This window comes from Chiloscyllium punctatum, chromosome 5, assembly GCF_047496795.1.
Source record: "Chiloscyllium punctatum isolate Juve2018m chromosome 5, sChiPun1.3, whole genome shotgun sequence".
Lineage (NCBI taxonomy): Eukaryota > Metazoa > Chordata > Chondrichthyes > Orectolobiformes > Hemiscylliidae > Chiloscyllium > Chiloscyllium punctatum.
Genome location: NC_092743.1, coordinates 143,821,174 through 143,965,352, shown reverse-complemented (window position 1 = coordinate 143,965,352; position 144,179 = coordinate 143,821,174). Strand labels below are relative to the sequence as shown.

The 144,179-nt window shown below is 44.0% G+C and overlaps 1 protein-coding gene across 2 annotated transcripts; it reads right to left on the bottom strand.

Annotated features, from left to right (window-relative positions):
• Positions 1-68,534: 68,534 nt before the first annotated feature.
• Positions 68,535-130,762, bottom strand: ca8 (carbonic anhydrase VIII). 2 transcript variants are annotated; one of them, XM_072571580.1, is made up of 10 exons: positions 130,591-130,762; positions 129,484-129,618; positions 128,815-129,006; positions 123,187-123,311; positions 118,633-118,728; positions 111,916-111,978; positions 105,442-105,490; positions 105,230-105,342; positions 94,947-95,113; positions 68,535-68,968 (listed from the first exon to the last, which is right to left on the bottom strand). In XM_072571580.1, exons 2-9 carry the CDS (start codon positions 129,557-129,559, stop codon positions 94,979-94,981), a joined length of 849 nt encoding a protein of 282 aa, XP_072427681.1. In that variant the 5' UTR covers positions 129,560-129,618; positions 130,591-130,762; the 3' UTR covers positions 68,535-68,968; positions 94,947-94,978. The 2 variants fall into 2 exon arrangements, with proteins under 2 accessions (XP_072427681.1, XP_072427682.1); XM_072571581.1 differs by lacking the exon at positions 130,591-130,762 and adding an exon at positions 129,932-130,235.
• Between the last annotated feature and the right edge of the window lie 13,417 nt (positions 130,763-144,179).

Genomic DNA, 144,179 nt, shown 5'->3' with positions numbered 1-144,179 from the left:
ATATGCACACACACACTCACATACACCCCTACACACACCTATGCACACACACACTATACACACACACTCACACACACCCCATACACACCCAAACACACCCCATAAACACACTTGCACACACTCACACACACCATACACACACACTTACACACACCTATACACACCCCATACACACTCACACATACCCCATACACATCCATACACACACACCCCATATAAACAATCACACACACCCCATACACACATTCACACACTCACACCACACACACCCAATACACACACACTCACACACCCCATACATATACTCACACGACCAGACACACACTTCTAAACACACCTTTCCCAAGGGTGAGAGCAGGCGTTTGAGGGGGAATATGTTGGTAACAATGGCCTCTGCTGCAGCAGAGTGAGAGTCCCCAACTCCAAGAAATTAGACTTCAAACCTTCAGAGAAAGGAATCCTGGGAAAAACATGCTGGTGACCTGGAAGATTCAAGATAAACAGATTCTGCTGATTGCTTATGATTGCGAACACCAGAAATCTGTGGTTCCCATTCAGTACTGAAGGATATTCCAAAAGTGACACCAAGGGCATTTCAGACCTGATAGAAAATGTGCAGGAGCAGGAAGACATCTGCAGGACAGAGAGAAGGGTGGCATTGTGAAGTGGTGATCTACAAAGAGATTCCAAATTCCAAGTGGAGCTGGTCAACCAACCAAATGTCTCAGATGCCACATAGTAACACCTACCTTGTACATCAAGGGAAACCTTAGAGACCAGACTGTGGTGCTGGAAAAGCATAGCAGGTCAGGTAGCATCCGAGGAGCAGGAGAATCAACGTTTCGGACAAGGGCCCATCATCAGGAAACCTTAGCGAACCCAGCAATTCCAGCCATCAGGGCAGTATATTTAAAACGTAATAACAGCGATTTGGGGGGGGATGAGTACAGAAACAAGCAAAGCTGGAGAAGAGTGTGAGAGAAACCTTGTATCATCTGGGAGCAGGGTACCAAGGAGATTGGTGACTAACAGAAAAGCACTGGGCAACTTAAAGACGTACATATGTTCTAGTCTAACAATGAACCCATAAGAGCAGCTAAAGGCACCATTGTCTTACCAGGCCATTGGGCTGCTCTTTCATTACAGAGAGACAACTGGCAGTGGTTTAACCTGAGGGCCACCACATCTCATGTGAGGAAAGAACTTGAGAAGGTGAGTCCTTCATGGTAACCACAGTCAGTGCAGGTATTAATCATAAACATTGTACATCCTGATACATTGTAATACAACTGACCAGCCAACTGAGCTAGCCTGTCCCTCAACAGGAGAGGCATACACCATTCAATTTGGTCACAGCTGATCACCCAACTCAGCCCCCTGTTCTTGCTTTCCCCCCAATACCCTTCGAGCTATTATTCAGTAAAACTTCCACGACAAAAACAGAGCATGAAAACCGTGCTGATACAGCAGAGAAATGCCATTACACTGGAATAACAAAAACTTAAAACAGGATAAACTACCTAATTAAAGCAGGAAACCTCAGAAATAGCAATGCCAAGAAGGTTTAATTTCAGAAATGGATCAGATAGAACAAAATATTGGACATACTAGAGAAGACAATTCATGAACATCTTTTAAACTGGGGACTAAGACAGAAATTGAGCAAGTAAATCTATATCTGAACACAACTGGGGAGTATATAAATGATATTATTGTTCATCAGGGGATAGATAAAACATCAAACAGATACAAAGAAATAGTGAAGGACTTTGGTGATTATTTGAATCTCAGAACCATTAAAATTCTAAGCAGGGTAAGATTAATAGAAGAGTGAAACATTACGTGATTCTCCAATTGGCCTTCCCAGGCTTGTGTGGAGATGTAGTGATGGTGATCGGGTTGTTGGAGGCAGTTCTGAACTTTAACCTAAACCTTTGTTCTTTACCTTGGAGTTCAGTCCAGACAAATGCGAGGTGATGTATTTTGGAAGTTGCAATTCAAGAGCGAACTGTACAGTAAATGGAAAAGCCCTGGGGAAGATTGATGTACAGAGAGATCTGGGTGCTCAGGTCCATAGTTCCCTGAAGGTGGCAACGCAGGTCGATAGAGTAGTCAAGAAGGCATACAGCATTCCCTTGCTTCATCGAACAGGGTATTGAGTTCAAGCGTTGGCAGGTCGTGTTACAGTTGTACAGGACTCTGGTTTGCCCACATTTAGAATACTGCATACAGTTCTGCTCACCACATTACCAAAAGGATGTGGATGCTTTGGAGAGGGTGCAGAGGAGGTTCATTGGGATGTTGCCTGAAGGGTGCTCGCTATGAGAATAGGTTGAGTAGATTAGGATTATTTTCATCGGAAAGAGGGAGGTTGAGGGGGAACCTGATTGAAGCCGACAAAACCATGAGAGGTGTAGACAGGGTGGATAGCAAGAAACTTTTCCCCCAGAGTCGGGGACTCAATTACTAGGGGTCATGAGTTCCACGAGAGAGGGAAAAAGTTTTGGGGAGATAAACGTGGAAAGGTCTTTACATAGAGGGTGGTGGGGGCCTGGAACGCGTTGCCAGCGGAGGTGGTAGAGACGGGAACAATAGAGTCATTGAAGATGTATCTAGACAGATACATGAATGGGCAGGGAGCAGAGGGATACAGACCCTTAGGAAATAGGCGGCAGGTTTAGATAGAGGATCTGGACCGGCTCAGGCTTGGAGGACTGAAACGTTCTTTGTTCTTTATAGCAATGCACCAGGTTGTTAGTTTCTCAGCGTTGACCTGAAGAGCATCACATCATGGCCACAGAGAAGGTTCCCTGGATGAAGATCAGAGTTCAGAGCCAACTGCATCATGGGTAGGTGAGAGGAACAAGATGTATACACAGCATTGGGTCATTTGGACACTTCAGGCCCCCCTTGTGCAACCTGCCTATTCTATCATGGTGTCAAAGTCCAAATCCCAAGCCATCACTGAGTTGATCAGCAATGTCAGTAACAGAGGGAGTGCAACACACCCTGAACATCCAAATCCCCCCTCCCACAGGCTTCACCCTCCCCAGATCCCCACCCGAGCCATCAACCACACCCTGCTCCTGCCCACCTTTCCCTTGCAGTCCCTGAGCTGGAGTCAGGGAACTGTGTACCAATGGAGATTTGGCTCGAAACCAAGGTAACTGATTGGCTGTGAAATGGGACCAATTATTGATGACAAAGCTATCCTGCCTGCCAACAGATATGTGATTGGTTTCCAGCGAACAGGCCAGCTTGGGGGTGATGAATATTTGGGTCAGAAACCAATCAGAGCTCTGGAAGAGAAGAATAAATTTTTGCTCTTTAGTAAAAAGCAACTCAAGCCTGAAGAAAGCAAGTTTATTTCCCCTCATCAGTTGCTGCAATTAATGATTTATGATAATTGACCTTTATGAGTGAGAACCAGTCACCCTGTGCCTCCTTCAAACAAGAGGAAGTATCGGCAGAAGGAAGATTGAGCTGCAGCATCTGCTCAGCACAAGAATCATCTCTCAGCCCCTGTTGATGGGGACAATGGAACTCTGTGTGTGTGTGTGTGTGTGTGTGTGTGTGTGTGTGAGAGAGAGAGAGAGAGAGAGAGAGAGAGAGAGAGATGGGAAGTTTTATAAGTCAATTAGAGTTCATAATTGTTTACCTGTAGGTAGAATCTATTTATTTAGAATAAGTAGTAATTCTTGTTAAGTACAGAAACTAGGCTGTGCTTTCTGTTAACCTGGGTCTAAAGGACATATAAATGGGGCATTCTACATATTTGTAAAAGTCGTTATCTTCTATGCTACCTTCAGGAATAGTACAGTGAGGAATGACAGTGCAGATCGGCACAGAGTGAGTGTGTCCTCAGGGAGGAGGGGAGAAGCCCTGAGATGCAATCTGGTCCAGTCCTGTGAGCTGTGTGTCTGTCTGTGTGCACAAATTGTCCCTCCTGAAACCTTCCAATGAGAATTACTGGGCAACCTACAATTCACATCAGAGTGTACTTTCAGTGTATCGGAGAGTTACAATGATGGTCCTAAGGTGTTGGCAGATGCCAGATGCCAATGGCCATGAAGGAAGGGTGCATGTATAGATAGTGCTGAGTAGGTGGTGCCATGCACTATAGCGTGGTCACGTGTAACATGGAGGTCATACTGAGCCATGAATTGAATCTAGGACCTGAGGGGATCTACCTCAGAATGCTGAGGGACGCAGATGAGGAAATTGCGAGGGCCTTGTATGAAATCTTTGTATCTTCTTTAGCCACAGGAGAGGTCCCAGATGGAGAACAGCCAATGTCAAATCTTTATTTAAGAAAGGCAGCAGGGATAATCCAGGAAATTACAGGCCAGTGAGCCTTACACCAGTGCTAGAGAAATTATTGGAGAAGTTTCTTAAAGACAGGTTTTACTCGTAGTGGGGAAAATATCACCATTTTAAAAATAGGCAGCATGGCTTTGTGTAGGGAAGGACATGTCACACAAACTTTTTGAGGTGTTTTTTGAGGAAGTGACAAAAGTGATTAATGAGGGCAGGGTGGTAGACGTTGCCTATATAGGCTTTAGCAAGGCCTTTGACAAGGTCCCTCATGGCAGGCTGATACAAAAGGTGAAGTCACATGGGATCCACAGTGAGCTGGTAAGATGGAGACAGAACTGGCTTCGTCATAGAAGACCGAGAGTAGCAGGGGAAGGGTGTATTTCTGACTGGAGCTCTGTGCCCAGTGGGTGTTCCTCAGGGATCAGTGCTGGGGCCCCTGTTGTTTGTGATATACAGAGATGGTTTGGAGGAGAATGTGAGTGGACTGATTAGTAAGTTTGTGGATGACACAAAGATTGGAGGAGCTGTGGATAGTGAGGAGGATAGCTAGAGAATACAGCTGAAAATGTGTTGCTGGAAAAGCGCAGCAGGTCAGGCAGCATCCAAGGAGCAGAAGAATCGACGTTTCGGGCATCAGCCCTTCTTCAGGAATCCGGAAGAAGGGCTCATGCCCGAAATGTCGATTCTCCTGTTCCTTGGATGCTGCCTGACCTGCTGCGCTTTTCCAGCAACACATTTTCAGCTCTGATCTCCAGCATCTGCAGTCCTCACTTTCTCCTCCAGCTAGAGAATACAGCAGGATATGGGGCATGACAAAGACTTGGATGGAGAAAAGGCAGGGGGAGTTTAATCCAGAGAAATGTGAAGTGATGCCTGAGGGAAGTATACAGCAAATGGCAAAGCCCTCTGTATCATCAATATACAGAGGGATGTAGGTGTACACATCCATAATTCCCTGAAAGGAGCAACACAGGTGGATACGATGGTCTGGAAGGTCTGGATGGTATATGGCAGGCTTACCTTCATTGGTCAGGGCATCGAGTATAAAAACTGGCAAGTCATGTTACAGCTGTATAGAACTTCAGTTCAGCCTCATTTGGAATATTGTGTACAGTTCTGGTCACACACTATCCGAAGGATGTGGAGGCTCTGCAGAAATGGTTTACCAGGATATTATCCAGTTTAGAGGGTGTTATCCTGATTTGGAGGAGAGATGAGAAAAACATGGCTTGTTTTCACTTGAACGTCAAAGGACAAGGGGGCAACTAGTTCACAAAATGATGAGAGGCACCGGGATAGAGTGAATAGGCAAGGGTCTTTATCCCTGTTCTCCCACCACCTGACACCAGGGTAGAAATGTCAATTACTAGGGGCCACAGGTTTAAGGTTAAAGGAGGTAAGTTTAAAGGAGATGCGAGAGGCAGGTTTTTTACACAGAGGGTGGTAAGTGCCTGGAATGCGCTGCCAGAGGGGGATACAATAGCAACATTTACAAAGCATCTTGACAGAGACATGAATAGGTGAGAATAGAGAGATATGGGCTGTGTAGAGGTAAAAGGTTTTTAGTTTTGAAAGGCGTTATGTGTCAGCACAGCCTTGGTGGGCCGAAGGGCCTGTTCCTGTGCTGTACTGGTCTTTATACTTTGTGAGTACCTGCTCTGAATTCCATGCTGAGTTTTCTTGATGTCTAGTATGTTGACAAGTTTGGTAAATTAGAAAGCTGACTATTAATTAGGTACATAGGGCCATTACACAAGCAAAAACAATCGTCACCCTGAAGAAGGTGTTCTGACAAATGATTACTAGATATGAAATGTTAACTCTCCTTTCTCTCTACAGACTCGACAGGAATCCTGATGAAGAGCTTTTGCCCAAAATGTTGACTCTCCTGCTCCTCGGATGCCTCCTGACCTGCTGTGCTTTTCCAGCGCCACACTCGTGACCCTAATCTCCAGCATCTGCAATACTCACTGTCACCTTTCTCTCTACAGAGGCTGCCAGACCTACTGAGCTTTTCCAGCAATTTCTGTTTTTGTGTCAGATTTCAAGCGTCCACAGTCTTTTTATTTTTTCTTGTTTCTTTGTCGAATGACCTTTAATTGGCGACCCACTGACGCTAAATGGGAAACTCAGGGCACCACTTCTGACAAGGATAAAGGATCATACAAGGTGCTCCTGGCTTCACATTGGGCCTCACTAAACTGCTCATCCCATTCAGCCGCATGTCTCTTCATAACCACCTCCCTCAGAGCCCTGTTAGATTCCAACCAAAGTTTTCCAAGGGAAAACCATTGACATAGTCCCACAATTTTATATGAAAGAACATGTCACAAAATTCAATTGAGAAATGGGAACACATGTGACATTATCAGACCGTGCTTACAGCTGACAGGTGTTGAACTGTATGGTCCAAAGGCAAGTGAACTTTATAATCTCCAACATAAGGGATAACAAATAGTAGAAAACCTGTATGTACCTCATGACTGGAAGGGTATTGACCTCAATTTGATACAAAATATGGAAGAGGCGAAGCAACAGAAACTAAAACATTCCATTGAAAAATTATATCCCAATTTGTTCAGAGAGTTAGGAAGAAAGGTGTTCAATGTTTCTGTGTCTACGCACCCAGAAAGATACTCCAGGTTTAAGTGAAACAAGCTGAAAAGCAACTTATAGAAATGACATGAATGAGAATTATCTCCCTGGTCAGAAAAGCAGCAGAGTGGTGTTTGAGTATTGTTAATCATAACAAATCTTAATGGTGGTATTTATGTTCATAGTGACCTTGCATATCTCAACCTGATCTCATCCTATGTTCATTGTTAATCCAAGATACTGCCAAGAGTAAAATACCTGTGAGAGCAGGGAGCAGCCTCAATACAATAAAAGCAAGATGTACATCTTGCAAAGCCTTCCACAATAACAATACAAAAGGTTAAACATCCTCCAGTTCAGAAGAGGACTATAAACCACAGAGCCATCAGAAAGACAGTCCAAATCAACAACCTTACCATCTGACATAACAGCCAATTCTGAAGGGAGCATATTGAATGGTGAAACCTCCCAATCACTGAATTGGCGACATCAAAGACCTGGGGATTGGGAACATATTAAATGTAAGATTATAAAATACAAAGTAAAAAAATAACTTCATGATAATTGTAATGTAGATCTTGGAAGTGCAAGTGTCAGTGTTAAATCACCATTGCATACAGAACTCAATTTCTCCCCCATGATATTTAAGTATTTTAATATTCTGTGCAGATTTTAATTTGTTGTAGAAAAAATCTATTTTTCAAAAGGTTGTTGCTGAATAAGAAACAGATTGGCACAACTATAGAAATCCTCAAATAAATCAGGCTCATGAATATTTTGTGCTTAAAGTGCTTATAGTCTCCTTGTTAAACAACTGCTTCCTCTGGATCAGGACCAGTCTTTCGACAGAACAACTGCTGCTTGCAAACCGAGTTGCTGCTCTGGTATAACAAACACTGCACACATAGAAACTTGCAGACCTCTTCCAATAGTAAATATTCAGTAGAAGGTACAAGAGCTGGATTGGAATCAATTTTAATTTAAGTTTTCAGCACAGTGGCACATATATTTCACATCCTTGTGCATTTCATCCTTAAAAAGAGTCATTTACTTTCTCTCTAAAACACAATAGTTATAATGAAATTTAAAATACATTTCATAACAATATTAGCTTTATTATAATCAATGATTTGATTGTTCAAAAATGAAAGTTGCATAAATGTGCTCCATCAGACAGATAACATAGCACCATATTCTCACCGAAATAATTCCGATTGTGCTGGTAGGTACTTGGAGCTTCAAGGCTAAAATAATAAAGTTGGACTGTGCCCTTTAAAGCAATCATTTATATGTCTTGACATTTTTATTTAAAATTGAATCACGGAAAAGATCCCTTTTTGCAAGAATGTTGAAATGCAGAAAGGGAGTTGGATACCTTTGAAACTTGGATATTATATTCAGCAAAATGTTCAAAGTTTCATAGAATCCCTACAGTGTGGAAACAGGCCATTAGGCCCCACAAGTCCACACTGACCCTCCGAAGAGTATCCCACCCAGACTCGTTCCCCTGACTAATGCACCTAACCTACACATCCCTGGACATTATGTACAATTTAGCATGGCCAGTTCACCAAACCTGCACATCTTGGGACTGTGGGAGAAAACTGGGGCACCCAGAGTAAACCCACATCCACACAGGGAGAGTGTGCAAACTCCACACAGACAATCACCTAGGGCTGAGTTTCTCCAGCATGTACTGTCCTGAAATACAATGCTGCATTTTGTGGATGACTGCGGGGAGGCCAAAGTCATTGTCCTCAGAATGCAGTTGTAAATATCCCAGTGGACCTGCAAGGCATGGTTAGTGCTTCTGCATCTGCATTAGTCTCTCAGCTTATGTGGCTGGCTTTTTCCAAGGGTCCACTAGGGACCTGCCTGAAGTCTTCCAATCTTCAATCCATAAATATACTAAAAATGCTGAAGATCCAAGTGGTATAAGGTCACACTCACCAAGTGGTATAAGGTCACACTCACCAAGTGGTATAAGGTCACACTCACCAAGTGGTATAAGGCAGAGCAATGAGAGTTTCTAACATTGCTGGCTTCTCCCAGTTGCTGGGCACACTGTGAGGACCAGACTACAACATGACTAATTGTAACCTGGTTAAATTCATTAAGTGGAAAGGTTTCTGTTCGATCAATGTCCAACTCACCTGTGACCATCGGGACCACATCTTCCAGGTGTGTGCTGGGAATGCTGGAAACTGCTGTGATGTCCATATTATTGAGAACTCCCAAGATCCTGTCTGATTTAAAGGGCTGTGTACCAAACAAAGATGGCTGCTGGAAGACAAGGTCTACCCTTCTCCACACACGGCTGGTGACTCCTTTATGAACACACCTGATTGAGGCTGATGCAGATACAAAGCCAAGCCCATTGTGACCAGGCTTTATGGCTTCTCAAGATGAGGTTCCAGTGTTCTGATCAGTGTGGACAGGCTTTGCCATGCACTCCAGGAGGAATGGGCCATATATTCCTGTCAGGCTGGAGCAGGGCAAGAGAGAATATCAGGTATGTTCAAGAGTTGAGGAAGAAGCTGGAAACATTGACTTGGAGAAACATTGCTTTCACTGTCAGAGAGTCCCACAGCATCAGAGCAACAAGACAGACAGCTTCATTGATACCTGCTTCCAAGAGACTGAAATAAAAACAGAGGGAGTGCTGGAGAAACTCAGCAAGTCTGGCAGCAACTGTGCAGAGAAAGCAGAGTTAATGTTTCAATCCTTTAGGACATCTGAGAGGTTGGAGCTGAGTGAATACATCACTTACTGAAAATAAATCTTTTTGTTGAGACAAGGACATGCAACCCCTTTCTGTGTGCAAAAGGAAATGCAGCCTCATCAGGACCCCCTCAGTTTTCTCAGCTCCAAAGAAAACACCCCAACTTTATCCAGCCTCTCTCCAATGCTGAAATGTTCCATCTCAGAGCACCATCCTGGTGAATCTCCTGTGCACCTCCTGCAGTGTAGTCACATCTCCAACAGTGAGGTGACCAGAACTACACACCGTAATCCAGCTGTGGTCTCATCTAAGCCCTGTTCAGCTCCAAGGTGGCCTCCCTGCTCTTATAATTGATGCCAGGGCTGATAAAGGTGTAAATGTAGCACAAATGCCAGAAAGTGCTGGCACCTACAAGTCCATCTGCCTCTGCAAGTGCACACTTTAACATGAAGGGCAGTGTGGAAGTTGGATGTGTAATGAATGAGGTGTGCAGCTTAAAATTGTGCAAAAAACTCACCATAGTCCCCAGGGGAAACCTCGATGGAACAGCATGATATTGACACTTTGCCAAAACACAGGAACACTCAGCTCAGCCATAATGTGTCACATGGAATTAGAACCAAATGGTGGCGGTTGTATTAGTGATGAGCAAATAATTGGATACAATAAATTTAAAAATTCCGACTTTATCTTAAGGCATTTGGTAAATTGGGAAACAAAGCTAACAATAATCTAAATATTTTCTCACAAAACCTCTCCACATCTTTATGGTCTTATCATTACCTTTATTGGGAACTTTTGAACTTTTTAGTTGGACTAGCGAATTTCATACACCAATGCTCCTTCAAAAATAAGAATTGAAAATAAAATTGTTTTTTTCTAAAGGCCTACTCAAAGTGAGCTTGTGCATCTTAAAATGAGACGTGCATTAAGTTTGAAAATGTCAATCAAAGGGTCCTCCAACTCCTTCCTTTTTCAATCCACAGCGTGTTGGGTGTGGCTCCATGGAGGTTGTAATTGTCCATTAGCGGGCACAGGGACACGTGGGATGGACAGACCATTGGAGAATTGGTAAAAATTGGAGAGTTGACCAGGCGATAAGCTCAGACCCTGGTTTTTCTGGAAAGACTTTGCTTTTGAAAGGAAGATAATCCAAATACATCAGCAATTGCTTGAATGTTAGACAGCCAATACAGGAGCTGCCACAGGATGTGAGAGAGTCTGGGGAAGTCCACACTCTGCTTGGGTTGACTCAAACCTGAAATGCCAACATGTTCGGAACCTTCATTTATAGTTTAATCACCCTAGAGATTGCTGTTTCTCATAAACATACATACAATGATCTTGCAAGACATCAGCACTCTAAAGTCTGCTATTGATCATGTAATCAGCTCGAGGACAGAGTGGCTTTCCCACTGTGCTGGAGTCTATGGCAGTACTATAACTTTGGACTAGTGGTGTTCACACTCTGGGTTCCACTATTGACATTGCTTTTAGAAAATGCAGATCTCAGTTTCAAGGACATCCGACAGATTCAAAGCTCTCCGAGAATCTGCCCTTCTGTGGATAACTGGGAAGAATGACCTGAAACCCCATCGGCTCAACTGGAATGTCTCATTGTGCTCTCTCTCTCACAATGACAGCTGTCCCCCACCAATCCCCAAACCAAGGTACACCATTGCATTAGGAAATCAGCTGGGTCTGACTGTCCCAACAGTAGCCTCAATGGTTCAGTGAACAGGTGAGACCTTCTGAGGCCTGAGCTCCTAAATATCCCAAAAACCACTGCCTGAAGATCAACAACTTTCCATCTTCCACACTGAGTGAGCCACAGGGTGAGGACCAAAAGGGAATTGCAGAATAAGAGTGACCAAGACAGAACTAACACAACTGAGAGCACCATGAGCTACCATCTGGATGCTGAGACAGTAAGGGCTGCAGATGCTGGAAGTCAGAGAGAATAGACGGGGAGCTGGAAGGGTTCAGCAGGTCAGACAGGATCAAAGGAGCAGAATGGAAACCTGGACCTTAGTATTACTTTTATAAAATGCTGTTATCTACAGAGAATCGCTGTCCTGCCACAAACATTAAACTGAGATTGCTTTGGACATCTGCAGAGCCCATCAAAAGCATTACAATAACTGAAAGTAATGAACATTATTCAGTCATGAAATATTACAGCAGCAGTGTCCTATCACCATGTAAAGTACACTAGAGATCAAGATCCCTTGTACTTGCAATATTGTTCTCTCAAATTCCAGCAATACCTATTAATCCTGAATTGTAAGTCCTTGTGGATTGCAGTCATTAGTTTTGTGATCACTCTATTCCACAATGCTTGGATGTAGTATAATGTGTTATACTGAAGGGCAGCGCATAGGCATGTGAAGTAATGTGCAAGTACGGAATAGTTGATGCACACAGCACATGACCGTGCCTGTTCTCCAGCCTGGTGTCTAACAGTATTATGCAATACACTGTGTTGCAAGATAATTCCCATATGGTTAAAACATGCAGCACACACCTTGGCAGCTGGAATTCTTATCAAAAATACTCTTTGCAGCAAAAGAATTCTGCAGAGAAGTTTACATCACCAAACATTTAATGCTGAATAATGAAATCAGTATTGCTACTTCCCAAACCCAGTAGATTCTCTCCCTTTAGCAGCCTATGGAAATGCTAAATACACTGAATAATTCATTCATATGCTATTGGTGAAAATTTACAAGGCCAGTGTAGATATATCTGTGACAACAATGGAGAATTCGGTGACTGGCTGTTTAGTTATTGAATAAAATATTTAAACATATAATTACTCCATTTTATCAAGCAGAATGTGGACATTTTTAAATGTCATACGTTACCATTGCTTCATCATATTGATCATATTTAAAACACTCACTTCTACACATTACTAATACTGTAAACTGTACAGATGTGTAACCTGGATAACATTTCACTGGCACTCATTTAACATTGATCCTAGAGAAAGCTTGAGCACTAGCTAAAACCTATTCACCATGCTATCTGGATTGGTTAGCACACACACCTGAGGATTGAGACAACCATCGTCAGGGACCAACTGCACCCAACAGGCAATACCTCAGAATACTCAACAGTCACCTTCTCAACCCTCTCAGGTCAGAGATCACAAGGTGGGCAGTGGAACAACTTCATTAATGCCCTGTAAACTTACTTGACAGAGATTTCACTTTGACCTCACAGCAGGAAAGAGAGCATGTTGAACCTTCTGTCCTGCTCCACCAAGGTGAAGCCAGCCTTGAACAGAGCAGGGTGACAAAGGTAAACGCAGGAGAGCAAGAGGAAGCTCAACAAGGTACACAGGCCCTTATCGTACACAGGCCCTTATCATACACAGGCCCTTATCGTACACAGGCCCTTATCATACACAGGCCCTTATCATACACAGGCCCTTATCGTACACAGGCCCTTATCATACACAGGCCCTTATCGTACACAGGCCCTTATCGTACACAGGCCCTTATCGTACACAGGCCCTTATCGTACACAGGCCCTTATCGTACACAGGTCCTTATCGTACACAGGTCCTTATTGTACACAGGCCCTTATTGTACACAGACTGAACAACATATTAATGACTGACTACCGACATTAAACGTGGTCAGATGTCACACGACTCCAGCACTGTCTCGGTCAGGTGATGAAGGGGCTGAGCTCTGAAAGCTTGTTATTGTAAATAAACTTGTTGGCCTATAACCTGGTGTCATGTGACTCTGAGGAGAAAGTGAGGACTGCAGAGCTGAAAATGTGTTGCTGGAAAAGCGCAGCAGGTCAGGCAGCATCCAAGGAGCAGGAGAATCGACGTTTCAGGCATGAGCCCTTCTTCAGGAATGAGGAAAGTGTGCCAAGGCTAAGATAAAAGGTAGGGAGGAGGGACTTAGGGGAGGGGCGTTGGAAATGCGATAGGTGGAAGGAGGTCAAGGTGAGGGTGATAGGCCGGAGTGGGGATGGGGGCAGAGAGGTCAGGAAGAAGATTGCAGGTTAGGAAGGTGGTGCTGAGTTCGAAGGTTGGGACTGAGACAAGGTGGGAGGAGGGGAAATGAGGAAACTGGAGAAATCTGAGTTCATCCCTTGTGGTTGGAGGGTTCCTAGGCGGAAGATAAGGCACTCTTCCTCCAGCCATCGTGTTGCTATGGTCTGGCGATGGAGGAGTCCAAGGACCTGCATGTCCTTGGTGGAGTGGGAGGGGGAGTTGAAGTGTTGAGCCACGGCGTGGTTGGGTTGGTTGGTCCGGGTGTCCCAGAGGTGTTCTCTGAAACGTTCCGCAAGTAGGCGGCCTGTCTCCCCAATGTAGGGGAGGCCACATCGGGTGCAGCGGATGCAGTAAATGATGTGGGTGGAGATGCAGGTGAATTTGTGGCAGATATGGATATGGGGAGGGGAGGGAAATATATCCCTGGTGGTGGGGTCCGTTTGGAGGTGGCGGAAATTACGATGGATGATACGATATATATGGAGGTTGGTGGGGTGGTAGGTGAGGACCAGTGGGGTTCTGTCCTGGTGGCGATTGGAGGGGTGGGACTCAAGGGTGGTGGAGCGGGAAATGGAGGAGATGCGGTGCAGAGCATGGTTGACCACGTCTGGGGGGAAATTGCGGTCTTTGAAGAAGGAGGCCATCTGGGTTGTACGGTATTGGAACTGGTCCTCCTGGGAGCAGATGCAGCGGAGGCGAAGGAATTGGGAATATGGGATGGCGTTTTTACAGGGGGCAGAGTGGGAGGAGGTGTAATCTAGGTAGCTGTGGGAGTCCGTCGGTTTATAGTAAATGTCCGTGTTGATTCGGTCACCCGAGATAGAAATGGAGAGGTCTAGGAAGGGGAGGGAGGAGACTGAGACGGTCCAGGTGACTCTGGCCTTGTCCAATTCAATCCAACACTGGCCCCTCCACAATATCGAATGTGGATTTTGAAGCTTTTTCAATGCTGCTTCTCTCTTAGCTATTTACATTCCCTTTTTAATCTCCTGTACTTTCCACTGAAATCACTTTTCTCTAAACACTTCTCCCTCTTTCCCATCTCTCAGTTCGAACTCTTTCCCTCTCCTTAGCCTGAAACACCACAGTAAAACTCCGCCTTGCTCCAAGAATCGACGAGAGGCATATTGTAGGAAATGCAGGTGAGCAATCCATTCTTGGCATTATTAAACATAACAACAGCATGTAGAGCCTGAACAACAAAGATATTAGTTGGTAAAATAAGGGACTCCTCTCATCCTTTTCTGTCACATTTTTCTCTCTTGTGCTTCTGCTGCCCTCTACTGGAAATATGTGATTGAGCAAACGGAACAGTTACTAGCTTCCTCTTCCCAAGGGAATAATTACTGGAATTATTATGCAAAGCCTCTTGATCACTACCATTCATGATAATGACAAGAAAATAATCTCAAGAATTCAAATATCAAACTAATAATAATTAATACAACAAGAATAAGCCTGCTCTGATTGCAACATTTTTGCTTCAAGATTAGAATGTTGTTGTTCAACCTCATCCCCAGGAACATGAACATTTAACCAGGCTGACACAACAGCATAGGAGCTATTGCAGCAATTGACTTGTGGATGAGATATTAAACCAAAGCATGACCTGCTCATTCAGACAGACTTAAAGATCCCACAGTTCTGATCAAGTTGTCCCTTGTCCTTGTTGATTTTCTTTATTTTATTAACCAGTACAAATTACAAACAAACAGTTAACACTAATATCTGTGTACAGAAACAGCAATTTGCAGGGAAAGGGGCAACCAGACCCCAGACCCCAGACCCCAGACCCCAGACCCCAGACCCCAGACCCCAGACCCCAGACCCCAGACCCCAGACCCCACCGTGCAGCCAGTCCACAGGGAAACAAGGATGAACCTTCAATTCCTTGCTGATATTTATACCTCGACAAACATCAACACGAGCATTTAATTATCTATTTAATTAATTAACCATCTAATTATATCTTTATCTTACCATTGCAGGAACTTGCTGTGTGAAACCTGACTGTCACCAAAAGCAGTGACCATTGTTCAAAATTAAATTGGAAACTAAAGGAACATATGCCGTGCCAATGAGCCAGCTCAAAGATCAATTACCGAGTTGTATCTCCAATTCATTCAACCACCTCTTATCCAGATCCCTTATTAACCCTCACTCACCCTTACTAACCCTCACTAACCATACTAACCCTCACTAACCCTCACTAACAAAAATCTATCAGCATCAGTCGTATAAACTCCAACTTCCTGCCGTCCAGAGGATATTCTAGAAGACAGTTCTAGATTTTTGCCCCTCTGTCTGTGTGATAAAGTGCTACCTGACCGTCTTTCTGAAATGCATGGCTCTCGTTTTGGGATTACACCTTATCATTCTCCGGTGACCACATCGGTGGAAATATTATGGGTCTGGACAGATACGCACTCCCTTCCTCCTCCACTCGAAGGACATGGAGCAGTGAGACAAAAGCCTGATCCAGGCTTTGCCATGGTCATTACACACAGCCGGAGGGCTACCTCACGGCAGAGAATGGGTTATACCCCTTCCTCCAACACAATGATCAGCTGGCAGGGCCAACCAGCCAGGACTGTGACCACCCATACAATCCCAGACCCACGTAAGTAAGGGGCACTGAGCAGGTTAACCAATGTGAGGGAAGGAGCCAGAGGGGGCAGTTTTGAAATCACTGTGAGAGGTGGGAGGGGGAATACCTTCAGCCTTAGTGCACTAACAGCATCCTCCAGAATGAGCATTCCCCCTTTCCCTGCACACTTCCCAAAACTACCATTCCCCCCCATTCCCACTCACATTTCTCAAAGCTAGTATTCCCCCCTTCCCACCCAAACATCCCAAAACTGTAATTCTCCCCTTCCCTCTCATACTTCCCAAAACTAGCATTCCCCTCATTTCCCCCGTCACTTGCCAATTCTAGCATTCCCCCCTTTCCCACCACACTTCCCAAAACTATGACTTCCCTCTTCCCTCTCACACTTCCCAAAGCTAGTATTTCCCCTTCCCACCCAAACGTCCCAAAACTAGCATTTCTCCCTTGACCTCCACACTTCCCAAAACTAGCATTCCCCCATTCCCCCCCCCCCACACTTCCCAAATCTAGTATTCCATCCTTCCCTCACACACTTCCGAAAAGTAGAATTTCCCCCATCCCTCCCACACATCCAAAAATGAGCAATGCCCCCTGCCCTCACACACTTCCCAAAATTGCATTCCATCCTTCCCCTCAAAGTTCCCTAAACTAGCATTCCCCCCTTCACTCAAACTCTTCCCAAAACTAGTATTCCCACTTCTCCCCCAACCACACTTCCCAAAACCAGCATTTCCCCTTCTCTCTCACAAGTCCCAAAAATAGCATTTCGTGCTTTCCCCCTACACTTCCCAAAACTAACATTTCCCCCTTCCCTCCCACACTTCCCAAAATTAATATTCCTCCCTTCATGCTCATTTTTATGAAAACCCAGCATTCCCCAATCCCTCTCGCAATTTCCAAAACTAGCATTCCCGCCTTCCCACCCAAACGTCCCAAAACTAGTATTCCCCCATACTCCCCTACACTTCCCAAAACTAGCATTCCCCCTTTCACCCCAACACTTCCCAAAACTAGCATTCCCTCTTTCCCCCTACACTTCCCAAAACAAGTATTCCTCCCCTCAGTTCCACCCTTCCCAAAACTAGCATTCCCCACTTCCATCCCACTTTTCCCAAAACTAACATCCCCTCCTTCCTCACACCCTTCCCAAAACTAGCATTCCCTCCTTCCCTCTCACAATTCCCAAAACTAGCATTCTCCCCTTCTCCACCCTCCCTTCCCAAAACTAGCATTCCCTCCTTTCCCCTCAGCCTTCTGAGATACTGAGATCATTGCTGGATTGTGATTGGATGTTGAAGGATTATTGGTGGAAGGTGACCTGCTCTTGGGGGAATCTTTGGCCTAATGCTAATTCAGGGAAAGTTCAAAATCCCACAACACCAGGTTACACTCCAGCAGGTTTACTTGGAAGCACCAGCTTTCGGAGCACTGCCCCTTCATCAGGTGGTTGTGGAGAATAAGACGATAAGACACAGAATTTATTGCAAAAGATGACAGTGTTATTCAACTGAAATGATATATTGAATAAACTTGGAATTATATTAGGGAATTCAGGGAAAAGCAAACCTGGAGCTATGGCCTCAGCGAGCACCAGTGACTCAGGCCCCAGAATCTGGAACACAGTCAGGGTGACAGTGAAGGTACACTGATCGATCGGACCTTCTACCACAACAGGATCTTGCTGGATAGCTGTGAGGTCCAAGCAGCAGTCAGCTCCTGCCTGCAGGATTATCCTGGTGCGGGATATTTCGGATATGACCTCCAGGAGGGTGAAGCAATGTGAGTGTCTCCTGAAGGTACTTGAGGAGAAAGAAGGGGAGATTTTCTCTCCATCCTGTCTGGGGCATCATTGTGCGTTCTCCCTGCACACAGGGGTTGGGTTGTTACATTCCACATGTACAACCCCCACGTCCCAGCAGCTGATGTCCTGACCTTGCTGGGAAGGTACGCGCAGGTGGAAGGTGACAGCACCGGCGTTGTCGACCCCTTCCAAACAGGTACCCAGCAGGTCACGGTGAGCCTGAGGATGGATGCCAGAGGGAACATCCTTCACCCCCCCTCCAGCTTCGCAATCAGAGGGAGCAGGAGCTACTTGACATACACTGGGCAGCTGAAAGTGTGCAAACCCTGCGGGAGGTCAGGACACATGGCATCAGGCTGTAAGGTGACCATTTGCAGGAACTGTACGCAGGAGGGTCACCTGACCAAGGACCGCAAGGAGGCTAAGAAGTGTAACCTGTGTGGAGAGACGGGTCACATGTACAAGGCTTGCCCAAGAACGGGGGGGGCACCACTTACGCTCCGAGGGCTGAAGGTGGCAACGTGAGCCGTGGACCCCCGAGACCAGCAGGGTCCCACCAACCAGCAGGGGAATGGAGTCTGGGAGCACCCAGAAGGAAGGACAGGCTGAGGAGGAGCAGACAGCAGCCAGTGGAGAGGTACAGCAGCCGACCCAAGCTCCGACTGGACAGACAGAGGCAACAGAGGAGGAGGGAACCCAGGAGGCAGAGGAGTAGATACCTGTAAAAAACAGGAAAAGCAGAATGCGCCAGGCCCTCAAAGTCCCACAGCAAAGGGGGAAGCAGCAGCTGCTTGGGGAGAATTCCAGCGACTCCTTAGATGGAAAGAGGGGCAGAAGGACGGTCATCACCGAAAGAAGAGGCAGACTGTCACGGGGGAAAAAGCAGAGGAGTGCCCCCGCTCCCCCCTACCCCCCCAACCAGGAAATGACACACCCTCTGAGGGGATTAGTAAAACCCGGGGGTACCCCACAGCTCCAGGTAAAACCCGGGGGGTACCCACCACCCCACAGCTCCAGGTAAAACCCGGGGGGTACCCACCCCCCCCCACAGCTCCAGGTAAAACCCGGGGGTACCCCACAGCTCCAGGTAAAACCCAGGGGGTACCCACCACCCCACAGCTCCAGGTAAAACCCAGGGGGTACCCACCCCCCCCACAGCTCCAGGTAAAACCCGGGGGGTACCCACCACCCCACAGCTCCAGGTAAAACCCGGGGGGTACCCACCCCCCCACAGCTCCAGGTAAAACCCAGGGGTACACACCACCCCACAGCTCCAGGTAAAACCCGGGGGTACCCCACAGCTCCAGGTAAAACCCGGGGGGTACCCACCACCCCACAGCTCCAGGTAAAACCCAGGGGGTACCCCACAGCTCCAGGTAAAACCCGGGGCACCAGAGCAGGTAATTGACCGCAGTGAGGATCTGGACAGCTACCTCAGCCCCACGAGGGTCCAACAGTTCACCTTCACCATGGAGTTGCAGACAGCCGTCCCAGAGACAGGACCAGCAGCAAATGGACACTGGTAACTTTATAATCTGTAAAATGGGGATTTAAATTGTGAGTGTTAATGTGCGTAGCATTAAATCTGCTTTGCGATGTGTTTATTCATTGGCCTTCAGGGAACAATGATAACTGTTCCTCCGGCCTGGGTATCCTGCTGTGAGGAGGCAACTTCACCATCTCCGAGGTTAAGGAGGTGGTGGGCGGGCGCCTCCTCGTCGCCAACATCATGTACAGGAACGCTCCCCTGAGACTGATTAATGTGTACGCCCCAGTGGGTAAGAGTGAACGGTTGGCCGTCCTGCAGCAGCTTCCACTGTTGCTGGCTACGTCCAGGCCGGTCATTCTGGCCGGAGACTTCAACTGTATCATTGATGCAGGTGGACGATCTGGCGGGGTGGACAGTAAACTGGACGCTACGTCCAGGGCCCTGATGGAAACGGTAAAAGATGCCAAGCTGCACGACATCTTCAGCACCCCTGCAGATGGAGCGCAGCGTAGATACACCTGGTCACGGGCAGACGGGTCTATCCGCTCAAGGATAGATTACCTGTTTGTGTCCCGAACGCTCTCGGTCAGATCCACCAACGTCAAGCCGGTGTTCTTCTCTGACCACTGCCTCCTGCTGGCCGACTGTCACCTACAGGGCGAGCAGCGGGCGGGCAAGGGAACGTGGAAACTGAACACTAAGCTGTTGACCCCGGGAAGCATTGAGGAGCTCAAGAGAGACTCAGCGGTTGGAGAACCGTGAGGCCCCTGTTTGAGTCCCCAGCAGACTGATGGGAAACAGTAAAAGGGAACATCAAGAGGTTCTTCATCCTCAAAGGTGTTCAGGAGGCGAGAGAGAGGCGGGGAAAACTGTCCCAGCTCCAGGAAAGTATGCAAACCCTGCTCCTGCTGCAGACGATGGGGGTCGATGTCACGGAGGACCTCAAGGAGGTGAAGGGCCAGCAAGCCTCGCTCTTTGCCTCGGAGGCCTCCAGGATAATCTTCCGGTCCAGGGTCCACTCAGTGGAGCAGGACGAGACGTGCTCACGTTTCTTCTTCCAGAAGGTGCACAAAGAGAGCTCCGTGCTCAGCAGCCTGAAGGAAGAAGATGGCTCGATACTGTCATCTCAGGCTGACGTCATGAGGATCAGCAAATCCTTCTACGCTAGTCTTTATGACTCAAAGCCAACCGACAGCGCGGCCTCCCAGTCGTTCCTGTCCTCTATCACAGAGGTCATAGACGACAGAACACGAGAGAGGCTGGGCCAGCCGCTATCTCTGGACGAGCTGACCAAGGCCCTCGAGTCCTTCAAAAAGAATAAAACTCCCAGAAGCGACGGCTTACCGGTCAAGCTCTATTCCACTCTGTGGGACTTGATTGGCCAGGACCTGCTGGAGGTGTATGTCAGTATGCTTCGGGCAGGTACCATGAGTGAATCCATGAGGAAAGGCATCATCACCCTCATCTACAAGTGGAAGGGGGAGAGGGAGGAACTCAAACATTGGAGACCAATCTCACTGTTGAATGTAGATTACAAAGATGACCTTGTCCAAAGGTCATTGCCAACCAGGTCAGGTCTGCTCTGGGGTCAGTGATTCACCCTGACCAAACCTGTGATGTAGCATCCAGGAAGATCGCTGAGAGTCTCGCACTCCTCAGGGATACAATCGCCTACGTGCAGGACAGAGGGTTGGACACCTGCCTGATCAGCCTGGACCAGGAGAAAGCCTTTGACAGGATATCACACAGGTATATGAGAGATGTTCTCTCCAAAATGGGCTTTGGGGAGGGAATCGGAAATTGGACCAGACTGCTCTACACCAACATTGTCAGTGCAGTCTCAATCAATGGGTGGGAATCAGATAGCTTCCCAGTCAGATCTGGAGTCAGGCAGGGCTGCCCTCTCTCTCCTGGATTAGTGGTGCTGGAAGAGCACAGCAGTTCAGGCAGCATCCAAGGAGCAGTATTGTTTTTACCTGCCCTCTCTCTCTCTCCTGCCTTGTTTGTGTGCTGCATGGAGCCATTTGCCGAGTCCATCAGGAAGGATGTGAGCCTGAGAGGGGTGACTATTCCTGGCAGCGGGGGCCTACAGGTTAAGGCCTCCCTGTACATGGATGACGTCACAGTTTTCTGCTCAGATCCGCTGTCCGTGCGCAGACTCATGTACATATGTGACCAGTTCGAACGGGCCTCGGGGGCCAAGGTAAACCATGGCAAGAGCGAGGCTATGCTCTTCGGGAACTGGGCCGACCAATCCTCGATCCCTTTCACCATCAGGATTGACCACCTGAAGGTGCTGGGTATTTGGTTCGGGGGGGATTGGGGCATGCGCCAAGTCTTGGGAGGAGCGTATCAGCAAAGTGAGGCAGAAACTGGGCAGATGGAAGCTACGGTCGCTCTCCATCACGGGTAAAAACCTGGTCATCAGGTGTGAGGCACTGTCAGTGTTGTTATACGTGGCACAGGTCTGGCCTATTCCCAGAACCTGTGCTGCTGCAGTCACCCGGGCCATCTTCCAATTTAATGTGGAGACAAAGATGGACCGGGTCCAAAGGGACTCAATGTATAAAGATCTGGGCAACAGGGGAAAAAACACACCCAATGCCACCCTCACCCTGATGGCCACCTTTGTGTGTGGCTGCATCAAGCTGTGCGTGGATCCCCGGTATGCAAACACCAAGTGTCACTACGTACTGAGGTTCTACCTGTCCCCAGTGTTGTGAAGGATGGGCCTGGCCTCGCTGCCACGGAACGCTCCGAGTAGTTGGACCGTTCCGTATCACCTGTCCTTCGTGGAGAAATTTATGAAGAAAAACACCTTTGACCACAAGTCCATCAGGAAGTGGTCAGCACACAGTGTCCTTGAGACCCTTCAGGAAAAGGAGAGGGCGGATCCTATCAAGCGGTTCCCTGAGCAGACGGTCAAAGTCATTTGGCAGAATGCCTCACCGCCAGAACTTTCCAACAAGCACCAAGACACGGCTTGGCTGGTGGTGGGAAGGGCTCTGCCTATGAGATCCTTTATACATTAGCAATGTTTGAGATGATTTGTAGCTCATGTTGATGATAAGTCTGTAAGCTAGCTTGCTGAGCTGGAAGGTTTGGTTTCAGATGTTTCGTCACCATGACTAGGTAACATCATCGGTGAGAGTCTCCGGTGAAGTGCTGGTGGTATGAGGGGCGGAACGAAACGTCTCAAAACAAACCCTCCAGCTCAGCTCAGCGAGCTAGCTTACAGATGTATCCTTTATACATGCCTGAACTCTCTGTGCCACCACCCACTGGTCTCGAGGGAGCTGTGGAGGCAACGAGACTGTCACACCCCCTTCCAGAATGTGCCCAGGCAAAGAAAGTCTGGAGAGGTTCACCCTGAGCAGCTCCAGTATAGAGTAAATGGCAGGACCCTCTGTGTCATCAACATACAGAGGGACCATGGTGTACAGGTCCACAGCTCCCTGAAAGTGGCAACACAAGGGGATAAGGTGGTCAAGAATGTGTATGGTATGGTTACCTCCATCAGTCAGGGCATAGGGTAGAAACATTGGCAAGTTATATTGCAGCTGCATAGGACTTCAGTTTGGCCTCATTTGGAATATTATGTACAGTTGTGGCCACCACACTATCAGAAGGATGTGGAGGCTTTGGAGAGGGTATAGAAACAGTTTACCAGGATGTTGCCAGTATTAGAGGGTATTACCTATAAGGAGAGATTGGACAAACTAGATTTGTTTATATGTCAAAGAATAACGGGCGACCAGTTTACAAAATGATGAGAGGAACTGGGATAGAATGGATCGTCAAAGTCTTTATCCCCACCCCGACCCCATTGTAGAAATGCTAATTACTAAGGGGCACAGTTTTAATGTAAAAGTTTAAAGGAGATGCGAGAGGCAAGGTTTTTACGCGAAGGATGATAAGTGCCTGGAATCCATTGCCAGAGGTGGTAGTGGAGGCAGATACAATCGCAACATTTAAGAGGCATATTGAGGTGTATATGAACAGACAGGGACTGGAGGGACACAAACCGCATGGAGACAAAAGGCTTTTAGTTTAGAGAGAGATCATGTGTCGACGTAGCCTTGGTGGACCAAAGGGCCTGTTCCTGTGCAGTACGGTTCTTTTGTTCTTTCTCCATAAACACAGCGGCTACAAGAGCAGGTCAGAGGTGAGGAATACTGCGGCGAGTAACTCCCCTCCTGACTCCCCAAAGCCTGTCTATCATCTACAAGGTACAGTTCAGGAGTGTGATGGAATACTCCCCACTCGCCCTGGATGGGGGCAGCTCCAACTACAAGCAAGAAGCTTGACACCATCCAGGACAAAGCAACCCATGTGATTGGCACCACATCCACAAACATCCACTCCCTCCACCACCAACACTCAGTAGCAGCAGTGTGTACTATCTACAAGATGTACTGCAAAAATTCACTAAAGGTCCTATGATAGCACCTTCCAAACTCACAACCATTTCCATCTGGAAGGACAAGGGCAGAGATAGATGGGCACACGATCATGTACACATTAATCTTGAACCAATCTCACCAGCCCGACTTGGAAATATCTCGTCGTTCCTTCAGTGTCTCTGCTTCAAAATCCTGGAATTCCCTCCCTAAGGGCATTGTGTGTCAACCCACAACCCACAGCACACAGACTGCAGTGGTTCAAGAAGGCAGCTCACCCCCACCTTCTCAAGGGACAACTAGGGATGGGCAATAAATGCTGAGCCCAGCTAGGGATACCCACATCCCACAGAATGAATTTTTTAAAAAGCATGTTCTGCAACTTTTTCCTTTCTAAAGATTGAGCTGGTGTTGATTTTGCCAATATGAGTCGGACCAGGGTGGGTCTGATGATTGAGAGCTAAGAAATGGAGATTGCGCTGGCCAAATGCCACTCCCCAGTGTGTGTTTCACACCATCCTCCAATCTCACTTTGTAATGGACTTCCAAAGGACTAGACACGTGGAGCCCAGGGACTGGGTTTCGCTGGAAGCAGGGTAGACAAGGGGGTTCTGATGAAAGTTTCAAAGGTGGAGCAGGAAGGGAGGAACCAGGAAAAAAACACATCTCCAATTCCCTGCATCACTGTGCTCATTAACAGCCCTCAGAGGAGCAGGTATTACATTGTGAGTTGTGTGGCACAGGGAACAGTCTGTGTATCCAACATGTCGGAGTACAGCTGATACAAACACAGTGAAGAATCACGAGGGCTGTCTATTGGTCAATGTACAGTGAAAATTGGGGATAACATTTAGCTGCATAGCCAGTAGCACAGCGTTGCCTTGTTATTACTGAGAGCCTTGCGTTTATAAGCATTGAGTGGTAAGCCTTCTCAGATGGTCTTGGTATTCCTGAGGCAGCAGAATAGACAGAGGAAGATCTCATGAACAAATGACCACCAGGTGAGGAAACTGAGATGGGAGCAGGTAGCACTGACACTGGACAGAGAATGTGATTCAGGAGATGCAGCCTCAATAACGATAGAGGCACTAATCAAGACAGGCTCGATTCTTTACCCTAACCCCTTGACAGGTTTCCTTAATTGAATGAGAGGAGGATGGTTTAAAGTACCAGGAAGGCTCATGTGCTATCTTACCTCCCTGATGCCCCTCTCATTAACCCGGCAGTGGACTGTTGGCTGGTCTTGCTCTGAGCAGGAAGGACCACATGAGGTTGATTGCCATCTCTCACCAGAGACATTCAAAGACAAACTGCACCAGATCAATGTGTTTGGTACCAGGAAGCCTGAGGCCTACTCTACGCCTTGCTGCTGACCCCTGTATTGCTGACAGCCCCAGACTGCAACTGCCATGCCATAAACCCCTCCACTCATGTGTGGACTAGTTTGATCCACAATGATAGGCCTCTGGTTGTGTGCTGCACTGACACCTTCCTCAGGAAATCCACTGTTCAGTTGTCATCAGGAGGTGGAAGTTCTCCTCAAAAAGCCTTGCTCTGATGTGAAGACCCAACCATGGCCTGTCAGTGTCTGAGTGGAACATATAGCTGTGGGCTTTCCAAACACAGTGAAGAATCACGAGGGCTGTCTGTTGGTCAATAGACAGTGAATATAAAGGACCCAGGGCGTTGGCTCGATCTCCATGTTGTGTAGATTCCAGTCACATGGTTTATCACTCAGAAGCCAGCTAATTACCATAGAGGTCCACTTTCCCAGGTAGTTACTTGAGGGGGGTATGTTGTTGTAATGAAGGTAGTTCAGAGGAGGCTCACTAGATGATTCAAGAGGTAAGGGGGTTTTCTATGAAGAGAGTTTGAGCAGTCTTGGCTAATACCAGTTTCGAAGAGTGAGCAGAGATCTAATTGAGGAATATAAGGTGCTGAAGGGGATTGACAAAGTCGACGTAGAGAGGATAGTTCCTCACATGGAGAAATCTGAACACGAGGTCATCGCTTTAGGATAAAGGGCAGCAGATTTGAAACAGAGATGAGGAGAAATTACTTCCCTTAAAGGGTCATAAAGCTGAGGAATTCACTCCCCCAGAGTGTGGTGGATGCTGGGACAAGGAGTAAACTTAAGGAGGAGACAGACAGATTTTTAAATAGTAATGGGTTAAAGGGTTATGGGGAGCAGGCAGGAGTTGAGGTTGAGATGAGATTAGCCATGATTGCATGAAATAGCAGGGCAGGTTTGAGGGGCTGAATAGCCTCCTCCTGCTGCTAGTTCTGACATTGTTCTGATCTGTTCAGTTGCTGTGTGTGCTGCTGACCACACAGTCAAAGGCCTATCATTTTGCCACTCACTTTTCTGGACCTTCTCGGGTCACTGAACCTTTCCTGAAACTGTACTTTGATCCTCCTGTGTCCTCCTGTCCTGGTGCTCTCACTAAGGCCAACTTTGTGTCACTGAACAAAGGTCTGCTTCCTGCCCTCAGAGATAATGTCTCTTATCTCTCAGACACTGTCTCAGTTAACAACGTGAGAGATACATCAAGACCTAGCCTAACTCATAGACCCCTGCCCTTTCTAGTGCTGGCATTTAACCCATCAAATTTGGGAAAGATTGTGCATTTTTCAATGAGCCTATACTCCTTCTTCTAAACTCTAGAGAATACAAGCGCAGATTCTTCAAAGTCTTTTTGTCGGACAATCCTGCCTCCCAGTAATCAGTCTGGTGGATAATTGTCACACTCTTTCTATGGGAAGGAGACCAAAACTATCCACAATTCTACAGGAGTTTTCTCACCAAGGGTCTATGCAAGACAACTTAACTCCCATATTCAAGTCCTCTTGCAGTAGGAACGTGCCATTTACCTTCCTGCACCTCCCACTGCATCCTGTTTACAATGGTTGGGAATTCAAATTACAGGGTTCACACGGATTTCAACTTTCATCTGATTCTTTGAGCTTTCCTGTGCCCAGCACCCGGTCTCTCACCAAACCAATTCTCAGCAACATGTTGAGACCTTCCACAGCTTAATACCCTCCGTGGATTTGTTAGGAAGCATGCCAACAGCCCTCACCACAGGGACCCCGACCCAGTGACTGAGCATTCACTGAGCCAGCCTTGAATCATGTGACAGGAAGCCACTTCACTAACATCCTGGCTGGTGGGTGGCACATCAACAATTTCTGCTGCAGACTGTGTTTGGAAATATCTGGTAGCTCAGAAAATTGGGATTGCTTCTTTTTTATTTGATGTAAAAGGATTTGTTGGGCCGAATTTTGCCAAAACTCAGCAAAGTATCAGTTTTGGGAGTTTGTTGGTGGGTTTCTCCCTGTGAGTCACACTGCTGACCTCACTGTGTGTGCACATCGTCTCTGCAACACCACAAATCACACGAGCTCACACACTAGCTCAGGGTGACACAGTGGCTCAGTGGTTAGCACTGCTGCCTCACAGCACCAGGCAACCCAGGTTCGATTCCCAACCTCAGGCAACTGTCTGTGAGAAGTTTGCACATTCTCCTTGTGTCTGCATGGGTTTCCTCCAGGTGCTCCTGTTTCCTCCCACAGTCCAAAGCTGTGCAGATCAGGTGGATTGGCCTTGGGAAATGCAAGGTTACAGGGACAGGGTGGGTCTGGATGGGTTGTACTTCAGAGGGTTGATGTGGACTTGATGGGCCAAATGGCCTGTTCCCACTCTGTCAGGATTCTATGGTAGTTTGCACCTTAGCTCACACACTCGCTTGTACACGAGCTCACATCTGCCAGCAGTGGGTGGACATATCCATCAGGACTGCTGTCAGCTGTGCACAGTCAGCCAAGAGTAGGCCTTTCCCAGGCTCAGTGTGCTCAGGGGAGGGGGGTTGCCTGACAGAGGCTGTCTGATTCACTGACAGGGGGTCAGAGCTCCTGCTGGTTGGACTGCCAGAGGAGGACGCTTCCTGGGGAAGCTGAGATCACCAGATCCCAGAAACCGTCAGGTTTATTGTTGAGTGTGGTGCTGCTTTCTCACGCTCACCACGGTGATGAATATATCCCACCTCCTTCTTTCACCGCTCAGTCCCTCTCTTGTATCCTGTAGGCTGCTGGGACAGCCAGGCTGTGACCCTCCATGGAGAGACTAGCCCCACATAATCACCTCCTCCACTTCAGCCTCGGCTAGTACCGGCGAGGCCACCCCCTGTACCCCTTACTAACTCCGGTGCTGCCACCTCAGGTGAGTGTGTTGGCTGCGGTGCAGTTCCCAACACCGGGTACTTGTGGCTGCAGCTAAATGAGGAAGAGTCACCCCAGACCACTTACTCTCACAGGACTGGCAGAGAGACCCCTGTGCTGTCAGCAATTAGGAACTTTGTTCAGATACACAGGCAGATCCCAGAGTATAGAACAGGTTTGTCAGAGACTCCAAGGTTGGAGGATTATGGTATAAGTGCCATCTGCTTCATGTTTGTGGTTGCCATAAGGATCTTCCTGCCCACCCTATCTAACCCTCTGATTATCTTATATATCTCTATTAAGTCACCTCTCAACCTTCTCTCTAACGCAAAACAGCCTTGGTTCCCTCAGCGTTTCCTCATAAGACCTACCCTCCATATCAAGCAACATCCTGGTAAATCTCCTCTGAACCCTTTCCAAAGCTTCCACATCCTTCCTATAATGTGGACTTCACTCCTGCTGCCCCTTACGTGGTGACAGGGCAGCACCAGTCAGTGCTCAGCTGGTGAAAGAACCACACACTGGACACCCCCAAAGGTCTCCTCTCAGCACAGACAAGAGCTGCTTGACCACAGCCTACCCCCACTCCACCTCCCACCCCCCACCACCCCCACCACCCCCCCAACCCCAACCTCTAACCTGCCAAACCTGTGGGAGATCAAGATGAGGAGGTAAGGGGGAGGCAGGTCCCATGTTGCAGGCCTGGCTCCATAGCTGCAAACACAGCCTGAGGCCGTTCCACAGCCAGCCAACTGCCCAATGGTCCAGCTCCCCTCCGGTCCTGGTGCAGAGCCCAGGACTGCACCCAGACAGAGTGAAAGGCAAAGGAAATATGTTACATCGATAGATCTTCATGGAAAAGAGCTCCTCACATTTGGAATTGGATGTTCACCTTACACCATCGATTGTCTGAGTCATTGGGATTTTAACAGCAGCTGCAAGACTGCAGGTAGCCAGCCTCACCAGCCTTACTGATGCACTAGGTTCCTAACCCTGTCTGAATGATAGTTGCCTTTTCCATACCAGCATGCAACTTTCACATGAAAGCAAAATACTTTGGATACTGGAGATCTGAAACAAACACAGACAAAGAGTTAGACTGGACTTGAGACATGAGCTCTGTCTCTCTCTCTCTCTCTCTCTTTCTGCAAATATGCTGCCAGATCTGCTGAGTTTCTGTGTGTTTGTTACTGTGATTGAGTGAGGAAGTACCATCCATTTGTAATACTAACTGTTATAAACATCAACTGCTCTGAGAGATCAGCCCATGAGGTTTCACTTATAGCTGGGATTATACACTGAATGCTGACCTCAGTAGCATCAAAACATTGACAGTCAATGAAAGATGACTTCACACAACTCAGTGCCATTGATGAAGTGGCCAGAGAAGATGTGTCTGTTGCTGTGGCCAACACTCCTGCTGTGAAGGGACTGTTCCATCTGAAGAAGCCCATTATATCCTCCAGTTTATTCACATGCACTGACTGTCTGCTGGACCTGGCCTTTAGAGACTGAGCTGTAGAGAGAGCAGCTCCTGAACCTCCTGCAGCCTCTGGGACTTCGGAAGGGGATTGCTACCTTGGTAATGAGGTGAACCTTTGTAACCCCATGTACTTCACAGCTGTAAGGAGGAGTCCTTTGTAATGTTGAATGTTGTAGTTAACATAGAACATAGAAAAGTACAGCACAGAACAGGCCCTTCGGCCCACAGTGCTGTGCCAAGGATTATTCCTAATCTGAAATAAAATAACTTAACCTACGCACCCCTCAACTCACTGCTCTCCATGTGCATGTCCAGCAGTCGCTTAAATGTCCCCAATGACTCTGCTTCCACCACCACAGCTGGCAACGCATTCCATGCATTCACAACTCTCTGCGTAAGAACCTACCTCTGACATCTCCTCTATACTTTCCCGGAATATCTTCAAATGATGACTCCTCATACCCAGTCAATCCTGCCCTGGGGAAAAGTCTCTGGCTATTGATTCTACCCATGCCTCTCATTACCTTGTACACCTTGATCAGGTCACCACTCTTCCTCCTTCTCTCCAGAGAGAAAAGTCTGAACTTATTCAACCTTTCTTCATAAGGTAAACCCTCCAGTCCAGGCAGCATCCTGGTAAACCTTCTTTGCACCCTCTCCAAAGCTTCTGTATCTTTCCTGTAGTAGGGCGTCCAGAACTGGACACAATATTCCAAGTGTGGTCTCACCAGGGACTTGTAGAGCTGCAGCAAAACCTCGCGGCTCTTAAACTCGATCCCCCTGTTAATGAAAGCCAAAACACCATATGCTTTCTTAACAACCCTATCCACTTGGTGGCAACTTTGAGGGATCTATGTACTTGCACACCCAGATCCCTCTGTTCCTCCACACTGTGTTCCTGTATTACCGTGTTCCTGTATCACCGTGCTCTTGTAAATCCGTCCGCCTGTATCTCTGTGCTGTCTTCTATCACTGTGTGCCTGTACCACCATGCTCCTGTATCACTGTGCTCCTGTATCACTGTGCTCCTGTATCACCGTGCCTCTGTAACACCATGCTGTTCTATCACCATGCCCCTGTATCACCATGTGCCAGTATCACCATGCATCTGTATCACTGTCCTCCTGTATCACCGTGCACCTGTATCACCATTCCCTTGTGTAACAATGCTCCTTTCACACTGTGTGCCAGTATGACCATGCACCTATATTGCCATACTCCTGTAAGACTGTGCACCTGTATGGCAAAGCACCTGTATCACTTGGCTCCAGTACCACCATGCTTTTGTATCACAGTGCACCTGTACCACTGTTCACCTGTATGACTATAGAAAGTGCATACATATTATAATTAAACAGCTTGATTATCAACCTTTGGTTTCTCTTCCTGCACCTCTGAATGTGAGAGTGTCCGGGTCAGCCATGCTTAATTCAGAGCAGCACTCGTTTCGCTGTGTAGCCTCTGGCAACAGGCTCATGCCTCATCCTGTGGAACTGACTGAAGAATATGTTTAGTTTGCCTCATACACCACTTGACCTGAGAAGGTCTACCATATACCAACCAGTGTAGCTGTTAGAATAATATCAATGATGTGGTTATAGAATCTGAATTATTTGTGCGGCTGTTTTATACAGGCTACTATTTAGAGGCTATAGAAATGAAGGGATCTGAACCACTGATTCTCTGTAATCCTTATTCATGGTCTTCCTTGATCAGTTGATGTAAACAACCCTTTGATTGGCAGCGGTCCAATCTTTCTTTCCAACAAAATCAAAGACTCCATTTTCCAAATTGCATTTTATGTCCAAAATTAACAAATCTGAGTTACAGGATACACCAAACTCAAACTTGTAACTGGGAAGAAAAAAATACAATTTAGAGAGCCGTGCTTTGCTGAGGTAAATTTGATATCCATTTCTAAGACTTCTATTAGCTCAATCAATCTGTTGTTATATCCCTGGAATGAATGACTCTATAATTCAATAGTATTGTCTGAACTTACCTACACCATCCTAAAAATTGTTCAAATATTCATGTGTTATAAGTTGGTTTAAGTCTCTTGGAGTGATGTCAAAGTAGTAGCCTACGTTATTTAGAATTATTGTCCTATTTGTTTGGTATATCTACTTAGTCTTTACTGTTTGAGCTTGTTTTATTCACTTTGTATCATGATAATTCTTGCAGTGTTTCATGTTAAACCTGGAATCCAGCTGATTATTTTCCAACCCTTGGTTTTTCCATTCATTATATTCTTTAAATTATTATGGTCTATCAAGCCAGCTCCTCGCCATTCTCACAACCAAGATCATACTCAGGAATTTTGTCATCATTGTCCAATCATTTCCATGAGAGAAAACAGAGCCTCAGTTGTGAATGTTTTGCTGATAATACTTATCAAAGCGTTTGATTGTGAATCATTAATTAGACTTACCTGATAGTGAAAAATGCTCTAAATCTATTTTTATGCAAGCTGTAAATGGAAATTAAGAAATTTATCGAAAGTTTTTGTCTCGATATATTTGATATAGACACGTGGTGGCGCTGTCATGCAACATGGCGAGGTTTCCTGTGACTATCTTAACTAAATGTGAAAGAATGAACCTATACTCAACTCAAAATAATATCAGAAATTTGAAGGGCTGTTGTTGCATAGTTTCTCATGTCTCTGACTCATTCACCTGTGGCTGGTGGAACACAGAGACATCCTGAAGCAACAGACATTTATACAAATTCACACGTTCAAAATAAAGCAAAGAAATGCACAGAAGGTATTACATTGGCTGGGATTGTTCACTTGCTTTCCTGCTCTCCACCTCAACTGTTTTAGCAACAAGCAGCCCGTATTTCAAATGGAAAACTTCCAATAATATTGCTGTTTTGTTCAGGTCTCTAAATAGGGTGAAAGTGTTTACTTCCCTAAATGGATGCAACAGTTAATGTATGTAATTATCTATTAGTCATGGTGTTAACAATTAAATCCATAGACCATTTATAGGATGTACTTCTGTTTCCCTTCTGTACTCGAAATTACAAATCACTTCAAATGCTGTGTTCCAGAAACTCAATTAATTTCCTTCCAGTCTTTATTAATACTCATAATGAAGAAATGTGGTTTCTATTACATATGTTTGGCAGAGCAGAAATTTCATGGCTTCTATCCAACGAGCTTGACTTTGAGGTTTATAAATGTAGAGAGAAATAGAGTAGAGTTAATTAATTCAAATTCAATTGATCCACACACTGATTTAATTTGCTGTGTAAATGAGATTTAAGACTCCAGGCTAATTTTAGAATGACTTCATAATGATGTTTGACATACATCTCACTTAATTACTACCATTTAGCATTTGTTTCAGAAGGAGCTTCCTCACAGCTCTAACTTTAATCAATCGCTGCACTGCTCCAAACTAATCATTCTGGGCTAATTTGCCACAAGTAAAAATGACTTCTCAAGCAAGAATTCTACGCAAAGCCAATAGTTTGTTTCACAAAAAGAAAATAATATTTTCAATCATTGTTTTGCCTTCTATATTTTGTATTTTCCTGGTGTTACCCACTGTCTGTGGACAATGTGAATGAGCAATAAATGCTGGCCCAGTCAGAGACGCTCATGTCCCACCAATGAGTTATTAAAATATTCTATGGATATGACTATTAAATATTGGGTACATCTTAATTATTCACAAGAGTACACAGATTAGTCTCTCAGGAGTAAAATGCCAGCATTGTAGGTGTATGCAATCTCATTGATTATATTTATATAATACAAGTCAATGTCAGCATTTCAGGCATGGCTTGTCTTCAAAGAATCAAGAAACATAAGAATATTTAACATACTCTCGGCGTAACCAAAGAGAAAGGAATTTAAATTAAAATACATGTTGTTGTTCCTGCTGCATTGGACCCTGGTGTTCAGTTCATAATATTATCGTGAAACTTTTCCTAACTAAATTAAACACTACAAAAGTTAAATATAAGCATGTAAAATGTTGGAAAAGTATGTAAAAGTTGAAAATTTAGCCAAAGCTTACACCTAAATATAGCAACAATAACACTCGAACTGATTTGTCAAAATGTAATGAGAAAATAGTCTGTCTGCAAGAGCTGGATTTCAAGTAGATATTCAGACTTTGTGCAGATTTGTTAAAGTGGTCCAACTTGCCTTACAATGATAATGTGATTCAGATATATTGATGTGATTAAGCAAGTTACCAAATTTCAGCTTAAAGTTTCCAGTTTACTGAAGGCAAGTTTATTAATTAAGTTAATCAGAAAATGATAGTTGTCAGTAAAATATCTACTTGTTATCCCAGTAACACTTTGACAAATGACAGAATCAGACCTGGTTCGAAATGTCAGGGGTGAGGGTGAGATGAATGGCAGAATCAGGAGAGATGTTTAGCGTAGTCTCTGTCAATGTTGAGATCATCGCGCAGCACCTTGTACACTCTCTCAGACAGGCTGGTGAGCTTCTCACTGGGCAGCAGTGAGGTTCTATTGATGCTGATCATTACCTTTCCTGCTGCTTTGCAAAAGCAGCCAACAAGTTCCCCTCCTCCCTCCACAACATCTTGCAAGGATGCCTACCTTGAAGAAGTTCTCCTCCTCTTTCCACAAGAATCTCAGTGAGTGTCTCTCACTGCAACTCCCAGGTCATCTCCTTTGCCTTTACTCTTTGCTACCATCGCCCCAGCCCCACCCTGCTCTCCACCCCACCCCCCCAATTTATCTCTCCACCCTGGAGGCTCTCTGCCTCTATTCCTGATGAAGGGCTTTTGACCAAAACATTGATTTTCCTGCTCCTCGGATGCTGCATGAGCTGCTGTGCTTTTCCAGCACCAGTCTGATCTAAACCCCTCCCACCCCATTCATTCTCTCTTCCACCCTCTTTCATTGGGCCGAAGATATAAAATTTTGAAAACATGCTCATGTTGAATGAACTTCCTGAGGAAGTGGTAGATGTGGGCACAATGTTTAAAAGACACTTAGATGAGTACATGAACAGGAAAGGTTTGGGGGGATAAACGCCCAGGAGCAGGCAGCTGGGAATGGTTTAATGTGGGATTATTTTCAGCATGGACAAGTTAGACCAAAGGGTCTGTTTCTGTACTGCATGATTTTATGACTATGACTCCATAACAGATTTAAAAACAGCTTCTTCCCCGCTGTTGTCAGACTTATGAATAGACCTCTCATATATTAGAATTGATCTTTCTCTGCACCTTCTCTGTGGCTCTAACACGATATTCCACATTCTGTTCTATTAGCTGTAAGGAATGAATTGTCTGGTTAGTGCACAAAACAATGCTCTTTCACTGCATCTTTGGATATGTGACAAAAATAAATCAAATCTAAAGTATGAGAAAGTGAGGCCTGCAGATGCTGGGGATCAGAGTCAGGGAGTGTGTTGCTGGAAAAGCACAGCCAGTCAGGCAGCATCCAAGGAGCAGGAGAGTCGACATTTTGGACAAAAGTTCTTCATGATGATTCCTGATGCTTGAAACATCAATTCTCCTGCTCCTCAGATGCTGCATGACAAACTGTGCTTTTCCAGCAACACACTCTTCAAATCTTATCTATGTCCTGTGTGTTAAAAGTAGGACAAGTCCAATGTGGCCAAACGACCATCCAATCCACACCCACTTAATCATCAGCAAGTGATGGAAGGAATTGGTGACGGTGCTATCAAGCAGAACTTGCAAAGGTAAATAACCTGCTCCCTGTACGGTTGGGTTCTGCCAGGACATTCAGCTCCTGACCTCATTATCGCATTTTGGAAAATCAGATCACAACACTGTTCTTCTCCTCCCGGCTTAGAGGGAGAAATGGAAGCATGAGGGCCCAGTGCAGAAACTAGTGCAGACATGGTCTGAGGTAACAGAGGGACGTCTCAGGGACTGCTTAGAGTTGGTGGACTGGTCCATATTCAAAACTCAGTGGCCCACCTAAATGAGCAAACAACAGCACCGTTACAGATTTCATTAGTCAGCGTGTAGATGGCTGTGTGCTAAAGAGGTTGATCTGAATGTTCCCCAATCAGAATCCATGGTTAAACCGGGAGATCCACTCCTGAAGTCCAAGTCTGAGACAAACAAGACAGGTGACCTGACCTATCCAGGAGATACAGGTATGACCTTTGTAAGGCTATCAGAGACACCCAGAGGCAATACCGAACTAAGCTTGTGCCAAGGCTTAAACAACATAATGGGCTACAAAGCGCAGCCTAACAGAATGGCTGGCAACAGTACACTCCCACCCAATCAGCTCAATGCATTCTACGCTCGCTTTGAACAGGAATTTGGTGAAACAATGTTTCATCAGCCTTTGCTGCTCCTGTACCCACAGTCACTGCCATAGACCTTCTTGAGAGTGAACTCATGGAAAGCGCTTGGCTCGGATGGAGTCCCTGGCTGTGCACTCCAATCCTGTGCAGACCAGCTGGTGGGAATATTCACATCTCTAACCTCTCCTTCCTCCGATGTGAGGATCCCCCCTGCTTCAACAAGACCACCATCATCCTGGTGTCAAACAAAAATCAGGCAGCATGCCTTAATGACTATCACCCAGTGACTCTGACCTTCTTCATTATGAAGTGCTTCAAGAGGTTGATCATGGCTCACATTAACTCCAGCTTCCCAGATTACCCTGATCTCTTCCGATTCACCAGCTGTCACAACAGGTCCATGACAGACACCATCTCCTTGGCCCTACTCTCATCCCTGATTCAACTGACTAACAAGGATAGCGACATTAGGTTCCGACTTATTGACTACAGTTTCACCTTCAAAACCAAAATTCCAAACAAACTCATCCCCAAATTCCAAGACCTAGATCTCTTCGACTCTGTCCTAGGAGTTGAATCTCAGACAATGACAAGATGGAGTACAGGGAAGGGATTGTATTCCTTTGGCATTGTTAAAGACAGTGACCTCTCCCTCAACATCAGCAAAAGGAAGCAGCTGATCAATGGCCTCAGGAAGTGGAGTGGAGGACACACTCCTGTCTCTATCCATGGGGCTGAGGAGGAGATGGTCGACAGCGTCAAGTTCCTGGGAGTGACAATCACCAACAATCTGTCCTGGACCACCCACATTAACACCTCGGTCAAGGAAGCATACCAACATCTCTACTTTATCGGGAGGCTAGGAAAATTCAGCATGTGCGCAATGACTCTCAGCAATTTTGATAGATGCACCACAGAAAACATCCAATCTGGACATATCAGAACATAGTATGGCAACTGCTCTGCTCAAGACCAGAAGAAACTCCACAGAGTTGTGAATGAAGCCCAGTCCATCACCCAAACCAGTCTCCCATCCACTGACTCCGTCTCCACCTCCTACTGTCTCAGGAAAGCAGCCAACATTATCACAGACCCCTCCCACCCAGTTAGACTCTCTTCCACCCTCTTATGAAGATATAAAAATTTGTATACACATACAAACAGATTTAAGAAGTGCTTCTTCCCCTCTGTTTTCAGACTTTTGAATCAACCTCTTTAATGTTAATGTTGATCTCTCTCTGCACCTTCTCGGGCAGCTGTAAAATTATACCCTGCGCTCTGTTCTGTTACCCTGATGCTCATATATAGTACAATCTGCCTGTGAAGCATAAAAGACCACACTTTTCACTGTATATTGGTACACGTGACAGGAATAAATCAAATCAAATTAAAATTTTTGCCTGTTGAATACTTTGTTAAGTGCCCAACTCACCAAATGTTGCAATCTTCTTTGAGGACATTGCAAGTGTGGTAGACAGCGGGGAACCAGTGGATGTGATGTATCTGGATATCCTGAAGTCTTTCGACAAGGTGCCGCACAAAAGGGTGCTGCATAAGATAAAGATACATGGCATTGTAGGCAATCTCTTTGTATGGACAGAGGTTTGGTTAACTAACAAGAAGCAAAGAGTGGCGATAAATCATCATTCCCCACCATTTCAGACAACTCCAGCAGAATGCCCCCACCAAACACATCTTCCCCTCATGACCCTTGTCTGCATTTCACAGAGATCGTTCCCTTCGGGACACTCTAGTCCAAACACTACCCTCCCTTCCCACGGCACCTTCCTCTGTAACAGCAGAAGGTGCAACACTCGCCCCTTCCCCTCTTCCCTGCTCACTATCCAAGGGCCAAAACAACCTTTCCAGGTGAAGCAGCATGTCACCTGTACCCCCTCCAATCCTGTGTATTGTATTCGCTGCACCCAATGTGGCCGACACTATGAGATTAGATTAGATTCCCAACAGTGTGGAAACAGGCCCTTCAGCCCAACCAGTCCACATCGATCGTCTGAAGATTAACCCACCCAGGCCCATTTCCCTCTGACTAATGCACCTAACACTACGGGCAATTTAGCATGGCAAATTCATCTGACCTGCACATCTTTGGACTGTGGGAAGAAACCAGAGCACCCAGAGGCAACCCAAGCAGATACGGGGAGAATGTGCAAACTCCACACAGACAGTCGCTCGAGGCTGGAATCGAACCTGGGTCCCTGGTGCTGTGAGGCAGCAGTGCTAACCACTGAGCCACCGTGTCTATATTGGAGAAACTGGGTGACCGCTTTGTGGAACCTCTCCGGCCTGTGAGCGAGTAGGAGCCTGACCTTCCCGTGGCCAGTCATTTTAACCCAGCGTCCTGCTCACATGTCCCATGGGCCTGTCCCTCGGCGTGCTGCAGTATTCCAGTGAATCACTGTGCCAACTGGAGGAACAACATCTCCTCTTCAGACTAGGCACTTTGCAGCTTTCTGGGAATAATACAGAGTTCAACACCTTCACATTGTGAAGCATTTCTTCCCCTTCTTTAAGCTTGTTATCATGTCCTTTCCCTCCCCCATCCCACTTACTGTCCTTTCAAGTCTGGCAGGAGACACACCATTGTTCCGCTATTCTCACATTCCAATCACTTCATGTATACTATTATCATCTTCAGCAGCACCCTACACCCAATTTCCCCCTTGCCCCACCCTCCCCTCCCCCAGCATGTGGGTTATAGCGTAGATGCTGCTCCCTCCATACTTCACTTCAGTTCTGAAGAGTCTCTAGACTAGAAGTGTTAGTTTTCTGTCTCTCCATGGATGCTGCCTGACCTGCAGTGAACTCCTGCATTTGTCGTTTTCAGTGTTGGGACCACAATTGTTTACAATGTGCATATATGATTTAGAGTTGGGTACCACGTGTAGTGTGTCAAAGTTTGCAGATGACACTAAGATGAGTGGTAGAGCAAAGTGAGCAGAAGACGCTGACTTTCTGTGGAGAAATATCGATAGTTTAAGTGAGTGGGAAAGGATCTGGCAGATGGAGTACAATGTTGGTAAATGTGGGGTCATCCATTTTGGTTGGAATAACAGTAAAATGGGCATTTATTTGAACGGTGAAAAATGGCAGCATAGAATGGTGAAAAGTATGCAAAAGGGTCCTGGGTGTCCTTGTGCGTGAATCATGAAAAGGTGGTTTGCAGGTGGAGCAGGTACTTAGGAAGATTAATGGAATATTGTCCCCCATTGCTACAGGGCTTGAGTTTAAAAGCAGGGGAGTAATGTTGCAGCTGTACAGGCTGCTTGGCGAGGCCACAGCTGGAGTACTATGAACAGTTTTGATCTCCTTACTTGAGAAAGGATAGACTGGCACTGGAGGGGGTGCAGAGGAGGTTCACTGGGTTGATTCCAGAGTTGAGGGGGTTGGCTTATGAGGCGAGACTGAGTAGACTGGGATTATATTCAATGGAGTTTAGAGGAATGAGGGGGGAATCTTATCGAAACATTTAAAATTATGAAGCAAATAGATAAGATAGAAGTGGAGAGGATGTTTCCAGTGGCTGGTGAAACTAGAACAAGAGGAAATAGTCTCAAGATTAAGGGGAGCAGATTTCAGACTGAACTGAGGAGAAACTTCTTCACTCAGAGGGTTGTGAATCTGTGGAATCCCCTGCCCAGGGAAACAGTTGATGCTACCGTGTTGAATGATTTTAATGCGAAGGTAGAGTTTTGAACAGTAATGGAATTAAGGGATATAGTGAGAGGGTGGGTAAGTGGAGCTGAGTGGATCAGCCATGATCTTATTGAATGATGGAGTGAGTGTGAAGGGTCAGACAGCCTATTCCTGCTCCTGATGTTGTTATGTCTTACCAAACCCACCACACAAACTAGCTGTTGGGAAAACTCAGTGTAGAAACCAGAGTGGGTGCTTGGCAGACTCAACTTAACACATGTTTCAAAAAACCTCCATGTTGAACACCAGGCGCCAACATGTCTGGCACAGTTCCTGGACAATAGCCACACACAGCCCACAGCTGGGAACATGAACATCTGAGCTCTACCAGCATCTGTGGAATCTCATGGGTATATCCAACCACTTACAGGACCTCAGGCTGCCCTGGTAACTCTGATTGTAACGCTGCAGCATGGTCACAGTGTGCTCAGGGACACCCCTCCCCCACACCCCACCCCCAGCTCAGGGACTGCACCGGGCTGTATCTCCAGGATCCCCACTCCCTGTCAGAGCACTCCCTCACTCACTCACTCACATTGAGCCTACTCTGCTGCACACAGCCTCCTGGCTTGTATTGCCTTACCTCGTCTTTTTGCACCTTTCCCCCGAGCCAGTGATACCAGCCTCATATTAGCACGACCTCGCCGTGCCACCTAGCCAGGAGGCTTGTCATGGTTGTGTCCAGAGACTTTGCTCAGGGACCCTGGCACAGCGGGTCCTGTGATCCCAGTCCAGGGCCTGCTCAGGGGAGGCAGAGTCAGGACCCTCTGTGAAATGCCAGCCGTCCTGACTCTTACTGTCCTGTTGTGGGCTGTTTCCCTGCTGGAGTGAGAGTGAGGAGGTGGAAGTGGTTGGCACCGCTGTTACAGCCGGAATGAGTGGGCAGCTCAGATACCAGGCAGGTTAGTGGTTTTGGGGGTTGGGATGGTGACGGTGAGTGGGGAACATGCCGTATGGGATAATGAGAGTGATAGAGCATGAGCCTTGCTGGGAACTAGGTACAGCAGGAGAAGGAGAGTGAATGCGTGGGAGTGATGATGGGGCACTCACCCTGGTGGGGTGGAGAAGGACATTGGTCTCCTTACTGCATTTGTCCAGGTGGTTGAGATTGCTTTAGCCCAAGTGACAACACGAGACAGTGCTGGTATAGTCTGGGTCCTGGCCCCTACTGCTTCTGCTGCCTGTCCATTGCCCTGTGCAGTGGGAGCTCCAGGGCCCCGTCCATCAATCAATCACCACCACCCACCCCCCACCCCCCCCCCACCCCACACCCCTGTCTCCCATAGTCAGGGCAAACATCAGGGCAGCTCCAGGCTGTGTGTGTCCAGGTACGTAACAGACTTTCAAATATGGCACCGGTGTTAGGGAGGCTGGTTAATCCTGGGATCTTGGGTGAGTGGGAAATTGATACAAGGTAAGACGGAATAGGAATCGGGTGTGATTGTCATCACCAATTAATGCAGCAAGTTTAGAAAGTTACAGAGAGAAAACGTGCTCAGTGGGAATCCATCCACCAAGTACATTGTGTCTCGCATTTAGCCAAAGAAAACATAAGATTTCACCTGAAGTCTTTACTCCTGGAACTGCAGGTCAGTTTGAAAAAAATGTTTTGATTCAAACCTGTAATTTGGTATAAATTGATCTTTTGAAGCATTTTATTGGAACCAATTGTTTTAGGAGAAGTTGCCATTTCATTGTCAGTTTCAACAGTTTTTGGTATGGTACAAGAAATGTATGTTTTCATATGTCCTTGAATTGTTCACTTTAGCAACAGAATTAAAAAGTATCCCTGCCTACTTAACCAGGGACATTCAGTTCAGGAGCTGAACCACAAACAAGCAATTTACTCTGTGACAAATCCTGTAACTGAAGTGTTTTAGGCCAGGGGTTTTCAATACGATGTCAGTGAGCTGCTAGATGTTCACAATAAAACATCAAGGGATCTATCAGCAGCTTCTTCTGTACATTGAGACAACAGGAGCAGTCGGAATGATGAAAGACAGTCCATTGTTACAGCCATTATCCTCTTTCTATTTCCACTGGTCATTATATAAACTTGAATGTTTAGCGGGTTACTGGTATGACCAATCGCTTATTTTATCATAATTAGGCTTACAATAAAAAGGTCAATCTAACAGATTTCTTTACTAAACAACAAAATTATTAATTTATTGTGAAAGTAGGTCCTCTTCAGTAAACATAGAGTCATAGAAATGTACAACATGGAAACAGACCTTTCATCCATGTCAACCAGATAAATAAATTAATCAAGTCTCACCTGACTGCACTTGGCCCATATCCCTCTAAACCCTTCCTAATCATATACCCACCCAGATGCCTTTTAAATGTTGTAATTGTACCAGTCTCCACCACATCCTCTGGCAGCTTATTCCATACACGTACCACCCTCTGTGTGAAAAAGTTGCCCCTTAGGTCTCTTTTAAATCTTTCCCCTCTCACCCTCAACCCATGCCCTCTAGTTCTAGACTCCCCCACTCCAGGGAAAAGACCTTGGCTTTTCACCTTATGCATGCCCCTCGTGATTTTATAAACCTCTATAAGGTCACCCCTCAGTCTCCGCAACTTCAGGGAAAATACCCCAAGACAATTCAGTCTCTCCCTCCAACTCAAAGCCTCCAACATTGGCAATATCCTTGTGAATCTTTTCTGAACCCTTTCTAGTTTTACAACATCCTTCCTGTAGGAGGGAGACCAGAATTGAATGTGGATTCCAAAAGTGGCCTAATCAATGCCCTGTACAGCTACAACATGACCTCCCAACTCCTGTACTCAATACACTTACCAATAAAGGCAAGTATACCAAACTCCTTCTTTCCTACCCTATCTACCTGTATGAGGCTGATTAATGCACAGTTTGAAATCGGAAAGTCTGAATATTTATCCTAGACCCACATATGGATTCATAGAATCCTACAGTGTGGGAAGAGGCCATTGAGCATATCAACTCTTCATTGATACTTCAAACAGCATCCTACCCAGAGCAAGTCCCATACCCTATCCCCATAATTACCATGGCTACTCATCCGAACTGCACACCTTTGCATTGTGGGAGGAAACTTACACCGACACGGGGAGAATGTGCAAATTCCACACACACAGTCACCCGAGATCAGAATTGAACACAGAACCCTGGCGCTAGGAGGCAGCAGTGCTAACCACTGAGCCAAACGCACGCTACTTTAAAGGGAAAAAAAACTTTTATTACAAAGCTGATAAAAGAGGTGGCAATACTTTGGCCAATAATTGTTAGTTCCTGAAAGAATAAGGTTTGTCATGTTCAAGACAGCTGTTAGTCTGTGTCCTGACATACATAGACGGGTCTCGTTAGACACAGATCATTGTCACCAGGTGAGTTGCAGATGTAATTCAGCAGGAATCATGGACTATCCAAAGGCAGTTTCAGAACATTTCAAGACTCAGAGGCAATCTTTTTACACAGGGTGTGGTTTGTGTGTGGAATGAACTTCCAGGGGAAGGAGTGGATGTGGGTACAGTTGTAATGTTAAATGACATTCGGATACGTACATGAATAGGAAAGGTTTGGAGGGATATGGGCCAAGTGCAGGCAGGTGGGACTTGTCTATTTTGGGATCATGGTCAGCATGGACTGATTGGACCAAAGATCTGTTTCTATGCTGTGTGACTCTATGATTCTAAGAACATCAATATTTATTTTGGGGAGTGTCTTTGATCCCCTCTATTCACTTACATGTTCCTAACCACTCCCCATTTTTAATTATTAAATAAAATTGTGTAATAGTCTAGAGTCATAGAGATGTACAGCACGGAAACAGACCCTTTGGTCCAACCCGTCCATGCCGATCAGATATCCCAACCCAATCTAGTCCCACCTGCCAGCACCCAGCCCATATCCCTCCAAACCCTTCCTATTGATATACCCATCCAAATGCCTCTTAAATGTTGCGATTGTACCAGCCTCCACCACTTCCTCTGGCAGCTCAGTCCATACACGTACCACCCTTAGGTCTCTTTTATATCTTTCCCCTCTCACCCTAAACCTATGCCCTCTAGTTCTGGACTCCTCCACCCCAGGGAAAAGACTTTGTCTATTTATCCTATCCATGCCCCATAAAATTTTATAAACCTCTATAAGGTCACCCCTCAGCCTCCGACTCTCCAGGGAAAACAGCCCCAGCCTGTTCAGCCTCTCCCTGTAGCTCAAAACCTCCAACCCTGGCAACATCCTTGTAAATCTTTTCTGAACCCTTACAAGTTTCACAACATCTTTCCGATAGGAAGGAGACCAGAATTGCACACAATATTCCAACAGTGGCCTAACCAATGTCCTGTACAGCCGCAACATGATCTCCCAACTCCTGTACTCAATACTCTGACCAATAAAGGAAAGCATACCAAACACCACCTTCACTATCCTATCTACCTGCAACTCCATTTTCAAAGAGCTATGAACCTTGCACTCCAAGGTCTCTTTGTTCAGCAACACTCTCTAGGACCTTACTGTTAAGTGTACAAGTCCTGCTAAGATTTGCTTTCCCAAAATGCAGCACCTCGCATTTATCTGAATTAAACTCCATTTGCCACTTCTCAACCCATTGGCCCATCTGGTCAAGATCCTGTTGTAATCTTAGGTAATCCTCTTCGCTGTCCACTACACCTCCAATTTTTGGTGTCATCTGCAAACTTACTAACTGTGCCTCTTATGCTCACATCCAAATCATTTATGTAAATGACAAAAAGTAGTGGACCCAGCACCGATCCTTGTGGCACTCCACTGGTCACAGGCCTCCAGTCTGAAAAATAACCCTCCACCACCACCACCCTCTGTCTTCTACCTTTGAGCCAGTTCTGTATCCAAATGGCTAGTTCTCCCTGTATTCCGTGAGATCTAGCCTTGCTAATCAGTCTCCCATGGGGAACCTTGTCAAACGCCTTACTGAAGTCCATATAGATCACATCTACTACTCTGCCCTCATCAATCTTCTTTGTTACTTCTTCAAAAAACTCAATCAAGTTTGTGAGACATGATTTCCCACGCACAAAGCCATGTTGACTATCCCTAATTTTCATCAAGGGGATTAATGACCAGCTGAGGAGCAGAGAAATCTGTGAGTTAAATGTATGTGATGAGCAGTAGCAGCATAAGCCACTCTTTCAATGTTCATCTTTCAGCTTGTACAGAGCCGCCCAATGTCAGGTCGATGGTGCACATATGTTCCATTAGAACGGGCCTGTTACTACGTTGTAATAATCTGGATTATACACAAATCTCTCCTAAAGTCTTCGCTGCTCAGAGTTTTCAGAAAGCTGAAAGTGATATCAAACTTTTATTCTCATTTCATTCAGATTCGAAGCTTTAAAGTCTGACCACAAATGCACCTGGTGTCCTTTGATACACAGACTGGATATTTGCAGAATTGGACAGACTGGCAGTTCTCCCTTTCACTGATAAGAGAAATGGGGCAAGCATGAAAATCACAGACACTGAACCTTCTGGGCTATTTAAACACAGTAAACAGCACTGTGCATGGTGCTTAGGGCAGCCCTTTGGCTCAGTGGTTAGCACTGCTGCCTCCCAGCACCAGGGACCCAGGTTCAATTCCTGCCTCAGGCGACTGTCTGTGTGGAGTTTGCACGTTCTCCCTGTGTCTGCATGGGTTTCCTCTGGTTTCCTCCCACAGTCCAAAGATGTGCAGGTTAGGTGGATTAGCCACAAGATTGTACGTGGTGGGCCTGGGTAGGATACTCTTTGGAGGGTCAGTGTGAATTTGATGGGTCAAACACCCTGCTACCAGACTGCAGGGATTCTAACCCAAATCTCTCCCCATGTCCCAACACAATGACCACAGCATCTGGGAAGTTTTCTCCTCCAGACAGTTACATTGAGCTGTGTATGTTCCCAAATGAAGCTGCTAACTTTAGGAATGAAGTTAACTTTATTCTTGCATGGGAAGTGAGCATTGTTGGTAAGTATTTATCCCTAATTACCCTTAAACTGAGTAGTTTGCTAGGCCAGTTCAGATGGAATTCAAGATTCGATTGTATTGCTGTCGGGCTGGAGTCACATAGAGGTCTACAGCATGGAAAAAGGCCCTTCGGCCAAAGGGCCAAGCCACCCAGTTTTCACAATAGAACTAGTCCCATTTGCTTGTGTTTGGTCCATATCCCTCCATACCTATCCCATCCATGTACCTGCCTATCTGTTCCTTAAACCACAAAATGATACGCGCCTCCACCACTACGTGTGGCAGCCCGTTCCTGATACTCACCACCCTCTGTGTGAAAACATTACCACTCTGGAGCCTTTTGTATCTCTCCCCTCTCACCTTAAACCTATGCCCTCTAGTTTTAGGCTACACTACAACAGGGAAAATCTGTTAAGAGTGTGGTGCTGGAAAAGCACAGCAGGTCAGGCAGCATCCGAGGAGCAGGAGAATTGACATTTCAGGATAAACCCTTCATCAGGAATAGGGAAAAGCTGTTGGTTAGCTACCTTATCTATGCCTCTCATGATTATATAAGCCACTATAAGGTCACCTCTCAATGCCCTATGCTCCAGAGAAAATGTCCCAGCCTATCCAACCTCTCCTTATAACTCAAACCCTCCAGTCCAGGTATCATCGTAACAGATCTTTTCTGCATTCTTTCTAGTTTAATAATATCTTTTCTATAGTAGGGTGACCAGAACTGCACGCAGTACTCCAAATGTGGCCTCACTAATGTCTTGTACAGCTGCAACAAGGCTTCCCATCTCCCATATTCAATTCTCTGGATGATGAAAGCTAACATGCTGAAAGCCATCTTCACCACCCTGTCTACCTGTGAGTCAAGGAACTAATGAACCTTTATCTCTTCATTCTATAACACTCTCCAGGCCCCTACCATTGACTGTGTAAGTACTGCCCTAGTTTGACCTTCCAAAATGCAACACCATGGGAAGACCATATAACACCAGATAAGGAAAACAAATTTCTTCCTTTTTGTACAGCGTATTCATCCCAGTATAAAAACTGTTTTTAAAAAATGATCATAAAACAGTTAATTCAAACAGAAATGCATTCTTCGGCAGGATGGTCAGCATATCCCTCATTGGCTGAAACACCTTTGAGGCAATAAAGACAGTCCCGCCTCTTTACTCTGGGCCCATCGTCTCTCTCAGTTTTAACATATTACATCAGCACTATGTGACATCTCTTCTAACCAGATACCTTTGTGATGAAACAATGTGCAAATGCTGCAAAACAACATTCTGGAGAAGCTCGAAAAAAAACAATTTCCTATTATCCAGATTTTGAAGTTAAACTTTCTGCATACCAGGTTTGCAGTTAACCAGAAAAGCCCACTAGAAATACACATCAAACATTCGTAGCCTCCTGGGGCAACAGCCTTTCCAGCTCATTGCCATTAGCAAGGGCAAATCCAAAAGGTTGTTATTTGGTGAAGCAAATAGGTTTGAATGACAATCAACAAGGTCCATGGCCACCAGCTGGCTTTTAATTGCAGGTTTTATTGAATTCGAATGTTGTCGTCAGTCATGATGGGATTTGAACCCAAGTCCCCAGAACACTTGCTTCCACCGCTGTGTTAGGGCTTGGCTATAAAATAAGTGGGAAATTCTGAAATGGAGCACATTACTGTGGAATTTTAATCCAATTGAATTAAATATTCACAAACATGTCTGTAATGCCTGCACTCATGCTTGCTGCTCCTAGTTAAGTTCTGGTTAACAAGAGCGAGGAACATTCACAGGAAGGGGACACACATTGGGGACATAATATATCCTTCTTCACATAACACACAAGAAATCTGTTTCAGCAGGAGCAAGGTAAACTAGAAAATGCAAGAAAAATTGTAAGCTCACACAAGAAATATCAGATATGGTTGAATTGTTAGTCTGACTGCCAGCTTAAAAAAACCCAAACCCATAAACTTCCTTCTGAGAGGGTGAGAAGGATCAAGAAGGTGCAGGTAAGAGGTCAAAAAATAAAGTCTCGTTAACTCTGCAAAGTTAAGTAAACATAAGATGAACTTCACACTGAAAGTGGAGACATATTAACTGCAGCGTTTTGCACATGACCATCTAATACATTTTCAAACTCACCCAGATTACGGAGATAATTCATTAGCAAATACAAAATAGGAGAATTCCTTTCTGAGTAAAAGAACTACTTCGTCATAAAGCAGTTATAAAATTCTCAATTACAGCTAATAAAATCATCTATTACATGGCACAGAAACTTGTGAATACAAAACGTAATTGCATGTGATCCTTCAGTGTAATGCTCTGTGATGTGGAAATGGTTGGAGAACAAGAAAGCCAAGGAACTGGAAAGTACCATTAATGTCAAATGAAATAATCAAACAATAAATTGATTTAACGTCAGAAGACATTATGCACAGAATATTCCCCTCCCTGGAGGTGGTGAGAGAGGTCATTGGAATGGGAAATCATTGGGTAAGTTGGCATGATGAGATACTGATGTCGTTTCTGCCACCTCATCAATTAAATGTGGACAGAGAAAGCAGGCAAGCTTCTGAACCCATCAACTATTAATGCCCTTAAGGGACCAATGAATAGGGTGCCTTAATCTTAGGGCAAAGAGAGACATGAATGGGGTGTACAGCCTCTAAAAGCCCCTGTCCCTGAAAGCCCCTCTCCACGAAACCCCCTCTCCACGAAATCCCCCTGTCCCTGAAACCCCCCTGTCCCCAAAACCCCTTCTCCCCACCCCAACTAGACAATTATAGTCATGTCACTTCTCACCGTGGAATCCCCAAAGACATCACATCCTCTTATTGGGTGGTAACCTCTTGTGAGCTGGGGAACTAGTGTTGAGGCCTGTAATAGGTCAAGAGACCTGTCCACCATCACCTGTCAGCTCTTCGCAACCTGATTGGTGCACAATTGGTTGTCTATCTCAGTAATGTTAGTCATGTTAGTCAACATCTTACACACCCACACACGCACTCAGCCCCAAATAGTTAATGAGGCGAGATTGGGACAACAGCATGAGAAAACTCGTTAAGCCTTGCAAACAGAAACCCACCATCAAATTCAACAAAAATGATATTTTACCAGAACATGGGAAGAGTCAACCCCTTTTATTGTTGTTTGTCAGGATGTGCAGGCAAAGGATATTTCTGTGCTCATACACAGAGCGATGAGATAATTATCTTGAGATACAATGCTTAGCCATATGATTTCATTGCAAAGAAATACAGCTTGGCTGATAACAATCAGAACTTACAGAAATGCTGGCTGATGCAACACAGCTGATGAAACTGAGTTACTTTGCAGACATATTCAGTGAAATAAATAAGCTAAAAAAGTTGTGAAAGCTGAAAGAACATTCTTTGCCCGATGTGAAAAGAAGTCAATGCATCAAAAAGTCCAGAACGTTCTTGTATGTGTGGGGAACGACAGTTATATTTGAGCTCTTATCTTCCCTTGTTCAAGATAAAAAATAGACTGATTGACACAATTAAGCTATAGCTGGTAATGCATCTCTTTGGAATGTGTAACAAATTTAATCCTGGTTTTCCAGAATTTGCAACAGAACAATCAGGTGCAAAGGAACTTTGATTATCCAGCATTTGACGAACTGAATTTTAGATTATCTGAACAAGATCGCAAGGTCCCGATGCTTGGCTAACGATGGTATCCAGCATTTGATTAACCCAACAAAACACTCCCCACCCATGTCCTTCAGATCATCAAGGCTCCTCTGTATACCCTGGTACTCTACAAAACATTTTAGTGAGAATCTTGAAGCTAATTCTCCATTGTCTGCCCCATCGTAGCTATTTGAAGAGATAACAGATTTCATCACACAGTGCCCTCAGAACCAATGACAGTAAAATGCCAGTGGAGACATATTGGTGTAAACACTCCGATGAATATAGCTTTACTTTTTCTGCAGTGTAGAATGTGCTGGCCCCATTCAACACAACCTTCCAATGGGATTGTTTAACAGTGACAAATTAAAACCATGTACCGAGGCACAGCCCTGAGCTTAACAGGTACTTTCAAAGATAGATTCCCATTTTCAAGGAGTATTGCTCAGCTCCAGCATGTTCCTCAGGAATTAAACCAAATATTTTCTTTTTATTTATAATGGGCACTTCAGAAGTTAAACTAATCACTCATTTTAGACAATGTGTTCAGGGCAGTGTCAGAATGAGCAGCTGCCATTCATTTAAAGATGTTTGAGGATAGTGTCAAGTAGACAATCAGTTTATTGTGTCATTACTGCAGATGCTGGAATCTGTACTGAAAACAACATTGCTAGAGATCACAGTGGGTCAGGTAGCATCCATGGAGAGAGAGCAAGCTAACGTTTCAAGTCTAGATGACTCTTCATCAGTTTACTGTGTCACTTTGATGTGATCAGATGGGATCATAGAGTCGAGCGTGTGGTGCTGGAAAAGCACAGCAGGTCAGGCAGCATCTGAGGCGATCAATGCTTTGGGCAAAAGCCCTTCATCAGGACTGAGTCATAGAATCATACAGCATGGAAACAGCCCCTTCAGCCCACCCAGTCCATGCCAGCCTTCATCCCAAACTGGACTCATCCCACTTGCCTGCATTTGGCCCCTATCCCTCCACACCTTTCCTATTCATTAACTTATCTAAATGTCATCTAAACGTTGTAACTGTACCTGAATTCGCCACTTCCTCAGGAAGTTCATTCCACACATGAACCACTTTCTGTGTAAAGAAAGTTGGCTCGTGTCTTTTTTAAGTCTTTCTCCTTTCACCTTAAAAATATGCCCCCTAGTTTTGACTCCCCCACCCTCAGGAAAAGACCTTTGCTAATCACCTTATCTGTACCTCTCATGATTTTATAAACTTCTATAAAGTCACCTCTCAACTTCCTATGTTCCAGTGAACAAAGACACGGCTATTTGAATAAATCCCACTACAAGGCCTTAATCTTATCTAAGCCATCACAAAGAAGTACAGTCTACAACAAGGTGCCTCACCTTAGAGAAAGAGGGAAGAAAGTCACCATAAGAGGTTAGTCATTTTATAATCATTCAACACTTAGTGGGTAGAAAAAAGCAGAATAAAAATTCTTAAGGAGCTTGACAGGGTCAATGCTGAGAGAATGTTTCCCCTCATGGGAGGGTCTAGGATCAGAAGGTACAGTCCCAGAATAAAGGGGCACCAATTTAAGGCTGAGATGAGGAGGAATTTCTTCTGCCAGAGGGTTGTGAATCTTTGGAACTCCTTAACACAGAGAGCAGTGGGGGCAGAGTCCTTGTGTATACACAAGGCTGAGAAAGAGAGATTCATCATCAATCAGGGAATCAATGGTTACAGGGAAAGGACAGGGAAGTGGACGTGAGGAATATTGGATCAACCATGATCCTATCTGATGGTGGAGCAGGTTCGAGGGGCCAAATGGTCATTATCCAAAAGTCTTTAAAGAAGTAAAATGGAATGCACGAATTAGGAACTATCGGACGAGACAGTTATGGTCCAATGGGTAGCAGCTGCTGTCAAACTGGACAGGAGCATTTAGTGCAGAGGATGTGAAGCTCATCGGCCTGTGGGCTGAGCTGAACCTAGTCCCTCGCTGCCACCACCTTACTGTCCCTACACCTCACTTCCCAAACTCTCACCTCCTTACCGTCACTGTACCTCACTTCCCAAACTCTCACCACCTTACCGTCACCGCACCTCACTTCCCAAACTCTCACCATCTTACTGTCCCTGTACCTCACTTCCCAAACTCTCACCTCCTTACCGTCCCTACACCTCACTTCCCAAACTCTCACCACCTTACCGTCCCTGCACCTCACTTCCCAAACTCTCACCACCTTACCGTCCCTGCACCTCACTTCCCAAACTCTCACCACCTTACCGTCCCTGCACCTCACTTCCCAAACTCTCACCACTTTACTGTCCCTGCACCTCACTTCCCAAGCTCCTTGCTGCTGTTTACTCAGTCTGCTCTCTACTTGCTGCAATGTGATAAGGTTAGGTCTGTACTCAGGTAGAGGTGAATTTGTGATGAGTTTTAATAATGATGAGTCCCAATTACGACTGATCTGACTTCACTAAGATGTTGCTCCTTTTACATATGATCAGTAACTCCTTTCTAAAATAAAGTTCTAATTAACCTTTAATCCACGATGACCACCCTTTCGCTCAGCATTAAGCAATAACAAAGATAGGAGAGGAACATCAAGAACTTGAAAGCAAGAGTTTACCATGATACTAAAAGACAAAGGAAGAGAAATAGGCCATTTGGCCCATTATTTGTGCTCCACCATTCAGTGAGAATATTGCTGACCTCACCATCCTCGACTCCACCTTCCTGCCCTTTCTTACACCTTGTCTAGCCCAGTCTTGACAATCTACTGTGATGGAGAAATCCACAGATTCACTAGCCACTAAGAGAAGAAATTCCTCCTCATCTCTGTCTTAAATGTATGACGCTTCTGGTCCAAGACTCTCCTACAAGAAGAAACTACCTTTCCGCATCAACCTCATCAAGTCCCCTAAGGAACGTGTATTTTTCAATAAGGTTGCCTCTCATTCTCCTAAACTTCAACAACTACAGGCCCAACCTACCCAACCACTCCTCCTCAGACAGTCCCTCCACACCTGGTAGCATGAGGAAGCGCTCTCTGGGCTGTCTCTAAGGCCAGTCTATCCTTCCTGAGGTAACAGGACCAAAGTTGGTCACAGTGTTCCAGGTGTAGCCTGATATTTTAGAAGGGGGAAATTTCTAATTAATCAATACGACTGTGGTAAATTAGCAATATTCAGAAAAAAGAATTTTTGTTCAAATCTGGAAAGAAGTAGTGGATCCTTTATTGACCTTTTTCGTGTGAAAAAGGAAGTTGAGATCTATTTGAAGGATGATGAAAAACCGAAAAGCAGAATTTAGAGGAATACTTTGAAATTAAATAGGATAAAATAAAATTACACTATGCACCAACTGGATACAATTCCCAATTAAACATATGCTGTAAATGTGAAGCAATTTATCAGCTGATATTACTTTGGATGTATAACACATTTAATTGGAACCAAATTATCAAACAATTTATAAATTCTACCTTCATGTGTAATTTAAACTGATTGCTTCCAACCGCTGTTGTGAATATATCATTGAAAATGGTTGAGGAGAAGCTAAATAGAGCAGGCAGCTCTCTCATACAGCCGAGAGTAGTCTCCCTGTCTCTAAACCATCAACTGCATTTCAAGATGGACTTCAGGACTTGGTGACTAAGAAAAGTATGTTCACAATTTGACTGCGTATCACCTCATTAATTCTTCCATCAAACATAACTGGCAAAGGGTAAGAGTGAGAGAAATTATTATAGAGTTATTGAGTCATTGAGATGTACACACAGAAACAGACCCTTTGGTCCAATTCACCCATGCTGATCAGATATCCTAAATTAATCTAGTCCCATTTGCCAACATTTGGCACATATCCCTCTAAAACCTTCCTATCAGGGTGGCACGGTGGCTCAGTGGTTAGCACTGGGGCCTCACAGCACCAGGGTCCCAGGTTGAATTCCAGCCTCGGGCAACTGTCTGTGTGGAGTTTGCACATTCTCCCCGTGTCTGCGTGGGTTTCCTCCCACAGTCCAATGATGTGCAGGCCAGGTGAATTGGCCATGCTAAATTGTCCCGTAGTGTTAGGTGCATTAGTCAGAGGGAAATGGGTCTGGGTGGGTTGCTCTTCGGAGGGTCGGTGTGGACTTGTTGGGCTGAAGGGCCTGTTTCCACACTGTAGGGAAACTAAACTATTCATTTACCCATCCAGATGCCTTTGAAATGTTATAACTTTACTAGCCTCCACCACATCCTCTGGCAGCTCATTCCATACACGTACCACCCTCTGTGTGAAAAAGTTGCCCCATAGGTCTCTTTTAAATCTTTCCCCTCTCACCTTCAACCTATGCCCTCTCGTTTTGGACTCCCCCACCCTCGGGAAAAAACCTTGGTTACTCTGGGTAGCCAAGTGAGGAAAAGCTATTCGAGCCGCCCCGTCCTGGTCATCACACTGAGAACTGAGATGTACGCAAGAGTGCATGTTCATTCTCATGTGGTCCTGAGATGGGAGTGTCTCTGGCAAGGTCAACATTTGTTGTTGATCCCAACTGCACTTTGCCTGAATCTCTCGGTAAGCCATTGCAGATGGAAGTTAAGAATGAACCATGTTGTTGGGGGTCTGGAGTCACACATAGGCCAGGCAACATCAGTACAGCAGATTTCTTTTTGTAAAGTTCATTTGTGAACCACAGCAATCATCACCGAGACCAATTTATTCATTGAGTTTAACATCCACCAGCGAGTGGCATGGGATTTGAATCCCTGAGAGCCTGTATCTCTGGATTATGAGTCCAGTGACATTATCACTAGCCCACAATCACACTTTGTACCCACAATGACTCCTAGTTGACTGGATGGCTAATGTGAATGAAATCAGTGTCAGCAGCACAAGGTTTGAGCTGTGTTCCAGTCTGGCTAGATTCAGGATCTGCCTCTTTGTCCTTCCTGTGGTGAAGGTGCGAGACTGTGACTCGAGCTCTCGCAGAAGAGACCAGGCCCAATTTATTAACTGCCCACCCACTCTGAGCAAATTGGAATGTCTGCTCCAACTGTGATTGACCAGACCCCAGACTGACCTCTGACTGACCACTGTACAAGTGCTGGACTGATTCCCTGCTAATCCCTCAACCATTTGCAGTGACTGAGGCTTATTCCCAGGTCAGGGCCTTTACAGAATCCCTGGCACAGACCATCCCAAGTGGCTGACTGACCTTGTCCAAGCCATTGGACAGATATTGAGTGGCTAGAGTTAGAGTTAGTACCTGTTGGGTCTCCCCAGACTGATAACAGAGCTCCAAGACTTTACAGAGAAAGACTGCCCTTTGAATTTCAGACATGGCCGCTTGTGGGAGTGGGAGTTGCTGCAGATTGTGTACCAACAGGTCTGCCCTCTCCCTGACCATTGCCAGCAGCTCCACCTGCTGCTGGAGCTTTCTTGCTTGTAGCTTGTTGCCACAGCAACTACCCCACGCCACATAGTCACTTCTTGCTGAGCTGTTACGTTATCAGCAGCTTCAATATTGCCTCAAGGGATAGAAAATCCAACTAGAAATCTCGTAATATGTTGAACCCGAATTCTAACCCTATGGTAAACTCAACTTCCTTACTTCCATTGGATTATCAGTTGGGTCACAAATTACCAGAAATCCAGGGCCCTGGAGAGTGTAGTCAAGGACCATAGGACAACTCAATGTGGCCATGAATGGGGGATGTGTGACTCCTCTCCCCACCCCTGCCCTGTCACAGTCGCAATAGCCTCTTTTGAGCATACCTGGGGGTGGGGTATTCACCATAAGGCTTTCCGTGCAGTAAGGAGAGGATCGGCACATTCTATGCAGCTGTCTGACTCTCCTGAGGGGTTTATGTCCACCTCTGAACCAACAGTCACCTTGCTGATGGTAGCCTCTTTCCTGGTCTTAGGAAGTCAATCCTTCCCCATGATCAGGATGATGCGATCCCACGCTTCAAAGAAAGATCATTGAGCGTGGTCATTAGATTAGATTACATTACATTACATTAGATTACAGTGTGGAAACAGGCCCTTCGGCCCAACAAGTCCACACCGACCTGTTGAAGCACAACGCACCCATACCTCTACATTTACCCCTTACCTAACACGACAGGCAATTTAGCATGGCCAATTCACCTAACCTGCACATTTTTGGACTGTGGGAGGAAAGCGGAGCACCCGGAGGAAACCCACGCAGACACGGGGAGAATGTGCAAACTCCACACAGTCAGTTGCCTGAGGCGGGAATTGAACCCGGGTCTCTGGTGCTATGAGGCAGCAGTGCTAACCACTGTGCTACTGTGCCGCCCATATTAAACCTCCTCAACTCTAGCTAAATGTGCCCATCTCTTCCTGCTTCCATCAGGTGGTCCCTCACTCCCCTCCCAAGATCAGACTAAATGAGAGATCCAGGAGATCAATGAGTTCGAACAATTTCTCCAGCTCCAGGGAAACCAATTCCTCCCCCGACAGTGCGCTTCTTTTCATAAAACCTCTTCTGTGACTGAGTCGGGTTACTGGCATCCTCAAAAGCTATTGCTAGTCCCTCAAAGATCCACCATAGCCTTTGTTACACATCTGCAGCTCTTTCCAATATTTCCCAACTGGTTTTCCTGTCCAGGTATTCCATATGAAACTACCTGCTCACTCACATTAAAGCCTCATGAGGCCAAAATTGATCATGCATCCTCAACCAATCTTTAATTGCTGGGTCAACAAATCTCTTTCAATCTATTCAGCTTCTTACTCAATGGGAAGTAGAATATCCAACCACAAGTATTGCCAAGGGAATGCTGATGGAGAGCCTCTGCCTATGTTCTCCTAAAAATCTGTTTTCCTCTTCAATACCTGAGCATCCAGTAACCCAGAGCAGCTCCAGCCTCTGACAAGGGCATTACCAGTTTCAACTCCTCCACCATCCACTCCATCTCAACCAGGCACCTTCCAACCCTGATCACCAGGACTTGATACCTGTACTGTGGAATCTTACTGAATACACCAGAAATGTAACCTGAGATTTAAACACACACAGTCCCAGACATCAGGAAGCAGAGAGTATTTATCCCACTGGCATCAAGTCTTTACAAACATGAAGTGAAATTAAAGTTAACAAGGAAATAGTCCTAATATTTACTTGGAATGCAGCTAGTGATTTACATTGGGTTAATGTATCCTTGTCTATCTGCTCCTTCTCCTGAAGACAACTGTTTTACCAGAGAGTGTTCTTTCAACTTCACCAGCTGCACTCCATCACCATTGACACCCGCTAATGGAAGTCCGAGCACATGTACAGGAGCTCCCCTTCTTGCTGCCCTCAGTCACCATCGCCACCTGCTCCTAGAGGTTCCGAAACACAGTGAGCATCCAAGGATGGGCAAAGTGAGTGTGAGTGTTAAGGAAGCAAGCTTGGAACTCTGAGAGGAGGGCTCTTGTGGTGTGGTAACAAGAAGAGGTAGGGAGCTAAGGGCCTGAGTTCATGTCCCACCTGCTCCAGAGGTGTTTTATAGTATCTCTGAACAGTTTGATCAAAAAATATCTGGAAATCTGAGGTGCACCCTCTGGTAATGTTTGTGAACTCCTGTGAGTGAAGTGACCTGGCAGCACATTGCAATGCAAGGTGTCAGTGAGCTCAAGAATGCAGTTTGGAACTATGGATTGGCACAGTTTGGAATTTGGAGAGGCACCATGAAGATGTGAGGCGTGTTCTTGGCCAATACTATGGATGGAGGTGTAGGCAATCACTGCTAATGAAGCATGTCCTGGGGTGGCAGGTTTGTTGTATGAGGAGAGATTGAGTCAAATGGTCCAGTATTCATTGAAGTCCAGAAGAATGACAGGAGGTGTCATTGAGACATATACAATTCTGAGGTTCTGTAAAGGGTGTCACAGTGGCTCAATAGTTAGCACAGCTGTCTCACAACAGGAGGGACTCAGGTTCGATTCCAGCCTCAGGTGACTGTCTGTGTGGAGTTTGCACGTTCTCCCCGTGTCTGCGTGGGTTTCCTCCTACAGTCAAAAGATATGCAGATTAGGTGGATTGGCCATGGGAAACTGCCCCAAAGTGCCCAAGGATGTACAGGCTAGGTGAATTGGCCATTGGAAATGCGGGAGTTACAGGGATGGGGTCAGTTGGAGTGGAATACTCTTCAGCAGATTAGTATGGACTTGATGGGCTGAAGGGTCTGTGTCTGTGCTATAGAGATTCTAGGATTCTGATATCAAATATGGGATTGCTGTTTCCCTTAGTGGGGATTTCAGAACAAGGGGTTCATGATCTCAGGATAGGAATATGGCATTTTGAACTTAAATAAGGAGAAATGTCTTCATTCAGAAGGTGGTGAACCTGTTAAACTTTCGACCAATGAAGGTTGTGGAAGCCTATTATGTTTAAGCAAGAGATAGAAGCTAAATGCATCAGGGATATGGGGAGACCACGGAGTATAGAGTTGGGATAAAGGATCAGCCATCATCATGCTGAACGGTGGAATGGGCTCCGTTGGCTGAATAGTCTCTGTTTTTATGTTTCTATCTATGTACTGCCTCCTGACAGTCACTTTCCAACCTGTCTTGATATCATCAGCAAATTTAGCCCCACACATTTGGTCCCCTCAACCAATTCACTGATACAGATTGTAAATGGTTGAGGACTTGCCCCTGTGGTAATCCACTAGTTGTAGTTCCTGACTAGAGAAGGACCATTTATGCCCATTTTGTGCTTCCTGTTAACCAACAAATAATTGATCTACAATAAAGGACTATCATGATAGCAGTTCTTAAATGAGATTGTGCCCTTAGTCAGGTTTGATGGAAGCTTCTGGAGGCGAGACTGTTGGTAACTTTCAGGAGAAAGTGAGGACTGCAGATACTGGAGATCAGAGCTGAAAAATGTGTTGCTGGAAAAGTGCAGCAGGTCAGGCAGCATCCAAGGAGCAGGAGAATCGATGTTTTGGGCATAAGCCCTTCTTTAGGAATGAGGAAGGTGTGTCCAGCAGGCTAAGATAAAACGTAGGGAGGAGGGACTTGAGGGAGGGGCGTTGGGAATGTGATAGGTGGAAGGAGGTTAAGGTGAGGGTGATAGGCCGGAGAGGGGGTGGGGGCAGAGAGGTTGGGAAGAAGATTGCAGGACAAGAAGGCGGTGCTGAGTCCGAGGATTGGGACTGAGATGGGGGGGTGGGGGGGGAGGAAATGAGGAAACTGGAGAAATCTGCATTCATCCCGTGTGGTTGGAGGGTTCCTAGGCAGAAGATGAGGCGCTCTTCCTCCAAGCATCGTGTTGCCATGGTCTGGCGATGGAGGAGGCCAAGGACCTGCATGTCCTTGGTGGAGTGGGAGGGGGAGTTAGAGTATAGCGCCACGGGGCGGTTGGGTTGGTTGGTGCGGGTGTCCCAGAGGTGTTCTCTGAAACGTTCCGCAAGTAGGCGGCCTGTCTCCCCAATATAGAGGTGGCCACATTGGGTGCAGCGAATGCAGTAAATGATGTGTGGGGAGGTGCAGGTGAATTTGTGACGGATATGGAAGGATCCCTTGGGGCCTTGGAGGGAAATGCGGGGGGAGGTATGGGCACAAGTTTTGCATTTCTTGCGGTTGCAGGGGAAGGTGCCGGGAGTGGAGGTTGGGTTGTTGGGGGGTGTGGCCCTGACGAGGGAGTCATGGAGGGAGTGGTCTTTTCGGAACGCTGATAGGGGAGGGGAGGGAAATATATCCCTGGTGGTGGGGTCTGTTTGGAAAGTTGGTAACTTTCCCTTTTATTAGACCCTTGTCTATTTACAGCTAAGGCTTGACATAGGACTTAACAGAGAGTTCACCAATCTGTTATGTGATCCTTTAATCACAAAAGATGTGCGCTATTTACATGTTTACATTTAACCTTTACTCAATATTCCTCCAAACTCCACCATCCTCCAGTCTCTAACTTAAAACATTTACTTATAGTCTGAGTTAAAACAGGAAGACATAGTTTCAATTTCATTTCTGATTTGAAGTTCCTGGTTTGTTTATAATACACTTTTAGTGAAAGTTTACAGCATTGGAGTCGAACTGGGAATGAGCAAGTCAATGTGGTTTTTTTTTGAAAACTATAGAAATTGAGTTATTGTGCACAATAAGATACCCAATGCCAGAGGAAATGGTGACAAAAAGTATCTAATGAGTCAGTGAGTTACACCCTGTCTGTAAAAAGACTGGCCAGAGAAAGTATCGGAAGCTGAGTTTATGGTGAACAATATTTTTCTTGTGAGCATGCGCAGAGGGCAATGGGGAGAAATATCAAAATTCAATGACAGCTGAACTAAAGACTTTAGCAGGAAGAGAGGAGTTGTGTTTCACTGAGGTTTGTGTCTGCAGGTTATTGTTGGGGAGTAGGATATCAGATTCTTTCCTTCTGATATTTGTGATGAGACTGTTTCAGATAGTAAAGAACAGCTCTTGCTCTCCATTTTTTTTAAATGTTCTTGTGTTAGAAGTACATTACAAGTCTCTTGTGAGTATGTTCAGTGACTGACTCCACAGTAAACAGAAAAAAAAACATACTTTGGTTTATCTAGCAAGATTTAGCTAGATGAGTCAGGAGGGTTTTCTGACACAGTATGTAGACAGGCCAACAAGAGGCGAGGCCACATTGGATTTGGTTCTGGGGAATGAACCCGGAGGTAGGTGACAATGACCACAATTTGGTTATGTTCATTTTAGCAATGGAAAGGTATAGGTATATATTGCAGGGCAAGAGTTATAGCTGGGGGAAAGGCAAATACGATGCGATTAGACAAGATTAAGATACATAGAATGGGGAAGGAAACTGCAAGGGATGGGTACAATTGAAATGTGGAGCTTATTCAAGGACCTGCTACTGCGGGTCATCGATGAGTACGTACCTGTCAGGCAGGGAGGATGTTGTTGAGCAAGGGAGCTGTGGTTTACTAAAGAAGTTGAATCTCTTGTCAAGAGGAAGGCAGTGGCTTATGTTAGGATGAGATGTGAAGGCTCAGTTAGGGCACTTGAGAGATACAAGTTAGCCAGGAAAGACCTAAAGAGAGCTAAGAAGAGCCAGGAGGGGACATAAGAAATCATTGGTGGATAGGATCAAGGAAGACCCTAAGGCTTTCTATAGGTATATCAGGAATAAGAGAATGACTAGAGAAAGATTAGGGCCAATCAAGGACAGCAATGGGAAGTTGTGCGTGGAGTCTGAGGAGATAGGGGAGGTGCTAAATGAATACTTTTCATCAGTATTCATACTGTAAAAAGACAATGTTGTCGAGGAGAATACAGAGATCCAGGCTACTAGACTAGATGGGATTGAGGTTCACAAGGAGGAGGTGTTAGCAATTCTGGAATGTGTGAAAATAGATAAATCCCCTGGGCCGGATGGGAATTATCCTGGAATTCTCTGGGAATTCTCAAGGAGGAGATTGCAGAGCCTTTGGCTTTGATCTTTATGTTGACATTGTCTACAGGAATAATGCCAGAAGACTGGAGGATAGTAAAATGGAGGAAGGGGTGTAGATGCAAGCCTGGTAATTATAGACCAGTGAGCCTTACTTTGGTTGCGGGTAGAGTGTTGGAAAAGGTTATAAGAGATAGAATTTATAATCATCGAGAGAGGAATAAGTTGATTAGGGATAGTCAACATGGTTTTGTGAAGGGTAGGTCATGCCTCACAAACATTGAGTTTTTTGAGAAGGTGACCAAACAGGTGGATGAGGGTAAAGTCGTTGATGTAGTGTATATGGATTTCAGTAAGGTGTTTAATAAGGTTCCCCACGGTAGGCTATTGTACAAAATACAGAGGCATGGGATTGAGGGTGATTTAGCAGTTTGGATCAGAAATTGGCTAGCTGAAAGAAGACAGAGGGTGATGGTTGATGGGAAATGTTCATCCTGGAGTTCAGATTAGACTAGATTACTTACGGTGTGGAAACAGGCCCTTCGGCCCAACAAGTCCACAAGATGTACCACAAAGATCTGGTTTGGGTCCACTGCTGCTGTTTGTCATTTTTATAAATGACCTGGATGAGACTATAGAAGGATGGGTTAGTAAATTTGCAGATGACACTAAGGTCGGTAGAGTTTTAGATAGTGCTGAAAGATGTTGTAGGTTACAGAGGGACATAGATAAGCTGCAGAGTTGAGCAGAAAGGTCACAAATGGAGTTTAATATGAAACAGTGTGAGGTGATTCACTTTGGAAGGATTAACAAGAATGCAGAGTACTGGATTAATGGTAAGATTCTTGCATGTGTAGATGAACAGAGAGCTCTGGGTGTCTATGTACATAGATCCCTGAAAGTTGCCACCCAGGTTGATAGGGATGTAAAGAAGATATACAGCGTGTGAGCTTTTATTGGTGAAAGGATTGAGTTTTGGAGCCATGAGGTCATGCTGCAGCTGTACAAAACTCTAGTGCAGCCGCACTTGGAGTATTGCGTACAAGTTCTGGTAACCACATTATAGGAAGGATGTGGAAGCTTTGGAAAGAGTTCAAAGGAGATTTACTAGGATGTTTCATGGTATGGAGGGAAGGTCTTATGAGGAAAGGCTGAGGGATTGAGCCTGTTTTCATTAGAGAGAAAAAGGTTGAGAGGTGACTTAATTGAGACATATAAAATAATTAGAGGGTTAGATAGGGTGGACAGTGAGAGCCTTTTTCCTCGGATGGTGATGGCTAGCAAGAGGGGACATAGCTTTAAATTGAGGGGTGATAGACATAGGACAGATGTGAGAGGTAGTCTATTTACTCAGAGAACATTAGGGGTGTGGAATGCATCACCTGTAGACTCACAAACCTCAAGTCGAGATTAGAGTGGTACCGGAAAAGCACAGCAGGTCAGGCAGCATCCGAGGAACAAGAAAATCGACGTTTTGGGCAAAAGCCCTTCATCAGGAATGGAGGCAGGAAGCCTCCAGGGTGGAGAGATAAATGGGAGGGTGGTGGGGCTGGGGAGAAGGTAGCAAAGAGTAAATAGGTGAATGGGGGTGGGTATGGAGGTGATAGGATGGAGCGGATAGGTGGGAGGGGAGATTTGCAGGTAGGACAGGTCATGAGGACAGTGTTGAGCTGGAAGGTTGGAACTGGGGTAAGGTGGGGGGAGGGGAATTGAGGAAATTGGTGAAGTCCACATTGATGCCCTGGAGTTGAAGTGTTCCGAGGCAGAAGATGAGGCGTTCTTCCTCCAGGCGTTGGGTGGTGAGGGAGTGGCAAAGAGCATTTAAACGGAATAGTGTAGGATAGATGGGTTTCAGATTGGTTCCACAGGCCAGCGCAACATAGAGGGCTGAAGGGCCCGTACTGCGCTGTTATGTTCTATTTAGAGTCATAGAGTCATACAGATGTACAGCATGGAAACAGACCCTTTGGTCCAACCTGTCTATGCCGACCAGATATCCTAACCCCATCTAATCCCACCTGCCAACACCTGGCCCATATCCCTCCAAACCCTTCCTATTCATATACCCATCCAAATGCCTTTTAAACATTGCCATTGTACCAACCTCTACCACTTCCTCTGGCAGCTCATTCCATACATGTACCACCCTCTGCGTGAAAAAGTTGCCCCTTAGGTCTCTTTTATATCTTTCCCCTCTCACCCTAAACCAATGCCCTCTGGATCTGGACTCCCCGACCCCATGGGAAAGACTTTGCCTATTTACCCTATCCATGCCCCACATGATTTTATAAACCTCTATAAGGTCACCCCTCAGCCTCTGACACTCCAGGGAAAACAGACCCAGCCTATTCAGAGTCTCCCTATAGCTCAAATCCTCCAACCCTTGTAAATCTTTTCTGAATCCTTTCATCTTTCCGATAGGAAGGAGACGAGAATTGCACACAATATTCCAACAGTGGCCTAACCAATGTCCTATACAGCCGCAACATGACCTCCCAACTCCTATAGTCAATACGCTGACCGATAACGGAAAGCATACCAAATGCCTTCTTCACTATCCTATCTACCTGCGACTCCACTTTCAAGGAGCTATGAACCTGCACACCAAGGTCTCTTTGTTCAGCAACACTCCCTAGGACCTTACCATTAAGTGTATTAATCCTGCTAAGATTTGCTTTCCCAAAATGCATTTGACTCTGGAATCTGTCTTATCGTCAGCTGGATAATAATATAAACAAAATCTCTGCACCCTCAGTGGCATCTTCACTAGTTCCTTGGTTTTTAATAATGCTGGCAACGATTAGCCACCTGGTTTTATAATATACTTTAAAATGAAGACATAGTCTGAAATCTTCTTACCAGCAGCTATTGCTTCTTGAAGTCATTGATCACAGAGATTTACAGAACAGAAAATGTTTCTTCAGCCTAAAATATCTGCACCAGTCTCCAACAACCAGCCGATGGTTTCCATTTCCCAGCACTTGGCCCTAGCTTTATTTGCCTCGGTATCACAAGTGAATATTTAAATCCTTCTTCAATGTGATGAGGGTTTCTGCTTCTCCCAACCTTCCAGCCAGTGAGTGCTCAATTCCCACCACCCTCTGGGCAAAATGGTTTCTCCTCAGATTTCCTCTCACCCTGCCCCTTTCCTGAAATCTCTGTCCCTGGTCACTGATCCCTCCATCAAAGAAAATGTTTTTTCCTGTCTACTCTCTCTAAACCTCAATACTTTTATGCACCTCAGTCATATCTCTTCTCAATCTCATCCACTCTAAGGAACACCATCCCAGTCTGTCTCGCCTTTCTTCATAACTGAAGCTCTCTTGCCCAGGGACTATCCTAGTAAATTCCCTATGGACCCTCTCCAGGGATATCACATCCCTCCTGTAGTGTGGATGACAGAATGATACACAGCACTCTGCTGAGGCCTCACCAATTAATTGTTTAATTATTATGCATCTTTTTTCCATTTCAGTAAAGACCTGGAAATGGAACAGACTGGGCTAGATTTTCTGTTTTTATATGGTATATTTGAGAGAGGAGTACAGATACTAAACTGTTTGTTGATGTACCTGCAGCTCTATTCTGGGTTGTAATGAGCTGATATGTCTGATGAAATGAGCATTTCTTTTCTCCTCATGGATGAAATGTGTTTTGATTTGCGTCAGCAATGTGTTTGGTCTTGCCTATGGAATTGTCATTGTGATTCAACGGTGTGATCTAATTCACCATCACTATGAAATGTTGAAGTTATGTGACTTTGCAAGACATCAAGAAATCTTTTGACCACGTTGCTTTCCTTTTAGGAGAAGAGTAGATGCTTGCTGCATGAATGACATGTCCCAAAACTTTAATGGCTGGTTGTGAGAAATTATATTTTTCATTGAAAGTTAGTCTTGGCTTCTTGCATTGGAGCGCAGTCTCTGTCTATCAGTGTGCTCTGATATAGTGGGACATCAATAAAGAATGCCATTCCAATGACACATAACTCCCTCTAATTCTTCAAGGGTGTTCATTATGGTTCTTTGAAAACTTTCTGGTGCTGATGTAATACTAAAGGAGCAATTGATTAAAGCTAAATCCTGTAAACAGTGTCATGAATGTTGTCGGTATTTTGAATCCTGTGGCTGAATAAGGTACTCACGTCCCTGAGTCAGGGTAGGGGCATTTACACCAAGATGAAGAGAAATTTATTCCAGAAGTTTCACCCAGAGAATGGGGAGCCTGAGCAATCCTCAGGCACTGAAAACAGTTGAGGCCAAAACATTGAAACGTTTTCAAGGAGGAGTCAGTTATAGTTCTTAGAGCTAAAGGGATCAAAGGGTATGGGGGAAAAGTGGGAATGGGGGAAAGTGGGAACAGGGGACTGGGCTGGATGATCAGGCATGATCATATTCAATAGTGAAACAGACTCAAAAGACTGAATGATCTACTCTTGCTCCTAATCTCCACATTTAATAATAGGAGAAGTGATGAGAATATGTATTGATGAGTTTTGGAGAAGATTTGTAGCTCAGGTTGAGGTTTTGAATGTATCAGCAACAAACCCAAACAAGCAGACAAAACACATCCAGAAACCCGAGCCACTCTCCCCTACATCAAAGACATCTCGGAAATGACTGCCAGACTACTCAGACCCCTTGGCATCATGGTAGCCCACAAACCCACCAACACACTAAAACAGCAGCTAATGAACTTGAAAGACCCTATACAGACAAGCAAAACTAATGTTATTCACAAAATAACCATGCAAGGACTGTAACAAACACTACATTAGACAAACAGGCAGAAAACTAGCCACCAGGATACATGAACACCAACTAGCCATAAAAGACATGACCCTCTCTCACTAGTATCCTCTCATATGGATGAGGAAGGACACCACTTTGACTGGGACAACACATCCATCCCAGGACAAGCCAAACAAAGACACGCATGAGAATTCCTAGAAGCATGGCATTCCAACCGGAACTCTATCAACAAACACATCGAGTTAGACCCCATCTACCACCCCCTGAAAAAATGGAACAGGAAATAACATCACCACAGGAAATCACATCACCAACCCAAAGAAACCCAAACATATAAATAGAAAGCAGGAATTTTCAGCATTGCTTCGCATGAGGTCCACCGAAGCTGTTACCTAGTAAGGTAATTAAACTTCTGGAAATGAACCTTTCAGCTCAGCGAGCAAACCTACATCCAATATGTATCGATATTGAAGGCCTACAAGGCTACAGGAAGATTTCCATTAACTCAGAGACATGGGCTTTACTGGCTGGGTCAAGGGCATGATTCCTGAGATTTGGCCATTGCTGCTCATATTTTAAACACCAACATATTATTGAGATGAAAATTTTGCTGTACACATAGTCACAGCATAGATAACATTCACAAATGAAAGCTTTTTAAAAAAACTATACAGACATTATTGTACTAATATGGAGATCAATTTTTTTTAAACAGCTATTATAAAAGTAACAAACTCTCAAATGATAATCTTAGCTCAGCTGCTATGTGGGATCCAAATGCAATAACATCTTTATGTGAATGAGATTTGTGCGACAAGTTATTGAAAAGGAGAGTTATCGGAGTACTTTAAAATGCAACGCTAAAATTATTTGCCAAAACTCAATTATAGCACTGGGTTTTTGACTATAAAAGGATTTCTGGTCATAACTTGGAGATAGTGAGAACACATTAAACATTTCCTGAGGACAATTATTTTACAATCTTGGAAATACTTGTGAAGGTTAGCTTTGGATATTGTCTTTACTGTTTATCTTAATGCAGTACAAAAATTTGCACTTGCAATACAGAAAATCAGGGACATCAATTCTATGAGATAATTAAACTAACAATATTTTCTTTTCACACAGAATCAAGAATTGAAACCTAAAGATTTGTTTGAATTGATTTAGACATAACAAGGAAGATGTGATTTTGACATCAGTCCTTATGCTCACAGCTCCACTGATACACAAAGTTGTCAAATGCTTCATGAATACCACCTTTAGTTAGGCCATAAGTTTATTACTCTATGGTTCTAGCTTAGTATCCTGGCAGATACTTATGATGAGGAATTAAGAAAGCTCCTAGAAAGTTTAGTAAATTAAGTTACTCACTTAAAAAAAGATGCTTCCATCTACAGATACTCCAAATATTTAAATAATGTCTGTAAAATGTCTGCAATATTGATGTAAGTTCTGTTTGTACTTGTATATGAATACAAAAACAATGCAATGGATAGGAAAATGTTCAAATTCTGACACATCACTGTTTGTAGAATAATCAGTACCAGAAGCATAAACAAAATGATACCATCTTACCTGCTCAAATGTGTAAAATTGATGCCTACACAATCTATAGAGCTCAATTTTGAAAATTATGGCACATGATCAGCTAAACATTAAATTATTATTGTTTCACTAATTGCACTTCACCAATCAACTATGAAAGAAGTACCATGCAGGTATTTCATTAAAATGGAATATTCAATTAAACATATAGCCTGTAGTTTGCAGCAACTTGAAACTTTATCATGTGCAGAATATTTTGAAAAGCAATTTGTCAAAGATTTCCAGATAATATATCAAAATAAATTAGTATTTCAGCTGAATTTAGCAGTCTCCAACAATTTGCTCAGGATTTCAACTAATAGTTGAGATTGTAGGTTTGAACCCTCTACAGTGGTGCTATTAACAAGATCAACAGTTTGTGGCTGAGACAGCCAAAAGGGAAAAATGGGTAAAAGGAAAGAAATGAAAATAAAGTAGCATTTAGACAAAGGATGCATTAAACAGGAAATACAAAGAATGGAGAAAAAAAACATAACCTGTTTTGTGGACCATTAAATATTCAAAAGTTTGATTCAGCACATTATAAAACAGATGAGTTGCACAAAACAAAATTCACTAGAGGTTCCAGATATTCATTCAAATTTTCTTCCACTAACATGTCCTCTCATCCCAACATCATTTGGAATGAAATTGCATTAAAAATTATTGAACTTGACACACTCAACGTGTCTCAAAATGTAAATCTAAATGAGGGTAAAGAAAGGTCTACCAGTTTAAAAACACAATCAAAGCTTATTGAAACTATGTATTATAGTGCTATTTTAGCTTGCTAACTCTCTTATACGGTTCATAGCATTGGCTTGAATGAACATAGATAAATTTTCTGTAAATCTAGTTACATCTATGACAAACTAAATTGGAGTATCATTCAGGAGCAGAATGGTTTGAAACAACAGACATATCAAACCATGCTGTTGAGACAGGTTTCAGTTTCTCATAACTGCAGCAAAATCTACATTGCATTAATTTTACTAATTGCTGCAAACCTTCCTTTAGTAAAAAGTAAATGCAGTTTATTTAGAGCATAAAATGTTACAGCGCAGTACAGGCCCTTTGGCCCTCGATGTTGCGCCGACCTGTGAAACTAATCTGACGCCCATCTAACCTACACCGTTTCATTTATTATCCATATGTAAATCCAATGTCCATTTAAATGCCCTTAACGTTGGCGAGTCTACTACAGTTGCAGGCAGGTCGTTCCATGCCCCTACTACCAAGAGTAAAGAAACGACCCCTGAAATCTGTCCTAAATCATCACCCCTCAATTTAAAGCTAATGTCCCCTCATGTTAGCCATCACCACCTGAGGAAAAGGGCTCTCACTGTCCACCCTATCTATCCCTCTGATTATCTTATAACTTCCTTCTGCATGGATATTCAATTTAAAGTCACAAATTATTGAAGCTTTTTTTAGAAAATAACAGTTCATAATTTAACATTATCAGGAATAGCCAAATTAAATAATTTCTTTGATAAAGGATAAATTGAGTCGCGACTGAATTCTTTAAGTGTAGGCACTCACTGCAGTATTGTTCATTAATGCAGATAATCTACACTCATTCACTGAAGAGAAAATTTCCTTTTAATGCTTATAAGCCACAGTATGCAAAATTGAACTATTTTAAGCAGCAAAGAGCTTCAAACTCAAAACTTCAGAAATACGTTTCACTGTTGAGTTGTTAAGTGTATGAAAGAATTTCTACACCAATAAAATATTTAATAAATATCCATTTACAAAATGCAAATGCATAAACAGTCTACAGAAACAATTATGTGAAGCATCAGGGCACGTAAAACGAACTCGTTCTTGCACATCAGCTTTTCTTTTCTGGAATATTCTGCAGGACTATGAGAACAAGCCAACTGCTACAGCTGCTGTTCACGACTGCATTAATTATAGAAGGCAACACAAAACATGCTTTGTACTTTGAAGGAGCAGCAGCCTCACAAAGATCCATTTCTCATACAGTGGGATACTGTGGGTGCATTGTCTTCACCCTGTTGAGAGAGAATGGGACATTCATGCCTGAGAAATTCCTTAGTAGAAGGTTCACCCTGTTCATTTGACTGATCAGACATATGGAATAACAAAACAGCAGTTCTAATATATCTGTGCTGTCTACCACTGTAGAATTCCTGTCTTACAAATTACTCAGTAGAATAATTTTATCTACGTGCTACTCAACAGGGTCAAAACAAGCCCTGTGCCATAAATACACTTCTTACAGCTTTCAGATCTATGCTTCATGTATTTATAATCTGCTGAAGCAGCCACACCACCTCATTGTTTTCTTCACTACAACTAAATTTCAAAACTGTTTTTTTCTGATATCAAGAACAAATGGGGTGAGAAACTGTTAAAATTTTAGTTTATTTGTTTTATTCTGGACCAATCCAAACCAATGAAAATCACCACTCTTTCTGTGGAAAAGAAGATTGAACAAATTAAATCCATTATTTTGGTTAAGTGGGATGTTGAGGGCAAAACAATGAACCTTTGAATTGGCTTGAACCTTTAAAATTAAGTTCTGAAGGGGACCTCTTGTGGCCAGCTTCAAGGCCCACCTTCCCCAGAGGTGTGTATTAACATCTCTGAAAAAGGTTGATTAGGAAAAATAGGTTAATTTCTTTTTAATTAGGAGTGAGTTCTGGATCAATTTCGAGGCAAGCAGATAAGATTTTACTATGAATCCCTGCTTCATAACAATGCACACTTTCAAAGATACTCTTATACACAATCAAGGGAAAAAAAACACTTATTTTGCTAAATGTCATCTGCTGTGATTCCTGTGTTACAACGGAGATTCCACTTGAATAGTACGTCACTGCTTGTGATGCATTTCGGGTTGTCCTGATGATGCAAAGGGCGCTCCAAAGCTTATTTTCCTTTTATTTGAAGAGGTTTCCTCTGGGACTCATATCAAATTTGCTAAACAGATGGATGGCCATTTCTGTCATTTAAAACAATGGCCACCACTTTAGTACGGAGTACTAAAGACAGATTGAATAACATTCTTTGATTTAAAATATTGAAACCTAGGTAACTAATAAATTCAATTAGAATACAAAACCGTTTTAGCTGCAAATTTTTATTAATCATTCCTTGAATGTGGGTGTTGCTAGCTAGGCCAGCAATTATTACCCATCCCTAATTGCCCAAAGAGTAATTTACGAGTCAACCCCATTGCTGCGAGTCTGGAGTCACATGTAGGCCAGGAAGGCATTAGTGACCCAGATGGGGGTTTCTGACAAGTGGCAATGGTTTCATGGTAATCATTGGATGATCAAATAAGAATCATTGGAATTTTATTGAATTCAAATTCCACTATTTGCCACGGTGGGATTTGAACCCAGGTCCTCAGAACATTCCAAGTTTCTGGATTAACAGGCCAGAAATAATACCACTCGGATATCACCTCCCCATACAAATGGAAATAGGAACAGGTGATAAGGATAGAAGGTAAGCAGTCAGCCATTCTCACCCCTGACCTTAGCGGAGAAAGACCTGGTAATTAAAATAGATTACCCTCATCATCATTCCAAATAAAACGTTTGCGTAGTGGCAACTAGCTGGTCGATAGACAGAAATTTGTGCATGAGACCCCTAGCTGACATCACAGTAACAGGCAACAAAAATAACAATCCACACATTGCTAGAAGCTCTCAAGAGGGAAGAAGGAGCAAGACAGGCCTAGACATTCTTTGTGGGGCTTAATAAGAGCACTTTAGCTCCTCCAGGCTCCATAAGGAGAGCAAAATAAATGTCACTTAATTCTGGTTTCTGGACCTCTTACTACTCTTGTAGAAATGGAGCAGCATTGAGCTGCTCAGCATCAAGGCTGTGTCCCCTGACTACTGTGTTTATGCTCACCTGCTTATCTTCCACCCTCATCACATGTTCCCTATTTCCATTTGTATGGAGAGGTGACAGCCGAGTGGTATTAGCTCTGGCCTGTTAATCCAGAAACTCAGGTAATATTCTGAGAACCTGAGCACCACAGCAAATAGTGGAATTCCAATGATTCTTATTTGATCATCCAATGATGACCATGAAACTATTGCCACCTGTCAGAAAACCCCATCTAGTTCACAAATGTCTTTCAGGGAAAGAAACTTCCTTTAGGGAAAGGGGTGTCCTACCCACTTCAGGTAGGTTAATGAAGACTTCAATGGCTACATCACAACGATGGCTTTAACTGTATCAATTAGGCAGAAGGGTTAAAAATTGTCCCAAACATGCATACTTGAGAATAGGAAGGAAATCATGCAATTCCAAAAGTAGGCAATCCTTGTGGTAATTGTCACTAAAATTAGATATTTCGAATCAAAACGTTATATTCAGCATGTGAAACTATTATGTAAGCTTTGGTTGATGGTCAGACCCTGACCATAGTTGTGTATTTCTGCACAATGTTCTGGAGTTTGAGCTTCAGCCTCAATAAGTTCCACTTGAATCTCAATATTACTGTTGTAATAAAATCCAGATCCACTACATACGAAATGTTTTTGGTTCTTCTCTGGTAAAGGCATTTGGGAACAAATTGATTAAAAGATTTTGCAGGAAGAATTTGGTAATGAGAAGCAACATTCATCAAAACAAAAATGAGTAACTTTCCAAGGTTAGTTATTTGCTGACTGCAGAGAAAAGTACCACTGCATTTCTCTGATAGAAACAGCCTTGGATTAAATCAATGCAGTGACGTCAGTGGAAGGATAAAATTAATCAAGTGGTATGTTGCCTAATGAAAATAAACTTCATATCTCATCTGCTTATAGCATTTCACACATTGATGTGCGGATGAAAGGTAGTAAAAGGTTCATCTTTGATCAAAGCAAACAGAACAAAACAACCACGGATGCTGTAAATTAGAAACATAAACAAATTGCTGGAAAAGATCAGCAGGTCCGGCAGCATCTGCAGAGAGAAATCAGAGTTAACATTTCAGGTTTGGTAATTAAAACAGAATACATGTTGTGAATAAAACATTCTTTTTGATTACTATTTCTGCTAAACTCTTCCTTTGCTCCTTTTCCAGACAGAAGAGTTGTGTGCACTTCAGATGCTAATGATTAACACACGTTCCTCCATCATATTGTATTGCAGATTCACCATTCAGGATTGGTTTAACATTCATTAATCAGTAAAGTGAAGGGACATCAGCAGTTGATAATGAAACAAAAAAAAATCTACCTGCCTCAAATTCACAGAGTTATGGTTTAAACAGAGGGCAGAGCAGGGTAACCAAGTTAAACATTACAATGAAGGGACACTTATTATTGTCTGCTTGACCAAGCCAAGCACCATCGCCCCCCCCCCCACATTACACTGGCTTGTTCTTACAGACTTTGGCTTCTGGCCTCATGTGGTTCAGGACACAATTTAAAAATAGTGTCCCGCTGTTAAACTCTGAAGGGTATCAAGCAAAGGCCGACTTATGAATTTCCCAGCCTCAAGTACACCCTACCCCCAACAAATCTGACCTCCTAAAAGGAGCATAAACAAATTATTCAGCTTCATAATGTCCTGATGTCTGCAATGGTGGAGATGAAAGGTCTGTTTTAGATCTTGTTCTGACATGCTCATGTCTCATGAGTGCTTAAACATATTGCAACTGGCCATGTTCTCAAGGAAATAAATGTGTGTGGAATTGGTTTTAAAACAAAAGAGTATTCCATAGTACCAGTCACTTGAAACCATAAACTGTACAACCAATTTCCCTTACTACCATTCTCACATTGAATTCCATCAAGAGAGATGTTGATAGACAGTTCCTATCAATTCTTGAGTGGAAATATTTGTTGACATAAGGGATTAAGTACTTAAGGTATTAATTAAATTGATTTCAAGCATTATGTAAACAATGGATTGATTTTTTTTATTATTATAGATGGTGTTACTATTGGGGAGAAAAAAAACAATCAATAGACGCTAACTGCAGCTCTGGAGGTGCGCTTATATCATGATTATTAAGGGAGTCATATAGACAGGGAAGGTGTTGAGTAGGGTTGGGAATTGATATTTGCCACCCCATGCCCCCAAACACCTCCATGTCCCTTTATAGCCTCAAGATGACAGATATGGGGATACAAAAGGGATGGGTACATTGGTATAGGCTTGGTAACAGGCTATAAGGAATCAGAGATGGGTAAATTAGCATGGGGAAGAGCCATGTGAGATGGAGAGGGAGTATATGAAAACAAGGAGCAGAAGTAGGTAATTCAGCCCCATGAGTCTACTCTGTTTTTTAAAAGGACCATCTCGGCTTCAGCTCCACCCTCCTGTCCTCTCTCCATGTGAGGGGTGAGGGGGAGTGAACAGGAGGGAAACTTCCTTTTTAAACTTTCCCTGTACTGCCAAAGCCTGAAATGTCATATATAACAGGATCTGATTTATGCTTTCATTATTAGCTGCAGTCACAGGTCCTCTTTTCTGGTTTTATGTCCAAATCCAGATGCAGCAGATTTGTGTAGAGTTCTGGGGGGAGACCTTCGATGTAGCTGAAGGAAGGCTGCAAAGTAAATTCATGCCAAAGACCTGAGCTCCCAGGTTTCCTGATCCTATACCAGGGGCTGCTGTTAGCTCAGCATCGGGCACTGGAACATCCTGGGCTGCAGTTTCACTAGTGTGTCTTGAAAGCAGAGGTCTAAGGCTGTGTAAGAGTCTCTCAGTGAAATATCCAACAGGCTTAAGGACTCGATAGGGAAGATGTGGAAAAGTAGTTTCCCCTGGAGAAGGAGTCTAGGATCAGAGGGTATAGCTCAGAGTAAAGGATCATATGTTTAAGATTGAGAAGAAATTCCTCCTCATCTCTGAGTGAGAAAGAATGCCTTAGATTCACTTAAGAAAGCTTTAAGTATATTCAAGGCTGAGAGAGGGGTTTTTAAATCAGGAAAGGAATCAAGAGTTATGGAAAGTGAAGTTGAGGGTTAGCAGATCAGCCATGATCTCATGGAATGCTGAAGGAGACTCGAGTGGGTGAATGACTTTTGCTCTTATAAGTTATGTTGTAAAACCTATCACGGCACATGTCACATGCTAACACTAACTTCCATACAGCAGTCACAATGCCAGGTTTCAGTAATGCACCATTTTCTGAAAGAACAGAATCTCTTACACTGGGCTCTAGCTGCAGTTTGAGGTGAGTTATAGTTAACACACCTGTGTTTGACTTCCTGTGACAGCTGGATATATAAAGCACTCAATGGCTGTACAAAGTAAAGAGACAATAATGTTATCTTTTACAAATTGCCAACTGCAAACAATAAATACAAAGTGCTGGAAAAGATTCCTAACACCTGCTGTTTTTCAACCATTAGGAAAGAAAAGCTAGTTATTCTTTGTGAAGGTCATTTAAGCTCCATCCGTTTACAATACGGTCAGATCTGCCAAGGCATTGCTCATATTTACGTTCCACTCCCTTCAAATGGTGAGAAATGGAAATAACACTATAGGTTGGTCCTGGAGAGGAACTCACCACAGTTCAATGGTGGGTCAGACATTTTCTACTCCCCTTGTTCAGAGATGGTATGACACACCTTTGGAGCAGGTGGGATTGAACCTGGGTTTCCTGGCTCAAAAGGTAGAGGCACTAGCACTGAGACACAAGAGTCCCAAGTACTGGGTAAGAAGGTTCTCCACTCCAGTAATCAAGTCCCTTAAGTGACCAATTACTGGCTACTCTGAGGGTCTGAACTTCCCAATCACCTGCATCTCCAGGTGAAAAAAAAGGGACTAATTTACCAACTGAAAATAAAAAAAGGTCTTCCAGGTCCCAAAGTGCACCGACCTGATGGCAATCTGAGCCAGAGGCGAAGGGTTATCGTATGGACTCTGAAAGCCACCATCCTACCCTTGTTTCCAATCTCATTGACCCTATTCACAAGCAACAAAACAACAATATACCTTCCCAGTCACCAACAGGTCTCCTGAGGAAGGCAACTCAACCAGCTGGATTTCAGACCCAAGGCTGGCAGCTTCTGATTGGCCAGCAACTCTGGTCATTGTGCTGAGTTCTGTGATTGGGTGCCATACGTTCCCTTATTCAGCTGTCAGCTGTTAATGAACAGATTGGCAGGTGATTGGGTAAGTGTTCCAGCAATGGGAGGGTTTGGTCTGTTACCTCCAAATACACTTGCAACATTCCTTTTAAACAAAGGGAACGTTCTGACAGCATCCATATCTATGATCTGTAGACAGTCAGTCAATCTAACATTTTATAAATTCTTACTTTGGAAATAAAAACAGTCTGACTCCAGGAAGAGAGACAGTAAAAAAAACCTGCAGATGCTGGAATCCAAAGTAGACAAGCAGGAAGCTGGGAACACAGCAAGGCAGGCAGCATCAGGGGGAGAGGGAACACAGCAAGGCAGGCAGCATCAGGAGGGAGAGAAATCAACATGTCAGAAATAACCCTTCTTCAGGCCCAACACCTAAATGCATTAGGTCTAACCAGAGGAGTCACCTTGATTCTGATAATTTCAGATTTTATCTTGGGGCAGGGATTCACACATTAAAATCAATTGAAACCTGCACCTCTATTTAACTGATTAAAAACTTAATAATTATTTAAATTTGTTCAATACAAAGGGTCATACAGCTTATGCAAATGATCTTTTACTATAAACTCTATGCCTTATGTATTCTCTCTCAGTAGGAGCCACACTCCAAAAGCTTCTCGTTTTAAATAAACCTGCTGGACTATAACCTCCTGTCGTGTGATGTTAGATCTTATATCTTGGCAATGTGCCCCTTTACAGACAATGTCAGAGTGAAAAGGCTGAATTAAAACGGTATGTTTATTACAATATATTCCTTAGAGTTCTTTGGAGATGGAATTATACAATTATTTACATTACAATAAGAAATAGTTGCAATTATGATTACATTATACGATAAAGTGCAAAGATAGAAGAACAATGTTTTTCTTTTTTAAAACAAGGTCAAGGAACATTAAAAGGAGAGAAGGCTAGATGCAGATTTTTCTTTATTCATTCACAGGATGTGGACATTGTGCAGCTCAGTGGCAGACAACCACATTGCTGTGGGTCTGAAGTCAGAAGTAGGTCAGACCAGGTAAAGGCAACTGCTTCCTTCCCCAGAGGACATTAGTTAACCAGATGAGATTTCCTCGGAAAATTGGCAGTGGCTTCATGGTCAACGTGGCCACACGGCAGAATCATAGATCCTCTACAGTGGGCAAACAGGCCATTCGGTCCATCACTTAAAACATGACCTGGGACAGGAGGTCTCATAACAGGGGTAAAACTGAGGTAAAACTATTAAAATAAGGTATTCCAAATTTAGTAATATAGAGGATGGTCCCAGATAATGAAGCCTGTGAAAAGACAGCCCACTCTTAGTTTGAGAGTGAGGGGATGGGGATTGGGATTGAATTACTGCTAATTCTCTTAAAAATGCCATAGTTTGGTTCCCATGCGATCTCACCTTAAGAAAATCACGCAATGCCAACACCATTTAAACTAGTGGGGCCAGAATCATATTATAGGCAATACAGATAGGGCAAGTTCATGGTCTACAAATAATCAGTCTATATTCTGTACTCTAGCCCTGTTGAAATGAATGCTAACATTGCATTTGCCTTCATAACCTCCAACTGAGCCTGTATGTTAATCTTAAGAGAATCCTGAACTAGTCCTCCCAGTCCCTTTCTGCTTCAGATTTCTGAAGCCTTCCCCCATTTAGGAAGAATAGGTGTGTAAACTATTTTCTAAAGTGCATCACCTTACTTTCCCACATTGTATTCCACCTGCAATTTCTTTACCCACTTTCCTAGCCTAACCAAGTCCTTCTGCAGCCTCCCTACTTCCTCAACCTCCACCTACCTTTGTCAACTGCAAACTTAGCAACAATTCCCTCAGTTCTCTTACCCAGATCATTCATGTATAATGTGGATAGTTGTGATACCAACACAGACCCCTGAGGAACTTCACTAGTCACTGGCTGCCATCTTGATAAAGACCCCTTTATCCCCAATCTCTGCCTTCTGCCAGTCAGCCAATCTTTCATGCCAGTACCTTGTCCCTAACACCATGGGCTCTTATCTTATTTAGCAGCCTCCTGTGCAGTACCTTGTCAAAGGCCCTTCTGGAAATCCAGATATGCACATGCACTGGCTCTCATTTGTCTAACTTGCTCATCACCTCCTCAGAGTTCTAACAGATTTGTCAGGCGTGACCCCTTCTTGAGAAAGCTGACACAGTCTATTATATCATGCACTTCCAAATGCTCCACAATCTCATCCTTAATAACAGACATTAAATCTTACCAACAACCTGAGGTCAGGCTAACTGACCTCTTGTCTTCTGCCTCCCTCCCTTCTTAAACAGGTCACATTAGCCATTTTCCATCCTCTAGGACCCTTCCTGACTCCAGTGATTCCTGAAAGATCACCACAATGTCTCCACTATTTTCTCAGATATCTCCTTTAGATCCCTGGGGTGTAGTCCATCTGGTCCAGATGATTATCCACCTTCAGATCCTTCAGTTTCCCCAGCACCTTCTCCTTAGTGGTGGCCACTGCACTCACCTCTGCCCCCTGACTCGACTGAAGCTCTGGAATGTTACTGATGTCTTCCATTGTGAAGACTGACACAAATAAATTTCCCAGAAGCTGTGTTGGTGGGAATTGAACTGACACGCCAAGAGCATTAACTTGATCTATCAGGACTGTTAGAACAGTGACATTACCACTAAGCCATCCTGACCCTCAATAAATCTCGTGGACAATGTAAAATCCCCACCCATCTGTCACACTGCTCTGGATTTTATACTTTGTGAAGGATGAGTAAATATCACAATTTGAATTGAACTACAACAGCAAACTGTTGATTGCAGCAAACTGATCAAAAGCAGACAGATGATCGCAGAAGGAAGGATGAAATCTAAACCAATAGAATTGGAACTTCAGAATCAAAATGTTCCCGCGACCAGCTGATCAAAGTCCGTAAATGACTGAGCCACAGATGAGCACTTTCACAAACTCCTCGTTCTATGAAAGAGACCCTCAAAAGCAGTGGTCCAGAAAGAAACTTGAGGATAGACATTGATGGGAAGAGTATTGATGAATAAGACAAGAAAATCTGTTTCAAAGCAGCAGTTAGTCATCTCAGATGAGCAATCTGATGGGTGCCACATGGTTTAGCAGAAACAGAATGGTTTAAATTTCCTCAATAAAAAAATGGTGGGAGTTAGAGGTGGTGTCAATCTCAATAAGTCATCCCTAAAAAGTACTAAATCTCCATTACTCAAACATTCTCAGAATCACGTTCCATGTTTTTAAAAGTCACTTGTTTTGGGACAAAAGTCACTTGTGCTGTTCAAATTACTGGCTATGATGGACACTGCTGCTACCATCATCTTTATGTTTAAGAAACTACAGGATCTGATTGTTCTAGTGTGGTCACAGAAAACTACTGCCTAGTCTAACTAGAAGAGTCTCCTGTAGATGATGGAATATGTTAACAATTAGTTACATTGATCTGACAGACACAGAGAAGCAATGACAGAACCAGATGTTAGGTCTCACTCCTTCAGAATCTTAAGGTGTCCTGCCCACAAGTCCATATGGGATCACAACAATGGACAGAACTCATGACACTGACCCCCTCAAACAATACACAGTGCAGTCATCATGCCATTAAATATTTACCTATTCTCGAGTGAAGCAAATATGACTTATTCTGATGTCTCCAGTGGGAAATTGTGAATAATTACATTAAGATCAGAAAACTGCATCAATTTCAGTATTACATCAGCAAGAACTATTACAACACATCCTGGGGAGGACTGGAGCATCTTTGACAACAAATTTCACATTTCCACATTTTAATGCATGTACAATGGAAGTAATGTCTGATTTTCTCCATAAGAACAGAAATACTGATAGTCTCACTGTCACAGTGCACCCCAAAACCCCAGGCCTCACTGTCACAGTGCACCCCAAAACCCCAGGCCTCACTGTAGTTGCACCAATGGCAGTGAGAAGGCACAGGATGTTCCAATCTCAGCTTTACCTCATTAACTGGGAGGTCACTTCAGTAACTACATACTATGCAGCCACACAGGAAAGAAAATACCTGACTGTTGCTACTATAGCCTTTGGTGAGAATTACGTTAGTTCTTTACAAAAATGTATTTAGTAAAAGACTCTTCATATTCTTTCAGCTGCTGAGGTTTCACTGGGGTGCTCAACAAGTAATTCTGCTTAGATTCGAAAAAGAGTGAAGGCAAAGGAGAAAAGAGGGCAAGATTGAGATTGGATTTTCCTGTCAGAGTGTAAGTATCTCCCCACGGCTGCAGAAGAACTTGCAAAGTTAGAGCTGACCATCCATTTATCAAGGTTCAAGAGGGAATCAACAAAACCGACAGATAGTTGGAGGAGTAAATTGCAAAGCAGAACCTCAAACATACAATCTCTTGACTGTTACATAAACCAGACCCCAATAACGAATCAGGGAACAATGGATCTGAACACCCAGATCTCTCTGTACAATCTTCCCCAGGGTTTTTCCATTTACTATATAGATTGCTCTTGAATTGGATCTACCAAAATCCATCATCTCCCATTTGTCCAGATTGAACTCCACCTGCCATTTCTCTGCCCAACTCTCCTATCTATCCATATTCTGCTGCATTCTCTGACAATCCCCTCACTATCTATTACTCCACCAATTTTAGTCTCATCTGTAAACTTGCTAATCATACCACCTATACTTTCCTCCAGATCATTTACATATATCACAAATAACAGTGGCCCCAGCACTGATCCCTGTGGGACACCACTGGTCACAGGTCTCCATTTTGAGAAGCTCCCTTCCACTACTACTCTCTGTCTCCTGTTGCCCAGCCAGTTCTCTATGCGTCTAGTTAGGATACCCTGGACCCCCATGCGACTTCACTTTCTCCATCAGCCTACCATGGGGAACCTTATCAACACCTTACCTGAAGTCCATGTATATGACATCTACAGCCCTTCCCTCATCAATCAACTTTGTCACTTCCTCAGAGAATTCTATTACATTGGGAAGACATGACCTTTCCTGCACAAAACCTCCGGCCTTTATAGTGGTTTGAATCTGCCGCTTCCGGTTGTCAGTTCCAGCTGTCTGTTGCAGTGGCCGGTATATTGGGTCCAGGTCGATGTGCTTATTGATTGAATCTGTGGATGAGTGCCATGCCTCTAGGAATTCCCTGGCTGTTCAGTTTGGCTTGTCCTATAATAGTAGTGTTGTCCCAGTCAAATTCATGTTGTTTATCATCTGCGTGTGTGGCTAAGGATAGCTGGTTGTGTCGTTTCATGGCTAGTTGGGCGCCAACATCACCCAAACATGTTCCTTCCCCAATTTCCCACACATTTTGTACAGTCCTCAAGAGCAAATGGTTGATTATTTTAAAAACAGCTGTTGATGTCAAATAAAAAGAATTGAACAAATTGGAGGTGAGAGAGAAAAAAAATGAGGGTAAGAAAGTGAATGAGGGCAAGAACTCCCCACATTAAGGTGTTACACTGACTGTTAAACTCAAGCTAACACAGACTTGTCCACATTTAATAATATAGATGTCTTTCAGCTGTCCCAGCACTAGGTGGAGCAGTTGTACCTCTTTGCTTTAACAGGCCCATTTATGTGGATGGCACAGCAACATCCCAGATATTTCTAATATAGAGTCATGTAGAGCCAGAGATGTACAGCATGGAAACAGACCCTTCGCTCCAACCAGATATCCTAAATTAATCTAGTCCCATTCATCAACATTTGGCCCATATCCCTCCAAACCCTTCCCAATCATATACCCATCCAGATGCCTTATAACTGCTGTAATTGCACCAGCCTCCACCATATCCTCTGGCAGCTCATTCCATACCCATACCACCCTCTTTGTGAAAACATAACCCCTTAGGTCTCTTTTATATCTTTCCCCTCTCACCGTAAACCTATGCCCTATAGTTCTGGACTCCTCGACCCCAGGGAAAAGACTGTCTATTTATCCTATCCATGTCCCTCAATTTTGTAAACCTCTATAAGGTCACCCCTCAGCCTCCGACGCTCCAGGGAAAACAGGCCCAGCCTGTTCAGCCTCTCCCTGTAGCTCAAATCCTCCAACCCTGGCAACATCCTTGTACATCTTTTCTGAACCTTTAAGTTTCACAATATCTTTCAATAAATAAAATGTTACAAGACACTTCACACAGATAATTGTAAAGTCTATTTTTTTTTTAAAAAAGATGGGTCACATTAGGACATATTTGTTCAGATGACCAAATCTGAAAATGTGTTGCTGGAAAAAAGCGCAGCAGGTCAGGCAGCATCCAAGGAGCAGGAGAATCAATGTTTCGGGCATCAGCCCTTCTTCAGGAATCCTGAAGTCCTCACTTTCTCCTCAGATGACCAAATGCCAGGATAAGGTCACAGCTGACAATTCACAGCCGTAGATGAAGTGTTTCGGTGATCAGATTTCATGGCACCAGATCCTCCATGGCCTGAGGAAAATTCTCATACAAAATTACCACTTTTCACCTCACTAGTTGCTGAGATGTTGGCCATGCCCCATGGGGACTAAGGTGGAAGTACTGCTGGGACCTATCAATGTACACTCATCTTACACTATATTTAAACCCAGCTGCACACCACCCCAGCTTTGCAGGTCAGGAACACCCTCTCTCTCTCACTAATGGTGATGTTCCACTCAGAGAATGGTCTGAGAGGAAGGGTGACCTTACTGCCCATTTCCAAAGCAGGAATCTGGAGGTGAGCAGGACAATGCTTCTCCATCCTGACCACCAAAAGATGACAATGCCAGAGTGGACAAAAATGGTATCATGGGTATTGGAAAATCAGGCAGAAACAGATATTAGCATTGGGCAGTTTGCCAGCAGCTTGAGAAGCTGGAATAAAGAATGGAGACATCCAAAAGGAGTTTAGAGCAGTGTTTTCCTGGATAGGTTGGTGCCCGCTGTGCACAACCAGACCCAGAGGAATGCTCACTGTCTGCTGGATGTGCGCATGGAGCATGGACCTGCATATTATCAGCAGGGTGAAGGGAGGGGGGTAACAGAGCCCTGAGCCCACTCCCAGAGACAGGATGCTGCCAGAGGTGGAATCACAAAAGTATTCCAGGAGTTCATTCTCAAAACATTCCAGTGGGACTCAGACTCTCCATTGCCTCCCCTCCCCACCCCACCCCACCCCACCCCTAACCCCATGCCTGTGATCGAGGAGAAAGTGAGGACTGCAGATGCTGGAGATCAGAGCTGAAAATGTGCCCTGAAGGGCTCATGCCTGAAACGTCGATTCTCCTGCTCCTTGGATGCTGCCTGACCTGCTGCGCTTTTCCAGCAACACATTTTCAGCCATGCCTTTGATCCCAAAGTCTAATGGATTACAGGCGGTGACGGTGAACCTGAATCTGAGGAGGAGTCAGTCCGTCACACTGGGGTCTCTAAGGCCCCACCCTGGCCTAGTGACCAGGCTTCCCTCCCTCACCAGGTGGAGCTGACAGCCTAGCACAAACAAACAGTTAAAGTCACATCCACATCCACATCCACATCCACAAGACTAAATCAGACCCAGGAGCAATAATAGGCCACTTGCCCAACTGGAGTCTTCACCAACTGCCCCCTGCAGCATTCTACATCACCGACTGCTCAAGTCACCCCCCCCACCCCAGCTGCCCTCTACATCACCCCCCCACCCTCTGCTGCCCTCCACATCACCCCCCGCCCTCTGCGTCAACCCCTGCATCACCCCCTACCCCAGCTGCCCTCAGTCACCCCCCTGCCCTCTGCATCTCAGTTGTAAAAGGATCATCCCCTTCACCAGGACGCTGTGCCCTCAGGTCTTAGTCTGTCCAACTGGTGGAAACATCTCCATGCCCTCTCTATCCAGGGTCCCAGTATTCTGGGAGTTTCAGTCAGATTCCTTCCAAAATCCATCTAGTACAGACCCAGAGTCCTCAACTGTTCCTCATACGGCAGGCCCTACATCCACAGGATCATTCTTAGAAAGATTCTCTGGACCACCTCCAATGCCAGCACATCCTTCCTTAGACACAGGGCCCAAGACTGCTCACAATATTCCAAATGTGGTTTGGTCAGAGCCTTGTACAGCCTCAGTGTATTCCTGCTCCTGTATTCTAGTCCTCTTGAAATGAATGCCAACATTGCATTTGCAGGTTCAGAATCCTGAACTAGCACTCCCGAATCAGTGTGCTTCAGCCATCAATGATGGATCATGTTGTACCATCACAATATAGGATCGAGGCTTCACAAAAGGGGCCAGAGTCAGGCGTTGATAGCAGCCCTCAGTCTGTGCCTTTATCCAGTTGTATAATCACACAACCAGAAGTTGTCATTTCACATTGCAATTAGAATTCTGATAGTAATCCACACAGAAACCCACAACCAAGGGGAAGGCTTCCTTCCACATCCATGGCCTTGCATAGCTACATTTCAGACAGAGAGAATCTGGAAGTTACATTGTGTCATCTTGCAGAACTTGCTAAAGGAACATCATTGGAAAGTTCCTGATTCTCATGACACTTGTTTAGTCTACGTGACAAGGAGGCAATTAGTGTGCACCATGTAATGGTCATGATTGCAAGGCCAGTTTTATATTTGCATCCTTGGACAATGAGTAACATACCAATGGAGTGCAATCTGAAGAAAAGGGAGTAACATTTCTGAATAGCTGCAACTGCTGCTGGAGTTTCTCAACCATTTCGTTTGAAGTCATTGTGCAAAGTTCACTTTTGATTGGATGGAGCAAGATTCCATCTCAGTGTGAGGGAGAGTGTGAGCGTGAGCAGGGGGAAAAAAAAAGTGTGCAACAGAGGTGAGAGTGAGCGAGACATTTGTCGGCTCCAGTCACCTACAACCTCCCCCAGTCATCGTGTTCCCAAGAACAAAGAACAACGTCACAGGAACATACCCTTCAGCTCAATAAGACTGTGCTGACATGTCTTTCTAAACAATAAACCTTTTGCCTTTATTAGTCTGTATCTCTATTTCCTGTCTGTTCACATATTTGTCAAGAAATTATTTAAATCTTGCTATTGAGTCAGCCTCTACCACCTCCTCTGAGGGCACTTACCACCCTCTGGGAGTGAACTAAATACCTGCCTCTCATCGACTTTAAGCTTCCCCTTTTACCTTTAACCTACGTCCCCTAGTAATCATTATCCTGGGAAAAGGACTCTGACTATCCGTTCTATCTATGCCTTTCAATTTTGTAAATTTCTATCAGGTCAGCTGCTCAGCCTCCAATGTTCAAGTGAAAATAAACTAAGTTTGTCCAATGTCTCAATGGTAATACCCTCCAAACCAGGCAACATCTTGCTAAACAGTTTCTGTTCCGTTTCTAAAGTCTTGACATCATTCTGGTCGCGTGGCGACCAAAACCATACACCATATTCCAAGGGGTGTAGGTCTGCTCACTGAGCTGTAGGTTTGATATCTAGATGTTTCAGTATCTGGCGAGGTAACATCATCAGTGGTGACCTCCAAGTGAAGTGAAGCTATTGTCTCCTGCTTTCTATTTATATTTGTCCTGGATGGAGTTCCTGGGGTTTGTGGTGAGGTAATTTCCTGTTAGTTTTCTGAGGGGTTGATAGATGGCATCTAGATCTGTGTGTTTATTTATGGTGTTGTGGTTGGAGTGCCAGGCCTCTAGGAATTCTCTGGCATGTCTTTGCTTAGCCTGTCCCAGTCGAAATGGTGGTTTTTTTCATCCGTGTGTAGGGCTACGAGGGTGTGTGTGTAGTGTCTTTTTGTGGCTAGCTGGTGTTCGTGTATCCTGGTGGCTAACTTTCTTCCTGTTTGTCCTGCGTAGTGTTTGTGGCAGTCCTTGCATGGAATTTTGTAGATGATGTTGGTTTTGTCCATGGGTTGTACTGGGTCTTTTAAGTTTGTTCGTTTTTGTTTGAATCCTAGTAGCACACAAACCCACTAACACTCTCAGAGGGGTCTCAGTAGTCTGGCCGTCATTTCTGAAACTTCTTTGATGTATGGTAAGGTGGTTAGGGTTTCTGGTTGTATTTGGTCTGCTTGTCGTGGTTTGTTCTTGAGGAATCTGTGAACTGTATTTTTTGAGTATCCATTCTTCTTGAATACATTGTACAGGTGGTTCTCCTCTGTTTTCCAAAGTTAGTCTGTGCTGCAGTGTGTGGTGGCTCGTTGGAGTAGTGTTCTGATACAACTTCGTTTGTGTGTGTTGGGATGGTTGCTGGTGTAGTTAAGTATTTGGTCAGTGTTTGTCGGTTTTCTGTATACAGAGGTTTGTAGTTCTCTGTTGTCCTTTCTTTCGACTGTGACGTCCAGGAATGAGAGTTTGTTGTCGGTTTCTTCCTCCTTGGTGAACTTTATGCCTGTGAGGGTGTTGTTGATGATAAATGTCTCTATCTTGTTTCGTTTTGTGATGACAAAAGTGTCATCTATGTAGCGGACCCAGATTTTTGGTTTGATGGTTGGTAGGGCTGTTTGTTCTAGTCTAGGGCATGTATTTCTCTGCCAGAGTCTCCAGCCTCTCTAGATCCTGATGATCCTCTGAACCAAATTATTTCTATATATATTACAAATAACAGGGGTCCCAGCACTGATCCCTGCAGGACACAACTGGGCACAGATCTCCAGTCAAAGAAAATGCACCCTTCCCCTGCTACTGTCTTCTATGACACAGCCAGTTCTGTATCTATCTTACCAGTTCACACAGGATCCCATGTGCCTGTCAGGAGACCTCATCAATGGCCTTGCTAAAGTCCATGTAGATGATATCTACAGTCCTGCCTTCAACATCTTTGTCACTTTCTCAAAATACTCAGTCACATTTGAGAGACATGACCTTCCCCACACAAAGCCATAAGGCCACGTTTTTCCAGATGTTCAGTAAATCCTATCCTTAAGAATTTTCTCCAATGAATTTCCCTACCATTGACATAAGGCTCACCAAGCTGTAATTTCCTGGATTATCCCTCTTGCCTTTCATAAGAGGAATGTAGTTTTCTATTCTCCAGTCCTCTGGGAGCTCTCCTGTAACTAAAGAGGATACAAAGATTTCATACATAGTCCTAGCAATTCCCTCACCTGCTTCCCTCAGCATTTTGGGATAGATCCCATCAGGTCCTAGGGATTTGTCCACCTTAAAGCTTTTCAAAAACACCCAACACCACCTCCTTTTCTATATTGAAATGACCCAGCATTCAACATACCCCTCCTGAGACTCTCCATCTACCACCTCCTTCTCCTTTGTCAATACTGATGAACAGTATTCATTAAGGGGCTCACCCACTTCCCCTGACTCCACACAAATTCCTTCCTTTATCCTGGGTAGACTGATCCTTTCCCTAGCTACTCTGCTAGTCCCTATATACGTATAAAATGTCTTGGGGTTTCCTTTCATCCTGTTTGCCAAGGATGTTTTATGGCCCCTTTTAGCACTAATTCCCTGTTTGAGTTAATTCCTGTTAGCTTTGTATTCTTGGAGGGATCTATCCTCCGTATCTTAAACCTTACAGTTGCCTCCTTTTGCTTTTGGACCAAGCTCTCAATTTCTATCATCCAAAGTTCCTGAATTTTACCATTCCCCTATCTTTCATTTTGACAGGAACATGCTGGTCCTGAATTCTGAACAAATAGCCTTTTAAAGATTCCCACGTGCCAGATGTAGAGTTACCTTCTAACAGCCACCCAGAGTCTTCATTCCCCAGTTCCTGCCTATTTTGTAGTCACTAGTTTTCCCCCAGTTTAGTTCTTTCACCCAAGGACCGCTCTTAGCCTTATTCAAAAGGTTACTTAAAACTTAGAGAATTATGGTCACTGTTCCCCACTAAAACTTCAATCACTTGACCAGGCTCATTCCCCAGTACCAGGTTTGGTCTGTCCCCTTCCCGATTTGGATGATTTATGTATTATTTTTTTTAAAATCCTTGATGCACCTAACAAAATCCCTCCATCCACATCCCTGGCACGGAGCAAGTCCCAGTCAATATTAAAATCTGGTTTCTTTAAAAAAAAATTTCCCCACCATCTTCCCCCTTTGTTCCCATTCCAGAGGCCTGAATGACCTTTGAACTCCATCTATTTTTGTTCAATCCCTTAACATTAACAGCAATGTGCCCATTTGACTTCCAACCAATGATTTTACACATTCCCACATCCATGATGCCCCTACACTCTTCCCAGGTCAGAGTTCTTATGAGTCAACTGACCACCCCCTTTTTCATAGATACCAGTTGTATCCCATTTGCTGAGGTCCCAGTCTGGTCCCAGCATGCAATTGCTTCCTAACACAATGACCGTTGCCTCAGATCAAATGCAATGATAGCCAAACCCATCTCAAGTTGCACATGTTCTCCAGGATTCCAGATCCAAACTTATTAACCACTCTCCATATCTGACCATGGTCCACCCAGAGAGAGGCAGTCTAGATTGACCTCTCAAATTCCCAGGCTGCTTTCACCCGGCTATCATGCAAGCCCCAGACTCCGTTTCACAACAGTCTAGGGACCGGAGGGCTTTAAATGATCAGGACTAACACACCACACTAGAATCAGATGAGATTGTTTCTGGTTTTGGGGAGACCTGATTGACTGTGGTTGCTTTTCACACCATGAAAGGACACTTCTACTTTGACACTCACACATGGTCATTTCCTATGGCTGTGGCAGTGATGCTGATATAACATGTTGTTCAGTGACATGTCCACCCCCTGTCCAACTGTTCAGCTCTACCCACCATCACAGACTGCCTACTTTCCCCTAACGGGAGCTGAAACACAGGCTGGGTGCCCTGTCACTCCAACAAGACTAAAGAAGTAGTGAACCAGAGACTGGCAACAACTGAGTAGTGTGGGGGAGATGATGGCCTAGTGGTCTTCTCACTGCACTATTAATCCAGAGACCCGTGTAATAGTCTGGGGACCTGCATTCAAATCCCACCATGGGAGATGGTGGAATTGGAATTCAATAAATAACTGGAATTAAAGAGGCTGACTAAAAACCCATTGTTGATTTTTGGAAAAACTAATGTTTCACTCATGTCCTTCAGGGAAGGAAACTACCATCCTTACCAGGTCTGGCCTACATGTGACCCCACAGCTAACAGAAATGCAAGTTGACTCTTCATTGTCCCCTGGTCAATTAGGGACGGGCAGTAAATACTGGCCAGTCAGCAACATCCACATCCTGTGAATTAATTTTCAAAAGCACAAGCTAGGAGCCGTAAGATGCAGGTCTATAGCAGTTGGAAAAATGTCCGATGTGGGTGCAGGTTGTTCTGCGCAAACAGCCATAAGACACAGGAGTACAAGTAGGCCATTCTGTCCATAGAGTCCACTCCACAATTCAATTAGATCGTGGCTGATCTGATAATCCTCACAGTATCAAAGACTTCTGCACCATTACTTGTTACACTCCTAAACCAAGTTCTTCCAAACTTCAACACTGGCATCTACTCAGCAATGTGGAAAATTTCCCAAGGTACATCCTTTACAGAACAAGCAGGACCAATCAAACCCAGTCAATACCAACAACATCTGCCCACACTCCATCAACATAGTGCTACCAATCAACAACTTGGTTACAGGACCATTGAACTCTTGACCTCATCAAAACATTGGTTCAAAGAGGAAAGAGCTGATCTCCAGAGCCACAGTGAGGGACACTGCCCTTGACATCAACACCATATTCAACTGTGTGTAATCAAGAAGCTCAAGCAAGATTCTATGGGAGTAAAGCAAAAATGCTGTGCTGGTTAAATGGTTGTGGGAGGTCAGTTATTACAGCCCCAGGACATCACCACCAGGAGCTCCTCAGGGTAGTGTCCAAGGCCCAGCCATCTCCAGCTACTTCATTAAATGACTTTCCGTCCATTATAAATGTCAAAAATGGGAATGGTCACTGATGATTGCACAATGTTCACCACCATTCACAACACCTCAGACACTGAAGCAGTCCATGTTCAGATGCAACAAGATCTGGACAATATCCAGGCTTGGGCTGACAAGTAACATTCATACCATACAAATGCCAGTCTATGACCATCTCACCACTGCCCATTGACATCACTGAATCCTCAATATCAACATCCTGGGGGTGATCATTGACTAGAAATTCAACTGGGCTCACCACGTAAACACAGTGGCGACAAGTGCAGGTCAAAGGCTTGGAATACTGCAGTGAGTAACTCACCTCCTGACTCCCCAACGCATGTCCACCATCTACAAGGCACAAGGTGTGTGATGGAATACTTCTCACTTGCCCTAGATGGGTGCAGCTCTAACAATACTCAAGCAGCTAGTCAACCCATCCAGGGGAAAGTAACATAACTTACCAACTCTTGTACTCAATACCCCGTTCAATGAAGGAAAGCATGCCATATGCCTTCTTGACCACTCTAATCATCCTGTGTTGCCACCTTCAGGGAACAAAGGACGTGAACACCCAGATCTCTCTGTACATCAATTTTCCCCAGGACTTTTCCATTTACCATATTGTTCGCTCTTGAATTGGATCTTCCAAAATGCACCACCTCGCACTTGGCCAGATTGAACTGCATGTGCCATTTCTCTGCCCATCTCTCCAATCTATCCATATTCTACTGTATTCTCTGGCAGTCCCCTGCATTATCTACTACTCCACCAATCTTAGTGTCATCTGTAAACTTGCTAATCAGACCATCTATACCTTCCTCCAAATCATGTATGTAGATCACAAACAGTGGTCCCAGCATGGATCCCGATTGGACACCACTGGTCACACATCTTAGTTTTGAGAAACTCCCTTCTACGAGTACTGTCTCCTCTTGCCCAGCTAGTTCTCTATCCACCTAGCTAGAAAACCCTGAACACCATGCAACTTCACCTTCATCAGCCTACCATGGAGAACCTTATCAAATGTCTTACTAAAGTCCATGTATATGACATTGACATCCCTTCCCGCATCAATCAACGTTATCACGTCTTCAATAGGTTTGTAAGACATGAGCTTCCATGCACACAACCACGTTATCCATTTTCTTCCAAATAGGAATAGATCCTGTCCCTCAGTATCTTCTCCAGCAGCTTCCCTACCACTGACCTCAGGCTCACTGGGCTATAATTACCTAGAGTATCCCTGCTACCCTTCTTAAACAAGGGGACAACAAGAGCAATTCTCCAGTCCTCCGGGACCTCCCCCATTTTCAAGGATGCTGCAAAGATATATCTGTTAAGGCCCCAGTTATTTTCTCTCTCATTTCTCTCAGTAACCCAAGATCGATCACATCCAGACCTGGGGACTTGTCCAGCTTAATACCTTTTCAAATACACAACACTTCCTCCCTCCTTATGCTGACTTGACCTAGAATAATCAAATATCTATCCCTAACCTCAACATCCATCACGTCCCTCTCCTCAGTGAATACCGATGCAAAGTACTCATTAAGAAACTCACCCATTTTCTCTGACGCCATGCATATCTTTCCTCCTTTGTCCTTGAGTGGGCTAACCCTTTCCCTAGGTAAAAACAATGACTGCAGATGCTGAAAACCAAATACTGGATTAGTGGTGCTGGAAGAGCACAGCAGTTCAGGCAGCATCCAACGAGCAGCAAAATCGATGTTTCGGGCAAAAGCCCTTCATCAGGAGGGCTTTTGCCTATAACCCTTTCCCTAGTTACATAGAACATAGAAAAGTACAGCACAGAACAGACCCTTAGGCCCACGATGTTGTGCCGAGGTTTAATCCTAATGTAAAATATAATAGGCTAACCTACGCATCCCTCAACTCACTGCTCTCCATGTGCATGTCCAGCAGTCGCTTAAATGTCCCCAATGACTCTGCTTCCACCACCACAGCTGGCAACGCATTCCATGCATTCACAACTCTCTGCATAAAGAACCTACCTCTGACGTCTCCTCTATACCTTCCTCCCAAGATCTTCAAACTATGACTTCTCCTACCAATCAATCCTGCCCAGGGGAAAGGTCTCTGGCTATTGACTCTATCCATGCCTCTCATTACCTTGTATACCTCAATCAGGTCACCTCTCTAGAGAGAAAAGTCAGAGCTTATTCAACCTCTCTTCATAAGGCAAGCCCTCCAGTCCAGGCAGCATCCTGGTAAACCTTCTTTGCACCCTCTCCAAAGCCTCTGTATCTTTCCTGTAGTAGGGCAACCAGAACTGGACACAATATTCCAAGTGTGGTCTCACCAGGGACTGGTAGAGCTGCAGCAAAACCTCATGGCTCTTAAACTCGATCCCCCTGTTAATGAAAGCCAAAATACCATATGCTTTCTTAACAACCCTATCCACTTGGGTGGCAACTTTGAGGGATCTATGTACTTGCACACCCAGATCCCTCTGTTCCTCCACACTGCCAAGAACCCTGTCTTTAATCCTATATTCAGCATTCAAGTTCGACCTTCCAAAATGCATCACTTCACATTTATCCAGGTTGAACTCCATCTGTCATTTCTCAGCCCAGCTCTGCATCCTGTCTATATCACGCTGCAGCCTGCAGTAACCCTCTATACTATCGATGACACCTCCAACCTTTGTCATAAATCTCCAACTTGTGTTACCCTCTTGCTCCTTATATACAAATAAAAAGCTTTGGGTTTTTCCTTAATCCTGTTTGCTAAAGATATCTCATGACCCCTTTTAGGCTGCTTAATTCCTCACTTCAGATTGGTCCTACTTTCCCGATATTCTTCCAAAGCTTCGTCTGTTTTCAGTCACCTAGACCTTATGTACGCTTCCTTCTCTTAGTTAGTTTCACAATTTGACCTGTTATCCATAGTTCCATAATCTTGCCATTTGTATCCCTCATTTTCACAGGGACATGTCTGTCCTGTACTCTAATCAACTTCTCTTTAAAAGCCTCCCACATATCTAATGTGGATTTACCCTCAAACAGCAGCTCCCAATCCACATTCCCCAGTTCCTGCCCAATTTCGGTAGAGTTGGTCTTCCCTCAATTTAGCTCTTCCTTTAGGGCCACTCTAGTCTTTGTCCAGGAGTATTCTAAAACTTATGGAATTGTGATCACTGTTCCTAAAGTATTCCCCTACTGAAACCTCAACCACCTGGCCAGGCTCATTCCCAACACCAGTTCCAGTATGGCCCCTTCCCAAGTTGGACTATTGACATACTGCTCTTAAAAAAAACCTTCCTGGATGCTCCTGACAAATTCTGCTCCATCCAGACTTCTAACACTAAGTGAATCCCAGACAATGTTGGGAAAATTAAAAATTTCCTATCACCACCACCCTGTTGCTCCTACATCTTTCCATAATCTGTTTACATATTTGTACGTCTAGCTCATGCTCACTATTGGGAGGCCTATAGTACAATCCCAACATGGTGACCACACCCTTCCTACTTCTAAGCTCTGCCCACACTGCCTCACTGCTCGAGTCCTCCATAGTGCCCTCCGCCAGCACAGCTGGGATATCCTCTGACCAGTAATTCAACTCCTCCATCCCTTTTCCCTCCCTCTATCCTGCCTGAAGCATCTATATCCTGGGATATTTAGTTGCCAATCATGCCCTCCCCCCACCAGTCAAGTCTCAATAATTGCAATAACAGTTCAACAGCATTTTCAAGGGCAGCTAGGGATGGGCAATAAATTTTGGGTTAGCCCAGAATCCCTAAATGATTTTTTTTTGAAAAGCACAAGAATTTTTAACCAGATATTTATATTTTTAAAAATTAACATTTAGTTTCCTTTCTCACTTGTAAAATTAGCATTATGAAGTTCAGTCTGGTTTAAATGTGCTGTCAATTGACATTAGGTTCACAAACATTCTTAGATGAGTCTTCCCCAGTGGAAGATTACGGTAGTTGGGATTGTTATTAATTAATGTCTATTTTCATCATATTGTCCTGCTTTCTAAAACTAGATCCCATTTCCCTCAGGACTGAATGACCTATTTAATAAATACAGGCAAAATGAGCAAAAAAAAAACACTATTCAATTTCCTTTCTCCTTCTACAGAATATTCCTGCAGCATTTACAGTCATGAGTATATATTTAGCATGAACAAAACAGTGTAACAAAACAGTGTAACAAGACAATGAGGCTACAAAAGATGTACCACTGATGAATGTGCAAAAAGGTGATTAATTTCAATTTATTCATATCATTTTAGTGACAGATATTCGTTCTAATAATGTGTACTTATACCATGCTTTTTAGCATCAAAAAGCAGTACTTCACAGAACCATTATCCTGTAACATTGGATGAAGAGCTTATGTTCGAAATGCTGACTCTCCTGCTCCTTGGATGCTGCCTGACTGGCTGTGCTTTTCCAGCACCACACCAACTATTGAACCATAATGGCGTTATGGGGGTGGATGGTCCAAAGCATAGTTACAGATGGGGTTTTTAAAAAGGAGCATCTTAAAAGGAAATGAGAGAGAGACAGACAGACAGACAGACAGAGAGCTTAGAGTCAAAGTAGCATAAAAAGCCACAGTCTCTGAAGGTGAGACATTTAAAATCAGATACACAGGAGACCTCAGACGAACGGTAATATCTGACAGTTATAAAGTCACAACTCAGAAACACAGACTCTTCCATCCAACTCGTCCATAACAACCAAAGTTGTGGGGCTGAGGAAAATTAAAGGAGGTGGTGAAGAACAAGGTCGTGATAGAACTCAACAAACAGATGGGAATTTTAAAAACAAGATGCAGAATCTGCAGGATGATCAGATTTCAAGCAAGTGAAAAAAAAAACATGGACAGCAGAGGGTTTTAATGATTTTGAGTTGATGGCGAACAGAATGTCAGAGACTGGGCTCCTCAGTCACATTATTGTCCAAAGTTAAAAAGGCAAAGACATTGAATGAGAGAAGTCACAACACATCAAAAAGGCCACACAGTCCATATGTGAGAACCTGCTAACCACTCTCAACCCACTTTCTAGCACCTGGTCCATGGCACTTCAGCTGAAGATTCAGATCAAGATTTTCACCTCAATCTTCAAACCAGGCAGTGAATCCCAAGCAGTCACCATGCTCTGGGTCAAAGGGTTTTTTTCTGATGGCCCCTATCAATTACTTTAAATCTGTACCCCAAATCACTAACCTTTCCGATAGAGGAGAAATGGGTCCTCCCTGGCCATTCTATCCAAGTCCTTCCTTACTGTGAAACTCAATTACATTATCCACAGCCTCCTGTGTTTTGAAAGAGAAAGAAGTCTGGCCTCTCCAATCTTTCATTTGCAGCTTTCAAGCCCCAAAATATTCTTATGCTCCCTCTGGAGCAATGATGACCTTCCTTTTTAGTAAAGATAGATATTACCCTCTCTTAACAAAATTAAAATGAAGTCTCCTGGATTAACCTAGTGCCTATCCAAATGAGAGCTCTTCTGACACCAACAATTTGATACGTTCTGATTGGACATGCTCACTATTTGTTTTTCCAGAAATGTGCACATGGTTGGGTTAAAAAAAATTTCAATAATCTACTTTAACAGTTTTTTTTTGTACCAACCAAAAGGTAATGGCTTAGTCTTCTCAATGTTCAACCACACAGAATTTCTGCTGATTACATACAGGCTGCTGAACAATAATTTAATTTAGTGACAGTGGAGTGATTGAGAGGGGCATTGTAGAGGTGGAGCTGGTATCATCAGCATACATCCAAGTTGTTTTTATTTCATTCATAGGACATGGGCATCATTGACTGGGCCAGTACTTAATGCACCTTCACATCTCAATTTGTTGTGAAAAGTGTTGAATAAAGGCAGGTCAACCTTTTCTCTCTCTCTCTTCTCCACAAGATAATCCAGGAATAAAGTATATTGTTGTTTAAAGATATTCACATCTGTGTATTATGCAAACTCATCTAGAAATGGAAGTGTTTTCAAAAACTTTAACAATAGCACAGCAACCTGTAACAAAACAGCATAGATGGCTTCACGTTCACGGATATATTATTGGTCTATTTGTAGAACAAGAAAGATTTTGTCTGAGGATTACCTGGAAACTATTCTGTTTCGCATCAGCATTTCCTATTGGAAGGCAGCTCTGACAATTCGATCACTGAGAGGCTGAGTTGGTCTAAAATTGTCTCCTAAAATCCCATCACATCCTTCAGGTAGCTCGGCTCCTTTAACGTGAGATCGTACTCTTCGGAACTCTTCTATCTGGGATAGAAAATACAGTCAGATTCAAACAAACTGCATTTATATGACGACGTCTTTATTCCTTCATGGGAGGTAGGCATTCCTGGAGAGATGGTGTCCTTCTGATGGCCTTCAGATGAAAGGCATCGCCAGGAAATTTCAGGGGCTGGCCAAAAGTCAACCACATTTGTGGTTCTGGAGTCACACAGAGCAGCCTGAGTGAGAACGTCAGATTTTCCACTCTTCTAAAAAAAAATTTGTGAACCAGATAGATTCGTGACAAATGAGTAATATCTCTGCAATTTAACTTCATATTCCAGATTTTTATTAAATTAAATTTAAATTCTACCAGCTGCCACTGAAGCATTTGGTAGGGTCATCAAACCCAAAGCATTAACTGTTTCTCCCTGCATAGATGTTACAAGACCTGCATGAACAGCAGTTACATGAGCTGCATTAAGTCACCATCTCCCCTGTTACCTTTCTTATACAATGGGACAGCATTGACTATTCTCCAGTCCTCTGGGACCGCACCTGTGGCCAAAGACAATACAAAGATGTCTGTCAATGCTCCAGCAATCTGTTCTCTTACATCCCTCAGTATTCTGGGATAGATCCCATCAGAACCCAGGGAGATATCTACTTTCATACTTTAAGACACAAAATACTTCTTCCTTTTCAATAGCAACTTGCTTAGAGATTCACCCCCTTCCTGGAGATCTTCCTCCACCAATACCGTCTCTTTGGTGAGAATAGATTCCCTATGGTGTGGAAACAGGCCCTTCGGACCAACAAGTCCACACCGACCCTCTGAAGAGCAACCCATCCAGACCCATTCCCCTACATTCAGCCCTAACTAATGCACCTAACAAGACGGGCAATTTAGCATGGCCAATTCACCTAACCTGCACATCTTTGGACTGTGGGAGAAAACCTGAGCACCCGGAGGAAACCCACACAGACACGGGGAGAATGTGCTAACTCCACACACAGACAGTTGCCAGAGGCAGGAAATGAACCCGGGCCCCTGATGCTGTGAGGTAACAGTGCTAACCACTGAGCCACTGTGCTGCCCTGACACAAGTATTCATTTAGGACCTCACCTACCTCTTCTGGTGCCACACACCTTATTAAAACAATCTTTTGGTCTCAACCACTTTGTAGTAGTGAATTCCACTGGCACACCACTCTCTGGGTGAAGAAATGTCTCCTCATCTCGTCCTGAAAGGGTTTACCCATTATCCTTAAACTATGACCCCTGATTCTGGACTCCTCACCATTGGGAAAATTCTTCCTGCATCTAACCTAATCATCTAGTCCTAGATCCCCCTCATTCTTCTAAACTCCAGTGAACATAATCTCCCCTCAGACATCAGTCCTGCCACCTCAGGAATCAGTCTTTGCTTCACTCCCTCCATCACCAGAACATCCTTCTGGAGATAAGGAGATCAAAATTGCACACAATATTTCAGATGTAGCCTTACCAATGCCCTGATTACAGTAAGACATCCTTGTTCCTATAATCAAATCCTCTCACTATGAAAGCCAGTATACAGAGTACCTATGACCTGTTGCACCTGCATGCTTCCCTTCAGTGACTGGTGCACAGGGACACCCAGGTCTTGTGAAATCTGCACCCCCCCCCCTCCCCAGTCTCAATTTACAGCCAAATAATAATTTGCTGTCCTATTTTTGCTACAAAGAAATAGTAAGATTTGGAAAATATAGAGTCTTCAGCTGATAGGTGGTGAGAAATCTTTGTCACACCAATGCCAGGCACAATCTCCAAAAGAGTATTAACCATCACTTCTTGACTTTAATGGCATTACCATATCCCAATCTCTCACCATCAACATTCTGGGGATGACTGACCATTTTCTGCACCACAAGCACTACATTTTAGGATTCACGACCCTTTCCAGGATCCAGGGAAACGTTCACACTACAACATTCACATTTATGGTCTATGCAACCACTTCTTTTAAAGACCCAAGGAAGAAAGCCATCAGGGTTCAGGGCTGGGTCAATGTTTAGTCCCCATTAGCTTTGAGTATTTTGGTCATTTTGTGATAACAATTATTTTAAATCCCTCCTTCTCTCTTTCCCTTATATTTTCTTCTATTATAAAAGGATGTTCCTTTGCCTGTCATCTATAAAGATGACAAATATAAAATATTTGTCCAAAACATCTTCTCTCCACCTTCATTAATTCCCCTGCCTCATCCTCGAAATGACCAATGAGAGTTTCAGCTACTCTCGGCTTTCTTAATACTTAGAAAACCTCTCCCCTGTCTGAATTTATATTTATAAGACCATAAGACCATAAGACATAGGAGTGGAAGTAAGGCCATTCGGCCCATCGAGTCCACTCCGCCATTCAATCATGGCTGATGCGCATTTCAGCTCCACTTGCCAGCATTCTCCCCGTAGCCCTTAATTCCTCTAGACCACAAGAACCTATCAATCTCGGCCTTGAAGACATTTAGCGTCCCGGCTTCCACTGCACTCCGTGGCAATGAATTCCACAGGCCCACCACTCTCTGGCTGAAGAAATGTCTCCGCATTTCCGTTCTGAAATGACCCCCTCTAATTCTAAGGCTGTGTCCACGGGTCCTAGTCTCCTCGCCTAACAGAAACAATTTTCTAGCATCCACCTTTTCAAAGCCATGTATTATTTTGTACGTCTCTATTAGATCTCCCCTTAATCTTCTAAACTCCAACGAATACAATCCCAGTATCCTCAGCCGTTCCTCATATGCTAGACCTGTCATTCCAGGGATCATCCGTGTGAATCTCCGCTGGACACGTTCCAGTGCCAGTATGTCCTTCCTGAGGTGTGGGGACCAAAACTGGACACAGTACTCCAAATGGGGCCTAACCAGAGCTTTATAAAGTCTTAGTAGTACATCTCTGCTTTTATATTCCAACCCTCTTGAGATAAGAGACAACATTGCATTCGCTTTCTTAATCACAGACTCAACCTGCATGTTTACCTTTAGAGAATCCTCGACTAGCACTCCCAGATCCCTTTGTGCTTTGGCTTTATTAAGTTTCTCACCATTTAGAAAGTAGTCCATTCCTATATTCTTTTTGCCAAAGTGCAAGACCTCGCACTTGCTCACGTTAAATTCCATCAGCCATTTCCTGGACCACTCTCCCAACCTGTCTAGATCCTTCTGTAGCCTCCCCACTTCCTCAGTACTACCTGCCTGTCTACCTAACTTTGTATCATCGGCAAACTTCGCTAGAATGCCCCCGGTTCCCTCATCCAAATCATTAATATATAATGCGAACAGCTGTGGCCCCAGCACCGAACCCTGCGGGACACCGCTCGTCACCGGCTGCCATTCTGAAAAAGAACCTTTTATCCCAACTCTCTGCCTTCTGTTAGATAGCCAATCCTCAATCCATCCCAGCAGCTCACCTCGAACACCATGGGCCCTCACCTTGCTCAGCAGTCTCCCGTGTGGCACCTTATCAAAGGCCTTTTGAAAGTCCAGATAGACCACATCCACTGGGTTCCCCTGGTCTAACCTACTTGTTACCTCTTCAAAAAATTCCAACAGGTTTGTCAGGCATGACCTCCCTTTACTAAATCCATGTTGACTTGTTCTAATCAGACTCTGCTCTTCCAAGAATTTAGAAACCTCATCCTTAATGATGGATTCTAGAATTTTACCAACAACCGAGGTTAAGCTGATTGGCCTATAATTTTCCATCTTTTGCCTTGATCCTTTCTTGAACAAGGGGGTTACTACAGCCATCTTCCAATCGTCCGGGACCTTTCCTGACTCCAGTGACTCTTGAAAGATCTCAACCAATGCCTCTGCTATTTCCTCAGCAACCTCTCTCAGAACTCTAGGGTGTATCCCATCGGGGCCAGGAGATTTATCAATTTTAAGACTTTTTAACTTTTCTAGCACTATCTCTTTCGTAATGGCAACCATACTCAACTCAGCCCCGTGACACCCTTTAATTTTTGGGATATTACTCCTGTCTTCCACTGTGAAAACTGACGCAAAGTACTTGTTAAGTTCTCCTGCTATTTCCTTATCTCCCATCACTAGGCTCCCTTCATCAGTTTGAAGTGGCCCAATGTCTACTTTTGCCTGTCGTTTGTTTCTTATGTACTGAAAGAAACTTTTACTATTATTTCTAATATTACTGGCTAGCCTACCTTCATATTTGATCCTCTCATTTCTTATTACACTCTTTGTTATCCTCTGTTTGCTTTTGTATCCTTCCCAATCTTCTGATTTCCCACTGTTCTTAGCCACTTTATAGGATCTCTCTTTTTCTTTAATAGATTTCCTGACTTCCTTTGTCAGCCAAGGTTGTCTAATCCCTCCCCGGTTAATCTTTCTTAATCTTGTTACTTAATCCCAAATTCCAACTTCACCCGCATTCTTTTATGACATCCTTTTCAGATTTCTGAAAATTAGAATCTTCTTGCCTCCTACTAACCATGGAACCTTGCACCACAGAGCTTTGACAACATTATGTGACGATTATATAACCCAATAAATATGCACCCTTTATAGCTCAGGTTCCATCATCATGGTCTTGGCAATCACCATTGACCAAAAGATGATGTACTGAATTAATAGATGGCTTCAAATACAAGTGAATATTCTGCACAAAACACTTTCCCTCCTAAAAACTTGAAAGAGTTTTTTGAAGAAGTAATAAAGAGGATTGATGAGGGCAGAGCAGTAGATGTGATCTATGTGGACTTCAGTAAGGCGTTCGGCAAGGTTCCCCAAGGTAAGATCTCACGGAATACTGGGAGACCTAGCCATTTGGATACAGAACTGGCTCAAAGGGAGAAGACAGAGGGTGGTGGTGGCGGGGTGGGGGGGGGGGGTTGTTTTTCAGACTGGAGGCCTGTGACCAGTGGAGTGCCACAAGGATCGGTGCTGGGTCCTCTACTTTTTGTCATTTATATAAATGATTTGGATGAGAGCATAAAAGAGATACAGTTAGTAAGTTTGCAGATGACACCAAAATTGGTGGTGTAGTGGACAGCGAAGAGGGTTACCTCAGATTACAACAGGATCTGGACCAGATGGGCCAATGGGCTGAGAAGTGGCAGATGGAGTTTAATTCAGATAAATGCGAGGTGCTGCATTTTGGGAAAGCAAATCTTAGTCAGACTTGTACACTTAATGGTAAGGTCCTAGAGAGTGTTGCTGAACAAAGAGACCTTGGAGTGCAGGTTCATAGCTCCTTGAAAGTGGAGTTGCAGGTAGATAGGATAGTGAAGGTGGTGTTTGGTATGCTTTCCTTTATTTATCAGAGTATTGAGTACAGGAGTTGGGAGGTCATGTTGCGGTTGTACAGGACATTGGTTAGGCCACTGTTGGAATATTGTGTGCAATTCTGGTCTCCTTCCTATCAGAAAGATGTTGTGAAACTTGAAAGGGTTCAGAAAAGATTGACAAGGATGTTACCATGGTTGGAGGATTTGAGCTATAGGGAGAGGCTGAACAGGCTGGGGCTGTTTTCCCTGGAGCGGAGGCTGAGGGGTGACCTTCTAGAGGTTTACAAAATTATGAGGGGCATGGATAGGATAAATACACAAAGTCTGTTCCCTGGGGTCGGGGAGTCCAGAACTCGAGGGCATAGGTTTAGGGCGAGAGGGGAAAGATATAAAAGAGACCTAAGGGGCAACTTTTTCATGCAGAGGGTGGTACGTGTATGGAGTGAGCTGCCAAAGGAAGTGGTGGAAGCTGGTACAATTGCAGCATTTAAAAGGCATTTGGATGGGTATATGAATAGGAAGGGTTTGGAGGGATATGGGCTGGGTGCTGGCAGGTGGGACTAGATTAGGTTGGGATATCTGGTTGGCATGGGCGGGTTGGACCGAAGGGTGTGTTTCCATGCTGTACATCTGTGACTCTGACTGTATATTTGTAAATGCAAATGGGATTGTGATCCTCAAATGGGTGCAGTTACACCAAAAGTGAAACTTCAGTTATTAAATACCATGAAGGACAGAGAAGTTGGTGCACCCCCACTATTAGACTTGGTGTCCATCTGCCTGTGGTGTCAGGGCAACCAGGGAGGACCAACTCACCACCATCCACTTCCCAAAAACAATTTCTAAGTGTGCTCTCGGAATAAGTGTCAGAAGTTGGGAGCATCTATAATTGTATCAAAAAACCAATCTCAAACTGATGTTGATAGGTATCCTTTCCCTTCAATACACTGGGATCTAACCTCCAAAAAACTACTGATGTCCATGCTTGACTATTTTGTTTTGAAATGGCACTTTTAATTTGAAGAAAATTTTAATCCTTTTTTCAAAAAGCCAAACTTTGCAGTGGGATGTTGCCAAAACCTTCAGACAGCTTCATGAAATCTGGAACAGATTTAGCCCAAAGATTAGCATTTTATTTTAATATCAAGCCATGGGGCAGAACTTTCTCAGCCCTCAGCCCCCACCTCCCCACAGAGTCCCTGCCACCGGAACTGAACAGGGATCATAAAAGGTCAGAGAGCGGGCGCAGCAGGAAGACCGGTCACAAATATCTGGGAAGCAGCCTCCTATGTAACCAGCTCAGTGTACAATCCACTCAACATCATTGGCCATGGCACCTCCATTGGGAGAGGAGAGCATGGATGGTGCAGATAAACAATACAACAATGAGGATGGGGTGGGGGGAGCCTTCCGTGGATTAGTCCCAACAGTTGTCATCTTTTTGGAGCGCAGTCCTCTTGCAGCATAGACCCTCTACTTCGACAGCCCCTTGGCTTTTTGCATAATTGCCATGGCAACCTCTGTGCACACCACTGTGCTGCCAACAAAATAGTGAAGAGGTCACAAAATACACGGAATTGGGACCTGAACAACGGAAAGTGTTGGCCCATTTCTGAGAAGCCAATCCATATGGTCCCAGGCAAGTCTTTTCAGGAGGGAGAAATGAGTTAAGAGGTATTCAGACAGACAATTTTCTCCTATCTACCTGGTCATAGATGGAGGAAGTTCAGCCAATAGCCTAAACAACAAATCAACCTGTTCTCAGTGACATTTAGTTGAACTCCAGGATGAAGTTAAAAGTTGGGATTCTGGTCTTTGTTCCTGTTCTGTAAAGTGCTGAGAATGAGCTAATACTGGAAATAGCCTTTCAATAATTACTAAATTCAGGTTATGTTATCAAAAACAGCCCATTAAGCTTACTCATTGAATTAACCTGCCTTAAACTTTTGTGCATCCAGAGTCGAGCACTAGAGCCAGTGAACTATTTATTTCCTGAATCAAACTTGAAGGTTATCAAAGAGACATCAAAAAATATATTAAAATCTAGCCTGACCAATTTAAAAACAGCAGACAACACCACACAACATCATAATTACAATTATGTTATGCAGTAGTTCAATAATTCTTTGTTATGAAAGATAATATAAACTAATTAAAAAGTAAATAATCACAACCAGTGCAGTATGAGGGGAATTGGTTGATTTCAAAGCCTCTGCGGTACCAGCTTTCCTGTATTTTCATATTTACCCACAGTGGGAAATAATGTGAAATAAAATTTGCAATTCTTGGTTTTGATTCAAAACACGTGACATGTGTTTAATGTCAAGTAGTCTATTTAACTACAATATCTCACCTCTCTGCTTTGTTCTAGATACTTCTCTCGTTAGCAGTTTGATATGCTTGAGCTTTTGAAAAAAAAAGACAAGAACATAGCCATTTTCTAACCAATGAGCAACAGTGAATGACAACACTGTGGAGTTACAGTTTCTTGCACTGTTAAATATTCCAGTGCTCTATTTGGGTCATTTCGATTCTATTGTCAATCCCAGATCAAAAATTAAAGAGTCAAAAGTCCTAACAACTGACTTCATCTCAATTTCTCTCTTGGGGGGGTGTTTCAGATTCCCAGTGTACTACTAGTATGTCACTGCTACTGGAAGGAAGAAGCAGAACAGGGAAAAGTGAACTGCATCATGTGCATCCAGACTTTCACTGAGCTTGAGAGAAACGTGGTCAAAGAGCATTAAAAATGACAAAAGGTAACCTCAAGCAGCTTTGCATGCCTAAAAATACAGAACTTGCAGTTCTCATTTCATGGATCTTTGCTTACTGTATGTGGGAGAATTAAACATAATCCTTAAAATGAAGGTTATACCATGGTCTAGGTATCTGTGGATTTGTCAGAGTCCAGGACCAATGGCTATTTCCTTTGATAAATCATCAAATTAATTCAGTTGAAAAATGAACCAAGAGTAAATGGAACACATATCTCTGATTAATACTGCTTCAAAATAGTTTGAGTTGAAAATGGCTATGATGTAATAAGACAGAGACAAGGGTAAGTGTGACTCCACAATAGAGCTGTCCCAGATTCAAACAGTTTTTCCTTTTGTAAACTGTTGTAGTTCACGATAATGTTATTGATCTATGTGGGGTTAATGAGGGCACAAATTTAATTTCTTTCTAAGATTATAGAACTCCCTAATGCAGTGTATTTATAATTAAAAATACTCTAATGAAAATAAAAAGTTAAAAATCACATGACATCAGAACTTTCAAATAAACCTGTTGGACGATAACTTGGTATGGTGAGCTTTTTAAACTTGGTCCACATCGGTCCCCTCCACCTAAATGAAAACAACAAGACTGACTGCAGTATTCAAAAGAACAAAAAATAAATTTCCATGACCTTGCCAACATTTGTCCTTCAGCCAACTTCAGGCAAGCACAGACCCAGATCTTTAAGTCAGTGCGAGAGCAGAATGCTTGGCCCTGACACGACTGGAGTTTGAACACAGCGTCATGCAGAGTCAGGAAGGCACACGTTGAAGCATAGCTATAGTTCAGAACCAATCCCCTTTTCTCATAATAGACTGCATAGAAGGTCCACTTTCAGTTAATTGACTTGTTGTGATTTCAAATGTACAAGTCACCCACAACATTACACAGCCACCAGCGCTCCTCCCTTAACCTCCTAACAATGCTCACCTTGCCAATCAACCTCAGATAAAATACACCCATCAATGGTGGACCACCCCGAAATACTCACCTACCCTCATCCAACCAATACTACTCACCTCGCCATGTGACATTGTTCGCCATCCTAGAACATGCTGAGCAATGACAGGGGAAATTGCAGAGTTGCGTTGAGGTTGCTAGAGCACTATGATACACAGCTATTTCACTTCCACTGAATACATCCGGAAACTTTGCAATGGTTATAAAAGCTCCAAATAAAATCAGTTCAAGAAGAAAAAAAAAGAGCAAATATAGTGCAAATAGCTCCAGCCTGTGAGAAATTAGCCACCTCCTCCCACTGTTGTGGCGGACTGTACAGTGGGGTTTTCCCCATTTAAATATTATACACTTCCAAATGTCATCACTTCCTCAGGGTCTCACATTAGCAGTCCAAAGATGTGCAGGCCAGGTGAATTGGCCATGCTAAATTGCCCGTAGTGTTAGGTAAGGGGTAGATGTAGGGGTATGGATGGGTTGCGCTTCGGTGGGGCGGTGTGGACTTGTTGGGCCGAAGGGCCTGTTTCCACACTAAGTAATCTAATTACAGGAGCCATTCACAGCTCCCTAAATCAGAATGGAGGTTATCACATTCAGACCATCAGATTTCCTACATTAATCATACAAAATATGCAGTAGGTATTACAGCCAGAGATTGAAAGGCAGTGCGAATCCATGTCCTTCCTTTGAAATCCAGGCAAAAAAGTTACACGATGAGCTGTTTGCATTAACATAATATGACACAATTAAGTTAGCTGTATTAAATTAATATTCAAATTAGCCTGAGCAAAATTGGACGATGGTCATATGGTTACTTCCAGTGACATGTTACAATTGTACCTTTCTCTTTTTAAAAATCAAATGTCACTTTACAATAACTTTAAACGATGGCATTTAACAGCTACATCAAAGTGAAAAATACCTTCGTTTATTCTCTTATTGATTGATCACTATGGTGACCTGACTTCTGTTGATGTTTCCAGAGGAAAAGAAAATGATAAAAGATAACCAACATTTCATCTTTGACCTTTGCTTGGGATTCTAATACCTGTACAGCTTTTTTTAAAAAAGCCTTTGAAAAGGAAATTGATTTTCCAAGTTTCTCCTGTACAGGGAGAAGCTTAATGAAGTTCACGATGTACCTGTAACTGAGAGATTGTGAGGGGGTATCGGTATAAGATCCAGGTCACATTCTCACAACATGGTGGGATGGTCAGAGAGCCTTCATATACCCAGTAATCTCGAAGGAGTGGATCTAAACATGGACAAAATTAGAAACATTTAAAAAAGGAGAATAAAGAGTCCTGCAGCATTAGCTTAACAAAACAGAATAGATCAAGCAGAAAATACTCACCAGGAAGTAAGGTATTGGGATTAAAACATGGTATGGTCTTCAATTTTCCCTAGCCAACAAAAATGGAAAATAAGAATACTTATAATAGAAGAATGAGCATTAGGTTTTATTGTCACGTACTCAAATACAGAAGTACAGTGAAGAGTGAACAACATTGCTCCTCACAGGCACCATCCTAACTACCTAGCTCCAGTCGGGATGGTCTGAAATCATGTCAGCTACGACCGATTCTACTCAAACCAATAAAGTCAGCCAAAGAACAGCGAACATTACAGCACAGTACAGGCCATTCGGCCCCCTGTTAATCCACTCTGTGAAACCAATCTGAAGCCCATCTCACCTGCACGATCCCATTCTTGTCCATATGCTTTTCCAATCACTGTTTAAATGCCCATAAAGCTGGTGAGTATAACTGTCCCAGGCAGTGCGTTCCACTCCCCTACGACTCGGAGTAAAGAAACTCCCTCTGACATCTGTCCTATATCTATCACCCCTCAATTTAAAGCTATGTCCCCTCGTGCTTGCCATCACCATCCGAGGAAAAAGGCTCTCACGTCTAACCCTCTGATTATCTTATATATGTCTCTATTAAGTCACATCTCAACCTTCTCTCTAACAAAAAACAGCCTCAAGTCTCAGCCTTTCCTCAAGAGACCTTCTCTCCATACCAGGCAACATCCTAGTAAATCTCCTCTGAACCTTTTCCAAATCTTCCACATTATTCCTATAATGCGGTGACCTGAACTGTACACAATACTCCAAGTGCAGCCGCACCAGAGTTTTGTACAGCCGCAGCATGACCTCATGGCTCCGAAACTAAATCCATCCACCAATAAAAGCTAGCACACCGTACCCCTTCTTAACACCTCTAAAATCAACCTGAGCGGCAACTTTCAGGGATCTATGTACATGGACACAGATCTCTCCACTCATCTACACTACCAAGAGTCTTACCATTCGCCCAGTACTCTGCATTCCTGTTGCTCCTTCCAAAGTGAATCATTTCACACTTTTCCGCATTAAACTCCAATTCCCACCTCTCAGCCCAGCTCGGCAGCTTCGCTGTCTCTGTAACCTGCAACATCCTTCAGAACTATCCACAACTCTACTGACCTTAGAGTCATCTGCAAATTTACTAACTCACCCTTCTACGCCCTCATCCAGGTCATTTATAAAAGTGACAAACAGCAGTGGCCCCAAAACAGATCCTCGTGGTAGCAGGTTAAGAAGATTTGCAACTAAGGTTGGGGTTCTGGATGTAGGTTTGCTTGCCGAGCTGGAAGATTTGTTTTCTGACATTTCATCACCATACTAGGTAACATCTTCAGTGAGCCTCCAGATGAAGCACTGGTGGTGTAGTCCACTTTCTATTTATAGAGTTTCCTATGGTCGTTGACATCATTTCCTAGGGTGATATCATGTCTTGTTCTTTCACCATCACGAAATGATATAAATTAGAGGAAACCTTCGAGACCACCAATAATACCCTTACTGACATAAAATTCACTAAAGAGGAGGAAAATAACAACAAGAACCTGCCATTCCTGGATGTCACAGTAGAGCGAACAGCCAATGGGGAACTTCAAACCAGTGTCTACAGAAAAACACCACCTACGGACCAAATATTGAACTACAGAAGCAATCATTCCAACATCCACAAACCAAGCTGCAGGATAACATTTCAATGAGCCACCACACACTGCAGCACAGAGGAACTACGCAGAGCAGAGGAATATTACATAGTGTATTCAAAACAGTTTTCCAATGAACAAAGTCCGCTGATTTCTCAGCAACAAACCCAAACAAGCAGACAAAACACGTCCAGAAACCCGAGCCACTCTCCCCTACATCAAAGACATCTCGGAAATGACTGCCAGACTACTCAGACCCCTTGGCATCATGGTAGCCCACAAACCCACCAACACACTAAAACAGCAGCTAATGAGCTTGAAAGACCCTATACAGACAAAATGCAAAACTAATGTTATTTACAAAATAACCATGCAAGGACTGTAACAAATACTACATTAGACACAGGCAGAAAACTAGCCACCAGGATACATGAACACCAACTAGCCACAAAATGATATGACCCTCTCTCACTAGTATCCTCTCATACAGATGAGGAAGGACACCACTTTGACTGGGACAACACATCCATCCTAGGACAAGCCAAACAGAGACACGCACGAGAATTCCTAGAAGCATGGCATTCCAACCGGAACTCTCAACAAACATTGACTTGGACCCCATTTACCACACCCTGAGAAAAATAACAGAAAATGGCATCATCATAGGAAGTAATGTCACCACTGGAAATGACATCACCAACCCTAGGAAACTCAAACATATAAATAGAAAGCAGCCTACACCATCAGTGCTTCATTCGGAGGCTCACTGATGTTACCTAGTATGGTGAAGAAATGTCCAAAAACAAACCTTCCAGCTCAGCGAACAAACCTACATCCAGATCCTTGTCGTACACCACTGGTAACTGAACTCCAGGATGAACATTTCCCATCAACCACCACCCGCTGTCTTCAGCTCGCCAATTTCTGATCCAAACTGCTAAATCGCCCTCAATCCCATGCCTCCATATGGTGTGCAATAGCCTTCCATACGGAACCTTATCAAACACCTTACTGAAATCCATATACACCATATCAACCACTTTACCCTCATCCAACTGTTTGGTCACCTTCTCAAAAGAACTCAATAAGGTTTCTGAGGCACAACCTACCCTTCACAAAACCATGTTGACTATCTCTAATCAAATTATTCCTTTCCAGATGATTATATCTCTTACACCCTTTCCAAAACTTTACCCATAACCAAAGTAAGGCTCTGGTCTATAATTTCCATGGTTGTCTCTACTCCCCTTCTTGAAGGAGGAGACAACATTTGCTATCCTCCAATCTTCTGGGACTATTCCTGTAGACAATGACAATACTGAAATCAAAGCCAAAGGCTCTGCAATCTCCTCACTGGCTTCCCAGAGAATCTCAGGATAAATCCCATTCGGTCCAGGGGACTTATTTATTTCCACACTTTCCAGAATTGTTAACAGCTCCTCATGAACCTCAATCCCATCTAGTCTAGATGCCTGTATTTCCATATTCCCCTCAACAGCATTGTCTTTTTCCAGTGTGAATACTGACGAAAAATATTGATCTAGCACTTCCCTTATCTCATCAGACTCCACGCACAACTTCCCACTACTGTCCTTGATTGGCCTTAATCTAACCTTAGAGCTGAAAAATGTGATGCTGGAAAAGCACAGGTCAGGCAGTATCCAAGGAGCAGGAGAATTGACATTTCGGGAATAAGCCCTTCTTCAGGAATCAGCTTATGCCCGAAACGTCGATTCTCCTGCTCCTTGGATGCTGCCTGACCTGCTGCGCTTTTCCAGCAACACATTTTTCAGCTCTGATCTCCAGTATCTGCAGTTCTCACTTTCTCCTACTTAATCTTTCTCTAGCCATTCTTTTATTCCTGATATACCTATAGAAAACCTATCCACCAACAACTTCTCATGTCCCCTCCTGGCTCTTCTTAGCTCTCTCTTTAGTTCTTTCCTGGCTAACTTGTATCTCTCAAGCACCCTAACTGAGCCTTCACATCTCATCCCAACATAAGCCACTGCCTTCCTCTTGACAAGAGATTCAACTTCTTTAGTAAACCACAGCTCCCTCGCTCAACAACATCCTCCCTGCCTGACAGGTACGTACTCATCGATGACCCGCAGTAGCTGTTCCATTGTGCCCAACCCCTGTAGTTTCCATCCCCATCCTGTACACCTTAAATCTTGCCCAACTGCATCATAACTGCCTCTCCACAGCATTAACTCTTACCCTGCAGTACATGTCTATCCCTTTCCATTGTTCAAGTAAACATAATCAAATTGTGGTCACTATCACCAAAGTGATGGTCATTTGCCCTAATTCACAGGTAATATCTGGAAGTTGATCCAAAGTAAGTCTGCCTGCACGTTCCTCACTAAACAACACCCCATGTGGAATTGCAGCAGTGATGAGCTGTCCTGGACAGCACAGCTTCATTGCTACTTCTGCAGCAGGAGCCAGATCACTCCCAAATCACATGAAAATTAAATAGGACTGGCAACAGACCCATGGCGAGGCATTGGTGGAGCTGGCATTAGCTGACAGCTCAAAAAAGCAAGCTAGGCTGTGAAAATAGTCATCTTGACAAGTAGGCTAGCTCTGCACCAAAGCCTCAGGCTTCCTGTCTACCACCTTCCTAAATCAGCAGGCAGAGTCTTTTTTGTGCATCTTTATCCTTTCCAATCCCCTCAAACCTCTCCCCTCAATGAGGCCGAATTTACACATCTGCAGGCCTTGCTGTAGAATCAGGGAGATGTGTGACATATTCCAGCACATCCTCAGGTATCTCAGACATAGGCTTCCAGATAAGGCAGTCTATCCTTATCCTTAGTACCCACTAATAATCCTTCCTACCAGCTACTGGCCTTACAGCTTCAAATAACAGTTAGTGATAGCCTTCCTTTATCACATCTTTAGCCCCAACTCTCAAGATTATGGGACTATCAGATGGATGAGAACAATAGGCGTTCTACCAAATCAACAGCGTGAGAAAGGAATGGGTTTCATCCATTCAGCTGGAGAGACCTTCCATTCCTTTCACTGTCCATAACAACTTCATTCAGCCTACAGCAAGTTCATCCCACCAGTGAGGTTTTGAAAATGGTCAGTCACAGTCTGTCAGAGACCCTCCAATTGCAATCTGTGACCTTCCACCCTCTGTCATCTTAGACTTCAATCCCACCACTTGAGACTGTCGTCATCCAGAGAGTGGATGTGCCATCCTTCACTCTACAGCCTATCCCAATCAAACTCGCCCTGGTTTCCCAAATCCTCCTCATAGCATTTGTTAATGTTTCTGGTTGGTCATGTGACAATGCAATACCTTTGCAAGGTATTACCTACCTCATGATTTACTTGCTTCCCTATTGATCACCTTCCTACTCCAAAAGCCATTCTCTTTGCCAACCGCACCTTACGTTTGACCCACAGAATCCACACTTGGACAGTATTGAACTTTCAGATGTTTTTATTTATTTACGGATATTGACTGCACCCGCCCTGTGATCACAAAGTCACATGCCCTGCCTTCTGTACATTCTGTACCACAGTCCTCCCTCTTCCAGTCCTTCTTGCCCCAACTCCCACTATCAAAAATTCCTTTTCCCAGTTCTTCATGCTTCAACTGACAATAGCCCAGTGCCACCAGGCCATCCCGGCCATCATTCTCCTGCTCACCCCTCTGCCACAAAAGCTCAGCAAGGTCAGCAAACTTTCGGCTCCGACATAACTCTCCCCATCCGACATGTTTCCCACTCTCAAATTCTTCAGTAAATTCTGTTTGTCAAGATAGATCATCATCTCCATTTAACTTTCACTCATGCACATTTTTGTACAATTACTTTATTCTGGTAACTAATGAATTTTTTTCCTCAACCATTTTCCCCTCCTCTCCCTGTTTCTAAATGATGTCATTTTTTAAAAATGCTGGTGTGCACACACACCACCTCCCAACTGGAATCCCATGTGACTGTCTAATTAGGAATGTCACTTGTTCTCATTCCCTTCATATTTCTCCTCCCAATAAGAAAGATGATTGATCTTGGGCTGGGGAATGAGAATCAAAAATTAGGTTAATTGCTACCCCAGTGGCACTGTTGGAAAACATACCTTTATGGAGATCAAGCTGGAAACTTTGCGGTGACATTTTTCATGATTAAATGTTTGATGGAGCTTACATTCGAACCAGCAGCATCCTTCTTTTCAATGCCGTTCCAAACAAGTGAACTTGAATTCTGCTAGCTTCCCACTGAGCTAGCTTGGAGTCAATTTTTCAATTGGCTCTTTATCACTGCACACTTCATTCTTTCACACAAATTAAATTCTTCAGCTTTCCCATTTCCGGAAGATTTTTCCGGAATCTTCCTCTCCTCATTGACCTGATAATTGGGTTTATCCATTTTTCCCAGGACGGAACAGAGTTTTTGGGTAAGTTCATATATAGACATAAAATGCATTGTAGTTATGTGGGACACAGTCTGGATGGATCTGGGAGATCTTTTCTCACCTGACATCCTCATATATTCAAAGACAAGTCGCATTTTAAAAGTTGAACTGCTAAAAATGCTAAAATGGATTTTTGCAGGAAAAAGTAGATAAGTAAAAATAAAATCAGAGACAAACTGACCCTTCTCCATCACTAAATGGCGTTTACAATCCCAACCCCAGAAAACTCAGTGCCACTTTTGTTTTCTTTCACTTCTCCACACCAAATGCTGGTTTCCTCTTCCAACTCGGAATACAAACATGCAATGTACATAAAACTACCATCTTTCGTCTTAAATTTTAAAAAGATGTCGAATCACTACAAGAGAGAGGAGTCTTTCTCCAGCACAGACAATGATTTACAGATTACCTTGTACTGGATTTCCTGAAGGATTTCAGTGACAGCTTTTAGACCTAGGTGTTCCTTTCCTATCTGCAGCAGGAAGACAATGAGATACTTATTTAGTTCAGTCATTTTGGCTTTGAATGTACGAAAATATGAAACATTAAAAACTTAACTCACTCCTATAGCAACAATAAGGCGGCTTTATTTAATTACCAGCTTGTCTCACGATAGTGGAACATAACATACGTAGTGGCCTTGAATCTTGCATTATCGACAGTGAGCTGTCAGAGCAACAGAACATTAGGTCACTTGAAGTGTTTGTGTTGTACTTTGACTGATAAGTACAGAAGTGTTTCCACCTTGTTTTGAGGCACAGATATCATTTTACAGTTGGCAGTGCCAGAGATTACACCATACACGGCTTTTATTTTAGTTCAGTTATGGAACGTGGGTGCCACTGGCTGGGCCACTATTTATTGCCGGTCCCTAATTGCTGAAAAATGTGTTGCTGGAAAAGTGCAGCAGGTCAGGCAGCAAAGGAACAGGAAAATCGACGTTTCGGGCATGAGGAAGGTGTGCCAAGCAGACCAAGATAAACGTAGGGAGGAGGGACTTGGGGGAGGGGCATTGGGAATGCGATAGGTGGAAGGTGGTTAAGGTGAGGGTGATAGGCCAGAGAGGTCAGGAAGAAGATTACAGGTCAATAAGGAGGTGCTGAGCCCGAGGGTTGGGACTGAGATAATGGGGGAAAAAAAAAAATGAGAAAGCTGGAGAAATCTGCATTCATCCTGTGTGGTTGGAGGGTTCCTAGGCGGAAGATGAGGCACTCTTCCTCCAGGCGTCGTGTGGCCATGGTCTGGCAACGGAGGTGGCCAAGGACCTGCATGTCCTTGGCGGAGTGGGAGGGGGAGTTAGAGTGTTCCACCACAGGGTGGTTGGGTTGGTTGGTTGGTGCGGGTGTCCCAGGTGTTCCCTGAAACGTTCTGTAAGTAGGCAGCCTGTCTCCCCAATATAGAGGGGGCCACATCGGGTGCAGCGGATGCAGTAAATGTGTGTGGAGGTGCAGGTGAATTTGTGACGGATATGGAAGGATCCCTTGGGGCCTTGGAGGGAAGTGAGGGGGGAGGTGTGGGCGCAATTTTTGCATTTCTTGTAGTTGCAGCGGAAGGTGCCAGGAGTGGAGGTTGGGTTGGTGGGGGGTGTGGACATGACGAGGGAGTCACGGAGGGAGTGGTCTTTCCGGAACACTGATAGGGGAGGGGAGGGGAATATATCCTTGGTGGTGGGGTCTGTTTGGAGGTGGTGGAAATCTATAGGTTTGACACAGCATCAGTGTCATGCATGAAAACATCAAAAAAAAAGGAGGGTTGGGAACTTGATCAAAGTGTTTGGAGCTTTGGAATTTTTGCTGAGTACAATATAGAATCATCCCATAAATGTTGAAGACTATCTCTGTTCTGTTTAGCATTGGACCTACAGCTGGCCTGTTCAAAACCCAGACTTAAACTTTCAACAGCATCAACTATGCCCTTAACACCAAATGGTCTTTGGCACATCCTCTCCAGCTATCAGTCCAAATATCCCAGCACAGGATGGAAATACTTGCAGTGTCTACCTTTCCACCCCAAACGGACAGTTGCTCACCTTTGCCAAATGGTATTTATCTCTCTCTCTCTCTCTCTCTCACTGGAGTTTGCACATTCTCCCAGTCTCTGTGCAGGTTTCCTCCCACAGCTGTAAGGTTACGGTGTGAAAGCAGGAAAAAGATTTTTCAATCCCAATCAACTATGATTGAATGATGAAGCAGACCTGATGGGCTGAATGGCCTTATGTGTAGGTTAGTTAGATTGCCCATGCCAAATTGCCCAGTGTGCAAGGATGTAGTGGCTAGGTGGATTAGCTATGGGAAATACAGTGTTACAGGGATAGGGTAACCAGGTGGATCTGGGTGGGATGCGCTTTGGGAGGGTTGCTATGGACCCGATGGACCATATAAAAACATAAGGTATAGGAGCAGAAATGAGGCCATTCAGCCCATTGAATCTGCTCTGATAAATTCCTCAAGCCCATTCTCCTGCTTTCTCTCCATAACCATTGATGCTCAAGAACCTATCTCCATCTTAAATATACTCAATGACGTGGCCACTGCAGCCTTTTGTGACAAGGAATTCTGCAGTTTCCCCACTCTCTGGCTGAAGAAGTTTCTCCTTATCTCCATTCTAAAAGGTCTTCCCTTTACTCCAAGACTGTGCCCTCGGGTCCTAGTGTCTCCTATCAACGGAAACATCTTTCCAACATCTGTGAATGGCCCGCTTCCACACTGTAGGGATGCAGTGATTCCTCAGATCACAAAATTCGGCCTTCTTTCATTTAGAAAATGTACTGTCAAAGAGGAAGCTTCAATTCCAACTGCCTGGGCGAGGCACATTGTAGCCAATTATTTATTCTCTTTTATTCCCATTCTGGGTCGCAGGCTCCCATCTGGGCTCTCATTAGGCTGAGCCAAGCAAGGCCATGCACTGCCTTCCAGACTCCGACAAAATGGAACTGGAAAAGGCTACAACCACACAGGGAAAGGAGTGGGATAAGTAACCCTTTCCTGTCGTAGCACAGGGACTCCTCAGTGATACGAAGCCTTACAGGGGGCAGTAACATGGAGGGATTTTTCACAGCATTGGTTGGAGTCAGCTCCAATCGTTGTACCCTGTATGTGAAACATAAACAGTATCCAATCATGTAGGATACAAATCCTGGGCAAGTGTGGTGTGGACTCCTCCCCCATGAAATTTCACTAAAAAGTGACAGATTCCTAATCAAATTCAGCTCAGTTCAACATCTTTCATCTGTACTTCTTCAGAGGAAGGATGGTTACTCATACAATATTATTTGACATTCTTCACAGTGCTTTCCAAAACTATTGGCCAAAAGACTTTGGTGTAATTTATTCACAGAATGAGAGCATCATTGATGAGGTATTTAGTGCTGAACCCTAACTGCCGTGGAGGTGTTGGTAAGAAACTGCCTGCTTGAATTGCTGCTGTCCTCAGGGTGGGAGAACATCCACAGGAGAACATTTCCAGGATTTTGACCCAACCACAATTCAGCTGACTAGATTGATATTGGATTGAGCAGGTTCTCAGTCAGATTGACCTCTGCTCCACTAGTAACCACTCCTGAAAATGTCAGCCATTTCTCCTTCAATTCTAAGTATTTATCCATTCTAACTTCCACTGTTTTGCAATTTTAAGTCCCGTTACTTGACTACTGTACATAGAGCTCATACATTTCTGAAATGAGGCATAGCCTAAAAAGGAAAATAACAGAAACAAAGTACTAGCTCCCAAAAGCAGGGACACTGACAGATTCTGGGATTGTTGAAATTTTGGGTTTAGACAAAGCCAAAAATAGCTTCAAATCAGCTCTACAAGGAATGCAACACCTTCGACTGCATTGTTCAGGTTTCCCTGTGCATCAACGGAGTTAATTACAGAGTTCAGTCTTCTGTGCAGTCCTTCCTATTGAAGCCCTCAGGCAATATTGAATTATCCACAGAAGGACATCTGTTATAATACAAAAGGTAACAGCTACACAGATGAACTTAGACGGATGGTCAACTGTGCAAGCAAATATACGTTCCTTGTCTTAACACTCATCATTCCAACCTAAACCCCTTCACCCCTACAACCCTTGGACTTGTTGGTGCTCCTCCAATTCTGGCTTGGTAATAGAACATAAAAACATAGAACAGAGACCTGTACAGCACAGAACAGACCTTTTGGCCCTCAGTGTCATGCCAACCTGTGAACTAATCTAAGCCCATCTCCCCTACACTATCCCATCATCATCCATATGCTTATCCAAGAACTGTTTAAATGCCTCTAACGTGGCCAAATTAATTATATTGGCAGGCAGGGCATCACACGCCCTTACCACTCCCTGACTAAAGAACCTGTCTCGGAGGTCTGTCTTAAATCTATCACCCCTCAATTTGCAGCTATGCCCCCTCATACGATGTCATCACCCTAAGGAAAAAAAAAAGACTCTCACTGTCTACCCTATCTCATTCTCTGATCATCTTGTGTGTCTCTATTAAATTCCCTCTTAACCTTCTTCTTTCCAATGAGAACAGACCGAAGTCCCTCAGCCTTTCCTCATAAAGACCTTCCCTCCAGACCAGGCAACATCCTGGTAAATCTCCTCTGCACCTTTTCCAATGCTTCCACATCCTTCCCGAAGTATGGGGACCAGAACTGTACACAATATTCCGAGTGTGGCCACACCAGCGTTTTGTATAGTTGCAGCATAACATCACAGCTCCGGAACTCAATTTCTTGACCAATTAAAACTAACACACTGTATGCCTTCTTAACAGCACTATCCACCTGGGTGGCAACTTTCAGGGATCCATGTACATGGACTCCAATACCACACTACCAAGAATCTTTTCATTGACCCAGTACTCTGCTTTCCTGTTATTCTTCCCAAACTGCATCACTTCACATTTAGCTGCATTGAACTCCATTTGCCACCTCTCAGCCCAATTCTGCAGTTTATCCAAGTCCCCTTGCAACCTGTAACATTCTTCCACAGTGTCCATTATTCCACCGACTTTAGTGTCTTATGCAAATTTACTAATCCATCCACCTGTGCCTGCATCCAGGTCATTTATAATCTGGACAAACAGCAGTGTTCCCAAAACAGATCCTTGAGGCACACCACTAGTAACCGGACTCCAGGGTGAATATTTTCCATCAACCACCACTCGCTGCCTTCTTTCAGAAAGCCAGTTTCTAATCCAAACTGCTAAATCACCCTCAATTCCATGCCTCTGCATTTTCTCCAATAGTTTACCATGTGGAACCTTATCAAAGGTTTTACTGAAGTCCATTACACCACATCAACTGCCCTATCCTCATCTACATGCTTGGTCACCTTCAAGAAACTCAATGAGGTTTGAGAGACATGACCTGCCCTTGAAACAATCTGAAATCAAATTGTTGTTTGCTAGTTGATTATAAATCCTATCTCTCAATCCTTTCCAAAACCTTTCCTCCATCAGATGTAAGGCTCACTGGTCTATAATTACCTGGGTCATCTCTATTGCCCTTCTTGAACTAGGGCACAACATTTGCAATCCTCCAGTCCTCTGGTACTAAACTTGCAGACAATAACGACTCTAGTCATCCTTTTATTCCTCATACTTCTAGAAAGCTTTAGGGCTCTCCTTTATGCTATTCGCTAAAGACTGCTCACGTCCCCTCCTTGCTGTTCTTGACTCTCTTTTAAATCCTTCCTAGCTACTCTAACTCTCCATCACCTCATCTGAACCATCTCGCCTCAACGTCATATAAACCTCCCTCTTCCACTTAACAAGAGATGCAATTTCTGTAGTAAACCACGATTCTCTTACCTTATCACTTCCTCCCTGCCTGACAGGAACATACCTATCAAGGACATGCAATATCTGTTCCTTAAACCAGCTCCACATTTCAATTGTTCTCATCCCCTGCATTTGTTACCCCATTCTATGCCTCCTAATTCTTGTCTAATTGCATTATAATTCCCTTCCCCCATCGATTACTCTTGTCCTGTGGCATGTACCTATCCCTTTCCATCGCTAAACTAAACGTAACCGAATTATGGTCACTGTCTCCAAAGTGCTGACCTCCCACTAAATCAAACACCTGACCTGGTTCATTATTAAGCATTAGATTCAGTATGGCCTCTCCTCATTGGCCCTTCGACATACTGTGTCAGGAAACCCTCTTTCACACATTGGACAAAAATGGATCCATCCGATGTACTAGAATTATAGCATTTCCAGTCAATGTTGTGGAAGTTAAAGTCCCCCATAATGACCATCCTGTTCCTTTCACTTCTGCCCAGAATCGTTGTGCTGATCCTTTTCTCCACATCCCTGCAGAGGCCTACAAGATACACCCAGCAATGTGACCTCTTCTCTCCTGTTTCCAACCTCAGTAGACGAGTCCTCATCAAAAGTTCTTTCAGCCACCATTATATTGTCCTTGACTAACAAGGCCACACCTCCCCCTTTTTTACCACCTTCCCTGTTCTTACTGGAAGATCTAAATCCTAGAACCTGCAACATCCATTCCTGACCCTGCTCTATCAGTGTCTCTGAAATGGCCACAACAAAGTCCCAGGTACCTATCCATGCTGCAAGCTCACCTACCTTATTCCAGATACTCCTGGCATTGAAGTAAACACACTTCAAACCAGCTTGCTGTCTGCCAGCACATTCCTGTGACCCTGAAATCCTGTCCATGCCCTCCCAACTCTCACCCTCCTGTGCACTGGAACTACACCTCAGATTCCCATCCCCCTGCTGAGCTAGTTTAAACTCACCCAAATAGCACCAGCAAATTTCCCACCCAGGATATTAGTACCCCTCTGGTAAGCCACGATCTATTAAGAAAGACATGGGGAGGTTAAGAGCTAAGTATTTAATTGTTCATTTATTCACACGATGCCTGTGCATTACCATTAGATTCCTAAAACTGTGGTCCTTTGCTAATTTCTCATTTACATTTCCCCTTATCCCAAATACATCTGCACTTCTATTTTCCACATTGAAATAGGTTGCAAAACACTGCCCAACCATTACACTTCATGTGAGGCTGCAAAAGTGAAACATTAACAACAAGGCAATCTATTTCCGAACAATTCGCCATCCTTCCAGGTGAGGGCAAAGCATTTGTTTGATTGTAATCAAATTCTTACCTGGACAAACAAAGCAATGATCGCTATCCCATTTTTCTTTCCCAGAGCTTCATCAACATTTTTGAACAAAGTAGAGTTCCAATGGATAAGATGGAGCTGAAAATACAAATATTGTAAATATATATAAAAAAAGTCTAGTTCAATGATAGTTAACTGTTCAAACCTAAAATGCCCAAAGGCATTATTAAAGTATTATCTTCTTACTCTGACGTCACAGCAGAATTAGATGCCAGTCTCCCAAACGCACTAATGTTCAACCCACTGCTTTTACAGAAAGCTGCAGTCACTCCAAATATCAGGCATAAACAAATAATTTAGTCACAGAAGGTACTTAGGTTTCGTGGGGAAGGGAAGAGGTCTCACACAGAGATTTGCTTAAATTACGCAGACAAAGTCTGTAAAAAAAATGCAGTGGGAAGACACAAAAAAGGTCATCCAGTGTCAACTGCATAACTCCACTTCCAGTTACTTGGGTCCAGCACCATGTCAGGAAATACAAGGAACATCAGCCACAATTTTCAAATGCACAATATTAAACCCACTGACCAGCTCAGACTTACTACGTTCAATCTTCTTAGTATGTGTGTCCATGAAATGGCAGCGGTTTGGTCATGCTCTTCAACACAGAGCCCTGAAAATGGTAATCTTCATTCTCAATGTGGTCTAACTGCTCACACAACAATCTGACTGCATCAATGAAGAACCAGAGAACATTGGCACATTTTTAAAATCACAACACCAGGTTATCTTCCAACAGGTTTAGTTGGAAGCACTTGCTTTCAGAGCACTGCTCCTTCATCAGGTGGTTGTGGAGAAGAAGATTGTAAGATACAGAATTTACATGACAAAGATTGTTACATGTTGCATTCTTCAGTTTTCATTAATAACTAGATTGCCATCATCCAAGTGTAGCCCAGTAGTTTATTCCTAATTAGCACAGAACTCCAAGCCTGAATACCTCCAAATCCTTCAGGTATGGAAATCTGTTCTGGAATTACAGTAATGTCACAAACACCACCTATCCCTCCTTATCCTCGCTCCAGCTTGGAGATGGTTAACAACCAGCTTCTCAATTGCTCGAGGGTGGGTCTGCATTCCCCTAGTTTAATTACTCTCTAATTGTAACCTCACAATCACATAATTGGCTTATCTTCCTCCTCCTGCATGACTAAATCGCTTCACTGTCAGGTATTAGGATCAGATCAGATTTAGGAAGATAGATCAGATAGGCTGGGCTTGCACTTTCTTGAAATTAGAAGAGGGGGAATCTCATAGGAACAAAGTCCTGATGGGATTGGACAGGGTAGATGTGGGAAGAATGTTCCCGATGTTGGGGAAGTCCAGAATAAGGGGTCACAGTCTAAGAATAAGGGGTAAATCATTCAGGACTGAGATGAGGAAGAATTTCCTCACTCAGTTATGAACCTGTGGAATTCTCTCCCACCAGAAGCTGTTGGTGCCAGTCCAGTCCATTAGATAGATTCAAGAGGGAACTGGACATGGCCCTTGCGGCAAAAGGGATGGGGTGGGGGGTGGGGGGAAGAGAGAGAATGGGGAGAGGGTGGGTGTGGAATACTGAGATTGCATGGTCAGCCATGATTGTTTTGAATAGTGGAGCAGGCTTGAAGGACCTAATGGTCTACTTTTGCTCCTATGTTTCAGTGCGACCAACGTTAATACACAGGACCCTATTTGTTGTGGGCAGAAAGAACATGTGCATATTCTGCCCATTTCAACAAAATAGATATCAGCCATTTAGTGATTCATTTCAAGGAAATTTAAACATGGTAGGTTTAAAATTTAAACAAAGACTGACAGTTAACTGTCAATCTGTAATAGTGGGTTAAATCTCCAAAGCAACACCTCTACTAGAGTCTGTTCGTCAACTAATCAGCACTCTCCTCAAAGTGTTGAGTTTCCTCTTGCATTGGTATCCTGACACATTGTCCCGATGAGATGCTTCCATAACTGTGGATATTAAAAATCAAAAACAAATTGCTGGAAAACCTGATCAGGTCTGGCAGCATCTGTGGAGAGAAAGCAGGGTTAACATTTTGGATCTGAGACCCTTCTTCAGGAACTGATTGCAGCTCAGAAAAAGTTAGTTTTTACACAGAAGATATGGGCACGGGGGGGGGGGGGGGGGTTGAGGAGGCAGTAATAAACAATAATTGGAGATAGAGCCCAAAGGTAGAGGAAAAAAAAAGTTCAGACAAAGGAATGGGTAAAGGTCAATCTGGGAGAATGAAGAGCTACTATTGGGGAATATTAGTACCTGACAAGGGGTTGAATAGGATAGCAGCCCATGCGATGACAAGGCCTCGTGCGTGGAGCTATACCTGCACTTTTCACAATCTACTCTACTGCATTCGCTGCTCACGATGTGGACTCCTCTACACTGGGAAAACAAAATGTAGACTGGGTGACCACTTCACCAAACAGCTACATTGCACCCTCAAACAAATAAAAGACCCTGAGCTTCCAGTTACCTGCCACTTTAACACCCCACCCTATTTCCTGGCTAACATCTCAGTCACAGGCTTGCTGTAGTACTCCAGTGAAGCTCAGCTTAAAATCGAAAAACAGCACCTCATTTTCCGGTTGGGGACCCTGAAGCCCTCCGGACTCAATATGGAGTTCAAAAACTTTGAGGTCATGTCCTTACCCCAAGCCCCGCTACAAAGAACAACAATACAGGGCAATTACTTTTTCCAAGCTCTGCCAGAAACTTATATTCAATGCAATGCCAGGATCAGATACTGTTTTCAATGATTTTCCTACAGACTGTGTTCACTGAACCTGCTCCTCATCCACATGTTCTCACTGTCACCATGCATCGCTTTCTGCTACAGGTAAATTAATTACCACAACAGAAGGAAGGGAATACTGAATAACCCAGTCACCCCCAACAGCTTCCATGTCTTCAAGCAGTAACTTGAGCTGCTGTGTAAAATACAGCCAAAATCTGAACCTTTGTTAAATAGACTTGGCAAGCGCAACATGACCATTTATAAAGCAAAATCAAGAATCTATTCACCAGAATCTGGTCTTTCAGCTCTGCCATTCATTGCTCCTGTTTTTAAATGAAAATAGAATTTCAAAGTTCCCACTTTATGGAATGCTCTGAGTGATAGATGGCCCTATTTGAAGGCAGCAGAATTAAGTGACTGACTCTTTGAAAACAAAAAAAAGAGAGAGAGAGAGAATGACCTTTTAATGCTTCATGGAGCCACTTCAGAACAAATTATTACTTCCTGTTGCCAGATAAAAAGCTGTAGAGATTCAAGGCTGCAATACCGAGGACAGTCAGCAGTTAAACATTTTTAAATGCACATTCAAATCTTCAGGCCTTCAAGTTATGACACAAAATATAAAGACCTCACACCTCCAAAGGAACCATCCCCTTCTCCTCCACCCATTCCCATCCTAAAGCAGGTCATAGAGATGTACAGCACAGAAACAGACACCTCAGTCCAACTTGTTCATGCTGACCAACTAACCTAAATTAATCTAGTCCCATCTGCCAGCACTTGGCCCATGTCTCTCTAAACCCTTTCTATACACATACCCATTCAGATACCTTTTAAATGCTGTAATTGTACCAGTCTCCACCAATTTCTTGGGTAGCTCATTCCATACACACACCACTCTGTTTTTATTTCAGACGTCCAGCCTCTGCAGTTTTTGGTTTTGATTTTCAATTTCCAAAAAAGGTGCCTTAAATGTCATACATTCCTTTACAAATCTTTACAATTTACAAATATTCATTCCAGTCTGACCCTTACCTCCATTGAAAATGCTTTAAAATTAAGTTGCCCCTTAGGTCACATTTAAATCTTTCTCCTCTCACCCTAAACCTGTGCCCTCTAGTTCCGGACTCCCCCACCCCAGGGAAAGGACCTTATCTATTTACCCTATCCATGCCCCTCATGATTTTATAAACCTCTAAGGTCACCCCTCAGCCTCTGACACTCCAAGGAAGTAACAACATAACAAAAACCGGCTGAATTATTGAGGTAATGCCCAACAAGCTCTGAACATTTTGGAGGGGGTACAGTGGATAAAGAAAAAAGCAACTCAAAAACAAACTGACAGCAAAGCTACACAGGATTCAGCATCTAATTCCTCAACGCTAGCTGAGAAAGGCCTGCTGAATGCTCAGAAAATCCAAAAATCTTACATATTGAGTCCCCACAATGCATTAAGAAACTTGTTTGGACTGGATACTCTCAGTGGGAAGTAGTAACTGAGAAACACCACAACTTTGGAGATCCAAAACAAATTGCTAGAGAAACTTAGCAGGTCTAATAACATCTGTGGAGAGAAAGCAGAGATAACTTTCAGGTCTGAAGAAAGGTGACTGGAATGGAGACGTTAACTCTGCTTTCTCTTCACTGACCTGCTGAGTTTCTCCAATAGTTGCTGTTTTTGTCAGATGCCCAGCATCTGCGTTTTTTGGCTTTGTTTTTCAATTTCCAAAAGAGGTGCCTTAAACCTCTCAAATTCATTACAAATCTTTACAATTTACAAGCACCCATTTGGTCTGACCCATACCTCCATTGGAAATGCTTTAAAATTAACCGTGTGTTCAGAACCACGCTGGTTCTCTTTGCCCCAGTGAAATCGAACCTCGTGTAATTCATATTCATGACTTCCAAGCAGTGGGCCACCAGTTAAAACTGTAAGTGATCAAAAAAAAATCCATAAAATTTAACATAAAACTCAAGTTGCTTATAGACATTAATTTTCCAAATACATTTTCATCTGTTATAAACATAGAATGAAATGCTTTGAGATTAATCAGAGCTGAAATCGATCAAAATCAATGGAAACAGTACAAAAACACTGAAAAATCTTCCTCTTACAGGTCATAAAATAGTCCAGAAAGTAGGCTAATAGAAAAATATTAAATCCCTGCACTTATTCCATTGGAGTTAAAAATAGTGCCTTAATGAAGTGATTTAAAAATCAGAAAGATGACAGAAGTAGACCAGGTTATTGTGGGGATTCTAAATCTGCAAATAATAACACCATTCTCATTAAATATCTAGAACTTTAGGAAAGTGAGGACAGATTCTCTTCCTCATTATTGTGCCCTATTTGAATAGGTTTGGTTCCTCCTTGAGGCAAAAAGAGGATTCCTGCATAATAATGCAATTTAGGTAAGTGATTTATTTTTATATTACATGGAAATTAAGAGCTTGATATTTTGATTTTCCCAATCCATAATTAATCTTTTGATTTGTTGTAGGTGCCATCCAGCGCCCAAACTCCAAGTGAATGAACAAATAAACACATTATTAAAGAAAAGCAGGGGGAAAAGTGTCCCAGTCAATAACAGTACCAGACAGTACAAATTGGTCTATGTTTATAAAGTTTGTAAGACCTTATTATGCATGAACTCCCACATTTTCTCTTTAGCAGCAATGATTACTCTACAAAAACAAACAAACAATTAGTCAACTGTATAATAGAACTACCTCATGTTGTAGAAGAATGGAATAGTTAATAAGATTCTGTCCTGTGACCTCAGCAGCGACATTTTATGTTAATAGAACATAGAAAAATACAGCACAGTACAAGCCCTTTGGCCCTCGATGTTGCACCGATCCAAGCCCACCTGACCTACACTAGCCCACTATCCTCCATATACCTATCCAATGCCCGTTTAAATGCCCATAAAGAGGGAAAGAGTCCACCACTGCTACTGGCAGGGCATTCCATGAACTCACGACTCGCTGAGTAAAGAATCTACCCCTAACATCGGTCCTTTACCTACCACCCCTTAATTTAAAGCTATGTCCCCTCGTAATAGCTGACTCCATACGTGCAAAAAGGTTCTCATGGCCAACCCTATCTAAACCCCTAATCATCTCATACACCTCTATCAAGTCACCCCTAAACCTTCTTTTCTCCAATGAAAACAGCCCCAAGTGCCTCAGCCTTTCCTCATACGATCTTCCTACCATACCAGGCAACATCCTGGTAAACCTCCTCTGCACCCGTTCCAGTACCTCCACATCCTTCCTATAGTATGGCGACCAAAACTGCACACAATACTCCAGATGCGGCCACACCAGAGTCTTATACAACTGCAACATGACCTCAGGACTCCGGAACTCAATTCCTCTACCAATAAAAGCCAGTACGCCATATGCCTTCTTCACCGCACTATTTACCTGGGTGGCAACTTTCAGAGATCTGTGTACACGGACACCAAGATCCCTCTGCTCATCCACACTAACAAGTATCCGACCATTAGCCTAGTACTCCATCTTTTTGTTACTCATACCAAAGTGAATCACCTCCATTTGCCACCTTTCTGCCCAGCTCTGCAGCTTCTCTATATCCCGCTGTAATCTGCCACATCCTTCCTCACTGTCAACAACTCCACCGACTTTCGTATCATCCGCAAACTTGCTCACCCAACCTTCTAGTCCCTCCTCCAGGTCATTTATAAAAATGACAAACAGCAATGGTCCCAAAACAGATCCTTGCGGAACACCGCTAGTAACTGCGCTCCAAGATGAACCTTTACCATCAACTACTACCCTCTGTCTCCTTCCAGCCAGCCAATTCCTAATCCAAACCTCCAACTCACCCTCAATGCCATACCTCCGTAAGGAATTGTTCCAGCCTCAGATCACGGAGGTTCTACATAGGAACCATTTTTTGTCATGGAGAATTGGTGCTAAGGGTATTGCTGTTCACCCTTTAATCAGAAAAGACATATCAAAAGTGGATTTAGATGATATACTGTATTGAAAAAAAAAGCGTTTATCACCTTCAACAAGAAAAATAGATTGAATAAGAATAAAAACAAACATTCACAAGATGAGGATATTACTGACTAGGCCAGCATTTATTTCCCTCCCTTATGGCCCACAGGGCAGTTAAGAGTCAATCACATTGCTGTGGGTCTGGAGTCACATGTAGGCCAGACCAGGTAAGGATGGCAGTGTCCTTCCCTAAAGGACATTAATGACCAGGTGGGCTTTTCTCACAATGGATTTGTTGTAATCGGTAGACTCTTCATTCCAGATTTTTTTAAATTGAATTCAAATTCCATTATCTGCCATGGTGCATATCAAACAGATTCCCAGAACATTTCCCTGGTCTCTGGATTAACAGTCCAGCGATAATACCACTAGGACATCACCTCCCCAGATGCAATTGAGAACACCGGTCTGGTTTCTGCAAGTGTCTTTAATATCTACTTTTCTGTGTAGTTTGGGCCAGCACCAACATTGTGTGTTGAAAGCTATTGAACAAGACAATTTAGGATGTGGATAAATTGTTGATGGATCACTAGTATTATTAAATTAATCTAAAGTGCATGTTCTGATGTACTGCCAACCCAAGCAAATCCAAACACAATAACCCTGTTGATTCAGCCTTATTTACCATAGTGTATCCAGACTCCATTTCCTCACACTCAATATTATAATATAGTGGTCCCAAGGAAAAAAAAAGGTGCAGTAGACAGATACAAGATTAACATCACATTAAAAACAAAAGTTACAGATTTAGAGAGCTGGGAAACTTGACTCTGAAAGAATGTAGACATGAAGTGGGGGGCGAGAGATTGTTTCCACTGGTTATGGATTTGAGAATATGGGACTATAAATTTATAATCAAGAACACAGAAGCATAGTCTTTGGCTCAAAGGTTGTATGATCTACTCTTAGTCCAGTACATGATCTTGAAGTGATTTGATAAGAGTTCAATAAATATTGAAATGAAATTAGATGTGATACGTGTGGATTAGACATTGGAGTTTGGGACAATAGAGAGATCAGTGGAGCACAGATAGAAACTCAAATGTATCAAATCAGGTTGGTTGTTTAAAGAGATACTTATTTTGACAGTTGTCAACCCCAACATTTCAACTTCCCCCTCCCACACTGCTGAGGACATGCAGGTCCTGGGCCTCCTCCATCGCCACTCCCTTACTATCCAATGCCTGGAGGAAGAACACCTCATCTTCTGCCTCGGGACCTTCCAAACCCAGGGCATCGAGATGGGCTTCACCAGCTTCTTCATTTTCCCTCTCCCCACCTTACCAGAGTTCCAACTTTTCAGCTCAGCACCATCCTCATGACCAGTCCATCGTCTTTTCCACCTATCCTCCTCTCTGACCTATCACTTGACTCCTACCTCCATCCACCTATTGCACTCTCAGCTACCTTCCCCCCACCCACCCCCATCCCATTTATCTCTCCACCCCAGAGGCTCCCAGTCTCATTCCTGATGAAAGGCTTTGCCCGAAACATTGATTTTCCTGCTCCACGGATGCTGCCTGACCTGCTGTGTTTTTCCAGCATCATTCCAATCTGGACTCTGATCTCCAGCAACTGCAGTCCTCACTCTCGCCCAGCTGTCAACCCACATCAACCTTGTAGGGTTTACTGCAGACATTCAAAAGGAAATTGGACAGAGTAACCTGTGACCTGGAAATTAGACAGAGTAACCTGTGACCTGGAAATTGGACAGAGTAACCTGTGACCCAAAAGAATGCACAAGTTGGGGGTGGAGTTTGGTTTTGGGAGTCATTATGATTTCCTCAGGCTTCATTTTCCCAACCCTGATCAATGTGGGCAATGGCAAGTCAGTTAATTGGGCCAACAAGGAAAAATCTGAAAACGATGATTTTCAACATCAAGGAACAGTCTACATTTTCCACAAGTTTGAACCGCACCAGAGAGCAGCAAAAGACCCATTTGCTTACATATTCATTTCATTAGTACCCAATCTTGCTTCATCTATATATAATTTCCTATTCTGCAAGGACACAGACCTAGATAGGGACATGAGGAACGTTGAATCAGCCATGATCCTATTGAATGGAAGAGCAGGCTCAAGGCCCGATTGGCCAATCCTGTTCTCTATGGTGTAAGCAGACTAACCTTTGAACTGTGCTCAAAGTGAATGAGGAAACTGCCTCACAGCCAGTTTGTAAAATTTAACCCAATCAATTCTGAAGTGTACTTATTAAAGAGGCAACAAAGTAAGCGAACATGACTTAATAAATGCAGCAAATCTGATTCATTCTCGACTCAAGGAGAGATTTCTTCATCTAGGAGAGAGTGGTGAACCAGTGGAACTCTGTTACAGAAACATTAGAATGTTTCCAAGTTAGAAATAGTTCTTAAAGCTGAAAGAATCAAATGGTGTGAGGAAGAAGCAGGAACAGGTAATAGAGTTGGATAATCAGCTATGATCCTATTGAATGATGGGACAGTCTTGAAGAACCAAATGGCCTCGTGCTGCTCCTATTTCTGTTTTTGTTCATGTTTCTGTCTTAAACATGAACAGCCACAGATCATACACTTAGTTATAGTTTCATTCAGGAGCTTACAATTTATCCAGCATGTTTTTCTGTGTCGTGTAGTTCAATATTCTTTAATATATACTTAAAAGCCACAAAATGCACAACACAAGCCTGAATCCTGGAAGAGCTCATAACCATTAAATCATTTATGGGAAAAAAAATGTTCAATATTGTGTGAAGTCAGTGTCATCTTCCAGCAGGACAGCATTGGGGTAAAATTCAAACCAGTGCCATGGAGGTCAATTCTGATATAAAAACTGGATTTAGATATAAATCCAAATCACCTTCTCTGGAAAACATAATTTTGTTTCATTTGAGTGAGTGAAATTAAGAGAAAGAATGTCCTCTAACATTAAAAACCAAAATAACTGGATGCTGTAAATCAGAAATAAAAACCAAAAAGTTGCTGGAAAAGCTCAGCAGGTCTGGCAACATCTGTGAAGAGAAATCAGAGACAATGTCCTTCCTATGGTCTTATGGTCTCTGATTTCTCTTCACAGGTGTTGCCAGACCTGCTGAATTTTTCCTGCAGTTGTCTCAGTTTTTATTTAAGGTAAAAACAATAACTGCAGATGCTGAAAACCAAATACTGGATTAGTGGTGCTGGAAGAGCACAGCAGTTCAGGCAGCATCCAACCCTGTTTATGTTGTGTGTTACAGAATATTAATCTACTGAGGAGGCTGAACAACAGCATAGTAAAACAGAATGGATTATTCAATCTACATGGGCAGCTCTCCTATCATAGATTATGACAAGAAAAACTAAACAATGCTTTGAGCAAGATGCACATTCTAAAGCAACATTTCATGATCTATTGCACAACATGGGCAAGTTTCACATTTTTACAAACCTGATTTGGACTTCAGCAGTATCTGAATAGTGTGACCATCATTAATTACTTCAGAATCTCGACAAACAACATAATTTGGTGATAAACGTGCTTCCAATAGTGAAGGATCATACTTTGCCTCTCTGGAGTTCAGGTTTATCGGGGACTGATACTCTCCATTTGCTTCAGGAAACAACAGTCCCCATTCCACTCCTGAAATAGAGCAATTCACAGCAATTGTATTCACTTTCAGAATTCATACTTTTAAGAGGATTTTAAACATGACAAAATTAAAGTTAGATTCAAAAATCAAATAGAAGCTTTTTCCCAGGCTAAAGTTGAAGCAATGGGTTAATCTTAACAGAGTTGGACGGTTTACAAATTATCATATTAATCAAAAATGCAAATAATTTTTATGACAGTTGATCACCTCAGATTTGGAATGAGGTGACTTTAAAAAATATCTAATAAGTCAAACTTCTCAAAAGGAAGTTCACTATGTACCTACAAAAGGGATAGGGATATCTGTTTGTACTAAATCTCTCAGCAAAGACACAAACATTAAGACAAAATACTTTAAAACACAAAAGTTTAACTTGAGAATGGTTTCTTTAATGAAGAAAACGCATACCAATGGTGGTGAAATACCATGTTTCCATTGGTCCACTTTAAGAAAGTTGTCCAGCTCACCTTCTTCATAGCCCCATTCCAAACCCTCCTTATAGGCATAGGGTCGGCTCTCCTCAATCAATGTGCTGTCAGCCATGGGGGTAGGCAGTTCCTGCAGTGAACAATCCCAGCTGCACTCTGCTTCCCAGCTGTACCCTGGCCAAAACACGATGATTATATAAACTACCGAGCAACCTAGCCTTTAAAACACAATTACACAAATCACTAACTCATTCGAAACAGCAATCTGACCAGTTGCTAAACAAATAATTGCCGCTCATTATCTGTCACCTTGGAAAATCTGAAATTCACGCTTTCAGTTTCTATTCTAACAATACCAGAAGCTGAATACACTCAGACAAGTTCAACAAGTGGTTTCTGCGCTGTGTAATTTAACAACAGTGGGAGTTTACACTCTGCAACACCAGAGACGGTTCAGTCAAAGTAAGATCTGTGCAACCACACTCACCTGGTCAGTGAATTAACTCGACCAACTTTGTTAGTGGGTTCAATCCTGGGCTCTTCTAGCGAAGTGGTACTGTCCCTACATGTGAACCAGGAGGTCCGCGTTCGGGTCCCACCTGCTCCAGGGGTGTGTCACAACATTTCCGAACAGACTTCAGTTTAAAAGGAAAGGTTTAGGCTGGGAGAGTTTTTAGGTGGATGTTAATGTGACTGGACTGATTCACAGGGCAGTTGGAAACGATTTTAAGAGGACCCGAATTCTGGTCTCTGATCAAACTGACCTCTTTAGGATGGCAGGAGTAAGACCACTCCCCTTTCCAAGGGAATCTTTTATTACTGCGATGAATTTTGTCAAAGAAAAATGTCACGAGAATCCAGTTTCACTCTCCTTAAATCTCAGTTATTTTTAAAACCCAGCGTGATATTTATTAAAGGAGAAACGTTACTGGATAATCCTCCTTTACGGTTTTTCATCTCAATGACAAAAGGTAAACCGCGCAGACTGTAACCTGTTATATTCTATTTCCTGAAAACTCCCCTCCCCATCACAAATTGATAACTCAATCCGCAGCCGGAAGTCTGAAAGTCACACTATTAAACCGGAGATTATACCTCCTTTTAAAAGTTGCTTGTTAAATCCAAAATATTTTGCAACGTACTTACCGGGAATTTCCCATAAACTGTCAATCAATACACAATAAAACTGTAAATCTATCCTGGATACTGATCCTGCCTCTGCTGTAACACTCTGATTCTTGCAGTGAAATGATACGCTATCCTACCTCAGACTTACAACACCGAACAGGCAACTTCTCTCTGATTTTACCCAAACTAGATAGTCCACGTCAGTGGGTGGATCCACTCTTGAGCTGCAGCTTCCAACAACTGAAATCAAAAGAGCTCACACACAATGCACGTGTACCAGAGCAATATGCAATCTATTGCAATCTGTCCTGTTTACCCAGACAGTATAGAATATGAAGGCAATGTGAACTATTTCACTCAACTTGGTTCGTCTGATCCTAGTTCAACACATGCCCATATTCACCGATTCCCATAATTATCAGGGAGCTGAGGAATCCTGAGGTGAGGGATGCGGAATCTGGTTGAGGTGGAGGTGCTGAAGGTGCCACTCATCACCAGCAACCCAAACACTTGTATGTGCACATCTATCAGGGCCTTAGCTCTCTATCTCTCTCTCTGTCTCTTCCACATGCACACACACACAAATCCTTCCACAAAAAAAATGTTTATATGAGCTTCTGTCAAATTGCTCATGTCAATCAGAAAATTGATAGCTTTATCACAGAGAATCACAGAACTTAGCGAGTTTTGAGAAGATTTATAGCTCAGGTTGAGGTTCTGGATGTAGGTTTGCTCACTGAGCTGGAGGGTAATTTCCACACATTTTGTCACCCTACTAGGTAACATCTTCTATTAATATGTTTGGGTTTAGAAAATATAGAAGGCAGGAATCATGTACAGTGCTTCGCCTGGAGGCCCACTGAAGATGTTACCTAGTAGGGTGATGAAACATCTGGAAATTAACCTTCCAGCAAGCAAACCTACATCCAATCACAGAGCTATTATGAACAGAAGGTCAGTCAGGCCCTCAGGTCTGTCTCCAAAGGACTATCATGGCCTTAAGCTATTCTCCTTGATCTTTTTCCTTAATCCTGCATGATATTTTAACTTAAATAATCATCTTTTGAATGCCTTGATGGAACGTCTCTCCAAAGCACTTCCAGGTGGTGGGAAAACGTAGAGAGTATTCATGTGTTTTGTAGTCGGGAGAGAGACTCTTCGGCCCATCACGTCCATGACAATCACAAAGCACTTATTAACTGAAGTCCTTTTATCTAGCACTTGGCCCATAGCCTTTGATGCTGGGGTGCTCCAAGTGACCATCCAAATGCTTCTTAAATGTTATGATATTTCCTGTCTCTACCTCAACCTCTTCTATTTTAACAAAACAACAAGCTGGCCGGGGGAGGGGGGGACGGTGCTGTCCTTCATGAAGCTGGACATGAGCTAATGCATACTTGTTGCAATTGTGGTTGGATAAGGATTCCCAGGAATATGCTACAATTAATACCCAGAAGGGTTTGTACCAATATGCGAGATTGCCATTTGGAATATTGTCAGCCTGTGCAATTTTTCAGCAGACGATGGAGAACATTTTGCAATGTCTACTCCAGGTCACCATATGTGGAGATGACATGATAATGACAGGAAAGACCAAAATGGAGCACTTAGAGTCATAGAAACATACCCTCGGTCCAACCCATCCATGCTGACCAGATATCCCAACCCAATCTCGTCCCATTTGCCAGCACTTGGCCCATATCCCTTTAATATCTTCCTATTCATATACCCATCCAGACATCTTTTAAATGTTGTAATTGTACCAGCCTCCAACACTTCCTCTGGCAGCTCATTCCATACATGCACCACTCTCTTTGTGAAAAAGTTGACCCTTAGGTCTCTTTTACATCTTTTCCCTCTCACCCTAAACCTTGGCCCTCTAGTTCTGCACTCCCCACCCCAGGGAAAAGACTTTGTCTATTTATCCTATCCATGCCCCTCATGATTTTATAAGCCTCTACAAGGTCACCCCTCAGCCTCCGACGCTCCAGGGAAAACAGCCCCAGCCTGTTCAGCCTCTCCCTGTAGCTCAAATCCTCCAACCCTGGCAACATTGTTATAGATCTTTTCTGAACCCTTTCAAGTTTCACAACATCTTTCCAATAGGGGGAGACCAGAATTGCACGTAATATTCCAAAAGTGGTCTAACCCAATGTCCTGTACAGCTGTAATATGACCTCCCAACTCCTGTACTCAATACTCTGACCTATAAAGGAAAGCATACCAAACACCTTCTTAACTATCCTATCTATCTGTGACTCCATTTTCAAGGAGCTATGAACCTGCACTCCAAGGTCTCTTTGTTCAGCAACACTCCCTAGGATCTTACCATTAAGTGTATAAGCCCTGCCCTGAGAACTTGGGCATAGTCCTTAGACATTTCTCCCAAGTGAGCGCAGGCCTTTGAAGGGAAAAATGTGTGTTCCTGGCACCACAAGTGACCTAGTTGGGCTACTGAGTCGACTAAAGCAGATTACACACATTGGAAATGAGGGTGAGCACAGGTGCCCTGGCTCCTATGTCTGTACCAGAGCTTACATCTTTCCCTGGACTGGTGAATTATTACAGAAAGTTCATACATAATCTGTCCTCAATCCTGGCACCTTTGCATCAACTGGTGAAACGGGGTCAGTCTTGGAAATGGTGATGCGGCCAAGCCCTAGGGAAGTGAAAAAACAGTTGTCATCCTCTGGTGTTGGCACACTATGACCCCAAGTGAGATCTGGTGTTGACAGGTGATGTCTCCTCATATAGCATTGGGGTAGTATTAGCTTATGGGTGGCCCAATGGAGAGGAACGTCCAATAGCATATGGATCCAGGATTTTGACTACTGCAGAGCGTAAATACGCCCAGATAGAGAAGGAATAATCGGTGGTCATATTAGAGTCAGGAATTTCCACCAATACCTTTATGGATGTAAATTTGTAATATTAAAGGACCACAAACCCCTGTCAGGTATAGAGCTCAAATACTAAGTGCATGTAATTATGAGTTGGAACACTGTCCAGGAGGCCAAATAGTCAATGTGGATGCATTGAGCTGTCTCCCACTGGCAGATACACCACTGGTGGTAACACCAATGAAAGAGTCTGTAATGGTTTTAAATTGGGCACACTTCAGCTCACAGCTGACAATATCAAAATTCGGACGCAGAAATATCTGGTCCTGGCAAAACTGAAACAGTTGATGGCAGTGGGGGAAACCAAAGGACCATCACAATCAGAAGTGAAACCTTTTTGGACCCAGTGAGACCAGATCATGGGAGAGAATGCCATATTATTATGGTGAGCAAGAGTGATTTCTCGAGCAAAGGTCACCACCAGATACTGGCTGAACTCCACCAGATAAAAGTGAGGACTGCAGATGCTGGAGATTAGAGTCAAGAGTATGGGGCTGGAAAAGCACACCAGGTCAGGCAGCATCCGAGGAACAGGAGAATCGATGTTTCGGACATAAGCTCTTCATCAGGAAATGTTAGATAGTGACATCCAAGAAATTTACATCCAAGAGACACGCCACTGTGTGTTACATGCTGCCTGTAACACAGCTGGAGTGGGAGTAACCTGACCCAATGCCAAAACCTCCCCCCCCAGGAGGAGCTACAAAACAGAGGCCTATCTTCTCAAACTCAGAGGGGGAGTGATATAGTGATTGTAACAGGGTCAGGCAGGTGGGCCTCATAGAATAGGAGTTCCTGATTGGGGCTGTTAATCTGGTCCAATCAGGGAGCTTTGGCTGATAGATGTAAACAGGAGTGTCAGAGGTTCTGTTCACTCTGAGAGCTGGCTCTGAGGGAGCTGGACCAGTGTCAAAGACTCTCCCCATGTAAATAAAGGGGGACTCAGTGTCAGGATCCAGCCTCTGTGGAGTGATTTCAATAATTAGAGCTCTTTAATCTATATTACCCTGCCATATCTATGATCCATTTGTCTCAGAATAATATAATATCACCGTATGGGAACATATCACTGTATGGAAGGAAGTTTTGTTTTACAATGCCACAGCAAGACCATTACTGCAGCACTTGATATAAAAAAACAGAAGTAAAGCATAGGACAGATGGAAAGGCGGGGGATTTATTTAAGCAGCAATTTGTTAATGTCACTGCCTGAGACAGTAGATGCAGTTGTGGCTTTTAAAAAGGGACTGGAGAAGAGAAATTAAAATTGCAGGGTCACAGGGAAATGGTGAGAGTGACAAACTGAATGATTATTACAGAGACTCAGCACAGACATGACTGATCTCCTCAATGTAACAACTGTACAGCCTGGATTGTTCAGGTGGCAAGAGTGATTCACTTGGAAGGATGTGGATTATATCTCCTCCAAAACCAGCTTATTCTGCAGTTACTTCACATTCAGTGAGAGATTACTTTGCTCAGGGTTAGAGTTCGCTCCCATCTTGGCAAGAGGTCCATCTTACAGAGCTACCAGCAGCCGATCTGATGGGTCAATACTTCTGTTGTGTCAGCAGCCCAGTTCGATGAGAGACTATTGCTGGGATCGCAGGACGCCCTGGAGAGGAGGAGCTCATGGAGAGTAGGCCTTTCTGAAGCCTGGGCCATAAGCAGGACAAAGTGGGAAGGCTGGAACAGGACGTTGAGGGGTTTGGACTTGGGTTTGGGCATGGGAGGCCAGAGGAAGTTTTTGAATTATTATCTTGTGGGGAGGAGGGGGGTCTCACAGGAAGCCCCAGAGGAAATTTCCCCATCCTTCCATTGCTTGCCAGCAGACTGTTCAATTCAAGCTGAAGCCTGGCCTGAGTCTCCTCCTACTGCCCGTAAGATGATGGCAAAGGGGGGATCTGGCACCTAGATGACCCAGGGTCAAAGCTGGTGGCATGGTGCTTTGACTGACACCTGCAAAATGGGAACATGGTTTGAGCAGGAGAGTAGGGAGTGCAGAGAAAACGCACAACATTTTACCTGCCTGATGGTGACCAGGAAATTCCATGCAGAGATTCTACAGTACTGTAAAAGTGGGTGAAGAATTAAAATGACAGGCCACCAAAAGCTCCCATTTGCAGAATCGAATAAGGTGTTCGTATTTATCCTTAACATGAGCAGTGACACAAGTTCACATACCAAAATTCGCATACCAATCATCTGATGTATGTTTGATTCCTCTGGGTAACTCGCAATGCTCCTGCAGCACCAGCTGTGCTGTGTAGCCAGCAGTTATGAATGGCCACCCTCTGGAACCACTCTCCAAACTGGTTCGAAATCCAAGAATTTCTGGGCAGCTCACTTGTGTTCAGAAAACTGTGCATCTTCCAAGTTGGATTTTCAGATCATGAGTTAATTACATCTGGAGAACCTGGTTAATGGGAATTTAGGAAAGTAGGAAACTCCCCGCTGTGAATATCCTGAATGAGACTGTCATTACATTTTGTTGGAAATGATTCAGGGTTTGTGCTGTACTCTGACAAAGTAACATCGGAAGCAGCTCTGACAGAGGTCCTGTCCTGTCTCTGATTCTGAAAGTGTGCATCCATCAGAAACAGGCACAACAGGGAAGAACTGCAAATCCTATTTAAGAGGATTGAAATGGGTGGGATCATGGATGGAGAGTGATCAGAGAAGTCATCATTGTGGTTGAGACAATGGAAGGACAAGGTCAGGTGAGGTTGGCCATAAGTATGCAGTGGGGAGTTTAAATGCAGGGAATGAGTAAGGGAGGCCAGGATGGTAGTGCACACAGAGGACTGAGGACATGAGGAATTAAGATAATGAGGTAGACAAAGAGGTCACAGTCCAGGGTCACAGAGGAAGGAAGAGGGTGATGATGGGTGAGCAGCTGAGGGGCAGGTCATGCCCCGGGAAGTTTACTGATGTCTGTGAAAAGTCAGAATTGACATCTAGCAGCCCCTGTGAACAGATCCCACATAATAACTCTTTAACATGGACACCACTCTTCACTGGGGAAACTCCAACCCGAACAAGAGGGAAAAATTATTGCATTTTATGTTCAAGGTGAGAAGGTGTATAATGGGATGTGGCTGTCACATTGGGAGACTATGCTGTGATATAACTTTGTAGCACTTATAATGCAACCCAATCTTTGCAAGGCATCTCACAACAATGTCTTCATCTGTTCAGTGAAGTAACAGCATCAGCTCCATCATCACCAACAGGTTCCAAAGTGCCTGTACTACCTCCTACTACAGGCAATTCTCCATCCTCAACAATTAGCCAGCCTGTCATAGAGTCAGAGAGATGTACAACGGAAACAGACCCTTTGGCCCAACCCGTCCATGCCGATCAGATATCCCAACCCAATCTAGTCCCACCTGCCAGCACCCGGCCCATATCACTCCAAACCCTTACTATTCATATACCCATCCTGATGCCTTTTAAATGTTGTAGTTGTACCAGCCTCCACCACGTCCTCTGGCAGCTCATTCCATACACGTACCACCCTCTGTGTGAAAAAGTTGCCCCTGAGATCTCTTTTATATCTTTCCCTCTCACCCTAAACCTATGCCCTCTAGTTCTAGATACCAAATCCCCAACAGAAAAGACCTTGTCTATTTATCCTATTCATGCCCCTCATAATTTTTTTATAGATATTTTTATTGAAAATGATTTTTGAGATTTTTTCCAAAATTACAAAAATAGTACAAACTAGTGTATTCCACTTTACAATATAATAACTACATCAATATAGAACTTTTTAAAAAACTAACTACTAATCTATTCTACAAACTGCCAAAACATAAAATAGGATATCATACATTACTAACAATAAACAAAAGGAGAACAGAAAATAAATAAGTAAATAAATAACTAGATAGATATTCAAAATAAATTTATATCAAGTCATAATAAAACCCATATTTATACGGGATTCCTCCTCCCGGGAGCCCCCAAACCAGCCAGAACCATCCCCATGGCTAAGCAAAGGCCCTGAACAATGTGGCTGATATATCTGTGTCAATGTCGTTCAAAAAGGGCTGCCACGTTCTGTAAAATAATTCCGTTTTTTGGTGCACCATATTCGTAAGGAGGTCCAAGGGGATATATTCTATGACTATCCTGTACCAATTTGAAAGTCCTGGGGAGGCCTTTGGATACCCAATTCACTAAGGTGTTTTTCCTCACACAGAAGGAAAGGATAGTGAATAATTTCCTCCCATATACATCCAAAGAGGGGAAATTTGGGGAGCCCAAGAGTAGAGACACTGGGTCCAACCCAATCTCCGTACCCAAAATATTTGTCAAGGCACTCACTACTCTGTTCTGGATTAGAGTGGTGCTGGAAGAGCACAGCAGTTCAGGCAGCATCTGAGGAGCAGAGAAATCGATGTTTCGGGCAAAAGCCCTTCATCAGGAATAGAGCCAGAGAGCCTGAAGTGTGGAGAGATAAATGAGAGGAGGGTTGGGGGTGGGGAGAAAGTAGCATAGAGTACAATCGGTGAGTGGGGGAGGGGATGAAGGTGATAGGTCAGGGAAGAGGGTGGAGTGGATAGGTGGAAAAGAAGATCGACAGGTAGGACAAGTCATGGGGACAGTGCTGAGCTGGAAGTTTAGAACTAGGATGAGGTGGGGGAAGGGGAAATGAGGAAACTGTTGAAGTCCACATTGATGCCCTGGGGTTGAAGTGTTCCGAGGCGGAAGATGAGGCGTTCTTCCTCCAGGCGTCTGGTGGTGAGGGAGCGGCGGTGAAGGAGGCCCAGGACCTCCATGTCCTCGGTTGAGTGGGAGGGGGAGTTGAAATGTTGGGCCACAGGGTGGTGTGGTTGATTGGTGCGGGTGTCCCGGAGATGTTCCCTAAAGCGCTCTGCTAGGAGGCGTCCAGTCTCCCCAATGTAGAGGAGACCGCATCGGAAGCAACGGATACAATAAATGATATTAGTGGATGTGCAGGTAAAACTTTGATGGATGTGGAAGTCTCCTTTAGGGCCTTGGATGGAGGTGAGGGAGGAGGTGTGGGTGCAGGTTTTTCAATTCCTGCGGTGGCAGGGGAAGGTGTCAGGACGGGAGGATGGGTTGTTGGGGGGCATGGACCTGACCAGGTAGTCATGGAGGGAGCGGTCTTTTCGGAAAGGGGTGGAGAGGGATAAATATCCCTGGTGGTGGAGTCTGTTTGGAGGTGGCGGACATGTCAGAGGATGATTTGGTTTATGCGAAGGTTGGTCGGGTGGAGGCTGAGAACTGGGGGTTCTGTCCTTGTTACGGTTGGAGGGGTGAGGTCTGAGGGTGGAGGTGCGGGATGTGGATGAGATGCATTGGAGGGCATCTTTGACCACGCGGGAAGGGAAATTGTGGCCTCTAAAGAAGGAGGCCATCTGGTGTGTTCTGTGGTGGAACTGGTCCTCCTGGGAGCAGATACGGTGGAGGCGGAGAAATTGGGAATACGGGATGGCATTTTTGCAGGAGATAGGGTGGGAAGAGGTGTAATCCAGGTATCTGTGGGAGTTGATGGGTTTGTAAAAAATGTCAGTATCAAGTTGGTTGTCATTAATGGAGATGGAGAGGTCCAGGAATGGGAGGGCGGTGTCAGAGATGCTCTAGGTAAATTTAATTTCCTGATTTCCTGATGAAGGGCTTTTGCCCGAAACGTCGATTTTGAAGCTACTTGGATGCTGCCTGAACTGCTGTGCTCTTCCAGCACCACGAATCCAGAATCTGGTTTCCAGCATCTACAGTCATTGTTTTTACCTAGGTAAATTTAAGGTCAGGGTGAAATGTGTTGGTGAAGTTGATGAATTGCTTAACCTCCTCACGGGAGCACGAGGTGGCGCCAATGCAGTCATCAATGTAGCGGAGGAAGAGGTGGGGAGTGGTGCCAGTGTAACTAAGGAAGATGGACTGTTCTATGTAGTCAACAAAGAGGCAAGCAGGCTGAGATAAAAGGTGGGGGGGGGGAATTTGGGGGAGGGATGCTGGGAATACGATAGGTGGAAAGAGGTGAGGGTGAGGGTGATAGGCTGGAGAGGGGGTGGGGGCGGAGAGGTCGGGAAGAAGATTGCAGGTCAAGAGGGAGGTGCTGAATCCAGGGGTTGGGACTGAGATAAGGTGGGGGGAGGAGAAATGAGGAAGCTGGAGAAATCTGTATTCATCACGTGTGGTTGGAGGGTTCCTAGGGGGAAGATGAGGCGCTCTTCCTCCAGACATCGTGTGGCCATGGTCTGGCGATGGAGGAGGCCAAGGACCTGCATGTCCTTGGCGGAGTGAGAGGGGGAGTTAAAGTGTTCAGCCACGGGGCGGTTGAGTTGGTTGGTGCGGGTGTCCCAGAGGTGTTCTCTGAAGCGTTCCGCAAGTTCTGCCTACTCCACCCCCTACCTTTTATCTCAGCCCGCTTGGCACACCAGCCTCATTCCTGAAGAAGGGCTTATGCCCGAAACATCGATTCTCCTGCTCCTCGGATGCTGCCTGACCTGCTGCACTTTTCCAACACCACACTTTTCAACTCTATTCTCCAGCATCTGCAGTCCTCACTTTCTCGTAGCCAACAAAGAGACAGGCATAGCTTGGACCCATACGGGTGCCCATGGCTACCCCTCTGTCCCAGTATCTGTGGATCTTATGACATGTCCACAGACAATGCGTAAGGGTATCAACTTCTATTTTACATTTCGGACACATTGGAGATGCTCTTGCCTTGAACTTTGCAAGTCGCTCAGGTGCCATGTGAGGCCTATGAAGTGTCTTCAATTGGATAGCCTGAGTTCTGTTACAGATAGAGATCTTCCTGGCATTTTCCCAGATATCCTCCCACATTTCTGAGGAGATTTCCATCCCCAATTCTTGACTCTAGGTTTTTTGTAGCTGTTCCATGTCCTTATTAAATAGTTAGTGGTAGAGAGTACTGACCGCGGGCGGACCCATTGGCTGAAGCACTATCCTTTCTCTATCTGATTTATATGGATTAATTATCAATGTAGTTTTCTTTTGTATAAAGTCTCGTATTTGAAAATATCAAAAAAGGTCCCTGCTAGGCAGCCCAAATTTCTGACACAGCTGTTTGAAGGACATCATGATCTCCCCATCGAACAGATCTCCCGAACAGGAGATACCTCTGGACTCCCAGCTTTTGAATACAGCATCAATGAATGTCAATGAATCATTTAAGAAAAGGAGGACATCATCTGCATGGAGAGTGATTTTGTGCTTATCCGATCCAACCCTCAGAGCCGTTATATTAGGGTCAGTTCGTATAGCTTCCACCAACAGCTCAATCACTAGCATAAATAATAATGGTGAGAGAGGGCATTCCTGACGACTACCTCTACCAACACTAACATTATCTGAACTTATCTGTTGGTGATCACCTCTGCTTTGAGATCATTATATAATACTGTAACCTATTTCGTAAAGACCTCTCCAACACCGAACCGTTCCAGCATATAAAAGAGAAATGGCCATTCTACCCGATCGAATGCCTTCTCTGCATCTAGGGAGACAACTAATCCCAGTATCACACCCTGCTGGCAGGCTTGTACCATATTTAAGACTCTTCTACTGTTATTAGTTGACCTGTGACCCTTTATAAACCCCATCTGATCCTCTTTTATAATGAATGGTAAAACCCACTCCAGTCTTAATGCTAACATTTTTGAGAGAATTTTAAAATCCACATTTAACAAGGATATAGGTCTGTATGAAGAGCAGTCACCTGGGCCTTTCCCTTTTTAAGACTGAGATAAATATTTGCTTCTCTCAGAGAAGGCAGGAGGCAGCCCTGACTATGTGAATAATTAAACATATTTATAAGTGTCCCGACCAGTTCCCCTATAAATTCTTTATAGAACTCAGCCTGGAATCCACCTGGCCCAGGTGCTTTGCCACTCTGGAGCTGCCTAACTGCCTCCTGTACTTCCTGGGTTTCCAGGGAGGCATTCAAGAGCGACACCTGCTCCGAGGTTAGGCCCGGGAGGGCCAGATTATTTTAAAAAAGACTCCATCTTCCTCGTTCTATCCTCACAGCCCTGTGACCTGTACAATTCAAAATAGAGCTTTCTAAAGGCTGCATTGATCTTTTTACGATCACAATTCAGGGTACCAGCACTCTCTCTAATAGATATGATGGCTTGGGGAGCCTTTTCCTTTCTGGCAAGGTACACTAGGTACCTGCCAGGCTTCTTACCGTATTCAAATAATCTCTGCTTCACAAATAATAGCTATCACCTGATGAAGGAGCGATGCTCTGAAAGCTAGTGCTTCCAATTAAACCTGTTGGACTATAACCTGGTGTTGTGTGATTTTTAACTTTGTACACCCCAGTCCAACACCAGCATCTCCACATCATCCCTCTTTGCTGTTTGAGTAAGTGCGGTATTCAAAGTTGCCCTAAGGGCTGTGATCCTTTGTAGCTTAGTAATAGAGGGCCTATTAAGATCCGCCTTCAGGCGAGCTTCGAGCAGACGCTGCTGTTCTCCCTTTTGTCTTTTCCGGGTCGCAGAATATGAGATAACATGCCTTAGCAGTCTCCCACATCATCAAAGGGTTACTGGCCGTGCCTGAGTTGACATCCCAGAAGGTTTTAAATTCCTGTGAGAAATATTTTATGAACTTGCTATCCTTCAATAGGAAATGGTCCATACGCCAATGTCTGGGTCCTATCCCATCATCATTAGTCTTAACCTCCATATATACTGCGGCATGGTCAGAAATACTAATATTACCTATTTTACAAAACAATATCGAGTTCAAAAGGGTCAAGGGGACAAAAATCATGTCGATTCTGGTATGGCACTTGTGTGGGTTAGAATAAAAAGTAAAGTCTTTACCCTCAGGATGGAGACACCTCCACACATCTCCCAGCCCCAACTCCCTACTCAGATCCGCCAACTGCCTAGATTTCAAAGGTATGCCTGCAGAGCTCCTAGGTATCCTGTCCATCTCTCGGTCAACGTACAATTAGAATCTCCCCCTGTGATTGTGTGGTGCACCCCGAGGGCTATCAACTTGGAGAACGGTTCTGTTACAAATGTAAAAGGGTGCACTGATGGGGGGGAGGGGGGGGGGGCAATAAAAATTCAAAAGCCTGTATGTCTCTCCATATATTAGGGCTTTAATTAATATATACCTGAGACCCCCCCAGGAGGAAGACTCCCACCCAAAAGACATTGAATAAAAATCAAAAATGATTCACATATAAAAACACTCTTTAGAACAACTAAATCAAAACAGTTAAGAGTTACTCCTAAAAACAAATAACATAAAACATTTGTAAAAGGAGACTTTCCCCCTTACTCATAGGGGGCACTACTACTCCCAATAACCCCACCATAACCTCTCCCAGCTAGAGCCATGCCCTTGGCCCAGGCACTACAAAGTAGAGTAAATTTGTTTTGTTATTTGTTCACAGGATGAGGGCATCTCTGACTGGGCCAGCATTTATTGCCCATCCCTATTTGCCCAGAGGGCAGTTAAGAGTCTACCACATTGCTGTGGGTCTGGAGTCACATGTAAACCAGACCGGGTAAGGATGGCAGCTTACTTCCCGAAAGGACATTAACGAACCAGATGGGTTGTTGCACTGACTGACAGTGGTTCCATCACCACCATAAGGCCAGCTTTGAATCCCAGACTTTTTAATTTGTATTCAATTCAAATTTCATTCTGCCATGACGAGATTTGATTAGGAGATGCCAGTGTTGGACTGGGGACGACAAAGTTAAAAATCACACAACACCAGGTTATAGTCCAACAGGTTTATTTGGAAGCACTAGCTTTTTGAGCGCTGCTCCTTCATTAGGTGGTTGTGGAGAATAAGATTGTAAGACACAGAATTTATAGCAAAAGTTTACAGTGTGGTGGAACTGAAATTATGTATTGAAAAAGACCTGGACTGTTTGTTAAGTCTCTCATCTTTTAGAATGACCATATTGGTTTCAGTTCTTTCATATGTAAATCACAAAACTTTTTTAAAAAGTTACATTCTCAAGTGCACTTTAACAATTGGTGTCACGTCGGCCCAGATAAGGTATTGAAGATGTTAACTCCCTGTGAGGCTGTCTGTGCCACAATGGTCAGACTGATTCTAATCTAAAAAGTGGATTTACTGAATCTTACATGGATTCATGCAGTTTTTGAGCAAAGTTAAATGTAATTCTGCAAGTACAAATTCACCCCACACACTTCTATGTCTATGTGTGCATGTGTGTGTGTGAGAGAGAGATTATGGGGATTATGAGTGTCTGTGTATGTGTGTGTGTGAGTCTAAGTGGAAAGGGGTTTAAGTCTGTGAGAGGGTGTATGTGGGAGTGTATGTGTGAGTGTATGAGAGACGGTCTGTGTGTGTGTGTGTGTGTGTGTGTGTGTGTCTGTCTGTCTGTCTGTGTGTATAGTGCAGTGGGGTCACAAGGTTGTCCCTGTAGACGCTGCAAGACGTGTCAGAGTGTCAACACGGATATCACCATTACGCATGGGGATTCCTCCCACCATGTATGTGGCAGATACTCATGTGACTCAGCCAACGTTGTCTATCTCATATGCTGCAGGCAAGGATGCCCTGAGTCATGGTACATTGGGGAAACCGAGCAGAGGCTACAACAACGAATGAATGGGCACCGCACAACAATCAACAGACGGGAGTGTTCCCTCCCAGTTGGGGAACACTTCAGTGGTCCGGGATATTTGACCTCGGACCTGCAGGTGACC

Coding starts and splice junctions, on each gene's coding strand:
- ca8 (XM_072571580.1), bottom strand. CDS start 129,559: ATGGCTGACAGCACATTGATTGAGGAGAGCCGACCCTATGCCTATAAG. Junction 118,729..123,186: donor TTAAAGCATTTCCAATGGAG/GTATGGGTCAGA, acceptor TTGTATTTTCAG/CTCCATCTTATCCATTGGAA. Junction 111,979..118,632: donor TCATTGCTTTGTTTGTCCAG/GTAAGAATTTGA, acceptor TTCCTGCTGCAG/ATAGGAAAGGAACACCTAGG.